The following is a 144,179-nucleotide window of genomic DNA, read 5'->3' as shown; positions in this document are numbered from 1 at the left end:
GCCATAGCATATCATATCATAGGACTCCATGGGGATTTCAGCAGAATTACCACCAGCGGTAATTCCGCCAGAAGGTAATTCCACCAATTTGGCCTTTTTTTTGGCTGTAAAACACAGGAATTACCTCCAGCATTCTGCTAGAGGGGTTTCACTGTGCCTTACCTCCAAACCCGTAGTCCAGTGGTGTGGTAATGCACTTACACAATTACAAATTAGGCTAAATTGATTAGGTGATATGCACTTGTTTCCAAATGTAAATAAATCCCTCTTTAAAAATTATCCTTATAACATCTGTGTTTATTGTTGGCAACAAGTGATATTATTCTGAAAAGTGTCTTTAAATTGCCCTTCAAATTGCTAACATTGTCCTAATGGAACAGGTGCTCGAGTTTCACCCAATTCTGGGGGTTTTCAAGGCATAAAAACCTGTACAATTGGCATTCAAAATTCAGATTTTCAAAACATACGTTAGAGAAAGTCATAATTCGATTAAAGTCACAGAGTTGAAGGATTATGCTTAACTCTCAACTTTACTTCTCGAGCAGCTCATTAAAAAAGTAAAAATAACCACAATAAAGCGAATAAACTACAATCCCCTTGAGTTTTGAGTCCTTAAAGTTATTGATCCTTCCATAAATGTGTCCTTTTTCTAACCGATCACCCATATCCATTCCTATAAAGACTGTCCACCATTTTAACACCTCTTTCTTTTGCTGGTCCTGTCAAGTTTAGCACCCCAACCGGTAAACGCTGAATGAACTGTTCTTCTCCATGATAATCATGAACCCGTCGGCTTGTTATCCATCATGCAACCTGCAACATAAACCATATTTCAGACATTTGATCTAATTGTGTGGGTAATCATAACACATTGAACCATTTGCATAATCAGTTTGCATCATGACATTACATTCAACCATTCCTGAATTCAATTACTCAGTGGGATTATCCTTTGCCTCTTACTGTAACTTGTGTGTTGAAAATCTGAATTCTATGTCAAGACCTGGAGGCTCAGATTATGCTTGTTCAAAGCTTACTTAACACCAACAATGCCACTTTCTCTACTGGCTTGAAATAAAAGGTTTTGAATGTGGACTACATCGACCAGTCTTCTGCTTTCATGATGTCTTCCAGTCTGGCCCCCAAATAAAAGGCCATTGCACCCCTCACTGAATGGGCACCATAAGGTCAGTATCGATGCTTGCGTGGGTCATAGCCCATCTGACCCATCTTACCAGGGTAGCGCGAGCTACTGCCCCAATGGGTTTCTTTAGAACAATGAGTAATTGCATTACCTCTGTGGGTCGAAGGTCTCTTGTCATACTTTCATATGCCGATCTATATCTCACTGGACATAACTTAGGGTGGTCTGGGAAAGATTCATATGATCCAGATCTCAATTTCATTCTTCTTGTGATGTAAACGATTATCCCCATCCGGGATAAAGATTTCCTATTGACTTCCAACGCTCTCGCTTCAGATACTCTCTTACATGACAATAACCATAGGAGCAAAACTACTTTGGCGGATAAAGCTTTCCTTGTTAAATCATTGTTGTTTGGCCATGACGTAAACATTCTCAGGACATTCTCTATGTCCCATACCTGGTCATACTTCTCCCACGGAGGTCTGATTAATTTAGCACCCCTCTGTAGTCTGCATATTAATGGAGGTTCTCCAACTGACAGCCCTTCTGTCTTTGAGTGTCCCGCTGATATTGCTGATTGGGCAATGTTAATAGTCCTATATGTTTTGCCCAAAGCCGCCAATTGTACTAGGAAATCAGCTACATGTACCACATCTGTTCCAGAGGTTTGTACATTCCTTTCCATGCACCAACTAAGCCAGGTTGTCCAAGCTCACCTGTATGCCTTCCTGGTCCCTGCCGTCCAGAATACCTCAATGATATGTTCAGCCTTGTCCGATAATCCTGGCCTAGACCAGGATCCCCTGAAATTGCCCACGCATTGAAGCAGAGGCTGCCTGTCTTCACCAGCGGGTGACCGCCCCCTGAGTGGGCCCTCACTATTAGCTTTAACCTCAGGAGAGCTATTGGATTGTCGTGGGTCATCTCTAACAAATCTGGGAGCCATGCTTGGCCTCTTCCAGTCTGGAGCAATCAAAATCATGGCCACCTGTTGTCTCCCCACTTGTGCCAACATTCGTGCTATCATTGCGAATGGTGGGGATGCATAGTCTGTGCTCAGACCCCAATTCTGCAGGAATGTGTCTGTTGCTTCCACCTCTGGGTCTGGTCTCCAACTGAAGAACAATTCCTGCAATTTGTCTGTTCAATATCAATGCAAAAAGGTCTGTCCGTCATGGGCCCCATCTTGCTGTCAATTTCTGGAACACTCTTTCGTCCAGCTTCCATTTGCTGGCAGCTGAGGAATCTGGAGTTCCCATTTGGCCACTTCATTCTAACGGCCGGGAATGTATTCCACCGTCACTGACATCTCCCTCTGCAGGCAGAGGTGCCATAATTCCTTCGCTTAAATTGCTAACATTTTGGACTTCGTGCCTCCCAGTCTGTTTATGTAATGAACTGCGGAAACGGCGTCCATTTTGAGAAGAACACAACGTGCTCTCTCCTGCATCCAATATTTTACTGCGAATGAACCCACTAGGAGCTTCAGGCAGTTTATGTGAAGATTCAGTTCCTCCTCTGACCATCTGCCCCCTGTCAACATATCTCCACATCGGGCTCCACAGTCCCACCTGCTGGCATCGAACTATATCACCAGGTCCGGGGATGAGACAAATATTGGCCTTCCATTTATGCATCCATGTGCTGCAGCCACCACTCCAGCTCCTCTCTTGCCTCTTGCATTAGGGGTATTCTTTGCTTGTAAGAAACGTCCTACCTGAGATGATGTATCTTTAATCTTTGGAGGGCTCTGTAGTGTAGGGGGCCTGGGAAAATAGCCTGGATTGAAGATGCCAACTACATCATTTCCTTCGCTAGCGTATTCCTTTTCTCTTTATTGATATCGTTTACCTTGTTCAAGGGAAGACGTAGCGTCCCTTTCATTGCATCTGTCCTGAAGCCCAGAAACTCCATGTTCTGCTCTGGATGGAGGATAGACTTCTCCCAATTCATCAGGCAACCCAGTTGTAGCAGTAGATCTATAGTGGTGTCCACCTGTTATTTGATTAGAACCTGTCCTGACACATTAAGCATATGTCGTCCAGAGAAATTATCAGTCAGATCCCTTGTTCTCTCAGAAATGTTACTACCGGCTTCATCACTATTGTGAAACATCACAGGGCTGACGCCAGCCCGAAGAGTAGGCATGTGAATTCCCATATCTGAAACTTCCATCAGAATCTCAGAAATGTTAATTGTTCTGCAGCAATGAGTATTGTCAGATAGGCATCCTTGAGGTCTATTCTGAGGTCTATTCTGACTAGCCAGTGCCCTTGCTGTAAAATGTCTTTCAGGAGGTGTATGCCCTCCATCTTGAAGTGTCTGTATACCACAAAACTGTTTAACTCTCTCAAATGTATAATTGGTCTTAGTTTGTGACGCCCTTTTACCAAACAAATGTTGCTTATGAAAATTCCTGTCGCATCTGACGCTTTAACTATGGCTGCTTTCAAAACCAGCCCTCTTAGTTATATATCTAATAGAGTTTTGTCTACTACGCTCTGTACTAGCGCCTTTGGCCATCTCTCTCGTATTGGTAAGGTGTGCCAGTCTATATGAAAACCTTGAACTGGGTCTATAACCCAAGCATCTGAAGATAAGAGACACCATTTCTCTACGCATTGCGCTACCCTCCCACCTACTGCGGGAACCTGTATGTTCAACCTATGCGCCAGAGTATTTATTCTCACCTGTGTTAGCTTGGTGTTGGTTTTCTGCTTGTCTCCAACCTCTCCCTCTTCCTCTCGAAGGGAAGAACGGGTTGGAATTTCTCATCTTGTTTCCATTGGTATCCGTCATTGTAGGGCCTATTGAATGAGTGGAGGCTGGCAGAGTGGCCCCTACCTCTTCCAGCCCGGCCAAAAACCTGTTTGCTGGGCACCTTCTTTAGCCAAACACCCTCTTTTGGATGCTTGAGCTTTGATGGCTGCATATGAATTAGCAAATTCCGTCAACTCCTTTATGAAGGAGTCACCAAATAGTTTCCCTTTGGCTATATAGCAGCTTCCGATTTGGCCAGTTCACTGTGATTCAGGTCGATCTTTATGAGAATCAACCTCCTCCTCTTTGCCATAATCGCGCTATTAGCGTTGCCCAGTAAACAGATCGCTCTCTGAGCCCATCCAGACAGTATCGCTGGGTCTATGGCCTCTTTTTTTTCTCTTTCGCCTCATCTGCCATATCCATAATCTTTGCCAGTGGGCCGATCACGTCAAGAATTTTGTCCTGGCATGAGCACCACAAATTGTCTAAACCTTTCTTGATGTCCTTCACATTTCTTTCCATGAACGTGACCATCCGGTCATCGATGATCTGGGTCTCCGCTATCCCCTCAGGCAGATGTGGGCTTGGCCATGCCTCTTGTAGCTTATTCCTGGACTCCTTCGCAGAGGTGTACCGAATTGTTAATTTACTATTCGGCCGAATACGGAATAGTTGGTCCAGCTATTCGGCCAATAGTGAGCCGAATAGTTGCTTTTTTACGTAAACATGTTCTAGAGCATAATAAACAGCATTACAATGAATAAACTGAGGCATTCTATTGCATGGGTATTCATGTTTATTAATTGGACACATATCTCTGTAAGCTTGTTAAAAAGACACACAAAAAGTCAAAGTCTACTTTACTCTTATGTCACTAATAAGAGTAACCTGTAAGAGGAAGGTTATATTTCAGAAAAACAAGGCGTTCAACATTTTCTGCTGGGAGGCTACTTCTGTGTTCAAAATAAACCTCTCCAGCTGTACTGAACACTCTCTCGCTGTCTGCACTGGTGGGAGGAGGTGCCAAGTATACATGAGCAACTTTTGCCAACCCTGGAAATCGAACTCCAGCAGGTGTTCTCTTTTATGGAGCAGCAGCTCACTCAAAAAGATAGTGAGCCCAGTGTCCAAGGAACACATTGATTAACTCACAACAGCCATGGACTGCTGAACAGCACTCTCCCAGAAGGCCCATATGCCACATGGTGGAACACTCCTCTTGGGTGGTGGCTTGTCATCTTGCAATTCAGGGTCTGCAGGTTGCCCCACAGGAGGGTAGGTGGTCTGTTCACACAGGGTTAAGGCAGTGGAGTGGATTGCACATTTGACATTGTTAGCCACAACATAATTACTGAAAAATGTTAATTTGAACCGAGGATCGACACCTGTTGCCACTCAGTACAGGTATGGCCTCAATGTCTTTAAACCTTGCCTTTACAGCCTTCAATAACTCTGTTTTCACAAGCTTCACACCAGTGTGCCTAACCTCACCTTATCGCAGGTAGGACATTAAAGCTTTGACAGCAGGAACCACCAAGGAGATGCTTGATGCATGGGAGCAAATCTCGTTTGGGAGCTCTGCAAAGGGTGCCAACAAAGATGAAACATTTTCTTCCAAAAGCGACTGACCGGCAGAAAGATTAGACACTTTATTGCTCTCCTCATGGTACAAACTTACTGGCCACCTCTGCCCTACCAGTCACCCCAGCATCAAAAAGGAGGAGTCCACTGTGTTGACACATCTTGGATTAACTGCAATTCCGGAAACCCAAGATCTTTTTGCAGTGCATGCAAGCGGGACGTGGCGGAACTGGAATGTTTGAAGTGGCCAACAAGTTTTCTTGCACGTGACATCATGTCCGACACAGATCTATGCACAAAAAGGGCATCATGGATGCAAAGCTGTAGGTATGTGTAAAACACCCTACACTAACAAAATCTGCATCTCTAAAGGCCTTACACATGTTAGCTGCATTATCGCGAAGAATCACGTGCCATTTGGAATGGCTAATTTGCCATCTTTCAAGCATTTCTTGGAATACCAAGCCTATTTTGGCACCACTATGATTTCCGCCAAAAGCCTCCCACTGCAACAAAACCCCATGCCTTGTCATGTTGCTGGCTGGTAAATGTCCTGTTAAGCTCATAAAAGATTTCACAGTACTATCAGCTGTCCAAAGGTCTACAGTAAACGCTATTTTCTCAGTGCTCTGAACCTCTGAAGCAATACGCTGGCTCACTTTTCCATACAGGTCAGGGATGATGCGAGTCAAAAAATATTTGTGATTGTACTTTGTACCTAGGCTCCAATTTATGAAGTAAATGCACAAAACCTACATTCTCAACAACAGAAAATGGTTGCAAGTTTAATGCTATCCATTCGCCAATACTGCGATGCACAGCATGGGCGGAAGGGCTTTCCAGAGGCCAGCCTTGCTTTTTTGTCCAGAAAATCTCGAATTGGCAGTTATGACTATTCCCTTTTGCCCTCTGCAGGTTTGAAGGAGTCACATTGCTGTTGATTCTTCCTACAACAGCCTCTTTTTTTTTTTTCATTTCATATTGAACGTAGTCATTGTGATGCTTGGACCGCAGATGAGTGGCCAATGCTGATGTGCTTGCAGAACTAAGACAAAACCGCAAGACACACAGAACACACCGCCTTCGAGTTATCTTCAATTTTAATGGTAAAGTAATCCCACAAAGGGCCGGTTTTCTCCTTGTTGCTACTCATGCTGACAACGAGGGGGTTCTGCTGCTTTGGGGCAGGGATATGGTTTCTGCTGGGCATGTCTCCAAGCTGTTTCTTTAGGGCCTTTACGTAAATCAGAATCTCGTACTGATGACAGAAAGAAATGTAAAGCAAACGTCAAACATAAGAGTATGTTTTGCCAGGGCTGTACAGAATGATGGCTCTGAAGCAGTATTCAGGTTTACTTCAAAAAATGTTGTTAAAACCCTTTTAAAAAGGCATGTAAAATTATGTAAAAAAGGATATGTGAGCATTCAATGACAAAAACTGGGTTTGAAATTGCCAGGAGTGGGAAGCCATTTATTTACATACACTGGCTGCGACAAGCATAATATAAGTCTTTCATTTATCAAGCATACGCACCGAGTGGTGACCTCCCACCTCACTATTCCCCTGAATAGTACAACCCCCATAGTATTCACCAGATTTGTAGGCAGTAGGCATTGCAGGACACCCCAGCGGCTTCACCATGTGTTGAGGGGGGGTACTTCACAAATGTCGATCGCCGGGGAAGACAAAGTGCCCCAGCGGCCTTGTGAGTCTGGGGGCTGCTCCCGGAGAGTGGAGTGGCCCCCAATACTAAAATGAAGGTTGGGCCACTGGCTTTGCACTGCTGGCCCGACACAAATATTGCTGCCCATTTCAGTGAGGCCGCAGGGGTGCAGGACACCCCAGCGGCCTCACCGTGTGTTGAAGGAAACGGGTGGGGGGGACTTACCTGAGCAGTGTACTCTCTGGTGGTGCTGGTTCGTTGGCATTGGAAGTAAAGGAAGAGAAGAACTGTTCCCTTCTCTCACTTCTTATTTCAACGTGCAGAGGCTGCTTCCTTTGTGCTCAGGCTGCAGTAGCCAATAAGCAAACCGCTTATTTGGCTTCTGAAGCTTAGGCACTCCCACACTTTCTATGATTGGCCGTCATCTCCCAAACAGGGAGAAGACGGCCAATCATAGAAAGTGGACTTCGTCTTCGAGTCACTATGGCAGAAACTATTCTGCTGAAACCGGATAGCTGTTTTTCAGCCCAACTTCGGCTGATAGTGACTCGAAGCCGAAGTTCCGTACACCCCTAGTCCTGAGACACTTTATGTAACCTGCTATTTTTGCAGGCAGTTCCCACTCTGCAGAGCTTGAGTGAAACAAGGCGTCTGGGTCAAAATCGTCCCCGGCTTCATCCTCCTTGTCATCTACCTTCTTTTTCCTGGAAGCTCTTTTTCACTCCTCTTCATCAGAGGATATTATTTCCACCTCCTCACTTGATGACTGGCTCTGCCAATCGTCATCGTTGTACTCTTCTGAGCTTTCTGAGGTTGCATCTTGCCATCTGCTCTCCTTTGCTCTAGTGCTCCATGCCTTTCTCTTGCCTTTCTTGTTTGTAGCGTGCCTAGGAGGGACCTAGCCTCTCTGGCCTTACAGGCTTTCTTTCTTCCCAGTTTCTCTCTCCCCTGTCCTCTCACTCCCCTGAGTTCTTGCATACCTTCGGAGACCATCAGCCAGTCCTCCCTTATGGACAACTGGTGGGATCCATGTCTCAAACTGGCTCCCAGAGCCTGCTGTAAAACTTGCCCCATACTGGGCCGAGTTCTTTTTTGGCTGACCTGAGCCCTTCCTTCACTGGACAGCTTAAAACCTTGCTAATCTTTGCCATCCAGGTTTTTCAGGGGACTGTGCGCGTCAAACTTAGATTTATAACCTCTCACTCGAGAGTAATTTTCGGCCACCAGAAGTGCGGAATCGCTCCTTAGAGTGTTTGCTGTTTCCTCTCAAGGAACGCCTCGCGTTGGGTTTATTCCGACTCCTGACAAGCACCTTCTCACCGGGGCTGCTCCGTAATGTCACAGAAGCATGATCAACGAGCACCGGAACTATAATTAGTCCCCTCACATTTCGATCACTTCCGTGACTGCAGTGCCCCCTTTCCACAATTTGGAACATTGCAGTCTCCAGACCCTTTCATCCTGTCGCGAACCACGACTTTGCAATAAAACACACTACTTCTACTCCTGTGGATAAGCTCTGCCACAACTCCCTCACGCTGCGCTGCATTGCTCTGCCTACACTAGCACTATCTGCACACAGTACAAAACATACATTTAATCACACAAAGATCATTGCTAAAATGAATGTACTGATTGCCCGAGCAGCAAAGAAAGAGGAGGTGTTAAAATGGTCCACAGCCTTTATAGGGATGGATATGGACGATTGCTTAAAAAAGGTTGCATGTTTGGAAGGACTCAAAATTCATGGGGGTTGTAGTTTATTTACTTTGTTGTGGTTATTGTTACTTTCTTAATGAGCTACTCAAGAAATAAAGTTGAAAGTTGAGCATAGTCCGATCCTCCGGGTCTTGACAGAATCATTTCCATCCATTCACTTATTGACTCAGTAACACATATATCTTGGGTGTCCTGTATATCTTTATGAAAATTATACATTAATTTTCACATGTTTTTGTCAACTTCTCTCTATATTTCATAGGTGAAGAATGGACAAAGGAGAGAAAAGGATATTCAGATTACCATGTTGTCTAATGATTATGAATAATAGTACTATTTTACCAAAGAACTCTGCTGTTCCTCATTTCAAGGTTGTGCAAGTGGTAGCAATTCTTTCAATAACTGCTTAGCAGACTTGCGGTTCATATTGTTGTTAGACAAACGGAAACAGTTATCACACACAAAGCAATTCACACGTCTTTTAATTGTATACTAAATCTAGATATGGGTTGTATTAAATATATATTGTTTAGATATTTTTTGGGTGCTATACCTGTTGGAGTACTTAATATTGTATTGTAATCCTTTTATTGTTCCTTCTGTTGTTGGTTCTTTTGGGTTAGTCCCATTTAAAAAAAAATATATTTGCGTATCAGTGGCATTCCATCAATTAACCCTTATTTAGATTAACTAATATTTCAATTGTAAATCATGTTCACCAAATTAGTACCCGAGTATCAATGTTGTAGTTGTCCTGAACTAGTTTTCTCCTAATTGCAGCGATGGTTTCTTCCTTATAAGTGAGCAACTTTTAGCCATGTTCAGTTAGTCTGGATAAATATCCTGTAAATGGAGGTTATATATGCATAAATTCGGAGATCTGTTTATTATTCCGTTCCCAATGCTTAGTATATCTTATTTGTATGGTTACCTCGTTATTCAATCTTTCAGGATGGCAGCTTTCCATGTGTTCTCGGATGCGCCGCCATCTTGAAAGTGATTTATAGAATCCTTACGTCATGGCATCATGCGTTTTAGACATCATGACATCATCTGTATCTGTAAACAGTAATAACGCTGTGCCGTCCCGTTCTAATTTCTCAACAAATGCCTGCGCTAGCTGAGCTATGCGTTTGTATTTCCATGTAATATTAGCACCAAGCATCACACACCCTATTATTTAATACTCATGAATTTGGACACATTGAAAATATGACATATATATTGGACTTTAGGGGATACATTAAAAAACAATATTATTTAGCCTAATGTATAAACTGAACCCATAATATTAGTAGATGTGTATATATTGCATATGATATTTACCTTGCATATGTGGCCATTTTCGAGTTGCATAAGCATCTTAATACATGATCTTAGCTATCATTGTTTAGAATTAGTGATATATTTATGCTTACATTGATATAACAGTGCATCAATTGAGATTTATTTAAATGTTCTGTGTTTGCCATTTGTATGTCATATTGCATTTAAGCACATGTCTGCTGGACAGATGCTTCTGTATCATAATGTCCCCCTTCATCCTTTTAGCGAGTGCTACCCCCGGCTCTTTTACTCAATTGATCTCGCCAACGAATATGATTATTGCTGCTAGCACCTTGTGTCCCTCTTTCTCCTACTCGGCATTGGGAGAAGCTTGTCCCAACACAACCCCCCCCCCCCAATGGACCACCACACCAGCACAACTTCATAATTGCACCCCAGCTGTGCTCCAAACACTCTCCTCCCAGCTTGCCTGCTCACCCACTTCACAAGTGAATGACCACAAATCCACACCTCAGGAACATCAGCCATTTTATACACTGTCTCTGTGAAAAGAAACAAGATCGTCAACAGCCCCCACTTCCCAATCCTCTACCCGCTGTCATCCTCCAGGTCCCTAACATATTTCTTATATCTGTCTGACTTGCAATGTCCCAACTTCTTAATCTCTCACTGACCCATCCCTAGTCTCTTCCCCTCTGATGCCACTCCTATCCCGAAAGAGTGCATCCCTTAACTAAACCATCCTCCCCTACTTCTGCCATAGCCTTATGCAAGACCCCCAAAACCTCCTGCTGTCACTCCCCCTTCCTCATGCCTAAAAGCCAACCCACAAGGTTTCCTCCCTTCCTTTCCTGCCCTAACTGGACATAAATCTGCAACCCCTGTCCTCAACCGGACCCACTTCGCCCTTGCCTAATGATCCCCTTTTAGACCTCCTTACCAAAATGTCCAACCCATCGTCGGTTAATCTCACACCCTCCCAGACCAATTCGTCCTTCCCCTTTGTTTATACTAGTTCTGATACCCTGAAATCCCCATGAAACACCCATGTAAAGCATGCCCTATACATCGACCCCTCGCAAGCTGACCAACAAACATTCCCTAGTACCCAATGAGCATCCCTGCAGCTCAGTCGGCACTGCTTTCCTCACATGCCATGGCAGCCCCCTATCTCTATCCCAACCCTCCAACATCCTTCTCCCCATCTCTAACCCACTCAGCTGAAACCCCCAGAACCACTTACCATAAAAGGCAATCCCTGACAATTTACTTGCTATCGGCGCCCTGGACAGTTCCTTGTCCATCAACCTCAGCGTATATGCTATGACATCATCCCTCCTCCTATCCTTAGCCTACTCCCAACCTGCCCAAACTCTCGCTCCCCCACCCACAAACTCCAACCATGCTCTCCATTAGACAGACCATGAATTTGCAGACAATGAATTCTCCACTAACTCCAGTGCCCTGAATCACCCAGACACGACAGGTCTTCCGGAATCTGGCAACCCTCTGTATCCGCCACCGGTGCCAACCCATCGACCCCCTGCCACTGAAAATGAGACACTGCATCAGCGATATGGGTTGGCCATCCCTGGCAGGTGCTTTGCTCTGAACACAATATTGTTTTACAAAAACCTCAGCACAAAAACCCTCAAAAGCCTAGACACCCTCACGTCCCTTGCAGACTCCCTCGACCATTCACTTGTTGTCCACATTGAAATGGACCCTGCTATCCGCCAACTCTGCCCCCCACAATATTAAAGCCACCATTAGCGGGAAAACCTCAACAACATATTGTTGCACCACTCCTTCACCCCAGCCACTGCTGCGCACACCATCTTCGGCTCCAGTACAGACCAAAATCCTCAGCCCCTGATGCGTCTGCAAATATCTGTTCATCCCCACACTATGGATCACCCTGGAACCACATCCCTATTGAACTTCTCTAGAAAAAACAACCAAACTTTGAAATCCTCCCGCACCGCTCCTGACAATCGCACTCTATGATGCAGCATCCTGGCCCCAGACATGGAGTGTGCAATGTTCCTGCAAAAAGTACGCCCAGGCAATCATCTGGCATGCAAAGTTTAAATGCCCTGACAACTTTTGAAATCGCTGTCGCTGTGAGGAATTCGACCATCCACACGGTGCGTGTGTGCTCACCTGGGCTTTTACATTTTTTATATATGAAATTAAATGATGGTAGATCAACTTCTAGAAAATGTGTGTGGCTAATCTGCAAACATTTTCCTATGCTCGCCACACGACATACACATAGATCTGTGTACTCTGAGTGGACTGAGCCTACAAGTGCAGTCCTCCCCATCACATTTAGTTGGAATGCGAAACTCAGTAGTACATCAAAGCATCTCAAAAGGGGGAGGGCAAAACCTTCCTCCTGCCATGGGCAGCCTAATTAAATAACAAAGGCTCCATGGATCCTCTGTATCCTTTGTTGTGCCTGCTGGTGGCATTGGCGCATACTTAAGCAGGCCCACGAGAGGCCTGGTCGCAGGGCTAACAAAATACAGGAAACCCCAACATCTTTGATATGCATCTGTGTCAACCTGAAGCCAGCTCCTGCCTCTTAGTATCACTGACAGTGAGCTGTCATGTCTGGTACATGTTTTTACAGTAGGCAACCCCGCAGCAGGATCCCATTCAGAGGGTAGGAGTATGTGATTTGATAGGGAAAGTCTGTTCTCGCCACAATTTCAAGGGAGACCTGCCTTTGATCAGGGACCACAGAGAGCTCAATTAACCAGAGAGACCCTTTAATCCACAGGAAGATGGGTGGGACTTAGTAGTACATGTTTTCACCCCTTTACCTTTCCTGTCGCAAAGCACTCTGGTTATGTCCTCACGCATAACAGAAAACTGTTGGTGGGGACCTAGGATTGGTCATTAAGGTAGGTTTAGCCTACACCAATCACCTGGGCCCATTTGGCTTTAAAAGAGGGGTGAGCCCCTCTATTGACAGATCATCTAAAGACTTTGCCAGGAGTAGCAAGAAGAACTCCTTAGGACCATGGCTGAAGGTACAGTCTGCCTTACAGCTTCTGCCAGTGAAGGAAGGCCAGGATTTCCAAGAGGGAAGAAATACCTCTCCCCCCTAAACATCTCCCAGGGAGCAGAGGGAGATAAGGAATCCAGTGGACCCTCCCAGCAGCTCCAGAACTGGTACCCAGCCAACACACAGCGTGCCCTGCTAGGCTCAGCACCAAGCTTCCTAGGTGGGAAGTGCCAGTGAGTCTCTGAACCAAACCAAGGACAAGGCCATTGCCTCGAACACTCTCCTCAGCTTTGGGCCGTCTGCTTTAAAGGACAACACAAGCCCAGTGAAGAAGCTAGAAGGGGTGCATCGATGAGCGTCAACCTGTGTCCACCTAAAAGGACATTTTATTCGAGGCAGTCAAGCTCCTCGAGCTGCAACCGACTGCATTGCTTACTCATGTCATGCTGCAGTCGCTCACGCCATCTGAGATGCCTATACTAGTGCTTCAGACCCGCCAACCAGAACTGAGACGATTCCTGACCCTGAGCCTCTGTGTAGGGCAGCCTGCAGCCGTCCGTCCAGCCTCGCTCGCCGAACTGCCTGCCGCCTGATGCCCGCATTTGTCTGTCGCCTTGAACTCTGTTGCAGAAGCTGCAAAGCGCCCGGAAACCGACTCAACACTGTCGAGCACCAAGAACTTCTACAAGCACATGTTACATTGTGGTTCTGTCCCCCAGCTCCTTCTCCAAAGGCCCCTAGTGACATTTTATGACCCATTGCTCCCTTTGTACTGAAACCAAGTATTCTTGAACTATTGTGATTAATTACTTTACTGACTACCCAGAGGGCATCCCTTTTCCTTCCTGAAACTGTCTGTGCTCTGCATTCCTTTACAGGGTGGGCTGTATTGTGTAGTGTGCGAGAACTGTCTTTTGAATAATAATAACGTAGATATTTGTATACAACCTTGACTGGACAGTCCCTTTTATTATTGGGTAATAATTGTATTTTCGCTGTTTTGCAACTAACCAATGATCCACAAACTTGCAGAGATAAGCCTTCTGTTCCGTTCACGTTACCAAAATTGGACAAGGAGGTTTATAATTTGCTCGTGTTTCCAATCTGTTCAGATCCCTTCTGGTGTACTAGAGGTGTGGGGCTGATTGAAGATTTAGAAACCGAGATCCATCCTTGGACCACTGATGCCCTGGAAGTTGATTTGTCACAGTTATCGCAGCCGCAAGCATGTTCACTAGTTTCAGCACCTTCCCCTCTAATAACCTTGATGACATTGCCACTGAATCCAACATGAACCTAAGCAAGGCGAAGACCATAGCCAGGCCATCGGTTTTCTCCTCCACCAACAGGACCTACAGCTACTCCATCAGATCCTCAAATTCCTTCAACATTTTCTCACACTCATTCCGCTCCCCTGCTCTGCCCACAAGAAGTCATCTAGAAAATGAAAAACCTGTTGATGCCCTCTTTTGAAAGAAAAACACAACTGCAAAAATAAGCTGAAAGGCTCGACATGCACGCATGATACTGAACATCCGTTTGGCAGTGCCTTGTCAACAAATTTCTCGTCCCAGAACTGCATCTCTAGTAGCTAAAAATTCTTCTGGGAGCACCAGCAACAATGAACAATTCTGACTTAATGTTGCATTTCACCAAAAGACCCCCAGGCCCACATTCCCTGATCAATGCCACTGCCTGGTCAACTCTTGCATAGGACACTGAGCAGTACGCTTCCACAATTAAATTGTTCACTGACTTCCCCTCTGACCACGACAGGTGGTGTACGAGTCTAAACTCCCACTTTTTTCGGGACTACACCTAGCAGTGACTTGAACAAATCCCCTTCCCTATCCCTAGAGGGGCCAACTACTTGCCCCTCCGCCGCTTAATTCCCCAATTTCCTCTCCACTACCTCAGACATTTTCTTTGCTCCCCTCCAGTTCTCAGCCCACCTTTTCACCCTAGGGCTCTGATAGCCAAACCATAAACCCTGTTGGGGTAAAACTCCAGCCACCTCAGCAGATGTCACAACCTAATTGCTGTATGGGCCTTTCCACAATCCCCCTCCCGTTTCCTGCCCCAGTTACCGGCCCACTGATCGCCTGCTGTGAAGCACTGTGTGACTGGGTGCCGTTACGCACATCTGCTGCACTCGTGCCTAAACTTGCAAACTCACCGAAAAACAGGCTTTCCTGTTGAACGCCCACCATGCCGGAGACTGCTGTCCTCTGCCCATTGCCCGAACGGGGTATTGCAGTTAAGAAAAGGCTGAAAGGGGAGTGGTTATCCGCTCGTTGTGTGCATCGCGGGGGCAGGGTGCGTTGGTGCCATCCACTGTAATCCGAGATACATGTCATTTCCCCCCGATAGCACACTCTGCTCTTGCCTCATCCTCGCCCCCATCGTACCTAACCTAGGCTAGCCCCCAAAATTCAGAAACGCCTTCCTGATCACATCCATGTACTTTAATAGTGCAACTTACTTCTCTGGTTATTTCTCACAATATACACTAAGATAAATGATAAAGGCCAACGTCCAATTTTGTATGGTCACTGGTACCCTCGGTCTGCGTGCCAACTCCATCTCCTCCTTCGATCCCTCATTAGCCCTCAATTCCCTATGCAACAGCTTGAAAACGTCTGCAAATTCCCTGTTCTATATGTGTTCTTTAGTTGCCTGCATTAAATGTGCCCCTCAATGGCTTAGTTACATCCATGTGCGGCAATTTCTTCATCTTGTTACCTTCTTGTTCTCCGCGTTTTGACCCATCTCTCTCTGAACCCCATTTTCACCCGGATGTACCCCCTATTCTTGTCCCCCTTTCTTTTGCCTTTTTAAACACCCCCCTCTCTACCAAGTGTTCACTGTCACATCCACACCCAGCACCCCATGTCTGCAACTCCATGTCAACCCTCCACCTCCTTTTCCCATTACCTGGTGCAGTTCCCCAACTTCCTCTTTCCTCCCGCCCCCCTAATCCTCCTGTAGCATTACCTACCTCCCTGGACCCCCGCTTCTTTATGTCCCCTTGCTCAATACGCTGCTCATCCTCCCAATCATGTGCAGACTATTCCTTCCAGTCCATCACTGCTCCCTCAATCCCATCCTCCTCATGTCTGCCATACCAGGCCAGATCCCCCATCACGCTCATATCCGGTTGTCCTAGATCCCAGCGCAGGGGTGGGGGGTTTTCCACCTCCACACTTCTACTCTCCTTCCTGGAGGGAGCCGCCCTGGCCACCAGCATGCTGCCCTGGCCAGGCAATGGCGCACCACCCACTACCCTTGTCTCTGTTTCCTGCCCTGGGGTTGAACCACTCCCTCTTCACCTCTCTGCCGCCGATGTCAGCAGAGCCAACCCAGTCCCTCTTCTGCTGTGGCCAGTTGTGGCTGTAGGCATCACACCCATGCACTTTATTCTCTTGTGCTTGCAGGGGCCACCCTTGCCTTCCCTGATGTCCTCATTACCCGGGGCACCAGAGCCCCTAGCCTGTCCGCTTGACCTACCCACTAACCTCCCCTCAACATTCGCTGATCTCAGAAACCAAACATTATCATGCACGTCCTTCCTATGCCGAACACCGCCTCCCCCCCCCCCACAGTACCTCCCCATCCCTGATCCCTGTATTCACACCCTGGGCCCCCTTTAAACCTCTTACTTGTGTTGCCTTTCGTGTGATGTTCCCCCATGCTCAACCTGCCCCTTTTCCCCTTCTCCCACCCCATGTTGGGCTGACCCCCCCCCCGCCTCGCCACCTATAAACCACCACATCAGCAAGGGCCCGCCCGAGGCCGCCCTACTTTGTAGTATCCCCACTCTCATCCCTTCCATTGTAATGCCGCCACTACCTTCACTAGTTGATCACCCCCCTCCCCTGCCCTATCAAACTGAGTGCCTCCCTAAAGGCCTGTGGGTATGCTGATCCCCCTTCCATCCACCAACTCTCTTCCACAAAGACCTACTAAGCACCTCTCTGCAGGGGCCTGGCTACCCCGATTTACTCACCCCCCAAAACACCTGCCGTGCAAGGGCGCACTACCGCCCCCTTTGCCTTCAGGGTCTCGGTTGGTGCCCTCTCCTGTGCTGTGCACACCCTGGGCAGAAACACCATGCCCTGGGAAAACGCACAATGGCATGGGACCCTGCTGCAGCCTTGATAATACTTACTCCCCCTCTGGAACAAGGCCTCCTCAACTGTGCTCCCCAGCTGCCCTGGACTTGAGGAATGTTCTGTCTGCCCCCTAATTACCCATGGGCAGCTCAAGGGAACTACTGTGTGCTCCACCTCCTCCTTTGCCGATCTACAAATCTTGCACACCCAACACGGTGGTGCTCAGCTGAGACCCGCTCCCTGTCCCTCAGTCCCTGTTTATTCGACAACCTGTGATCTGTTCCTCTTAACTCCCAACTCCCACCTGCCCCATCCGCACTGCTGGATCTCCGCTTCCACTCCCCTCCTTACCTGCCCTCAGGGGCGGACTGGCCTATAGAGAACTCTGGGGATTTCCCGGTGGGCCTCTACACCATGGGCCTCTTTTGTATGGTATTTCCAAATTTTCTCATAGGAAAAGCATTGGGCTTGATGAAAATGTGTACTATGGGGCCACTTTGAACTTTATTTCCAGGGCCTCTTTTGGTCCCCAGTAATTATTTCCAGGGCCTTTTTTAGTTGCCAGTCTCCACCCCTGCCTGCCCACTCTTGAGCCACTGTGCTCCAGCCCTGCCGGGCAGTCCACCTTCTCATCACCCATACTCTGTCACCGCTCGCCTCCAGTGCCTTTACCGCGCCTACTGCCAGCAGCCTCTCCACTTTCGCCACACCGCCCTTTAGCTCACCACCTCTATAGGCTGCTGCGTGACAACCCTCACAGCCCAAGCCGACAAAGGTTTGGGCAACACTTTCGGCTACCAACCACTGACTGTTTGTGAACCTTCAGCTTAAATACCCCGGGGGACACACTGACCCCCAACAAAAGCAGCTCGCTGGCCCTTGTACAGGGCCCAAACATCCTGGAACCCCCTTGTACCGTTCATGTGTGCCAGGGCCATGGCAGAAACATTAAACATGAAAATCAGGGTGGAAATTGGGACTTGGTGGTAAGGGAGACTCCTCCTCTCCTCACAGGCTGTAGTCTAGTGGCACTGTCTTCACGTAACTGTGTGGCGTGGACCTTTGTGACTAGTGAATGGGCATTCGGGAGACACGGAATTGGGCGCCAAGGAGCAAATGGCTGTACACAACCTATGAACTGCACAGTTTAGGCCACCCTCTGAGTACAAAGTTGAGATTGTTTAAACCCATATGTACACCTGGTGGGTGCAATAAATGGCAGCATCTTTGGGAGGCTTGGTCGCAGTTTTGACTTGCAGTTCACCACCCAGGAATGGAAGGGGGGAAAGAAAAGAGTAAGAAGATGCAAGAATGACCCTGTGGTTTTTGAGAGAGGCATATCGAGAGATGAGAAAACGCCGAGCTATGAGTGGTGGCATTGGTTGGGCACATGTACAACTGGCCACAGTGATGCTCTGAGTGTCAGGAGTGGCATGTTGAACATCAAGACAAAACAACGCCAGGAGACTCTCCTAATTCATAAACCAAATTCTTTCGTATTTTGTGAAAACCCTAAGCTTGAGATCCAAGATTGGGCCTCGCTCCCTGTTTCCTAGGTCACGTTATCTGAGGCACGGGAATCTGAACCAGTCATGTGACCGCATAGGATATGGGAGGGATGAGGAAAGAATAAAGGTTAGTTATCACCGAACCCTGCATGGTGTAGTCCTTATCTGCATGGTGTCCAGCGTCAGCAAGTGCCTGTGACCCCAAGCAGGGACGTAACACTGGCGACAAACTTGTGTGCTGCCGATGGCACCAATCTGGTGGAGCATTGAGCCTGCGCTCCGCTCGTAGTTGTCCAATCCCTCTGAGTGTGGAGCACGAGCTCCGTTCGCGATGCCTACGCAGTGCAACCCGACGGTATGGAGGAAGGGGAGAGAGAGCAATCCGCTTGCTAGAGGGCGCCGAGAAGTGGGCGCATCTGAAGATGCACATCCTGCCACGCGTAGTCGGCCACATTTTTCCTGAACTGCGCACAGCATCAGTAACGCAGCATAAGAAGTGTGGCGCAAGACTGGCTAACAAAAAGCAAAGTAGACCACATAGTGAATGCCTCCCACAACAGACTCATCCCGAGTCTGGTAAGGCAGTCAGGCTACCACCCAGCAGGAGAGTGAGATGTGCTGTAGAACCTCAGCACCACGGAGACCAGTGAAGGGAGGCTCACAACGGCAGACGCACCAGTCTGCCGGCAAGGAACTTTGACATACGCCAAAGATGACATCGAGTGAGAACTGTAGTGAAGATAGATCGAGCATAATCAAAGTCCCACCCTGCACACCCTGGCAGAAATAGAGAAACAGAGAGACACAGAGCCAAGCCAACACAACACAAGGCAGTGGAGGCCCACTTCTGCCTCGCATCCTACCACAGAAGCACCTTACACCAACGCCGCTGACCAAACAAGACGCAAACCTCAGTCGTGGACATGGGAGATCAAGATCCAGCACCAGCCCCAGTGTGCCCATAGCACAAGTGAGGGACTCATTCCCAGTACCCACGCTCTTCCCTTTGATACCACCGACACAATGATTCTGGGCCCAAGATGGTCCAGATGGATCAAAGAGTTTGGCGTATACCTGGCTGCATTGGGTCCTCAGGACAACAAGCGCATAACAGGCCTGCTCACCCTCACAGCGGGTCCTGAGGTCCAAGATATCCTATTCGAAATACCCGAAGAAGTCGACTACACCTATGTGGACCTAAAGAGCATCCTGGGTGAACACTTTGCCATCGACAAAAATGTTGACTACGAGCGCCACGTGTTTCATACTACCAGACACCTCCCAGGTGAAACCATTAACAAATTTATAACATGGCTGACAGCTAAGGTGAAGCGTTGGGAATTCCACCAGTACTCCAATGAGGAGGCTATTAAATCGCAAGTAATAGCAGGCTGTGAATCCATAATCCTTAAGGAAAAATTCCTCCAAAGGCCACACACCCTGGCCGAAATACTACTGCTGGCCCAAACGACCACCGCATCGCAGCTCCAAATCTCGACCATGACCAGCCTACAGATGAGCTGCTGCCTCAAAAGTGGTAGGACGGCTGAAAGCACAGAAGGCTAGAGTGCTTGAGCTGGCCATGAGATAAGCAAGACCAACTTTCAGTGCTTTCAGTGCATCAGCCCCCGCCCCCCTCTAATGTGCCCACCATCTACTCAGACATGTGTTGCTTTTCAATGTTCAAGGGTCTTATGTAGCGGATTGTTGCCAAGCTTTTGAATTAGCGGCAGGTATCCAGAGTGAAAATGTGTGTCGCGCTCAAGCAAGGTGTCAGAGGGAACGAATGCTAATAGATTACTCTCTCTAACAGTAAATAAATGTATGACAAAATAAGAGGTCGTTATCCGGACGTTTGACAAAAAGATGAAGACTTTCTTGAGGTTTGTAGCAAAATCCCTAGGACACCTGGCAAGGCATTGGGGGCCTTTATGAATGCGCAGTGGAAATATTTGAATGGGTGGGTTCCTGGGAATAGAGTGAAACTTTTTCAATGACTACTTAATTTTGTTTTCAACAGCACCTGTTCTTTAAGAAGGGAAAGGTGGACCACTCCAAGCCATAATGCAGGCATCACACGCCCCAGAACACTTCAGGGACGTTCACAAAGACCAACAGGGATCTCCCTAAGAATAAAGACCAGAGCAGTAATAACAGTAATTAGGAGTAGTACTAGTAGTAGAGCATAGTGCATGTATCTATAGCACTGCATGCCAGGTGCCTCCTGCTTCTAAGTTCTGCAATAACAGCTGCTATAACTATCCAATTATAATGATTCTCACATTACCGACAACCAAAGCATGAAGGGCTGCTTCCACCATGCCAGGATTCAAACTTGTGAAATGGAAGTTGGCATTGTGCCTAAGGTGAGTTTCTAGTACCGTGAGCTAGGCCCCCTGGGCATAGAGTGGCATGCTGTAACACCACGAGAAGAACAATTGTGATCCTAGTGAGTCCAGAGGGCCCAATCTCATATGAAACCAATTCCCCAATCATTGTAAGGGAGACACTTCGCAAAAACACCAGGTGTAAGCAGCATAGAGGATTCTTTTATGGAACAAAGATACACCGTGAAGGACAATTGACACTGCCTGTGAACATAATCCACTAGGAAGGAAGTTAATTAAATGGTTGGTACAAGTCTAGTGCACATTCTCAGTGCTTGATCTGTGGGGGTGTTTGCCAGGACTGCACCCCAGGTCTTATTTCTGAACCCCAAGCTATAACTGTCTCGGACTCAGTTTAATTACAATGTGGTGTCTTGACAACTTTTTTTCCAAAACTGTCAGCCAGTTTAGTGTCCCAAAAGGTAACGACAGTGTGGTCCATGGCAGTGGTCCGGTGCTATTTACTGTTGTGAAACAGAAGGACTCTGATGCAACAAGCACGGTTTAGTGATCTTTATTTGTTAAAAAGAAAGAAAATGCCTATCTGACCCTAACACTATGGGAAGGTCCCCTTCCTAACCAAATTAACTAAGGTACACATCTATAGTCAAAGTCCACAAAATAATATTTCTTACATCCGATAAGCTATTCCTATCTGGCCTGACCACTAAATGTATAGCAAGCTCAGGTATCTTCCCTTTAGCTGGATTTCTCCAGGCTTTGTTTCAGGGTTTTCCAAAGTGTAAAGTTCTGCTGGGCACAAAGTCAATATAGAATATTTCTCCTCTTATTGTTCTAAAAATTGAGCCTGTGCAGCTCTTGATATAGGGTGGAGGCTTTTGGCATGGTAAACCTCGGATATCTTTTCTTCTCCCACCCTTTGTGGTGATTTTCTCTTCCCTTTTTCCTTTTATGTTTAAACACTTGTAATACTGGGTATTTCATTCTCTTAATATTGATTTCCTCTTTAGGTATCTGAAGCCACTCCTGCTGTGACCTTTTTGTTATTTTCTCCTCTTAAATGTCTCTGAAATTGGCAAGGTAAACTCCATCCTTAGTAATTTGCTTTTGGCTTCCACTCCTTTTTAGGAGGTACTCTTTTCCTTTTATATTTCTAGATCTAGAAACATTTCATGTTGGGTATTTCTCTCTCTTAATATGGATTTCCTCTTTAGGTAACTAAGGCCTCTACTCTTGTGGCCTGAATCAGCGTGGACTGATTCACCGGGCTCGGCTTTGAGATATATCCACTATGGCTTTCGTCACATCAGTTTCCTCGCTTTGATTAAGGGTTCGCTCTCACACATCCCGTGCTTTCTGGACACTCAGCACAGGTTTGCTGAATGTAGGGTTTGTTACTCGCTTTCGTTACGTTTTCTGCGTTCTTTGCTCAGTCCCAGACCTGCCACGGCTGTCGCGTGGTGATGCCACAACTTGCAAGAGCCAGCTCACCTTCAGGAGTACAGCAGCTTCTCCACGGTCCTTCCGCCAGGCTCCTGGTGTCTTTGCTCTGCTTTTCCTATTTGCGGCCTCTCGTCGGCTGCGCGGCTGCACTCTGCTCCGCCCCTCCAGGCCATGGATACGTCAGAGAGTTTCCCTGGAGTATCGCTCTCTCTCCTCTTCCATAATCGGTTCCTTCCTTTTACAGATTGTCTTGTGGGAAAAGGGCTGTGTCATTAACATTCATGGTTTGTCTTGGTCCAGCTTTACCTGAAGCCAATAGATATGAATCCAAATCAATGATGTTTGGCGGAAGTCCCATGTAAGCAGATAGTCTGGTTGTCAATGGGTGATCCACTTGGGAATGGGAGTCCTTGTCCCCTAGAGGGAGGTCGCTCCAAGTGAGGTCCCACTTGCACTGACCCTTAGGGAGTGTCTTGCTAAGTGGGCTCAATTCCCTAGCTTCAAACGGGGTGGCTTCCCTCTGGGGAGAAGTGACAAACACTGCATTAACCAGCTTCATGAATAACAAAGAGCCAGAAGGAGATATTGCTGGGAACCCGTGCTAGTCATGCCAGCACAGTGATCTAATAAGCCTACATGACATGGATGCTGCCCTGCTCCTGTAATTACTCGCAGCGTTGCTGCAACAGCGTGTGTGGGTGGCTCAGCTGTTTGGTATGGACAGCAGCCAGGAAGCCACTGTGCCAGATGAAGCTCACTAGTCCGGTAGGAAGGCAGTCTCTGTATTACGTTGGTTTTGCTGTATCTCTGAAAGCAGGTGCGCTCCGCAGGCAAATGCAAGGCCTTGAAAAACTGGGCACTTCAACCCCTCCCTTCCATTATGCAGCCAGAATGGGGTGTGCCAGGTGCCAACTCACTACGCCTTTAACACACACTGACAAATGACTACAATCAGTGATGCACAGTTGCCAGTGCCATTAGTGGGGCAGAGGGGACAACAGGACAGTAACCTGCACACTGTGCCACCACAGAGCGATGGGCAGAGAAAAGGCCGCTTCCAGACAGGTGTGTCTGTACCAAATACCTACCTACCTACAGAAGATCTTACTCAGTTCTTTGACAGGCAAGTTCATCAGTTCAGTAAGATTGTGTCTGCAGTTGATCCATCATTTTGCTAAAGGAAAACAACTCATTTGCTCAATTTTCTGTGGATAGGACAAAATGTTCCACTTGCCATCTATAGAATCAAAGGAAATCAGAAACGAGGATAGTGTGTTTAAAGAAGCAGTTAGTGCTATGTTATATTGCTTGGCATTTGTCAGTCGCACATCTGCCATCAGTGGTGCCCACATCACTCCAATGAGCTGGTGGGACTTGCAGAGGCATCCCCAAATATGGTGACTTCATGGGGAGCAGTAGTGGGTGGGGAGCTGCCGGCCCAACGTGGTACAGGCGTGCTAGAAATATTTGAGTCCTGCCTCTACAAATTAAGCACTGTACCATTCTCCATATTCATTCGAGCTTGTGAAACCAGAACAGTATTTGAAGACGCAGTATACAATGGACAGTAGCCACTTTAAAGTTTCCCTTTAGTGATGCCCCTCTGGAAAGTGTTACACACCTTTAGGAATACGTATTTTCATCTTTGAGCTGGCAAGACAATTCATTTTCGGAGGTGAGCTAGACTCAGGACAGGACAGATACTTGATGCCCAGGCTCTGTCCAGCCCCAGTCCAGCAAATAAAGTCAGTCGTTATTCACAGGAGTCAATGCCAAGGAATGAGGCAGACCCCGGGGAACTGTCGGAAGTCCTTAGCAAGGTTAGTGGAGAGCGACCCTAAATGTTTCAGTCCTGTGGCCTGGCGGCTCTAGTTTTCATGAATCATAGCTTAACCCAGGTTCTTCTGGTTATCTGCTCAACCCTTCCTTGCAGACGATTTCTTTAGGACCAGTTAGGTTTGGCTGGAGGAGAGGTGTATGAACATGACCACACACACACCATGGTTTCTTGTGTGTGTTTTCGCTGGCCATTCTATAGGGATATCAACTGCTCAATATGGGTGTAAGTAGAGGCCAGAGTACCCCGATATGAGGGTTCACTGAGCTTGTGTGCTAGATTTTAACTGTGATGCTTACAGCCTTATATAGATCAGGAGGGGTCATTTAGTCTTGGGACAATGACGCTTTGCCAACTTGGGAGCGGGTCATTATCCTGCTATAATAACCCCTATCAAGATCTATCCGGCTATATGACAGCACTTAAAAGGTAGAGGGAGCTGTAGAACCAGGTGATATTACTATATGCCTTTTAATCCATAGTGGTCCAAAATTAGCCCATGTTAGGCCCTTTCTGCAACTCCAGTCTGATTGTGTTTTAAAGTCATAGAAAACAACAGGCAAACATCTGTGTTCAGTAAAACTACAATTCTTTTGAAAGTCAAATAAAATAAATCAGTCATTGATAACAATCCAGTATTGTTGTAAACTTTAAGTGCAAGTCTTCATTGCCGGTTTCAAATCTGGCCCCTCGTGCGTGCTGCCGGGCCCTCGGCACAGTGGCATCAGTGGGAAGGAGACCATGAAATTCTGGGGCGGGGACCAGTCACAGCCTGGGGTTGGGAAGTTGCCGTTTTTTTCTTGACAAAAGGACATGTATTTCAGTGTTTTAGAGAGTGTTTGAAACCTTATTTCTCAATCTAGGCACCCTGATTGTATTGGAAAGCTATACACATATGTGTGTTGTCCTCCTTAGACATGGGCCTTGTCTTTTGGCTTGATATTCTTGAAATTCTTCTCAAAACTGCTCTAGTTTTCATTTAAGCAATATGCCCCGAACCGGGGGGTGGGGCAGGGGGCATTACCCCCTTATCCCCCCGTGTAAGGGGCCTATTGCTATTAGTACCCGAGTTCATAGGAACGGGGTACTAAAAGTTTTTTTTTTCTGTTCCGAAACGCGGAACAGAAAAAAAAGGTAAAAAAAAGTTTCAAAAATGGCTGTTGAGGAAGGGAAAATGAAGTCTGTTTTCCCTTTCCATGGTGGCCATTGGAAAAAATAGAAAAAAGTAAACAAAAAAAAATGACCGCCATAGAAACAGGAGAAGGGACTATAGTCCCTTTTCTCTTGCCATGGCGCCCATTAAAAAAAGTACACAAAAAATGGCCACCATGGAAAGGAGAGAAGGGACTATGTGTAGTCCCTTCTTCCTTTCCATGACAGCCTGTCGCAGATCGGGAGTGAATTCTGTGGATGGGGGAGGACGGAGGGGAGAGGGGAAGTGGGTCACCACTTACCTCATTCCCCAGCAGAGGAAGATGGCGGCCTCCAGCCGTGAGGCTACTCGGAGCGGGGGGATTACTGCTGGTAATGCCCCCGTTCCGAGCCTACTCATTGGCTGAGAGGCTGCCACCCGCCCAAAGCCCCCACCCCGCTGGGTCCTGATAGGATACAATAGTTTCTCCCTCATTATGGTAGTTTAAACGTGGCTCTGAACATTACTAGAAGCCGGGTAAGTATTCTTTTGTCTTTTTTCATTTAATGTGCCCACACCGCACTGCTGTCTTTGGCACAACATTAGCCCCTGTTGTCAGTCTCAGAAGAGAGGCCAATCAAAGGTTGAATGGGCATGGAGTCTGCACTTTCATCCAACTCACTGGGTCAGGTTTGAGGCACACACAGTGCCTCTCTGTATGAATAGTTGTTTCCTATATTAAATATCCCTAATTCCTGCCCACACTCTTGGATCTGTATGAAAAAGGTGCGCCTACGTCAACATAGATGCAGAACTCCGATTAGCACCCGTCCAAGGTACACATGCCATAGCAATGACTAACGCTATGGATAAGAAGTTACCATGAAGGGGCATGTACTCGAACATAGACTGAGATTAGAAAGATGGCCACGGTGTTCAAGTGGTGTTGCCTTGAGTGAGCAAATAAATTACTTTGTGGTGTGGAATGCGTGGATACTGAATGGACTGGTATAAGAATCCACATTAAAGCCACAGACCCCAGGAATGAGACCGTTTTGGAGAGCATACTCAAACCTTTGGTACTGTCAGTGTTGACAGGCACCGTGAGAATAAACGAGATTAAACGAGTTGCACAGATCACACAATATGGAGACGTGATAATGCGGGGATATTCATTTCAGTGCATGATCGGGTTTGTTCCCATTATTGATCACCCAGCAAGGTGCACTTATTGTTTGAATGTTTGGCTTTCAAGAACCCAGATGATATAAAGTTTTGAAAACCTGACTTCGGAAGTACACACAGCACATAGATAAACCAGCAGGACATTCTTTTTAAATCCTAATAGAAACATGTTCTGTATAAGCAGCGTGGTTGTAACTTTATTTTTCCATTATAAAAGTATCACAAACCTAGTTGATGTGAGTTGTAAAAGAAATCTCATCTGGGTATTACTACTGTATTTTAAAGATTTACACACACCCAGCACACGAGGCTGTGCAATAAGATGACATGTTTGCATTCATTGTGTGACACAGACTAGCCAATTGTTATTAATGTTGTGAAGAACATTTGGAATCATAGTGGAAAGTAAAAGTATTTTGTGTAAAATAAGCAAACCTGAAAATAAGTTTGCCAGAGGCCCGAGACATGTTGTCATCTCTCTGCTGTCTAGTGCCCCTTCCTCTTCAATATCACTCATGAGAATAGCATGAGTGATATTGAAGAGGAAGGGGCACTAGACAGCAGAGAGATGACAAAATGTCTCAGGCCTCTGGCAAACTTATTTCAGGCTAACAAAGGTCACAAAAATGTGAGGAGGCTAAATATTTGACCAAACAGAGCACAGTACTGTACACCGAGGTGAGATTATCTGTCTACAATCACAGCATCTAGCAGTGGCAAAGCAAGGGAGTGGGCTCAATACTTTGGTTCCACGTTCTTGAATGTGGCTGCCTAATAGCACCCCCCTCCTACATGCTCTTCATTGGGGGTGGCAGTCCAATTTTAAAAACCCTTAATTGGAAAAACCAAGTGCTAGACCTGCATTATACTGATGCTGCGTTCGTTTTCAATGCTAGCACTTTCTGGTGCAGGTACTTGTTTTGTAGCACGGTAGGTTTCACTATCACGAAACCCCATTTGCTAGGATTTGGCATTGTGACAAGCCATATGAACGCTTCTGCAACAAGTGCTTAGCATACCGAGCTATGGTCTGACCCCTCATTGAACTCATCTCATCCTTGGTTTTTGTACGTGATCAATATATTCCACAAAGTAAGGTGAAAATGCCACATAACGTATACCACAGTGAACAAAGACACATAGGGCATCATTCTAACTTTGCCGGTCTGGTCAGAATGATGCCGGTAAGCATACCGGCACCGTTGTTATCGGGGTGGCACAGTACGACTCTGCGGACGTGTCAGACCTGGCAGGCGGAACGGCACCCACCCGCAGAGTTTCACGGAAGCACTGGCAACGTTATTATTATATGTACTAGAGTGAAGACAGAACACAGTACAAGATGTAATGATCAGTGTAGGCATAATCTGTCAACAGCTGCCTGGTAGCCTGAGTAGCGGGGGTGTCACATCCATAATGGGCAAAGGGGCGCCGACCCACCCTTTTTGAACAAGCCGCCACCAAGCCAGCCCAGTAAAAATACTGCACATTGCATGAGCTGTAACAAACAGCTAAGGGAGCACTATTGGGCTGGCTTCTTGTTTGAACCCCTGCACGCATGTCCAACGGCCCATGCAAGGCTGGGGCGTTTTGATTCCCCAACCTTGCATGGCCCATTGGGAATGCAGGCTGGGATACTGCAGCAGTGAAAGTGTGAGGGGGCGCACCTGCGCCCCGTGCACATACAGAGCTGTCGGACATCCTCCAAGTGCAGGAGCCAGGAAGTGCTCCCTTGTTCATGTTGTGCAGAGCAGGTGTGAGGAGGTGAGGGTGGACGGGGTGGACGGGGTAGACGGGGAGGAGCGGGACGCACGGCTAGAGGAGCCCGCTATGCCTCGGGCGTGTGCGACACTGGGGGCGGCCGCCGGGGAGGCGACCCTGTTGAAGGGAGAGCCTTGTCGGAGGCCCGCGACAGTGCCGGCCGCGGCGCCGCGGGTCTCCACAGCCGCAGCGCCGCGTCTGTCCACGAGGACCTGGTACACTGGCGCTGCGGCTGGGAGACCCGCGAACACGACAGGCCTCGGCGGCCTCCGGCGGCGAGCGGCGGCGAGGCTCGGGAATTGGAGAGCCCGGCTTGTGCCGACCGCTCGGCGTCGGAGGTGCGCCAGACAGCTGGGCAGGAGCACAACAAGGGGAACAGAGTAGAGCCCCCTCCTTACCTCGAGCAGGACGGGCCTCCGGGAGGCATGCCTCAGGGGAAACGCCATGGGGAGGGGGTGGGGCCAAAGGAGAGGGCGTGGCTGACAAAGGGGAGGGGGAGCCGGAACCAGGCAGCCAGAGTAAGGGAAGAGAAGGAGAGGAGGAGGCAGCTCTATTTATAGAGGGTGGGTGCCTAGAGTCCCCACCAATCGGAAAGGGGGAAGGGCAGTTGTCCCTGATTGGCCCTTTTTCCCTCCAAGCACCAGGTATAAAAGGGACTGGCCTAATGGCATTTTGGTTGCTTTTTGCAGGGAGAAGGAGAGGAGAGTGAGAGCAACTGGTGGGCCTATCCGGGAAAGTAGGAGACACTACAAGAGAAGAGGAACTCCTGGTGCCTTTTACTCACAGTGAAGTAACTGTGGGGTCAATCCTGGAGTTCAACTACCGTGGTTAAGACATTACATTTAACCAGTGTGTAATAAAGGTCTACAAAACTCCACATCGGCTACTGTCCTGATTTCTACAACTGGCGTAGTCGGCAGGATTAAGAGAACGCAATGGAGAAAATAATACAGACACTGTCCGAGGGGCAACAACAGTTACAGCAGCTCTTCCAACTTCAGGCCCAGCAGGCGGCCGCTGATCGCCAAGCCTTTCAGCAGGCAATACAATTGCAGGGTAACCTGCAGTCCACCTCTCAGGACCAACATCAAGAGACGATAAAACACCTGACGGATGCTGTCACCGGCACCCGAAACCAGCCCATGGTCCCTTCCGCAGTGTTGCAGAAGTTCAAGGAAGGCGAAGACCCGGCTTTCTTTTTTACCACATTCGAGAGGATCGCCCGAAACGCTCAGTGGCCGGTGGACCGCTGGGGCCAGTATGTTGCTCCCCTTTTGTCTGGCATCATGCAAGGTGCCTACCAGGCCGTTAACCCAAACGGAACCACGCCTTACGCTGAAATCAAAAAGGCGGTATTGGACCGGTTGGGACTTGATGAAGAGGCCTACAGAATGAGGCTGCGCGACACTAAACTCAGACCAGGGGAGAACCCACGACAACTCTTCTACCGGGTTAAGGACCTCACCGAGAAGTGGTTACAAGTACCGGGAACAGGCCTCCCAGAAGTCTTAGAAAAGGTCACCCTCGAGCAATTCATTGAGGCCCTACCGCCTCCGATGCAAAGATGGGTCCGACAACATCACAGGCCCACCTTATCTGAAGCTGTGGACATCGCGTCGGCCTACCAAAAGGCAGGGGGAACGGGTAAACCTTTTGGAGTCGGATCTCCCCTTCGCAACCCGATACCACCTTTGGAACCCCTCACAACCAAGAGCCTGCGAGTAGGGCCTCCCAAATGGAGAGCAATGGAAGGACGCCCTTCTGGATCCGAGGAGAAGAGGAGCGGACCCGACCCACGGTCCACCCCGTTGTCCACGGGGTACCGGCAACCGCAATGTTATGACTGTGGTGAGTGGGGCCATATAGCTCGGTTCTGTCCCCGGAAGAGAGGCACCGAGCCGATGGAGATCGGATTCATGCGGACCGAGCAAGGACCACGATGCCAAGGTCTCTACGAGATGGACGTCCGGGTAGACGGGAACCAAGCCAGGGCCCTACTCGACAGTGGAAGCAGGCAGACAGCGGTGCTACCAACCGTAAGTGATTCTCCTTATCTCACCAATGTTAGTATCCCAATTCGATGTATACATGGGGATGTGAGAACCTACCCCATGAAATCCATAACAGTAGAGGTGGGCCCTAACATTGCAGAGATGAGAGCTGCCGTCCTCCCCTCCTTACCCGCCCCAGTGGTGATTGGGACCGATCTGCCCCACTTCCACCAGACTATCAAAGCCCTAGACCAGGGATGGTGGGAAGAAGCACCCTTTGCCAGGGAGCCCATCCCCCCGAACACCCAGGGACGAGAGAAACCCGCCAGAAAAAGAAGGGAAGCTCGCCTTGCTCAATGCGCATCCATGTATGCCACCCAACGGATAGCCTGGAACCCGGAGGACCATGAGGATTCCATCCGGGGAGAAACCTTGACGGACCCTACCTTAACATTGGCCCGCGAAAGGGCCATCATAAATGGGGACCCCGACCTGACCAAGGGAGCTGGTTTTACATCTAGACAGGGCCTGCTCTATCGGGTCTACCAAGAGGAGGGAGGAGCACGGAGGGAACAACTACTCCTGCCCAAAACACACAGGGGCATCGTCCTCCAGTTGGCACATAACCACCCGTGTGGCGGCCACATGGCCTCCCTAAAGACACAGCAAAACATTCTAAAACATTTCTACTGGCCAGGGGTCTATGGGGAGGTGGCGAAATTCTTTAAGGAATGCAAAATCTGTCAGTTGACGAGTGGGGAAAAGCCAGCCAAGGCGCCTCTTCAGCGGATGCCCTTGATCACCATACCCTTTCAAAGGATAGGTATAGATCTGGTAGGCCCGCTCGAGCCAGTCAGTCGTGGATATCGATACCTGCTAGTCATTGTGGATTATGCCACCCGGTACCCCGAGGCCTTTCCCCTAAAGGGGACGTCGGCTAACCAAATATGTGACCAACTCATCCCCTACTTCGCACGGGTAGGCCTACCCACCGAAATCCTCACCGATCAGAGTACAAACTTCATGTCGGCGGTTATGCGACAAGTCTGTGAAAGACTACAAATCAGACGGCTGCGTACCTCAGTCTACCACCCCCAAACGGATGGGTTGGTGGAGAGGTACAACCAAACGATAAAGAAAATGATGAAAAGGGTAACAGGTCCGGAGGGGAAGGACTGGGACAGAGTCATACCCCTGATCCTGATGGTATTAAGGGACACCCCCCAGTCCTCGACAGGATTCTCCCCATTCGAGCTGCTGTTTGGAAGACAGCCCAGAACAATCCTAGATCTGGTTAAGGAGGACTGGGAAAACACTAAGGAAACGTCTCTCACCGAGTACGCTGAGGACCTTAAGAACCATCTGTCTACTTTGAGGGGACTAGCAGAATCCCATCTAAGTATAGCCCAAGACCGTCAGGAGAAGACATACAACAAGGGCTGTCGCCTAAGAAAACTAGAAACAGGGGATAAGGTACTGGTGTTACTACCCACCAGTACGAACAAAATGTTGGCTCGGTGGAGAGGTCCTTATGTAGTGAAGGACGTGGTGGGGCCAGTGAATTACCGGATACACCAACCTGACCGGAGCCCATCACATAAGGTCTACCACATAAACCTGCTGAAGAAATGGACTGAGCCTGCCCCGGTCGATATTCTAGCCACCCAGGATACGGGGTTGATCCACGCAACCGGCCAATTGGATGCGGTACAATGGGGTGAAACACTCACTGAACACATGAAGAACGAGATCCTGGAGACCCTCAAACCACATAGCAACACCTTTTCCCATTTACCTGGAAGGACCGGCCTAATGGAGCATCGTATCGAAACCCTAAACGGACAGACAGTCCGGCTGAGACCCTACAGGATCCCAGAGGCCCGAAGGTTGATCATTAAGAAGGAGATCGAAGAAACGATTAGGTTGGATATTATTGAACCATCAACCAGTGCGTGGTGTTCTCCGATCGTACTCGTACCCAAGCCAGACGGGGCTGTACGATTTTGTATGGACTTTAGGCAGCTCAACATGATATCCCTCTACGAAGCCTATCCCATAGCCAGGATGGATGAACTACTGGAAAGGCTGGGTGCTGCCCGGTACCTCAGTACCTTGGACCTCACCAAGGGATACTGGCAGATTCCCCTACGGGAAGCTGACAAAGAAAAAACCGCATTTGCTACACCCCAGGGGCTCTTTCAGTATAAAGTACTACCATTCGGGTTGCATGGGGCTCCGGCCACCTTTCAGAGGCTGATGGACGTCCTCCTACAGCCCCACGACCAGTACGCTGCAGCCTACATGAACGACATCGTGATATACAGCGCATCATGGAACGACGACCTGACCCATCTACGCGAGGTGGTCGGCACCCTGACCCGGGCCGGACTCCACATCAACCCAGCGAAATCGGTACTAGGGACCCAGGAAACCAAGTACCTCGGACATATAGTCGGTGGCGGCGTGATTCGGCCACAGGTGTCCAAAATCGAGGCTATTCAGGGGATCCCAGTACCAACTAACAGAAAACAAATCAGGGCCTTCTTGGGGTTTATAGGGTACTATAGGCGCTTTATTCCTGGTTTTTCTTCCCTGGCTGCACCACTGACCGAGGCATTGAAAGTCGGGGGTTCCCCGGACCTGTCAACCAATCACACAGCCATACTGGCCGTCGAAGGGTTGAAGCGCAGTATATCGTCCCACCCGGTGTTGGTATGCCCGGACTTCCGGAGGCACTTCTTCCTGCAGACGGATGCCTCTGGCATGGGGTTGGGGGCGGTCCTGACGCAGGAGGTAGACGGGTTCCTAAAACCGATCTGTTTTGTGAGTCGGAAGCTCCTTCCACATGAGTTAGCATATTCCACTATTGAAAAGGAATGTCTCGCCATTAAATGGGCGGTGGACTCTTTGCGATACTACCTACTGGGGAGGAAGTTTACATTGTATACCGACCATGCACCACTGCAGTGGTTGGCGAGACACAAGGACTCCAACCAACGAGTTCTGCGATGGTTCCTGTCCCTCCAGCCCTTCGACTTCGTTACCTTACATAGACCTGCCAGCTTCCAGCTGATGGCGGATTACTTATCCAGGAGTTCGATCCGGCCCGACCGGCCTGGATCCGTGGTGGGGGTATGTGAGGAGGTGAGGGTGGACGGGGTGGACGGGGTAGACGGGGAGGAGCGGGACGCACGGCTAGAGGAGCCCGCTATGCCTCGGGCGTGTGCGACGCTGGGGGCGGCCGCCGGGGAGGCGTCCCTGTTGAAGGGAGAGCCTTGTCGGAGGCCCGCGACAGTGCTGGCGTGGCGGCCGCGGCGCCGCGGGTCTCCACAGCCGCAGCGCCGCGTGTGTCCACGAGGACCTGGTACACTGGCGCTGCGGCTGGGAGACCCGCGAACACGACAGGCCTCGGCGGCCTCCGGCGGCGAGCGGCGGCGAGGCTCGGGAATTGGAGAGCCCGGCTTGTGCCGACCGCTCGGCGTCGGAGGTGCGCCAGACAGCTGGGCAGGAGCACAACAAGGGGAACAGAGTAGAGCCCCCTCCTTACCTCGAGCAGGACGGGCCTCCGGGAGGCATGCCTCAGGGGAAACGCCATGGGGAGGGGGCGGGGCCAAAGGAGAGGGGGTGGCTGACAAAGGGGAGGGGGAGCCGGAACCAGGCAGCCAGAGTAAGGGAGGAGAAGGAGAGGAGGAGGCAGCTCTATTTATAGAGGGTGGGTGCCTAGAGTCCCCACCAATCGGAAAGGGGGGAAGGGCAGTTGTCCCTGATTGGCCCTTTTTCCCTCCAAGCTCCAGGTATAAAAGGGACTGGCCTAATGGCATTTTGGTTGCTTTTTGCAGGGAGAAGGAGAGGAGAGTGAGAGCAACTGGTGGGCCTATCCGGGTCCGGGAAAGTAGGAGACACTACAAGAGAAGAGGAACTCCTGGTGCCTTTTACTCACAGTGAAGTAACTGTGGGATCAATCCTGGAGTTCAACTACCGTGGTTAAGACATTACATTTAACCAGTGTGTAATAAAGGTCTACAAAACTCCACATCGGCTACTGTCCTGATTTCTACAGCAGGCCAGCTCGGACCTAGATGAGCAGGTTCTGGATGGGGGTGACTGCTGTATGAAGTGCAAATGTCTTTTTCTATTCATCGAATAGAAAAATAGAAAGATTTAGAAAGACCACTCTGTGACTGCACAGCACGGTCTTTCTTAATCAGACTGTCATGCTCCGGCCGGGCTTGAGTGTGCGCAGGGGTTGACAAGCACGTCAAGACCGGAAGAGGCGTCACGGAAGAACAGGTTAGTGTTTGTGCGTGTGTGTGTGTTGGATGTTTGTGTGTTTATGGGGTTGGGAATTCCTAGGTGGGGAGGGAGGCAGCAGTGGCTGATGAAGTGGGCTATGGGGGGGTGAGGTCCCCTGATTTCAAAGACATCCTGCAAGCAAGAGTTGGGGCCGAGGGGCAAAGGAATGTGATATTTTTGCTTATTTCGGGCTGCCGAAAAAACACCTGAAAAAACTGGTCTTATTGTTGGGCGAACTGCAAAAAGCAAAAATATCACATAGAACCATAAAAAGAAAAATTTAAGATGTGTTTGTGGTTACGTGTATGATGAATGAGTGTATGTTTGTGTGCGTGAATAAGTGTATGTTGTGTGGGTGTGTTTGTGAATGAGAAAGTGAATGTGTATTGGTGCGTGAATGTATGTGTATGAATGTATAAAATAAATGCACCTTCTGCAGCCTCAAATCATAGCTCTGATTTCAGGATGCGGGGGATGGGAGGGGATTGTCCTCAAATCAGAAGCCTGCACACCATGCTGGTGAGTGGGCCTCTTTTATTTAATTAATCAGATCAGAGTCCCACTGGTGATTAATTGATTAATTAAATCAAAGAGTCGTGAAGAGGGAGGCACAAACGTGGGCCTCGTTACACCCACCCCACTCTCAGCCCGGAGACAGTGAAATTAGAGATGTACATCACTTCTGGGCCCTTCATCCCCATCACTGATGTATTGCGAGTGTGAGAAGCGCTACTCACTCAGACAACCATTCCAACCACACCCGGATGACAGTATTGAAGAGATACAGCTGTCATCAATTGAACAAGTTGACTGACTGCAACTGACATGAAATATATACATTACACATGTTTGTTTGTTTTATTATTTATATTGTGCACCAGACCCAGGGGTATTCGGGCGCGAAGGCAGAATGATGGTTGTTCAGCTTAGGTTACAGATTTTACATGGAAAAGTACAGCTACAGTTACAATGCTGGATACATGTACAGTCAAAGAAAGCGGGAATGTATATACAGTGAATTTACAAGAATGCAAGTGTGACACATAAATAAAGCAGAGTAAATATACAAAAGATCCCAGAGGGCTGTCAGTGGGGTATGGTTAGGCGTCATGTTCCTTTAGCCAATGAATGAGACTGGATCTGAATTGAAGGTAGGGGAGATCTTCCCTTAAAGCAGGGGGAAGGGAGTTCCAATATTGTGCTGCTTTGACAGGGAAGCTGCTCCCACCGGATTTAGTGAGTTTAAATCTGGGTACCCGCAAAAGGTTGGAATTGGCTTTTCTTAGGCTTAGGCTTTTCAAGGCTGTTTGTCTAGTGAATCTGTCTGAGGTATTGTGGGGCTGTGTGGTTATGGCATTTGTGTGTTAGGTATGCAGTTTTGAGGAGGATTTTGTCTTTTGTGGAGAGCCAATTGGTGGATCTCCTGAGGTCTGAGATATGGACATTTTTATGGAAGTTTAGGGAGGCCCTCCGGGCATTGTTTTGAGGGATCTGAATTTTGGAAGTGATGTATTTATTACTGCCTATGTAGAGGGTGTTGCAGTAGTCTAGTTTAGACAGGATTAGTGTTCTAGCTAGAGTGACACAGATGTTGGGTGAGAGGAAGGGCTTGGCTTCTCTAATTAGCTTGCAGGAGTAGGAGGTGGCTGAGGCCATGGCATTTACTTGTTTACCAAAGATAAGCGTGGAGTCTATGATGTTGTTGTCAATTATGAGGGAGTCATAATTGGGACCTAGTTTTTTGATGTTGGAGGATGTGCCTAGAATGAGGAGTTCGGTTTTGTCATCATTCAGGCATAGACCATGGGAGGCCATCCATTCCTGGATGATGAGGTAGACTCTGTTCACAAAGGCCAAACCCTTGTCATAATCTCCCGTCAACGGGATGAGGATCTGTGTATCATCTGCATAATTAGTGTAGGTGATACCTAGACCATCTAGATCATCGAAAAGGGGCTTTGTGAAAATGTTGTACAGAGTAGGAGAAACACATGAGCTTTTGGGTACGCCACATGTTATAGATGCAGGGTCTGCGGCTGCTAGAGGAGAGAAAATTTGCATTGTCCTGTTATCTAGGAAGGACTGGATCCATGTGACTGCCTCATGAGAGAAGCAAGCTGCCGTGACCAAATGAATAGCGTATTGCGTGGTCTACCAGATCGAATGCGGCAGAGAGGTCGAGGCGTAGTAGGAGTGATGTCGTACCTTTGTCTCTTAGTGTGTCTATTTGTGCCTTAAGGTCTAGGAGTACAGTCTCAGTACCATGCTGTGGTCTGAAGCCAGACTGGCGAACTCCTAGGAGGTGGTTTAGTTCCAGATTGTGCTGGATTTGTAGGTAAACTACTTTAGCTAGGATTTTAAGTAGGAATGGCACAGTGGTTATAGGGCGGTAATTAGTTGGGATGGAGAGGTCCAAGGTTTGCTTTTTAAGGAGAGGGAGGACCCAGTAGTGTTTCAGGTTGCTAGGTATGGTACCTGATGTGAATGAAGTGTTTATAAGTTTAGCAATGAAGGGTGAGAGTTCACGACCAGCGTCTTTTATAATTTGGGCTGGACATGGGTCGCCCTGGCAGTTGGAAGGTTTGAGAGTGAGGATGACTTTCTCGACTTCTTTGGTGGAGACTTTGCGAAAGTATAAGCGAGGGGTGTCTGGTGTGAGTGGAGTTAAAGTGGATTGCGGAATTGGTAATGTGTTTGTGGTAGTCTTAGAGGTGGTGCCATTGCTAACAGTTTTTGGAGCATTTATGAAGATGTTTTCATAAAGCCTCCAACAGCAGCTAAAAGCTGCTCTTCAAATTGAGGAGTGGAAACTGAGGACGATATCGGATAAAAATACCTACGTTACAATTGTGGTTAATATTTATTTTAATAAATGTATATTGGCATTCATTGATGTCAGAAGAAATGCACGTAAACATATCAAAGAGGCCTCTTATAATAAGTGCAGTGCCTCCACCTCTAGATTCTGGGCGGTCAGTCCTGAAGAGTCTGAACCTAGAAGGTGTGGCTAACTGAGTTGAGTGGCTTGTAGTATCAGTCAGCCAGGTCTCGGTTAAACAAAAAGCATCAAGATTTGAGAGGTGTGCCAGGACATGACACTGTAGCCTCGCCCACCACACCTACTCCCTTTTCCGTGCACAATCATATACATGCATTCATCAATTTCTCTCATTTAAACACGTATTCAGGCATCCATTTATTTCTTCATTCACTAGCGCACATTTACAGATAAAAACAATTGCATGCACGTATGCATACATACACACACGTTACGAAACAAATGCGTCTTATCTTCAGCCACGGTCCCAATGCCAAATTCCAGGCCTACTGGCTCCCGCGCAGCATTAACAGGAAGCTTCCTTGTTCCCGGGGGCATGCACAGGGGCAGGAGCATCGCTTAAACGCGCCCAGGGAGGACTAAACATGCGGGAGGCACAGGAGCATCCCTAGGAACATTTAGGCCTGCAGTTCCCCAGCCTGCATCCCCAAAGAGCTGGGGAAGCACAATACCCCATGACGTGCATGGCCTATTAGACATTTTTGCTGGTAAACTTAAACTTTAAAGTCAGCCCAGGAGTGCTTGAGAGCACTCCTGGGCTGGCTTTGGCTCGTCCATAATAGGTGACTGGCGGGTCGGCGCCCCGTTTACCATTTTGAGGGAACCACCCCTGATCTTAAATGGGAATACTGGCATGTATCGTTGGGGCCAGCATGGAAATGCGTGGGCACATCCAACATGTTGTTTTATACTGGCATTTATTGTCGGGAACCCTTTTTGTTCCCCACACATTAAGACCACTCTGAGCTCTGAAATGTGGATGGGATAAATAGTTTTGTATCCCTCCACTCGGGAATGTGAGAGGGGTTACGCCGCCCTTGTCTCCCTTGATTCCTACGCCCTTGCAACCTTCAGCCAGACCCCTGCTTCAGGCCATCCCACCACCATTTTGATTGTTTTGTGATGAGGGGTTTCCATGGAAAATCTTGTGAAAGGTTTCGGGAAAGCATACCACATGTTGTGTGTCCCTCCCAAGTGTATTGCCCTTTAAGAGGTGTCATGACTATGTCATGGCCCCATGCTAATAAAGGGAGCTCCTGCATGCACGTGCCTCAGAATGGCTGCAGACTCCGACTATGGAACTGTTGTCTCCGTCTCCCACTCCGGGCCTGCAGGCCCATACCGTGTGACCACGGCCCTGCAGGTCCTGCTGCCCTGGGACCCTCAGGCCAGCATAGTGCCCTGCGTCCGCCAAGGCCACTACATCATCCGGAGGCTCCTGGCATCCACAGTACCCCCGGCACTCCAGGCCTGTGTCCGCACGGCCTAACAGGGTCCTGCCCTGCAACCCAGTAGGGTGATCCCAGCAACCCAGCATGATGCTGGCACTGGCTGAATGAGCTCACTGGGCCCCATAACAGCGGCAACGAGGAGGAAGGACACCCACAGTGTGGTCGGTTGCCCTCAGGGAAGAGAGGTGAGTGGCATCCACCACCGCAAAAGAAGAGAGTGGACGTCCGTGCACCATGCCGACAAATCCACCCCAGCCGCGGCCCTCAGTGAGGAGGGTGCTCATGCGGCCAGGGTGAAGGTAAGCCTGCAACCCCTGTGGCATCTGCTGTCGAGAAGGCAAGAACCCTGTGGCGCTTCCCCTGCGCCACGGGGATGGTGAGGTCCCACCCCGCTGGTCCTGTGTGTGAGTGGCCCGACCCCACACCGCAGGCCAAGCCTGCACGTTCCCACCCGCCAAAGCCCTTGCATGATCACGAGCCAAGTGGACAGAAAAAAAGAAAGTAGTCCCCACAGAGATATGAAGAGCTGAAGAAGCGGCATCCACCCCCGGGAAGGAACCAGCAGGAGAGTCCCGTAGTGCTGCTTGTCGGCACTGCCATAAATAAATAAAGAAATCTCCCACCCGAGGGAGAGAAGGTGCTGCTCGCCCATCGCCGAGCAGAAAGAAAAAGTCCTGCAAGACCGCTGCCCAATTCCTTGGAATCCTCCTGCCTGGGGGAGAAAAATGGGTGGTGCGGCGACCAATGCCGCACCGCGGATGTCATGCTCCAGCTCAGAGCTGTGAAGATGGGAACCCCACTGATCAGCATACGTGCAATTGTTTTGTTTGTTTGAGTTCCTTCCACTTCCATCATAAATCATTGTGATTTGTGATCTCTCGTGCTCTGCTTGCAGTTGCAGGTTGCAGGCCATGTCTGGCTGGGCCTGGGACCAGCAATCCCAATGAAACAACAAACTGTTACAAACAGCCAATGAAAACTAACATTCTGTTTTTACTATGCAGTATTTGATAAATTCTGTATAGTGATACAGAATGTGCACTTTTCATCGGCTGTTCTTCTGAGCCAGTGAAATGACATGGTGACATGTTGTTGTTGCCACAGGAGGCAGCGAAGCGCCACTTTCATTTCACGAGTTACTGTGAAGGTGTCTAGGTGTGGTGTCGGTCATGTCATGAGAGAGCCTGCTGCATGTGGTGCAGACTAGTTGCTTCCTGGGGCCCTGCCTTTTCATTTGTGTGCCATTGTGCGCCTGGTTGTGGCAGTGAAACCCGGCTCGACAGCTGACTCCAAAGCAGGTAAACCGGTGTACTGGAGGGCTGAGTGACCTCTGAACGGGCCCATGATATTCAGAGCTCGCCCTCCGGCACCTTAAAATGAGAGCGCTGCACCTTGAGGAGGATGGGGTGCAGGATTCTCTTACTCCAACACCAATCAATAAGAACAAGTCAATGGTTTGGCAAAGGGAAGTCCGTTTAATGACAAGTACAAGAAACGGGGAAACAAATGGAAATCATCCGAGCTGCGATCGCCCGTCTCGCTTCAACTTCCAAATTCTTCATGCAAACAGTAACTTTTATAGCAAATTCTCGTCATCATTGACGTGTAAAACTCATAAGTTTGACATGCAATTTATTGGTCGGGAAAGGTAACTTAAGTATAGGTATTATATCTGTATATGGTAACAGAGTGTGGGGATTGGATAAGTCTTATCGGGTGGGCGTTTATGCCCATCCCTCTACAACACTTGTGACAGACGTCACTAAAAGTACAACGTCTTATTGGTTCTACTTGCTGTAGGACCCTAGATTATTTGGTCCATCGTGATTGGGTCGGTTACACCCCTAGACCTAAATCTCCACTTTAGTTAGCAGCAGGAAGAATGGACACCCAGGTGCGGGATGGCCCAAGATTCACCCTGCCTCCCTTCCATCAATCACTACCTTCAGGCCTATGTGTCAGTTAGTTGGCTGAGAGTGGCCTCGGACTGTAACTTCTTATCCGGAAAAATTATGGCATCCTCTGGGTTTGGATGACATCAGATGTGGGCACCTCTCCGCGCCCGGCTGGTCACGTGTCAGTTCGCCGTGGATCGGCTTTAATTTCCCTCTATTTGTGTATAAGATCCTTTGTTCAGCCTCGCCACCTGCCTGGGCCTCCTTATCTCGACCTTCACGGGGCAGGCTTCTATGCTCTTAAGTTTTGATTCTTCGGAGTTGCTGCTCTCCTCCCTTCCATGGGTTGACCTTAGATTCCTAGCCATGAGCTGCTTCTTGCTGAGTTTCGATTCTGCTCTTCTGTCTGACTTTGAGCTAACTTATGAATCCTGGCCTTTCCATCCTCTATCATCCTAGGCTTACTTCTGCTTGTGTAAAATGGAGTCGCACTTGTATAGTGTGCTTCTTGAGGTAGATATATATTTGGCGCTTGCCGCTCTATCCTCCTACTAAGCATTGCAAGCTTTATCGTTTCCTTAGCTTCTTGCGTTCCAAGCCTATTTACAGGCATTTAGCCAGTAACATTCTTCCATTCTGTTTAAATGGTTACGTTTCTACATAGTTCAGCATTGTTTCTTCTTTTAGGTGTATTACATCCTTCTTCGCAACATTTCGTCTTTGATTATCACCTTTTGGTTGCCGTTTCTTTCATCTGTGAGTCTGTCCGGACCATTGTGACGTCAGCATTCGCTTCCAATGAGAGCCCTTTGGGTCTCTTCCAGGACAGTTTGTAAGTAGTCTTCATTTCGCGTCAGCTGCTGGTACGGTTGTCTCAATGGGCGGTGTTCGGGCTATTTGTCCATTTGACATATCTGGATTGCCCATCTGCACGTTTTGAAAACCTCCTTGATTCCCTTGGAAACCTCCCTGATTACTCTGCCATCCCCTTCCTCTAAATCCTCTTCCCCTGGAGTAAAACCCAGTGCTCCCCTGATTATTTGGCTGTGGATAGCCACCTGTTGTGCGTTCTGTTCAGCTGGGCTAGTTAGCATGACTCCTTCGAGAGCATACTTGGATAATTGATTTTGCACTAGCTTTGCTTCCTCACCTTTTCGAGTTGCCTCCTTTTTCTGATTCTTTTCTTGCACCAATCTACAGTAGTGTGTGATAGTCAGTTGTATTTCAGCCCAAGGTTTGGCCTCAACTCCTACCAATTTAAGCTGTTTTTATACAGCCTCTGGTAACTCCTGGCATAAAATGTGGTAAAACACAGGTATACATTTCGTCCAAGATTCATGCATTTCGAGCACCCACGCATCTTGGAAATTCTGGATATAAATCAGCGGATCTTCATACTCCTTCATTTTGCAAGTCATCATAGCTCCCATGTCGGAAGTGCCTGGGCAAAGCATTCATAGAGCTTTCCATACTGCTGCTCTGCAATTGTTGAATGGCACTCAATCGTGGGCAGTGTTAATTGTATTATCACCAGGGTACCCAGCCTGTGCCCACACATCATCTGCTCTCTCCCCGAATATGGCGATCAGGAGACCTTTAATGTCCCCTATAGCTAACGTGACACCCCCTGTCATCTTTTCTAACTTGTGTATCCACTTCCCAGCTCCCAATGTCAACATTGGAAGCTTGTTTTTCAAGTTTGCTCAATCCATGTGTGGCCATGGAATATATTGCGGTCTCACTCCCCCTTTTTCTAGAAGCGGAAATTGGAACGCGCAGACTCCATTCTCTTTCCCCATTGCTCTCCTGTCTACAGCTGACGCAATCTTCCCTTATCGCTGTCTACCTGGCAATGTCCTCAACCTGTCCGCATAGGCTGGTGCCAGCACCCCCCTCTGACCATGGGGTGTTCCTTCATGCCAGTCGGACTGTGTGGCAGGCTCTAATGTCCTCAGTGCGGACCCGCTAGCGTCTGACCATTGTACACCTTTGTCCCTTGGGAGCCGCTTTTCGCGCTGTCTCCCTTCTTAATTTGCCTCGCACTCCGTCTCCTCTCCAGAGTCAGACATTGATTGTTCCCAATTCACGCAGCTCCTTGCGTCATCTTCGTTCTTACTGATTTCTAGCCTATCCAGGGACAGTCTCCTGCTCCCACTACTTCGGTTGACGTCCTCAGTGTCATACAGCTGAGTACTTTCCAAGCACTCGTCTTCCCTTTCCCTTTGGGACATTGGTTGCAACCCCATTTCATCATATATTTTGTCGATCGTTTCCCCGATGCTTCTGGTGTCGAAGCCATCTTCAATATCTGCCCCACTCGTTCCTGGTACTGAATCGTATGCGGGGAAGAATTCTTCTATGTTTTCTCATTCTACAACAGGATTGGGTTTTTTAACTTCCCGCTCCAGATATTCAAGATTGCGCGCTCTATGTCTATGCTTACGTTCAATGTCATCATCGAGTTCTTTGCGCTTCCTCGCTTCTTCTCTGACCTGATCTTCTTCCCTTCTCCTTTCATTTCTACGTTCATCTGCCCTTCAAATTTACTCATCTTTTCGCCTCTTTATCCTTTTTTCACGTACTCTTTGCTCTTCTTCCAACCTTTTCTGATTCTGTCTGTACTGGGCATAGGCTGCCTTCTGTTTGGGATTGAGCTGCTTTTCTTGCTCTTCGCGATATAGCTGTTCTCGCTTCAGCCTATCCTTCCTTTTTATTCTCTCGTCCCTTGTTTCCTTATCCTTCTCCTTCTCCCTTCTCTGTGTCTCATCAGACTTCTCTCTCGGTCTCACATCACCACTTCCTTTTCCATCGAGTTTCAACAATATCTGACCTCCCATCCATTCATCCTTTGCAAATGCTATCCCATAAATTCTGTCTTTACTTCCTTTACATTTCATCCCCTCTCTCTCTATATCGAGAGGTGCACTAATCTGTGCCTGATCCTTCCTCTCATCGTCACGTCTCTCCTTGTCCCTCGGGACTGTGGAGGTGAAATTAATTTCCTGATTCTTCCCCTTATTGTCGTCACTACTGTACGTAGGTGACTCTTATGCGGGGTTGCTATACCTCTTGGCTGCCTTAAGCTCCCTTAACTGGTAGAGTCCCTCTGACTTACTTCCCTCGGTTTCTGGCTCAGGCGGGGCTAGTGGCACGGTAGGCGTCTCACCCCCCTCCGTGCATACATTTAATATCCAGTCTACAGGTGGCTCTTCCACTTTCGACTGTTCAAACATTTTCCAAAGTTCTAGAACAACAAGACATTTCTCTAGTTTTTTTCCTGTATATGTGGCATGCAAATAAGTCGTCATATGTTGTAAAACAGCTTTAGATAAGGACCCGTTCTGTGGCCACGGCATAAACATCTTGTGGGCGGTACCCCTAACCCACTCTGTACTGTATTGCTTTAGCTTGGATGCATGTTTAGACAATTGTTTACACAAGTGGGCTAGTGGAGTAATCTCTTCCATGCTTGAATTCTGTTTCTAACAATACTTTCATGCAATTTCACCACTCCCAACAATATGAGCGAGCACCAAATACTGCAAGCTCCAATCCAATCTTTTCCAGCAAATTTTTAATATCACCAATTTACTCAAGAATATCAATTCAGGTGCGATTCCCTCTCAATTTTAGAATTGCGTAAAACCCCTAAGCAATTTCGAACATCAAGGGGACAAATTTCCATACATATGACACATCAACAGAACATGTATGAGGAACGTTAAACAGACTAGACAGACACCAGCTGGACACAGATATCTCTGCCTTCTAATCAATACCCCGACATGGAGTTTAAACTAACTCCTATTATGACGTCTTTAATCGTCATCGTAGCCTAGTCTTTCCCTATTATGTGGGACTATGAGTTCATGTTTCTTCTGACCGCTATATTAAAGTGCAGGAAAAGGCGTATCTTTTACCTCGGGTGTCCTCCCCGGTATCCTCTCTCTTTATCTCTGATGTCCTCCCCGGTATCCTCTCTCTTTATCTCGGGTATCACTGCCTCCTTTACCACCTCCTTCGGTCTTTTTGTCGGATTGGCTGCCCGTAGGATTGAGAAGGGTTATGCTTTGTAAGGCAGGTTCCTTCAGACCCACTGCAGTTTTTGATGGACTTACACTATCATTGTCCACGGGAAGCTTCTCAGTCTACTCAGCCGAATGGCGAAGGTCTCGTGATATTGCTGAAGACCTAGAGTTACTTCGTGTCGACGGTCAATAGGTGTCTTATCAATAATCAAAATTCACTAGTTGATGATCAAAACCATCCTCGTCGCTACCAAGTGTACTGGAGGGCTGAGTGACCTCTGAACGGGCCCATGAGATTCAGAGCTCGCCCTCCGGCACCTTAAAACAAGATAGCTGCACCTTGAGGAGGATGGGGTGCAGGATTCTCTTACTCCAACACCAATCAATAAGGACAAGTCAATGGTTTGGCAAAGGGAAGTCAGTTTAATGACAAGTACAAAAAACAGAGAAACAAATGGAAATCATCAGAGCTGCGATCGCCTGACTCGCTTCAACTTCCAAATACTTCATGCAAACAGTAACTTTTATAGCAAATTCTCATCATCATTGACTTGTAAAACTCATAGGTTTGACATGCAATCTTATTGGTCGGGAAAGGTAACTTAAGTATAGGTACTATATCTGTATATGGTAACAGAGTGTGGGGATTGGATAACTCTTATCGGGTGGGCATCTATGCCCATCCCGCTACAACACTCGTGATAGACGTCACTAAAAGTACGACGTCTTATTGGTTCTACTCAAATATAGGACCCTAGATTATTTGGTCCTTCGTGATTGGGTCGGTTACACCCCTAGACATAAATCTCCACTTTAATTAGCAGCATGCAGAATGGACACCCAGGTGCGGGATGGCCCAAGATTCACCCTGCCTCCCTTCCATCAATCACTACCTTCAGGCCTATGTGTCAATTAGTTGGCTGAGAGTGGCCTCGGTCTGTAACTTCTTATCCGGAAAAATTATGGCATCCTCTGAGTTTGGATGACATCAGATGTGGGCACCTCTCCGCGCCCGGCTGGTCACGTGTCAGTTCACCGTGGATCGGCTTCAATTTCCCTCTATTTGTGTGTTAGATCCTTTGTTCAGCCTCTCCACCTGCCTGGGCCTCCTTATCTCGACCTTCACGGGGCAGGCTTCCATGTTCTTAAGTTTCGATTCTTCAGAGTTGCTGCTCTCCTCCCTTCCATGGGTTGACCTCGAATTCCTAGCCATGAGCTGCTTCTTGCTGAGTTTCGACTCCGCTCTTCTGTCTGACTTTGAGCTAACTTATGAATCCTGGCCTTTCCGTCCTCTATCATCCTAGGCTTACTTCTGCTTGTGTAAAATGGAGTCACACTTGTATAGTGTGCTTCTTGAGGTAGATATATTGTTGGCGCTTGCCGCTCTATCCTCCTACTAAGCATTGCAAGCTTTATCGTTTCCTTAGCTTCTTGCGTTCCAAGCCTATTTACAGACATTTAGCCACTAACATACTTCCATTCTGTTTAAATAGTTACGTTTCTACATAGTTCAGCATTGTTTCTTCTTTTATGTGTATTACATCCTTCTTCGCAACATTTCGTCTTTGTTTATCACCTTTTGGTTGTCGTTTCTTTCATCTGTGAGTCTGTCCGGACCATTGTGATGTCAGCATTCGCCTCCAATGAGAGCCCTTTTGGTCTCTTCTGGGTCAGTTTGTAAGTAGTCTTCATTTCGTGTCAGCTGCTGGTACGGTTGTCTCAATGGGTATTGTGTGGCCCATAGTTGTCTGGGTATTGGTGCTTCAAAAGGTATACAAGTCCTTCTGATCGGCACTGGACAGAGCCCTACTGTGGCTCTCTGTTGGTTTATTTGCTCCTTATAAGTCACATATCTTGGCGAGTATGCTTCTGGCATCTCAAAACGGGTGGCTGGAGTGCAGGCCATATTTGGGACCTCCTCTACACCGGTCCATAGTAAGAGTCAAGTGCTGTTTGATTCAGGCCTGTGTCCGGGCAGCGGCGCAGTCCCTTGTGGTGCCCTAACTGTCTGTGTGACCTGCTGCTGACTACCAGCCCACCGATTCCGTGACCAGGACCGTGACCGTGACCAGGGGCAAAGTCAGACTGACGGTCTGACGACTCAGCCGCGGGACCGTGGCTTGTGCCCAAAAATGTTTTTTCTTTTAAAACCTGAACTTCCGTGGTAGGTTTTAAAAGAAATAACTTATTTTAAGTGGCGGCTGCGGCCCATCACTTGGCAAGTGATGGACCCAAAAAAATGTTTTTTCTTTTAAAATCGGACCTTCTGTGGGACCGCACTGCCGGCACGCTGATAATGACAATAAATAACTAGTGGAGCGGGCACCACTCCACTCTGTATGTTTGTCGTCATCAGCGTGGCCGCGGCCCCACGGAAGGTAGGCTTTAAAAGAAATAAGTAACTTATTTTAAGTGGCGGTCCGACGGGCGGTGGCGGCCCATCAAGAATGACCCAAAAATAACATTTTTCTTTAAAGCCATGCCCTACCCTATGTCCTCATATCTCTTTGGTGGTTAAGTAACTTAAGGCCCTTTTAAGTCTGGGCTTTATTCCTGATCCAGGAAGCCTAGAAGAAAATAAGAGGGCACTGATATCCATGGAGAGAGTGAAGGGAAGCAGGGTGTGCTTTGGAGGGATGGTTAGGAAGACGTTGTTCTTCTGGGTAAGTAACCAGAGCAGGGTGTGAGAGGTGAAAGGCTTCCCTCGACGAGGCATGAAGGGCAGGTGATATTAATTGGTGTGGGCTCAGTGGAGAGTGTCAATATTAATATTGGTGATAGTGCCCAAGTGAAGTTAAAAATGTTCTGTAAGGTGCCGCTGAATTCTGATGCGCATAGAGTGGCTCACACAAGGTGTGTTGGGTCACGCAAGACTCACTTAACCCACCCCCAAAAGGAGTGCACAGCAAACAACAGTGTCAAAAAGGGCAGAAAACGCAAACGTAGAACTGTAATAAATGCCATCATGATGGGCCACAGGCAGGACGTCTCTGGCATGTGCTGACAGAGTTTGTAATCCTAAAGTGGGTGTGCAGCATTCAATACAGTAGGTTCCCACATCCCTGCCTGTGTCCCAAGCTTTTCACCAGCTGTGCTGCATCACTAACCGAGGCCTGTTCTGTAGCCACTAATACCAAATATCGAGAACTTTCTTTTCAACGGGTTACGATGCAAGTGTAAATAATGTCGTTTCTAGGAGGAAAAATTGCCTGGATAGTGGGAAAATCAGCCGCGTGCCATGCTGTTATGCGATAGCACACGTTTACGACATCGACACCTAACCCAGAAAACCAGCACAACAGACTCTTTATTTCAAGTGGCTCGAGGTGTGATGCAAATCTCGGAGTTCATTTTTTATACTGTTAACTTACATTCAGCTCAGTCTCAAGTTGTTTCGAGAAAAGGAATGACTCAGCCTTCCTATCATATTTCTGTCTGCATCTCTCTGTTAGCAATTCTGCAGAAATTCTGTTCTATAAGTTTCTGCGTAACTAAAACCCAAACAAAAACTAAAGCCCAAACTAGAATGTGACCTGTACATTATCTTCGAGCTCTTTTGTGCATTCTTTCTGCAGACACCTTCCCTGGGTGGAGGAGAGCATTGTGGGGTGCTTAATCTCTTCTTCTGAACCGCAGAGAAAATGATCTCTCCTCAGTTCACACTGGCCTGTGGCAAAGGTCCGGTCCAACATGATGGTGTGAGCTGGTTTTTGGTGAAAGTGGGTTCTTTTTTAGACCAAAGTGGTCCAGTTTGATTACTACAACCACCATCCATCCCACTACTAGCCTGTGCCAGCAGTTGCTGCAGCGCCAAACATGTGGCATGGAGCAGCAGCAGTGTGGTGGCCGATCTAGATCTAGCACTAAACTGGCCCGGGCCGCCCATACTGCGGGCAGCACCCTCCGGGCCCCAGCTATTTTTTGGGCCCTGACACTTATTTTTTTTTACAAATTAAGCACTGCCCGGGCGGCCGGTGGGCATGCAGCTCTGTGTCTGAGCAAGTTGAAGCACCATACGCTCCCAGGTCAGAGCCATAAAAGAAATGATAATGTCCCTCTACAGATCCCAGGCCCAATGACAGTGAGGTGAAGAACAATAAATAAAGGCCAGTGTCTGCACACTCTAACAGCGTCCCACCCTGCATCCCAGTAAGTCTGGGTTATCCCAGCAACCCAGCAAGGTGCTGGCACCCCCAGCACTGACGGGGCTGGCTCTAGTGAGCTCGCAGGGCACCATAACACCACATGACTGGTACTGTAGAAAACACACACATCTTTCGAAGTCACGGCCGTTTCGAAACAGGTACTGCGCAATGGCATTTTCGGCAGCCTAGCTGCCCAGTCTGGGCGTGTCCTTTGCTATCGCCCGTTGGTGTGACATCCTCCCACGTGATGCTGAGAAGTGCATCTGCCCTGCCTGAAGTAACCCATCTACTAATGGGCGGTTCCCACACAGCAAATGAGGTGCTGCAAGAGAGCCATTATGCAACATGTATTCTGTAGTTGGACGGAAGTTGCCCATCTTGTGTAACACGTGCAGAGCTATGCGGAAGCAAGTGAAAATGCATGCAACAGCTGATCTTCGTGCGAAACTCCCCCGTACCAGTTAAACAAACACACCTGTGAGTAATGAGGCGCACCTAACTCGGTGCCGAAAGTCCCTTCCCATGAGCCGTTTCTTTGAAGTGTCAGTTGGAAGATAGTCCCGGAAGTGAGGCGCATGCGGAAGAAATGAAGATGAAGAGGAGCTCCAGAGACGTAAAGGTGGATGTCATGACTGGGTCCGGATGCACGACATCATTGGCTATCTATCTGTGCATGCCGGGTCCGAAGGCAACAGGTCAATGACACACCTGATCATTGCATCACCTACAACACTGTTGCAGAGGTAAAGAAACCATTGCAGGTAGTCTAGGGAGAACTCGAACCACCCGAATTGGGGTGGGGGAGAAAGGGAGTGTGTTGGAGGTTCTTCGACTTTTAAAACTGTTTAGGTCAGAAAAGATTGAGTTTCACACAAACATAGATGTACAGGTTGACATCTCATGCAAAACCCTGAAACATACCCCAGTGCCACCAAAAAATGCCCACTCGCCCCGTAGACTCCTGCAAGTTCCCCCACAGTGCAGTGAGGGACATTGGAGCTCATTTTGTATAGTGGCGTAACATGAATGAAAGGCGTAAAAGCCTTGTGTGTGGCTTTTTAACGCCTTCCATTCACGCCATGCCACATATTCAATCATTTGCATGGCTGAGAGGATAGGCAGGATGCAACTTGCATGTCCGCCGCCTTCCATTCTCTCTGTTGTGGGGGGCCCGCCATGGACCTCTAGCGGGCCCTTGGAGTGCTACGATCACGGGCACTCTACAGCCCAGTACCTGTGCGGGTTGGGGCCTGCCCTGGACATCCGGCAGGCCCCATGGTACTACAGGACACCAGCACCAAATGTTGTTCATCTACAAGTTCGACCCCAAACAGTACCAGGAGAGGAGCCAGGGACCTCTCTATTCCCTCTATTTCATGTATATACCCCAGGATTTCCTTCCAGTAGATCTGAACACTCGGGCAGTTCCACCATTGGTGCCAATAGTTACTGGTCTGCACACATCCCTGCTCTTTGCAAGTCGCTGGGGAGTGAGGTGCCATTTCATGAACAGCCTACAGTTGTGCATCTTGTATTGGACTGATATTATCGAGTTCCAGACAGCTCTAAATATTGCGGCCCATCCCTCTGGGTTTTCCTCCCACCCCATCTCTTTTTTCCCACTTTGCTTGTGTGTGTGGGGTTGGTAGGTGTAAATTTTCTAATAAGGCACTGTAGAGTTTTGCAATTAACCCTTTAGAACGCACTTATGTTTTGAGTACACATTCAAATGGGATTAGATGCCTCTGGTGTAGTGCATTCCACTGTGAGTATCCCCCTTAGTTGCAGATATATTAGTGGTTGGATCTGTTGTCCATGTTGTGCGCTTTCTAGCTCTGCCTTCTTCAGGAAGACCTTGTCTTTCCACATCTGCCCCACCCTGACTAGACTCTGTTCATATTGTGGTTGGAAGCGAATGGGGTCTATTATGAGATCTCTGTATGGGGGTGCCCAGATGCAGCTTAAGGGGCAGGGCCACGTGGTGACTCTGCACATGTCTGGTTTCCTTTTCCAAAGGGCCCACAACACCTCCAAGATTGGGTGATTCTGCACATATCTCAGCAATGTTTTCTGTGGGACCCAGAGCCATTCTCTCAACGTTACCGGGGCAAAGTTTCCCTTTTCCAAGTGGACCCATCATTTGTCTTCCGATTCCCTGAGATGGTCTAACAACACTCGAAGTGGAGCTGCTCTGTAATATTCATAGAAGTCTGGGTATGCCATGCCCCCTTTGTTTTTTGGAAGAATCATGGTTTTGTAAGCAACACAAGGCTTTTTCCCTTCCCACAAGAAAGCCAGCAGGGTATGCTTGATCTACGCGTGGAAGGAGTCTGGGAGTGTCACCGGGAGAGATTGGAACCTGAAGAGAAGCTGAGGAAGCACATTCATTTTCATTGTCATGAATCTCCCTGCCCACGAAAGTCTCAGTCAAGCCCACTTCTGGCTGACTCATTATTTAGTTTCTGACCAGAGCGGAGTATATTTCGTTTTATATCGGTCAGCTAGTTTTTTTGTGATGTAATCCCTAGGTATCGAATGCTGTTGCTGACAACCTTCAAACCCCAGGACTCTGGGCACAAGATTGGTTGGGGGGGGGGGGGGGCGTTACCATCTCTCAGCAACCGGACTACTGTTTTGCTTCGGTTTACAGTAAAGCCTGAATGGGTCCCATATTCCTCTGTGGCTTGAAGCACTGGAACTGTCAGAGACGGGTGCTTCAGATAGACTAGGATATCATCGGCGAACAGTGCTAATTTATATTCTTTCGAATTTTGCAATACCCATGATCGAGGCGTCTTTCCAAATGGTCTGGGCTAACGGTTCCATTACCAGCGCGAAGACCAGGGGGGATAAGGGGCAGCCCTGCCTGGTCCCTCGGGTCAGGGAGAAGGGAGGGGATGCCATGCTGTTAACTATGACTTTTGCCTTTGTATTACGGTATAGCGTGCCCCCATTATCCAACGGGTCCCCAGGTTAGCTTTCCTCAAAACTTGGAGCATGAACAGCCATTCCACCCTATCAAAGGCATTTTCTGCATCCACCGAGACCAGGGTGGGATCTGAGTCCCCGGCATCGATTGACGCTATTAGATCCAAGGTTTTACGTACATTTTCCGAGCCCTGTCGCCCTTTTACATATCCAACCTGGTCGTTATGCACGAGCGATTCTTTGTGCATTATTTCACCGTTCAGGTGGGTTTGCCGTAGCAGTCTGGTTCTCTTCACGAATGTTCCCTGCGCTATCAACAATCCCCTCGTTGTGGCTTTGGCCACCTCCCACACTGTCGCCCGAGAGGGATTGCCTATGTCATTTCGCTTGAAAAATTATCTAATTTCGGTGTCCAAGGATTCCCTAAAGGCTTGATCTTTAAAAAAGTGTGTCATTGCAGATCCACCTTTCATCTGTTTTTGTGCTTGGGCCTAGGTCCAGATCAATGGTGGTCATGTCATGGTCTGACAAACCCACCAGTTCGATGGACGCTCGCTTGATGACATGTTCGAATGCCGCCTCTAGGAAGATGTAATCTATACGAGTAAATGTCTTGTATGGGGCGGGGGGAATAGAATGTGTATGTTTTTGTTTGTGGCTGCTGGGCTCTCCATGTGTCTACCAAGAAATATTCCTGCATAAGGCGTTGGAATGATCCCTTCTCCTTGGGCGGGACAGCACTCTCCCTATATGATACCCAATCCAAGCCTGGGCCCATCACCATGTTAACATCCCCTCCACAAATCAAGGCCCCAGTTCTTTCCCTTTCAAGAAAGGCAAAGAGCTCCCTACTAAACATGATTTGCTGGCTATTTGGTGCATACGCTGAGCACAGTGTGACTTCCCTTGTTCGGATGGATCCATTTATGACCAAATACCTCCCGCCTGAGTCACAAAATGCAAACCCCTCGCTTTTTGACCAGGCCGGATGCCCAAATGGCACCTTCCAATTGTTTGCCCTTAAAGGTAATTTCTTCTCCATTAACTTTCATCAACATTGATCTTATTTGGGACGGGTTGAGGCCTTTCACATTCAGTGACCCCATTCGTATTAGATCATTCGCCATGTCCCTGGGATGAAATGAGCACTGTAAGGTGCTGTGTATGTTGCCCCAGTGAATGCTTGCTTATGTTTAAAGCTGCTAATGCCTGCTGGATGTTGCCTCTTTGTGGGCGTGCCGCTTGTGTGTGTGCGCTACATTCCCCTTTGCTCCAAAGTGCTGCCTGCTGAAAATCCCTGAGGTTTGACCCTCCACATATCCCCTTTCTTGAGTGTGGCCTCCCTCAGAGCCCTCCTCCTCCCCTTACCCCCCAGGAAAAAAATAACAGTTTCCCTTTAAGACTGGAGCCGCTCTAGGAAAAAAACATAGGCCCACACAATGGGGGACTTCCCAAAAACCCATAACTTTTAACTTCATCATGTTGGTGGTCTGTTGGCGCATTTGCGCAATAACACCACGCTTGACCATTCAGCCCAAAGATCAAAGATTAGTGTTCAGTGGGGAGGCTGAGTTTCTTTCCCGGTCCAATGACTCTTCGCCCACCCGTCCTGAAAAATGCTGTCAGCGCCCATGGTGGAGCCCTCCCTGACCCCCACATAGTCCTGTGTTCCGCTCTTAACGTTTGGAAGCCCCCTGGTGTCAGGGGGTATTAAACCTCTTGTACTTTCGTGTGCCCTTGGAACATCCTCTCTTGGGGCAGGGGCCAATTGGTTGTTGACTTGTTTTCAACCCACAGAGAAGCCATTCTGCTACTTTGACTATATCTTGACTTGATGCCCTTAACTTGTGTTACTACAAAATAAACTCAGTTGATCCTCCACTTTGTTCTGTGTATCTTATTGATCCTCACTCAGCATCTTGACACCTATCTCAACAAAATATGCCAGCACTGCCCTCTTTTTATGCTGGTTGTGCCCAAAGAATATTGAGACTTGTCTCAACAATATATGCCAGCATTGTGTTGAGGAAATGCAGAAGACCAAGAAGGAAGACACGGCCAGACGTTTGTGGTGCCAGACACCTTTTATTGGTAAGTCGTTCCTCCTCATGGAGCTAAGTCACACCCAACTGCCTCTTGCATCTCCTCAATGGCTACTGCTCCCCTGCTCCATGTCAACAACACCTTCAGTTCAAATCCTGCACCACAGTGGACTCAATGCAGAGGATACAGCACCGCCGTGAGACCAGCGATGCAACTGAGCGCAGCTCACACAGCTACACACCTTCCCCCTTAGACAACAAACTCAACACAAAGGCCCTCATTAGGACCCAGGCGGTAAGGGGTTTACGCCGGCGTAAACCATGGCGCCCCTTACCGCCTGAGTACGAGTTCCCTTAGCGCCATGGTGATTTTAACGCCTGCTTTTAGCAGGCGTTAAAATCCATGGCGCTAAGGGACCTTGTTGTTAATTACGCCACCGTAATTTACGGTGGCGTAATTAACGGCTTCCCCACTCCCATTATGCCCTATGGGGCCAGAAATGGGAATGGGGAAGGGTAAATGGGGATTGGGGACTTACCGCCCCGCCAACCTCGGAATGGGGCGGTAAGTCCGCCAACCCCCATGGCGGAGTTGGCAGCTTAGCGCCATGGACCATGGTGCTAATAGCGCCATGGTCCTCCGCCAAGGTCCTAATGAGGGCCAAACTCTTTTAGCTTGGCAGGTCCGGTGCACAACCACGCAGTGCTTCTACTTTCTTCTTCTTTCCCTCATCGATCTTCTGATACCTTCTCTGATGCTGTTCCAATACTTTCCACCTCAGCCCTGGACATAATACTCTCATTATTTATTGCTCCTCCTGCCAATACACCTGGTTCCACAAATGCTTCGTTGTTGCACTAATTCTTACATCACTGATCCTCACATCCCTCTCCCTATTGAAAATTCCACCTGGAGACACTCCAGCCCCTGTGTTGATCTCACCGCCAACATTTTCCTCAACTTTGTTTCCAATCATCCCACTCAACAATCCGTCCATGCTTCTCCGCTCTTCATAATTTCTCCATTCTGCTGTGTGGTTGCCTTTCACTCCGTCATTCCATCATCTAATATCACAACAGTTCCTACCACCTTCACAACCCACTTGGAAGCTTAAGAATATGGAACGTTTTTCCCACTCACTCTAGCATTCCTGACACATACTTTATCACCCACACATTACAGTCCTACATACACCCGTTTCTTCCCCTAAAACCACTTCTTATACTTTTCTTGGCACTTCTCTGTCCTTTTGAGTAGTTCTCCCCTCACCCTAACTGGAACTGAGGTACCTAACCATTCCAACACTAATTCACTTACCGGTATTCTTCCTATTAGAGACACAAATGGAGACAGCTCTGTGTTGGAAATGGTGTTGTTCTATACACCCACACCTTGTATCTTACAGTTGTCACAACATCAAATTTTGACATGAAAGCTAAATGAAGCATTCCCTTAACGACCCCATTATCTCTTTCCACCATTCCATTCTGCCTGGGGTAATAGAGGGCTGTAGTCTCATGCCTTACTCCTGCACTTCCTTGCTAATGGGCAAACACATTAGACTGAAATTGAACCTCTTTGTCCGCCAACACCACTGAGGGTAACCCTTCTTTCCTGTATACACCATCTAAAAATACTAACACAGACTTGGCAGTCACATCATCTGACCATACTACATGCAGCCATTTGCTATGATAATCTATCAGTACAAACATGAATCTTTTTCCTTGATAACCTCTCAGCAATTGACCAACAATATCCAGTGCCACTTTCTCCCACAGCTGTGCTGGTATTTTGAAAGGAGACTGAGGCTACTCAAATGTGCCACCATATGCTCTACTTAAATATCTATATTAGGCCACCAATACGTTTCTCTAAATCTTTTTCTGGTCATGTTCTTTCCCAAGTGACCTCTATGAGCTATTTCTAGTATGACTGGTGTTATAGCTTTAGGTGGGACAACTTGTTCACCTCTGCACAGTATATCACCTTCTACCCACAATTAATTCCTGACTTGGTCAAATTGCACACACACTCCAGAAGAATTCTTAGGCTATCCCCTTTCTAGCAATTGAAGTATTGTAGTTAACTCGGCATCAGAAACAGACTCTTCCCACCATTTTGTTAGGTCAAAAATGACCCCTTTGTCACTTGTACAATTATAGCCTCTTGCTATGCAGGTAATATGTCCAAGCCCTCAATAGGAAGATGTGATAAACAGTCTGCAATGATGAGACTTCTAAGCCCTATAATTCAAACAAAGAGTATCTGAGACAGAGTTTCAAAATAGCAAGGTAAGATTTACTTTGCGCATAATCATACACTCGAGCGGACTTCTGGTTCATCCACGACCAGTATTTCATGGAGAGTGGAGACGTGAAGTGCCTGAATAGTACACAGTGTCTCATTTGATACAAAAATAAATGAAGGCTGCATCAGCATAGGTCAGTTGTTATTCATTTGCTAAAGGTAACAACACAAATATGTTCAGATTACATACACAATGTTACCCTAATCCCCAGGAGGCAGAACAAATTGCATAGTCAACAGATGTTATTATTATGTCAAGAGTCTCCATTTTGCTTATGGCTTTAATTACAAGCTCTTTCACAGTTCCCGGACAGTGACTTATGTTTCAGGCCTTAAACACAGAATCCACTTGCCCGCCGTTCCAACAATGGTCACCCTATTTGCACAAACGTTAAAAGATACCTTTCGTGCGTTTAACAAAGTGGAAGGTCTGAACACTATGAATCATTGGGCCTCATTACGAAGTCGGCGGTAAGGGGTTAACGGCAATGGTAAGGGTGCCTTTGCTGTTAACCCCTTACCGCCGCATTACGAGGTCGCTTAGCGGGAGCCGCCAAGGAACCAGGGAGCTAATAACGGGCCCGCTATTAGCTCCATCCCCATTCCCATTGAGCCCTATGGGGGCTCCAATAGGAATGGGGAATGGTTCTCAGAATGGGGACTTACTGGGTCCTCCAAGGTTGGAATGACCCGGTAAGTCCCTATTCTGAGAACCCGGACCCGGAATACGGTTAGGGGGGTAGCCATGGGGCTAATAGCACCATGGTTACCTCCACCCTCGTAATGAGGCCCATTGTGTAACTAATCTCTGCTTAGTGCGGCCAGTCTTTACATAAAATTTAGTTAAAAGAATAAAGCCATATTGGAACAGCCTTCCTACTTCGCGGAATAGGAGGACCTGTCCTTAATGTTATTTAACCTAGGTTTATCGGTGAAGGCCATGGGAGAAAACAAATAAAAATCTGCTCTCTGGATGTAATGGTATACAAAAAAATGCATTTGGAAGTCAATTACTGAAAATTATTCTGAAAATGGCGTTATCATGGTAAGAATGGTAGGAATGTCTGGAACTATTGGAAACTGAGGTGCTACAATCTTATTAATCGCTATTAAATCAATAACAAGACGATATGGTAGACCTGTGTCCCCTTTTTTAAAAACAGGTAAAATGGGGCTATTGCACACACGCCACATTATTTCTTCTACAATCCCTTATCTTACTGAGTCTGAGACAATTGTTTCAAGGGCTGAATAACCTTCAGGCTATACCTTGTACCGAGGAATATGCAGATGAACTGCTCCCTGTCGTATTTGTATTTTTACCGGGGCAATAATCAGAAGACCAACATCATTATCCGATGCCCATAAGATGTCAGGGATGTTATCAAACTTGGGTGGCAAAGGTTTTGCTAAAAACTGATTCATATTCGATGGACATACTGTAATGTGTACTCCGTCTGGTGTACAATAAATGGTAGCACACAACGTTTTTAACAAATTCAACCCCAACACATTTTCTCTACACTGTGTGGTTAGTAAGAACGGTATCTCACTGGCTGCTGGTCCTAAAAGGACAGGCACTGCGGCCTATACTTTACTATCTACAGGTGTTCCAGCAAACTTTACTGAAATATTAGTATGCCCACTCAAATGAATATCTGGAACCTTAGCCTGATCTATGGAGCTATTTTGTGCCCCTGTATCTACTAGAAATCGATGCTCCTGTCTCCCAACTCTCATGTGAATGTAGGGTCCTGACTGATACACAGGGATGGGGATTGGTTCCATTTTCATTTGAGGGCTGTCCTATTCTGAGAAATCCCACGAGAAATCCTCAATATTGTACTGATTAGTGACAAACGACTCACTTAAATTAACAAAAATATTGGAGTTAATAGGGACTCTAGTAGTTGCTGCAGGGCCAATTGCCAGACCAGGTGGTACCCATCCACCCCTACTTCCTTCCTGTCCTCCCTGACGTCCTCTTCCCCTTTCTTGATACATTCTGCTTCCCCTATTCAACAAGGCTGGACACTGTGCCCTCCAGTGGCCTTCCTGTCTGCAATATACACACTGATTATGCCCTGGTGGTGAAAATGGTACAGATGGACCAACACCTCTTCCTCTTGAGCCAATAAGCGGCCCTACCCTAGTTCCCTGTTGTACTTGCTGTATTAACACTCTTGTCTTAAGATCCACTCTCTTCTTTTCTGCTTTCTCTTTCTCCACATTTACCCTATTTTCATGCTATTGAGCCTTATGCAAAATGTCCGACTGGGTTTTTGTCTGCCAAGCACTCTCTGATTGCATTATAAGAACGCTAATTTCAGGTAACAATTGTCGCATAACTGTATCTACGAATAATTGTTTCCCTGCCAGTGTAGTGATTTCTTATCCTGAAAAATCAATAAATACTTGCTCAAACATATTAAAATATTCTGTTACCCCTTCAGTTTTATTTTGGACACATGCAGCCAGCTTACCCCAATTAATCTTTTTCTCAGGTACCACCCTTTTGAGTTGTGCGACTATCATAGTGGGAAGGTACTGCGGGAGCGGGCCTTTCGCCAGCTGTCCTGTTAGCGTCAAGCTGAAAGAGTGTGCCCCATGTCCTCCCCAAAGTCACAGGGTCAGTGATATTTCTAATTGGTGTCCAAATATCTGATGCTAAAATTACTGAGAATAGGGTTTCCAAATCCCCCCTAATAAAGATAGAGGTGTTCAAAGGGGCCTCTAATTCTTTATAAAATCCAGCAGGATTTTTCCTAATGTCAGGGATTGTTTGTTTTAATGCATTCAATTCTTGCCTAGAAAAGGGTACATGAACAAATTGAGTATCATATTTAGCGAGCTGCATAATTGGTTTCCCTTGATTATCAAGGACAGGGCCTCCTTGAGCATCAAATCCAGAGTAAAATGTTGTGGTATATGAATAGGTGGCACCTCTCACATAGGGAGCTGGCAACTAGGTAGGTTTCATAATTTTAAAAGTGCCATTTAAGTGGATGAGTTGCTCTGGGATACTCATTATGGATGCATTATCTATTATAAGTTTCAAGTGTTGCAACTCCGCAGAATTCTCTAACTCGCCTTCCTCTTTATGTTGCATAATTGCATCCAACATTACTTTCAAAGCATGCATCTGCATTTGAGGGGAATACTGACAAAAAGTACTGCAAATGACTGAAAGAGGGGTGAAAGTGGTGGCCCTTTTAAGAGCAGTACGTGTAATTAACTGTAATTCTTCATCTGACACACAAGATTATTTACATGCTGTAACGATAACAGGTTGTTGGACATATCCAGAAGTATTAGTTTCATTTTCTAATTCCAATAAGGCTTTCCCTAATCCCTTCATTTCATCAAATATCTCCCAAAGTGCTTTAACATGTAAAAAGGCACCCTTTTCTGTATGACGAGAAGGCAGCAAAATTCAAAACTTGTAATTCCCTAGGAACTGCCAAAGTCAATTTTTGTTCCCACTGGATTCAAATCTCATCACCCAAACATTCTAACAAAATTAGTCGCTCAGGACCTTGGGTTTCAAGTACCTCCTCAACCATATTCTGTCTGACTCCTCTCGATATTAACTGAATAGTCTGCTCCCTCAATTCTCTTCATTGGATAGGCATTAAAGCGTCTCGTGTATTCCTAATAAAAAGGTTCTCATTTCCGTGCCTTTTCTTTAGTCAGTGGGCCATGTATATATATTCACTGGGAGGGTCTATGCTGGCATCTGATACATCATCTTCTTCTATTGAGGGGGCACATTTTGGAGATCAGGGAGAGTGGGAGGAAGTTTAGGGCCCAGGAGCCCTACTACTAATAGGCTCTGTGGTTGACCATACAAAGGAAGGAGGAGGTGCAGAGGCAAGGAGATGTTGACGAGGGTTATTAAGAATCTGTTCTATTACGGGATCTTGGGTAGTAATAGATATAACGGGGTAAATTCTTGTTCTTCGTAGCTGACAATCAGTTTTTTTCTCGATTTTATTTTGTTGGTATTTTTGCTGATCACGAACTAAAGCTTTATCAGCCTGTGACATATGTCTTCGAGCAAATTTCAGTTCACGTTTAATCTTCTACGTGGCCTCCTTGCGCCAATCGCAGATAACATCAAATGCGGAGGGTCCAGCCTTATTCTTTAATTATACAGATTCTAAATGCTGAATTATGGATACATCAAAAGCGCCATTTTTTGGCCATCGTAAACTAGGCATATCTTTAGTCTGTTTGTGCCCTGAACTGTTAAATACAATCGTCCCTAACCCGTATTTGACATACATCTCGTATGCCGAAGTACCTTCTGGGGGTGCAGGCTGACCAAATTCTAAGTCGTTCACAGAGCAAGAGCAACAAAGTCCAGACCAACATTTACAAAGTTTACTGGGACCACGCATCATAAAATGTTCTGATTTTTCCTGGCAAAAGAAGGTATTTGCAAAAATCTTCAGTTTAATCCCACCAACCAAGTCTTAGCTGAAAAATAGCTATACTTACTGACAAAGTTCTGTCTCAGATGGTCTGGGCGAAATCTTGCGTGCAATTTGAGGGGACCCCAGCTGGGAGAGGGCATCTATGGAGAGAAGTCCGCAGATGGAGTATAGTGTCAGCTGTGTGTAAATATGATGGCAGGGATCCCCGAAACCAAGCAGTCCATTCAGCAGGTTCCTCTCTGTCATGTCTAGTCAAAGAGCCCTCATCCTCGGTGGGGCCCCACGTTGACGGCCATTTTGAGACTTCTAAGCACTATAATTCAAACAAAGTAGAGTATTTGAGACAGAGTTTCAAAATTGCAAGATAAGATTTATTTTGCACATAATCATACACTCGAGCGGACTTCTGATTCATCCACAACCAGTATTTCATGGAGAGTGGAGAAGTGAAGTGCCTGAATAGTACACAGCGTCTCATTTTATACGAAAATGAAGCCTGCATCAGCATAGGTCAGTTGTTATTCATATGCAAAAGAGAACAACACAAATATGTTCAGACGACATACACAATGTTACCCTAATCCCCAGAAGGCATAACAAATTGCATTTTCAACCGATGTTATTGTTCTGTCAAGAGTCTCCACTTTGCTTATGGCTTTAATTACAAGCTCTTTCCACCAGTTCACGGACGGTGACTTATGTTTCAGGCCTTAAACACAGAATCACTTGCCCTCTGTTCCAACAATGGTCACCCTATTTGCACAACCTTTTGTGCGTTTAACTAAGTGAAAGAGCTGAACATTATGACTCATTGTGTAACTAACCTCTGCTTAGTGCGGCCAGTGTTTACATAACATTTAGTTAAAAGAATAAAGCCATATTGGAACAGCCTTTCCAACTTTGTGGAATAGGAGGACCTGTCGATAATGTTATTTAACCTAGGTTTATCGGTGAAGCCAGGCAGCTGATACATGCCCTCTGCACGGACCCAACCTTTTCTTGTAATGACTGGCAGAGGAAGCCATATACATATTTCTTTTTTGTTTTTACTCAATGACTGACATATGTCACCCCATTTTGATTATTACTAAAAGAACGGGATTTTGATTGCAAAAGGGATTATCTTAGGGCTAGGAAAGATGCATATTATTATTATATTATAACAATGACATTGCTTAGACCTGGTGTATATATTACCAAATATTTGTACTCTTCTAACGCCAAGGCCCAACTGTTTATCCTCTGCGATACACACATGTTTTTGCCAACTAAGGCATGAACTAAGGGCTTGTGATCAGTCTTAATCACAAACTGCATACCCCACAAGAAAAACTTAAAATGACACACTACCCAATGACATGCCAAGGCCTCATGTTCAATAGTCGAATAATTATTTTCTGCTCCCTGCAAGGCTCTGGAAGCTAACGCAATCACTACCTCATGCCCATCTCTCACTTATGTGTGAACTGCTCCTACTCCCACAGCACTCGCATCAGTCGTCAACACAGTTCTGCTGCAAGGATCAAACATGCTCAACGTTGGGGCTTCTGTATTCTTTTCTTTGTCTGTACAAACACATCCGCATGACCCTCTGTCCAATCAAAAAGTACATTCTCCCTCAGCAATTCTCTCAGACGAGCACTTAGAGTAGCAAACACCCCCACAAATTTGGAGCAATATTTAATGGTCATAAGAATGCTCTGAGTGCGTCTTTGTCATGAGGTGCCGGAGCCTCCAACACAGCATCCACCAAGCTCGTTTTTGGTGAAATGCCTTGGTCTTTTATAACATGCCCCAAATACGATACCTCTCCTACTTTAAATGTACACTGATCCTTCTACACTGTAAATCCTGCCCGTCTGAGTACACTCCTCAAACATAAATCATGTTAATGTGAATCTGAAGTGAAAATCAAGATATCATCCTGAAAACACTTGACATTCGTCATCTCTCCAAACAAAAACTCCAACACTCTCTGGAAAACAGCTGCCGCTGATTGCCAAACCAAAAGGCACCCTCCCAAATCTATAAGCACTAAAAAGTGTTACAAACGAGGTAAGTGCCCTTAAATCTGGGTGCAGGTCAATCTGGTGATATGCGCTCGACAAGTTTATAGTTTATAAAATACTTTGCTCCTTGTAAAAGCAACATCATTTCTTGCACTTTGGGAAGTGGGTGGCGATCTACCCATATGTTATTATTCAGGGACCTCAGGTCTACTGTGAGAAACCAAAGCGTGTCTCATTTGCTAGTCCACACAGGGCTCTCTCTCAGGTGGCCAGGGCACGGCCATCGCCTTTGGGTCCAAACCCTAGGGATGGATCAGTGCGGGAGGATCACCTGGGTGAGGCAACCAATAGTGAGATGCGGTATTCCCCCCTTTCCTGTGCCCATACCCCATCCTAAATTATAGGATTCTCCACTGTTCCAAATCCCCCCCTTTCTACCCAAACACTGGGCCGAGGAATAGTATGACTGAGAGTGAAGAGGCTAACACTTACATATCTCATTGGATATGTCCCATTAATCAGGTGAGGCAAAATCAGGCACATGATCTTGATCACATACATCAGATACCCATTAGCTCCCCCCACACAGATAAAAGGCAGAGCATAGAGACACACACTGAGCAAGGTGAGACACGAGAAGGAGCAGATCTTCCAGGACAAAGGTGAACCCACTGGAGTAAGACGACCAATCAAGGGACTGGAGTGAAGGGTAGGGAAACCCTTAAGGTCCCTGCATGAAGTTGCCCCTGGGAAACCATGAAGGATACGTAGAGAAAGCCAAATCCCAGTCAAGAAGAAGTCTGCATTGTGTGTCAAGGATGCCAGCAACCGTCCTGGGTGAACGACAAAGTTGGGCAGGTGAGTCCAAGTCTGTGATAACACCCTTAACTCATGAATCAAAGCCGCTGAGATAAGAAAGGAATGCACACACCCAGTGAGTTACCGAAAGACATGAAAGGCCGGTTTGTGTCAAGGAAAGATTGAAGCCGCAACAATGTATCTCACAATTGAATGCGCGCATGTTGATGAGGCGTGAAAGAAAGTAAACCAGTAGTCAACTTTAAAGTTACCGATAACTGTGAAGCCAGTGATACAGAGTAGCTGACTGGTCCAGGGAAAGGAAGTAGCCCACTTGAAAGTCTCAGGGAAATGTTTGATGTCTTGTTATGAAGCGGCAAGTGAACAAACTCTGAAATGTGCAATGGTCAAGATTAATCCTGTCAAAAGGGGAAGTTAAAAGGTGATTGCTTTAAGAGAAAGATTTCTTTGAACGTTGCTGATTATGTTATGGGACTACCAAGACCAAGAGACACTGGGGCATATAACATAAGGGAGAGCCGAAGTAAAAGTTGGAATGGTCATTCGGAGGTCTATGGAAAAGACTTGCACATTCGAAAGTCTTCGACATTAGTGAAAGGTCCGAGCCCAACTGAGGGAGACCGGGAACATGAAAGACATTATGGGAAGGGAACCCCTACCAAATGTGAATGAAGCTTGGGGAATGGATCCTCTGAAATTGCTGTGATTGCATGGTCCGAACCCAGTTGAGGGAGACCTACGCAAACCGTTATTGCCTTCAGAGGTCTGAGCCTGACAGAGTGAGAGCTACGTGAACTTTTGTTGAACTGTGAAAGAACTTTTGGAAGACTGGAATAAATGACGTCAACGTGGTAGGCCAAGCAGGCCTAGTCCCATGTTATGAACTGCCTTTTTTTTAATAACCTGAGCCAGAGTGTGTCATCCTGTTTACTGGGGCTGCCTTACTCTGTGCTGTCCAACGTGGGGAGGAGAGCCGACTCAGCCACCTTCATCATTTATGTTATAACACTGACTTTCCTTTGGATACACATTCCCCTTTACACACTTTCTGTATAAGAGATAGGGCAGGCATAAAGTTTTGTTAGTATAGGCCATTTCGATTTGACATATACTGACTAGGACTGTGTTTTCTTTATTATGTGATGGTAGAGACTAGTCCCATCATAGCTATAGGGCAAAGTAGGTGTTTTTCCAAACCCCAGAATTTAATAAAGGTTTTGAAATGTGTAGCTCTTGTCAGTGTCATACTTTTGATACCATGCCTCCCGTACACTACACACATCCAAATTGCACCAATTAACACTGGAGACACCCACTCTGCAGCTTCAGTTGGCTCAATTATAACTCCTTTGCACATCTTATCCAGCTCCTCTATAAGTTTGTCCCTCACCATCAAAGTCACTGCTCTCACTTTAGGGTCTACCAGTTTCTCTACTTTCTTTTGGATTATCCTATGGCAAAGGTTTTTTAAACACCCTATTTCGTTGCCGAAGATTTCTTTAAATTCATCACAAACATCATCTCCCAAAAGCATCACTAAACATTTCTGATGTTTCTAACTTAGCAATGACACCCTTTTCTCTGCTACATACAAGGTTCCCTGGGTTTCCATATCTTTGAACTCAACTGTTGCTGCCTTTGGGCCTAAACTTCTTATTGGTATTACCCCATATGCTTACGGGTTTGTGCCAGACTCCATCAAGACTGACAGACTGTTCCCCAGTTTGTTAAATGTTTCAACGCTAATCATTGTATGCTTGGACCCTGAGTCTGCCATTATTCTCTGTCCATACATTTTTACCCTGCACCAAGGAGCCTCTATATCCTCTTCTTCTACAGTCTCAATCAGAAGGTCATTCATGTCATCTTGGAGAAAATGCAATTCATCATCCACACATCTCCCAGTTCCACCTATCCTATTCCTACACATCCTAGTCAAGTGGCCACGCTGAATGCACTTGCCACAGGTCACATTCTTCACGGGACAATGATTATTCGTTGAAATTTGATCACTGTCCCCAAATGCAAAGCAGACTGCCTTGTTCCGCATCCAATGAGGCCTGTTCATAGATTGTTTAGCAGTCTTGCACTGCATTTTGGTACCCTTCTGGTTGCTCTCCATTTCCTTTGTTGCCCTGACAGTTTTTCTGCTCACAATGTTAACTTCCCCTTTGGACGCATTTCTCAGAGAGCTCATTGTGTTTACACATGCATTCACTTGTCACAGCGAGGGGACTTGAATCCCACATTACAATGTTTGCATTGACAGTAGATTGACTGCGCAAGACTTGTCTGTCATAGCGACGGAAATTGAACCCCTCGCCATTGTGTTTCTTTCTAGTCCTGGGCGACTCTGCATTAAAATAGCAACAATAGCGGCTTAGGCAGAACGATTGACAAAAGTAGGGGTTCTGCTGCGTGCCAGGAAAGGTGGAGTGATATCCTTCTGGCAGTCATGAGGAACCCCTAACTCATGTTTGGCCCCTTTTAAAGTGCCATTGGCCCTAATAAACTCCCTGAGACTGTCCCCTGCCCTATGATGGGGAGTGACAAGGGTATTTTCCTTATACCGTCTCCGGGCCCTTCTTTCTCTAGCTAGAGGAGATACCCAGCCACTTTGGCAACCCCACTAAAAGTCCTAATAAAAAGGCATGGAACTTCATCACAAGGAGTAACTGCCCATGTAGTCACAAAAGGGCATATCATGAAACTTTACTAATGGGCCAATGCCCTACATAATTTAACAGTGGCAGCCTATGCATAATAGAGGGGCACTGCTCCAACACACTTAATGCACTGCCCACCACTGCCAAATGGGATGCCACATGATAATTGATTGGTCAGTCTACCAATCAACTAAGTCTAGGGAACACATGTTTGGGCTGTAGTGGCATAGTATTCACCTCCCCTACAGCCCAAGCCACATCACAAGATATGAGGCCCTACTAAGGCCCTCATTAATTATGTTCAAACTGGGTCTGCCTGTAAAGCACTGCCATTTGACTGGCTAATGTAGAACTTCAGAGATCTGTCACATCTGTTAATTAAAGGTCCATCGTAAAAATCAATTTAACTGAAGTCATTCAGCAGTTTATCTGATCTCCTGGAACATGCAAAGAAACTTTGCCTTGACATGTATTCATAGTGGGAAGGATAACGTATAAGGGGTCTATCAACAGTGACCTCTATTGACCAAGATCAGCATTTCTTCATTGTGAAACTGAAGAAAAAGTTGCATGTGCACATTTTAACCCCAAATTGTAATCCTAAACAAAATCATACCTTCATAAGGGAAACATTTAGAAACATGAGCCTAATTGCAAATCGTAGATACAAAATGTGCTTTTTACCCAACCTAAAATGTGCATGAGGCGTAATAAATAAATGAAGATAAATGGGGAAAATAATTCTCTGGAAGTACACAACACACAGTGACAAACTGCATTTGAATTCTTCCCCCTGACCTGTCAATTTCATTGATCCATATTTTATTAAGCTAGCATGTGTTAATCAAAAGTTATTGTAATTAAACAAAATGCCTCTACATAACATGAGGCGTAGAACTCCCTTCCACAATTGCAGTCATGCGCCTCAAGGGGTAAGACCGCCTCCTTCCAAAGTCACAAGATGTGGGGAGGAGACAAAGATTATAAAACAGCTTGCAAACAGAATTGAGGGATTAGTGTGCTTATGAATATTGGGAGATGACAATGAAGAATATTTCTGAATACAACTTTAAGTAGTTGGCTGGGGAGCAGAGCTGAAACCATTTTGGATGACTGATTCCTAGTCAGGCTTAAGCCAGCACCCCATCCAGAGAGAGAGGTGATCATCCCATATTGGAAACTTGGTTCCAGGCAGCCAGCTGAAAAGGACCTTGTTGAGGCAGCAGCTCCAAATTGAGGGTCTAAGCTGTGTCCCCAAAATAAGAAGCCACATGCAGGGGCACTGCTCCAACACACTTAATGCACTGCCCACCACTGCCAAATGGGATGCCACATGATAATTGATTGGTCAGTCTACCAATCAACTAAGTCTAGGGAACACATGTTTGGGCTGCATCTCAAGACCTTTTCATGGTAGGTACTTCTCCTCCGGTTGTCATTCTGCAGAACATGTGGTGCCTGTGTGGCTTGCTGTGTTGGCATTGTTGCACACTCACATGTCCAAGCGGTTATGTGGACATTGGTGCCTGTTATGCAATGGGTAATGAGCAATTTCTGTTTTGGTTCTTGGGTCATATGATTATCATGTGTGCCTCATCATTGGTGGCACTCCACAGATCCTGTACCGGGAATCTAAACATGATGGTGTGTTGGGCATTGATTACACTTGTTAAGGAGCCCAACATATCAAAACAAGATTCCTAATAGCTGCACATGATTTCTTTCAGCTACCACTGCTCAGATACTGCTTCTAGTAGCGGATATGTTGACTGCACAATGATATTGGGCAGTTGACAAGAGGGGACTACAAAATGGCACAATACAGATGATGTCTATAGGAGCACTCAACCTGTGAGACCCAAGCATTGTGAAAGTGACTTCAAAATACCAAATGTCTACTTGATGTAACCTCTTGTGGGCATGTTCTAAGGAACTTCGGACCTTAAGGTTAAGTGCCAATAGTGAATTGAGAACATGGAGCTTTTCTGAAAGAGAGGGGCCATTTACAAAATAATTAATCCTGCTTGATTGCGTTTCTTGCTTGCTGCCATGATGAAAAGGGTGCCACTGTAAAATGCAATTTGTATGTGTATTTATTGAATCCAGAGACTGGCTTGTTAATGCTAACGAAATTCCTAGAAGTGTGCTGATTTACATGGGACCTTTCTACATGAAAAGGCCTGATTTCATACACTAAAGATACAACTATTGTCTGCTCATTATGTAAAGATAAAACAAAGAATTGATGGCTGGAAGGTTTAGAACTAATCGTAAACATCTGGCAATTGCTCAGGGCAACCCTCCAGACCATCGGGGTAGCAAAGCAAAAACAAAGAGGTGATCATTCTAGGTGAATAGAACTTTAAGGAAAAATAATCGATTTCAAAAGACTGCTCTGTGCGAACTGTGATGGAATGCACATCAGGGGAGATAGGGGTGGAGGTCTTGGTGAGGCAATGTGGGTTTTCGCTTTTTGTAGGCTGCCCAACATCAGACAAAAAAAAATCAAAAGGTGAAATTATCACATAGAACCAAGGTGATGGCTGGAAGGTTTAGAATTAATCTTAAACCTCTGGCAATTGCGGGACGGGTAAGCCCAGAAGTGGATCTGGGGGTGAGACCAAGCCTGATTTGCATATGGTCTTTCCCCTTTCTGTAATGGCTTGGCAAGCAAAGAACGATGGTCTAGAAACCTAAATTACTCCTCACTGCTGATGCCCAATCAGGCCAAAAAATGTCTGTGGATGCTTGTAGTTGTGTGAAGAAGGGATGTAACCTAGCCGTTCTGGCTGGACTGCCCCTCTTTGGGTGGGACCAATCATGATGTTGCATATGGTTTTTCCCCTTTCTGTAATTGCTTGGCAGGCAAAGAATGATGGTCTGGAGGGTTGCCCAGGGCAATTGCCAGTGGTTTAAATGAATTCTAAACCTTCCAGCCATCACCTCTTTGGTTTGCTTGATCATTATGTAAAGCCATAAAAAATGAGCAGGGAAGTTAGAACTGTGCCACATGTAAAAGATTGTGTTTGCATCCAAACTAATTCAGCAGGCCTAAAGAAAATGTTTTCAGAGTTTCTAAACCCTAATGAACTTCAAAAAGTGTTATGTTCCTGGATCCCTAGTATAGAAGCAAAACTGACTTCTGTATTGTCATAATCTGTCATTCATTTTAAATGATTGTATTTTGCTGTATATTTTGTTCAACCAAAATAATGGGAAATATAGTGTACAAATGAGGCATTATTGAAAATTCCATTGTGTTTTGTCATGCACTCTTTTCAGAATAATGCTCTATATTATTTAACTCGAAATGAGACATGTAAAAATTACTGAATTAGTTTGCCCTTTTGGAAGAAGGAAGGCTGTGTATTAATTTCTCTACTTCATGGTACGTATAGCTGGAGTGGCATAGTATTCACCTCCCCTACAGCCCAAGCCACATCACAAGATATGAGGCCCTACTAAGGCCCTCATTAATTATGTTCAAACTGGGTCTGCCTGTAAAGCACTGCCATTTGACTGGCTAATGTAGAACTTCAGAGATCTGTCACATCTGTTAATTAAAGGTCCATCGTAAAAATCAATTTAACTGAAGTCATTCAGCAGTTTATCTGATCTCCTGGAACATGCAAAGAAACTTTGCCTTGACATGTATTCATAGTGGGAAGGATAACGTATAAGGGGTCTATCAACAGTGACCTCTATTGACCAAGATCAGCATTTCTTCATTGTGAAACTGAAGAAAAAGTTGCATGTGCACATTTTAACCCCAAATTGTAATCCTAAACAAAATCATACCTTCATAAGGGAAACATTTAGAAACATGAGCCTAATTGCAAATCGTAGATACAAAATGTGCTTTTTACCCAACCTAAAATGTGCATGAGGCGTAATAAATAAATGAAGATAAATGGGGAAAATAATTCTCTGGAAGTACACAACACACAGTGACAAACTGCATTTGAATTCTTCCCCCTGACCTGTCAATTTCATTGATCCATATTTTATTAAGCTAGCATGTGTTAATCAAAAGTTATTGTAATTAAACAAAATGCCTCTACATAACATGAGGCGTAGAACTCCCTTCCACAATTGCAGTCATGCGCCTCAAGGGGTAAGACCGCCTCCTTCCAAAGTCACAAGATGTGGGGAGGAGACAAAGATTATAAAACAGCTTGCAAACAGAATTGAGGGATTAGTGTGCTTATGAATATTGGGAGATGACAATGAAGAATATTTCTGAATACAACTTTAAGTAGTTGGCTGGGGAGCAGAGCTGAAACCATTTTGGATGACTGATTCCTAGTCAGGCTTAAGCCAGCACCCCATCCAGAGAGAGAGGTGATCATCCCATATTGGAAACTTGGTTCCAGGCAGCCAGCTGAAAAGGACCTTGTTGAGGCAGCAGCTCCAAATTGAGGGTCTAAGCTGTGTCCCCAAAATAAGAAGCCACATTTAAAATTTAAGCAGAAACCCCAATATGACTCCAATGTGTCCCTTTTCACTGTCCATGGTAAATCCGGGAAATAGAGTCCTGGGAGCCAAGGGGAATGCTAATTTGACCAAGATACCAGAGCAGTGTTAAACAGGGTGGCCGTGTCTCTGATTTATATTGAGTACAAAGTGAGATGTAATTTTCTTAAAACTCAGTCCATTTTGAGACAACTTAAAACGTATAGTATTTTGTGAACTTGAATGCAAATTGCTTTTACAGAACTATACCAAGTTCAAATAAAGCCCTTGCCTCATGCAGATATAGAATCACCCAGACCATAGTGTATTCATAACACACTATTGTCTAATGGGATATCTTGCAAACTTTGCAGTCAGTGTGAGTCTAGTTATAAGTTGTGTTTGCAAAAACACAAAGGAGCACAGAGAATTCATCCTAATCACAGAAAATTGTGCAAAGTGTTTAACCCCTGAAGTACCTTATCATGAAATGCATAAGCGGACCTAGGTGTAAAGTGAAAGGGTGAGAGCTTTAACATGGTACCTGTTACTGGAGAATAGGGCACCTCCAACCCCAAGAAAAGCAACACTGAAGGCAAATAAATAGTAATAGATTGCACACTAAACTCATGTACAGTGAAAGCTGTACAAACACACATGAGTAGTGGAAGGTGCACAGATATATATAGATTTCAAGTTGCACACATATATAATTTGAAAGTAGCATACAGTGACAAATCCAGGTTATTCGTCCCTTCTCCTCAGGGAGAGACACCCCCTTTGATGCTAGTGGGAGGAGCCCACCCAACAAGACCCTCCTAGGGGCCTGGGCAAGTGGGACCTCATTGGGAGTGTCTCCCCTCTTGGGGACAAGGACTCCCATTCAGATAAGGAACTCCCAGTTCGGAATACATTGTCTGCCTACATGGGTATTGGAAAGACTGTTGTTACTTCTGTTATCACTTCACCAAACAAGGACATTCCTTCCATCTCTTTGCCTCCCAGATATGCTGGATCTCGCCTGAATTCCACAATTAAACAACAGCAACACACCCCTTTTATTTGTAATACTATTTTGGATTCACTGAATAATGACATTTCTTCCAACTCTTTGGCTTCAGGTAATGCTGGATCTCATCTGCGCACCACAGTCAAAGAATGACACACCCCTTTTTTGTGATAACATACATAAAACCAAGAGGAACTTTGAATCACTCCTACGCAGTGAGGAGGAATACTCCAATGCAGAGGTGAGCCTCTGACAAGAAGACTTCCTGGAGGGGTGAATGCACGCTAGACCAGTGAGCCAGCGGTAGCGTGGAGAGCGAGAGAATCGCTAGCTGGATGCCGGAAGGCTGGCATCCTGACAGACTGAGAAGCCAAGGTCAGGAAGAGACAGAGACGGGAAAACAACTGTCTCACCTGGTGGCGTGATCACAAGGAAGCAGACGCAGAGAGCAGAGAGCAGAGTGCAGTTTAGAGCCCAGATGCCGAGCTGTGCATAAGAAGCGGACTAGCTGCTGAGTGAAGCAGCGGAAAGGAAGCGAACGCTCACGGAAATATAATGCCATGGGGGGAGGCGGCCAGAGACATTCAAGACTGGAAAAACCATCAAGGTTACGGGTGCTTGATAAACCTGAGCAGAGTGAAAGCAAGCCTACAAAAGGGCCAGAGGACTTTCCAGAGTCCTGTGAAGCTGAGAGACTTTTGAGACTGAGCAAGCCACCAAGGTTATGGGAGCCTGATAAACCTGAGCAGAGAAAAAGCAAGCGTATCAAAGGGCCATTGGAATTTCAAGAGTCCTGAGAAACTGAGAGACTTTAGCATTCAAGGCTGGGATAGCCACCAGGGTTGCCAGAGCCTAAAGTTCCAAATGGACTTAGGCACCACCAAGACCAAAAGGGAGCCTTTCAGCAGGCCAGAGGACTTTGGATAGTCCGAGATCCACAACGTTTTATAAAGAGAATTGTAGAGGAAGAGAACTGGAGTGTTTCAAGCATCTAGTCTAGTTTGGAGAAATTGTACACATTTTTTAAAAGTTTCTGAGGAAGAGGAATGCATATGAAAGATATTAACATTTGACCAACAGAACCTTCTGGGAGGTTGTGAATTTCAAGTCTTTGAGGAACTTTGTAAACTTACGGAAAGGAGATCCATGTGAACTACGTTTTTTTTTCTTAGCAGCAGTACCAGTTATCTTCTAGGATTTACACTGAGTACTATTTAATTTTGGACTTTGACGAGCACCCTTAGTTTTAGTTTCGTTAGGCAGGGAATATCCCTCATAGCGGTCGGGCTAAATAGGCATTTTTATTTTTATTTTAAATTAAAAAAACTTAACCTGGCATATAGTAGTCTGAGTCATTCTTCAGGTTCACCAGAATACACATGCTCAGATAAAAAATCTGCACATACATATTCTGAAAAGACTGCAAACGTGTTCAGAGAAGAGTACACAATCCCAGAGAGTTTTGTTTTACTAATCCAAACATGTAGGAGTCTGTTGTAATTTGTTCTTGCTTACATTTAATTGATATGCACATAGCCAATACATTCAGAACACCACAATCATACAGGGATGCTGAGTTAACTGAATATGTGTTTACAAATGCCATTTGTAGAAGTACATTTTCTCTGGTATCATACTTGTCTTGATTCTGGAGAAAATCAAGTGTTTTTGGAGAGTTTTTTAATGGTAACTCAGTTGTGCAAAAAAACAGCAGTGTTATTATGGAAGTAAACTGTGTTGCTTAAATAGAAGTAATTATAGAAGGAGTATTTTTAAAATGCCTAGTATATTTTAAAGTATTATATATATCTAGACCTTGTTATGGAAATTATGGCCTGTGGTGTCCGGACATTTGGTCGAAAGACATTTCGTCGAAAGACATTTGGTCGACGTAATTTCGTCGAAAACCAAATGGTAGAATTTTTTTGAAAATTTATATATATATATTTTTTAGGTTGTAGTTTAGGGAAAAAAAGGGTTTTTTAGAAAAAAAAGAGGGTTGGGGGGGACCCCCCCAAAAAAAAAAAAGTGAAAATAAAAAAATATAATAATTCGACCATTTGGTTTTCGACCAAATGGTTTCGACCAAATGTCCTGTCGACAAATTTTTTTCGACAAAATGTCTGGCAACCAGGGCCTGTGTGTGAAGTAGCAAGATTCATCGAGGGAGGGAAACATTTGTTTTGTATTTGAGTATATAATATTGTAGTGGTTTCCTTGGTATGAAGCTGGAGACCACCTTTGTTTAAAGCTGACTTAATTACTTTAAATACATTTCAAGTTTTTTAATACACTGGGCCTCATTCTGAGATTGGAGGTAGTCATGGCGCTATTTGCGCCATGACTGCCTCCAATAATGGTACCGGCACCGGTATGGTTCAATGGGGACTTACCGGTGTAGTCCGACCTTTACGGGACCGGTAAGTCCCCATTGAAAAAGCCATTCCCCATTCCCATTGAGCCCTCATTGGGCTCAATGGGAATGGGGAAGGTGCTAATAACGGTACCACAAATTGCGGTACCGTTATAAGCTCTGAAGTCCCTTAACGGGTCCTGTCCATAACGCCTGGTCAGACCAGGCGTTAAAGGAGGGACCCGCTAAGGGACCTCGTAGTAGGGCGGTAAGGGATTACCGGTACCGGTCTCCTTACCGGTGCCCGGTATCCCTTACTGCCCTACTCGGAATGAGGCCCACTGTTTTTCTTACCCAAAATTGTAGGGTGGGATTGTACATCAGGAATATGAGACTAGTTGTGCCGCCTTAGCAGTATAAATCTATGTATGTGAGCAAGCTACAAGTGTGTAGCGAAACGTAGCTAAGGGCACACTGCAGATGTTCTGGGTGAACCGTGTTTTCCACTTTATTGACATAACAGCACATATGAAGTGAGAAGTAAGGCTTAAGGTGACTCCAATTGGGGAACACACAGAATGGGAAGGTATCTAAGCAAACAATGGGCAAGTTAAGATGAAACAGTCTGCAAAATGCAGCTGTTCTGTGCAGCTGTCAGCTAGGATGGCCTTCCCCTGTGCAAATCACATATTTACTCATATCCAATGTACCTTTAAAGTGTTCCAGAACACCTTTTAGGCTTTTGGGATCCTCCTCAACTCAATAACAGGTGTCTGACTGAAGTGTAAAAGGTGTTGGCCCTCCTGGGTGTGCAGAAGATCACAGCTACAAGGCGTCATTAGCCAGGTGCCGTTAGGATGTCTGGCAGGTGGGTGGGTTGGCACCAAACAATGGATCTTCTTAATTGATGGCATTTTAGGGACAAAAGAGCCACACCTTGGTGCCATTGGTTGCCTGTCAGAGTGCCCACCACCTCCTCAGATGGAGTTACTTGTGGAATAATTAATGATCTTTAACCCCGCAGCTCTTCAAATGGTTCCATGTTCGTTTGGCGACAGTAATTACTTTGTGGTACTTCATCACGAAGTAATTAGTTCGAATTTCTTCATCGATTTGTTTTCTTTTTCTATTTCGGAGGGGTTCCCCTTTGTTACTGCCCCTACACCAAACCCCCCATCCTGTTTTTACCCCTTGCTGCACAATTCCCTAAAGAATTCAATGAAAATTTGAAGTAATTACTTTGTGGTAAAGTACCACAAAGTAATTGCTGTCGGCAAAAGAATGCAATATCCTTCAAATAAGGCATCCACCTTTTTGAGTCAGGCAGCCCTGGCATCGTGGGCATCAGAGTCTAAAAAATCTTCAATATTAGCACTGGCCTCTGATGCTCCACATCATAATGGACATATTTGTAACTAGCACATCATTTTTATTTCCAATTACCATTTTGTTTATTTTATGTTGAAGAATTCACCTCGTCTTTTGTACTCCCTCTCTCTCTCTAAAAATGTTGCAATACTGTAAATATTTCAAAACAAATAACTGTACATATCAACCGCAAAATGACAATGTGAGAACACATCCACTTTTGCACAATAGCATTAGTCCCTCAGTACATTATAAATGCAGCCTCTTCTTCAGTAGGAGTCTGCCTCCCCTCCATGTTTCCGTCCTAAACCTGTTGTTGAGCCTTCATCAGGTGCAGTGCCTGCTCTGTGGGTGTTGTGAGAAACCAGAACATGTCTCACCGACTAGTCCCCTAGGATCTATCGTCCAGGTGGCCAGGACAGGGCCATCATGTTTGGATACGGTTCCTGGGGGTGGACCAGTGCAGGAGGATCACCTGGGTGAAGGGTCTTCGGGGAGTGGGACACCGGATGGTGAGACATGGTATCCCCTTTCCTGTAACATCTTTGCCCCATCCTACCAGGTAGTATATGTAGGAACTCAAACTCCCCCCTTTCAAAACACAAAAACGTTTTCACGGACAGCCCACTATGAGAGAAAATGGACTAACTCTCGAGCCGTATAACTGACGTGTCCCATTACAATGGTCAGGCAGTTACTGACCACCATGCACACCTGACTTCCATTACACTTCTCCACGTAGATAAAAGGCACACTCTGAGCGAGGCAAAGCACACAATGAAACAGCAGTTCCAAGATGGTAGTTTAACACAAGGGGAAAGGTGCCGAAACCGAAGGGGATCACAAGGAGGGAAGTTCCCTTGACCTTTTCAACAAGGAACTGTTACGCTTTCTATTCTCGAAGCTTCATAAAAGACCAGGATACCAGGTTAAGGAATCCTGCATTGTGTGTCAGAGGTACCTGGGGCCCTCCCACATCAATAATCAAGGTGGGGAGAATCCGTGGTACTGTCGTTGGCTCCAACAACAAAGCAGTGTCAGTGAAATCAACATAGCCGGTGGGTCGGGAAGACAGTTACAAAACCATTCTGTGTTGAAGCCAAGGCCGCAAGCAGCAACATTGTATGGCGAGCGCTGGAATAACATTGTATGAAACGTGTGTAATAACCAACGCGAGTAAAGTTGAACTGCAGGTGAGTGACAAAACTTTGAAACCAATATATACAATACCTTTGACAGAGTGGTCCGGCACCACATGCATGCTCAATCAAAGGTCTATGTAAGGTGTCCAGCTGAGTTTTGACAAATGTGAAAGAGAGGCAAAGGATTGTAAATCAAAGTGGTCCTGCAACAAGTCAAGCCAAATCCCATGCACAGTCGAAAGTCTTCGATGTTGATACAGTAAAGAAAGTTGATGCTAAAATAGATTAAGTTGGTCCGAGCCCGACAGAGGGACATCAATTGAAAGCTTTGTGTTAAAGCAAGTTTGTGTTACAATAGATAAATTGGTCCCAGCCTGGCAGAGGGAGACTGATTGAAAATGTTGTATTAGAACGGATCTGAGCCCGGCAGAGGGGCATCTGGGGTGAACCGTGAATCACCCAAGAAATTGGACACGTGGAAATCCTAAGAAAATTGTGCATATGTGAAAATACGAACTTTGTGTTAAAGTGGATCTAAGCCCGGCAGAGGGGTTACATGTAAAATTGTTCCCGCAAAATTGTCTCCTGACCAAAATGTACCAGTTTTTTGCAGAGACATTATTACATTGAACATTCGGGGGACACACCTGCAACCTCTGAATTTGATTTATTTTTTGCAAGGGGAGCAGGGGACATCCCCGCAACCCGACCCTATACATAATGTCACCAGATATAATGTCGCCAATGACTTTTCCCGGCGACATTATGTATGGGGACATTATGTATGGGGACATTATTACCTGATACCGGCGGAGGGGGATCCAAGGTGAACAGTAAATCATCTGAGAAAAGTGTGCGTAGGAGAATCCGGGAAGGAAAGGAACTTTATTATTTATTTGTTACATCAGGCCCTCTGAAAGGAGAGACTTTGAATGGCAAAGATACTGGCACAGAAGGCCATGATGTTGAAGTTTTGACCTGCACCCTTGTGCTAGAGATGCCATAGACTGTGCTAAACTCAAGTGTGCTGCCTTATCACGTGCTGAAAACGTGGGGAAGGGAAGCGAACGGCTTGAATTTCCTGACATATCATTTCTTGAACACTTTTCTTTTGCATAAGATTGTTTCCCACACTATTCGTATTTAGAGGTAAGGATTGGCAATAGGTTTATTAGTATAGGCCCCTTTATTTGACAAGACACCACTAGGACTGTTATTATTATTATTTGATGGTCGTAGCTTGCTCCCATCTTTAGATTTCAGATTAGATAGGTGCTTTTTCAAACCCAATTGAAGTTCAATGAACACCCTTGAACTGTGGTCACTTGTGTCTGTCTTGCTGTTGGTACCATGCCTTCCTTCCGGTGGTCAATGTCTTCCTGTGAAGGAAAAAGCAAATGCTCATGTTTTATTCTCTAGTGGCACGCTTTGTTCACTTGATTACCTTTTTACGTTGCACACACAACCACATCTCAACTTGGAGAAATGCTTTTCATCTTTTCCTATCCTTGTCTTAATCAAGGTTCACCTGTTGGCAACAGGGTTTCGAAACTATAATTCACAACTTCACATACTTGTGTAAGAAGATGTGATTTAAAAGAACAATCTTTCATGTAGAACATTTTGAAAAATAATTGAAAAGTGGGTTTCTACTGGAATCTTTTCCACATAGATTCATATCCTGGCAATGCATCCTGACTCTGCCATGGCACTTTCCATGCATTTTTGTGAATTTCGCAGGGCCTGTTCCTTTTCGGGTACTCCTCAAATCAGGTGGGGGCCTGTCTATGAATGTCGCTTACGAAACCTCTTACTGCATCTGACTTCTAGTAGGGTTACCATCTCTTGGTCCGAGCTTGCGGGCCTAGCGAGCCTAGTTTGGTTGTGTATGTTTTTGTCTGGCATCTCCTCTCTACCTGTGGTGCCCCACATAGGAAGCTAAGGAACCCCATGGAAATCCTATATGCCACCTCTACGGCCAGCATTCATCATTGGCAAAAGGCACCTTGTAATGTCTTATTCGTACGTGTATGCCATGCTACTTGTGCACCTGTGTTGTATATGTATGCGGGTGGGAGCCTTTTATGGTACTGGTGAAGGTCTGGCTGTATGGGTGGCATTAGGAGGCTATTCCTCAAGTCTGTTAGTTCTACCCTGACAGAACATGATGCATGCACATTTGTTGTCAAGTGTGTCCTCACCAGGCAGCCACACGTCCAGTAGTCTCCAGCCTGGAATTATGCACAAACTACATACACCTGAAAATGTGTCTTTCATGTTTGGCACCAGGAAGACGACCCCACGGTATCACAAATGCTGCTGGTTCATTGAAGCAACCAGGGCTTTAAGTTGCGGCAAAGGTGTTTGCTTTGCACGAATACGGTCACATGGGTGCAGTCTGGTGTCCAGAGCGTGAATGGGTGTGCAGCATGGCATTGCTGTGCCATCTGTTGCCTTGTCTGCATAGAGTGCAACAGGCAGATGTGCTGCCACGTGCATTTGACGGGTTATTGGCTGAGATGTGGTGATGGGCCAGGTTCCTTGGAATGATCCAGTGGCAAAGTAATGCAGGATGGCAAACACTTGATATGTGGTGATGTTGTATGTGATCAGGTGGTAGGTGAGGTCAACTCACCCCACTGATTACTCGCCATATTCAGTAGGAGTGGTGGAAGACAACCATACCGTAGAAGTGACTGAATCCAATGTTTTCGAGGAAGAAGTTACCAAATTGTTTTTTTAATTTGTTTACCACCAAAAACTTTTTAAATTAAAATATATGGGTGGGGGCTAAGGGATATTAATGAGGTAGTCGGAAGGAGGGAGAGCTGTAGGCCATCTCCTACTGCAATAAAACAAAATTCGGTCAGTTCACTTTTTCGAAAACATGGATTCGGTCAAATCACCAACATCCAGAAGACACCACCTCCCATTCACCTTCCCACCCCATGTGTCAAAGATGGATGTCAAGGATGGATGTTTTTTGGGCACAGGCAGAACATCCTCTTTCACCTCCTGCTATTCAGAGGACAGCACAACATGTATCGAATGTTTCTTTTCAACGTGTTCATGAGACCACCCTCTTACTACTCCCTGTCCGTAATGTCCAACAATGTACAAGAGGCGTGTTCTGTACGGCCTGGGGCTCTTCCATTCTGACGGGGGGGGATACGCTGCTTCTTTACTTGGTTTACAATGGAAATAGACGCGTCCGTTACTTGGCGAGGTGGAGCTTTGGCTTTTGCCAACACCCGCCCCCCCCCCCAACCCTCCCCCACCTCAATTCCTTATCCCACTTAAAGCACTGCACAAGACACTGATTTCGCACGAGCTCAGTAACACGGCCGCAAATATCCTGTTATGAACCAGCGACTGTTTGCTTGTTGTGGCCACTGGCAAGTGCCTTTCTTGACCGTGCCTCATATTTATGGCCACATTATCAACTTGGTTATTTAATTATCATCAAATAATGATGTCTGTGTTGTATTTTGTAAAGGCACCATAAACAAGTTCTATTTTTCTTTCTATTCCAATGCATAGTATCTGAAACCATTTTATGAAACCTGGCTATCTTCCTACAAATAAAAGAGCTCGTCAACTTCGGTGCAATATTTTTACTGACTGGTTTCACCCATGGAGGTGAAGTAATTCTCCCATACTGCCATTTAATATGTGATCAGTTTACAAGTAGACACAAGTCAAAATGTGTACTTTCCCAAATAGGTGTGCTGGTTGTCTTCCATGTTATGTCCTTGCTGTTGAACCTCGTACCAAGTACACACTAGCCCGGTACTAATCGCATGGGTCTGCAGTGCATACAAATGCAGCACAGCACAGAATGAGTACCTTTGTTTGCCACTTACTCTGCATTCGGTTAGCCTGGCCTTCTTTTCTCCCAAACGCCTGATTCAGACATACAAACAGGCTTCCCAATCCCAGTCAGGCATAACAAAGCTTCTGCTTGCATGGCAAAAGCAGTTCCGTGAACTCATGCACATTCTGCACCGTCATCCTGGATAATGTACAACTTTGCTGTGCCTCCCTTCCCATCCTGGCTATGCTCCCAGGGCATCCTTTTCTGAACTTTTGCTCTAGTAACACAATCCCAAACCTTACCTACCCAAACCTCGCTCTACGCCTAGAAAGGTATTTGCTCTTCCTGTACCAATAACAGAGCAAACATATGTGTGTTCATTCTTCTTCACTGGCTCTGTCTGTGAAAGCTGTGGCTGGGCTGTTCAGTGGCAGAATGCACTCTAATGTATAATTTATTTAGTACATTTCCACACTGTTTTGTGTCTCCTTCCATTAAAGAGTCCAATTGCGAGAAGGCAAACTCAGCAATTGCCCACCCCGGTGGCTAGCCATCCCCTCCTGCCTTCTCTGAATAAGTCCACTCTCCTGCAGCCATCCCATCCATCACTATAAGACCATCTTTCCTCCTTCAGCTAAGGGAACTAGGCGCTATGTTATGTCATGTACCCCATAAATGGATTTCATGGCACTAGGATAGGAAAGCAGCACAGTTCTATACAGAGAAATTATGAAATTTAGGAAAATAGCTGAGTTTTGTATAATCTTTTTTATTGATTTTACAATCCAAATCCAGGAACAAATGAATGTGCCTCTATCTTAAACCCCACCCTTCAGCTCCTTGTCAAGATTCCCAACAGACACACATGTAATCTTCAATATGTGATTTGATTTGGCATGTTTACATAGTGTTAGGGGTCGACCGAGCAGACTGAACTACATCTGTTAGGGATGTAGCGGAGAGCGGAGGAAATCTCCCTAATTGGCCGAAACGTACCATTTGCCCTTGAGACTGGAGGCGCAGCACAATGTTAGTCGGTAGCGGAGCTCCAAAAGGCTCTGTAGTCTGGTGCTCCGTGTTTTCAGTAGTGATGCGGTGTGTGGTGACGTGGATGGGGCCGTACCTCTAGTCTGCGTTAAGCCGAGAGGTGGAGAAGGGAGGAGGGACCGTGCAAAGCACAAAAGAGAAATGGTAGCATTAGAGCCCCATTCTTGCAACGGTCGGATTACCTTAGTCCAACCCTCATACAGATACTCTAAGTATTAGGAATAAGGACCATTTTTCCCTTTCTTCATTTTTGAGTCTCGTAGAAGACTCTATAGGCATTTAGCCAACTTTCTGGTCTTCTGTTTTATCTTGTTCTCAAGAGGAACGTCTCAGTGTTGTATGTTTAGCTGGCTCCTTACCGCTGAACACGGTAGACTCCAGGTTTAAGGCTGAGTATGCAGAACACCCAGCTCTTAACCTTTCCATAGTGTCTCAGGCTTGTACTTCACTTTCTTCTGCTACTTATACATGTATGTGTCCCATGTCAATATCTACTCCAAAGAAGGGTGTGTATCAAGTAGCACTCCTGCCTTTGGGGAACTGCTGTGCCCTGTTGTCAGTCCAAGCGGTGGGCCATTTCCTTCAGGGTGGGAGGGGCTAGCTTCTGTGGCTCCTGAGAAATCTCCTTTCCATCTCGAAAAGTGCTTGGAACTGACAGCATCTGGACGCAGAGATTACAGAAAGGTAGACATTAGAGATAGATAGATTAGGGAAACATGTAAGACTTCAAATTTCAGAAAGAGGATAAGAGAATTAATTGATCTAAGTGTCATTGGAAGGGATTCCCAAGAGGAGGCCCAGCTATCGAGAAGCACCTTTCACCTCTAGAAATGTAGCATGATAGAGGCACAACCAAAAGACATTGATGCGAGGATCAGAGAAAATGAGAAGGATGATCAAATTTGATAATTTCAGCTAGGTATGGTAAGGCTCGCCTTTGAATTCCAGAAGGAGCAGCTTAAAAGCAATTATCTGCCTGGCAGGTAGCCAGTGGATAGAACTCTGCCGTTGACAGAGATGGGAGAATGTTGGCACCTTACCAAGTAATCTGACATCTGCGTTTCGGACCACTTGTAGGCATGAAAGTTCTTTCTGAGGGATGCCTTCTAAAATGGCATTGGAATAATCTAATTTAGAGTTAACCAAGGCAGCCACTAAAGTTGGTCAATCATTAGATAAAGGGTAGGACTGAAAGTAAGAGCCGACGTGGAACGATTTAACAGTCTCGCCTACCTGAGTTTCACAACCAAGGTTGGCTTGCCAGTAGCATCAGAAGATTTTTACTTTAGTTGCAAAAGACCTGAGGAGACCAAACCGAGAAGGGGAAGATGGCATGTACAGAGGTTTTTTCAACAAATGTTTGGGGCCAAAAAACATGAGCTCTGTTTTGGAAGCGTTCAACTGCTGCTTATTGAAGGTCATCCTTTGTTTGACCTCACAGGCACAGTTTACAATTGTTTGTAGAGAATCGGTAGAACTGTTAATGCACACATAATTCTGTGTATGGTCAGTGTAAGAGTGGCAGACAAGATCACGCATTTTGTTTTGAAATAATGGACATGAGTGGCTGAAATTATATATATATATATATATATATATATATATATATATATATATATATATATATATATATATATATGCAATAGGGACAGGGAGGAACCCTGAGTTCCCCAACAGGTAACTGGAATGAGGTCAGAACAGCAACTACCAATTCTAACCTATTGAGAGCGGTGAGTTACAAAAGCCCTAAACCCCCGACTCTTCTGGGACACACCCACAACATTAGACAACCTGGATAGCAAAAGGTCAAAATCAACAGCACTGAATGCTGAGGAAAGCTCTAACACAATTAATAGAGGCTAAGCACTTTCACCTGTATATCTCAATAAGTTGTCCCAAGCAGCAAATAAGTCAGTCTGCATGCCAAAAGCCTGACATAAGCGTGACTGAAGAGAATCAAGGAGTGGGTCTCTACAACGTGTTTATGCAATTGCTGGGTCACGGCCTTCACTAAAATCTTGGCTGGCCAAGAAAGTCTGGCAATTGGTTGATAGTTCTGCAGAGCACTATGGTCAAGTGTAGTATTTTTAAGTGGAGGTGTAACACTAGAAACTTTACGATAATCCTTTGAAATGTAGAAAGATTGACAAATGGTGTAATAAAGTAAGATGGAGCATGAGCCTGACTGCGAGTAACGCTTGCTGTTAGCAAATCGTAGTTGTAATTAGTGGCCTTTAAAGCCTGATAATATGATAGACCAACAAATTATAGAACTAGGTCTGATGAAGCATGAGAAATATCGAAAATGGCTTCATTGGGGATTGGTTCAGAGGTGATAGTCAGTGTTCGAATTCAATTGTCTAGGATTTTCCTGAATCTAATAGATTTAATCCGAAAATAATTTATTTAATTCATTTGCAAACTCAGTAGATGGTGGGAGTCTTGTTAGAACACATGAGGGGTTACAGAAATATTTTATAGTGTTGAACAGCTCCTTTGGTTTGTTGATTGGGCTATTAATGAGACTGTGAAGGTGTGAGGATTTTGCAGTACAAATCAGTTTTTGTATGTTTGCAAGGTGATCTTAACTAAATGGAGGGATGGAGCATCTGTATTCTTACGCCATACCTTTTCTTTTCGGCGATAATCTTGTTTCAAGTTTCGAATCGAGGTAGAGCTCCAACGATTAGTGTGTTTTTTTTGTTTGTCTGTCCTAGGGAGGGTTGATACGGTTGTATATAGACTGTAGTCTATTCATATTAGAGGATACAAAAATCTAGAGCAGACTTGGTACTTCTTCCGGGTGAGATTCTCTGTGGGCCAACGTAGAGGCTCTGCCCAATGCCACAGTCCAGCAATTTGAATATGTTCATGCAATACATATACCCATTGAGAAGACACAGGGAGATTATGGTGGACAGCGAGCACAAAATGTCTTACCTCAGTGTTGAGCTGCAGTGAAATGAAAGAGCAAAATCTAAACTGCATGTGGAATGATACAGATGTCACCTGCCATCAGGGTGGCGTTCAGATAACAGCACAGTCCCTGTGTGCTGCTGCTGGTGTGAACATTAAAGGAGCCCAGGAATGCAGCCATCATAAAGCATGACCGTGTTCAATGGCATGTCTCCATGATGTCATACAAGTGTTACCCCATACAATCTTTAGAGCTGACCCACCTGCTTGCCCATGCCCTTCCACCTCAATGTAATCTGTGTCATCCAAACAAGACACCACCACACAAAGTCAGCAGGGCATATGACCCAAAAGCATGTGTGTACAATGCAGAGGGCAGCACCATTTCATGATTTCTGCAGTGATGAACAGAAAACAAATGCCCACGTGTTGTTTTCAAAGAATGAGCCATCACTCACCCACCAAAAAGGACCCAAATGTTCCTTCCTATGGTAAGCAGATTTACACGTCCTAATTAATGGAGGAATGGCACCTCCCAATGAAATGAAACGGCAGTTTGCCCAAGGGCAAAATGAAGGAAGGTTATGCAGGGTGGAGCCTTTGAAGACCCGCGGCCGTGGCCTACAAAAGATTTGCCATTTACATCTTCAAATCAATTTATCACCAAGAGCAGCAGAAGACTTCAAACCCAGAAATGGTGAGTCTGGAGCAGAGAGAATGTGCGTGCATGTGTGGGTGTGTGTGTGCGTGTGTGTGTGGGGGCGTGTGTGTATTTTTGCATGTGTGAGCATTTCTTTGTGTGTGTGCACATTTCTATGTGACACGCAGCAGTGCTGTTTCTGCTGGGTTGCATCCTTATTTGTTTGGGATGCCTAGCAATGTTATGTTTTGCTATATGCCTGCACTGAGCTACATTATCTATGGCATTATCTATGGCATTCCTGTAGTGCTACACTCAGATTTGGTATGCTACACTGTGTTATGTTATGCTATGCCATGTCATGTTTAAGCTGTAGAAACATTTTGTGTAATGTCTTGTGCTGCTGGGATCAATGTGTTCTTTTCCGAATGCTAAATGTGCGTTACCTAGAATGTACCTGAGTGCTGCTGTATTACTCACTCACTCCTTTGGAAAAGGCGGGGGAAGTGAATATAATGTTGATTTCCTTTTATACTAGCTGGATAGGTCATCTTATATTATGTTTAGGTTTCAATATAACGTTTTGCTTTAAATGTCACATTTTCAAGCGCCTTTGAAGCTGCAATAAGCCAGCAGGTAGCGACCCCCCTAAACACGAAAACAACCCATAAGTGTACACTAGGAAATCTAATCTGTTAAACAGATAATGCACCCCTATTTTGACCTAATCTTCCCATTATGTCCTCTATTAACGACACAGTAACTGCAGCCCAGGGTGAGCAGGATAGTCAAAGTGAAGATTATGTAAATTAACTCCAATAAGCGCCCAGTCTCAGCCTGAGAGGATTTGTGCCTCACACACCAATATAGCCATTACCTTAAATGCCCTTGCAGGACTCTGGAACCTCCAGGAAGGTCGGACTGGGGCTTCTGCTCTCAAGGACGCCATGCTTGAAATCCCACCCTCAGTTGAAAATGCCCATATTTCCTTCTAACTTTCCCATCTATAGAAACTGGCCATTCATGGCTCAGTGAAGGGAATAGAGGGGCTTTGCACATTGTGTTTTCTTGGGCATTATTTCTACATGCCTTGGCTCACTGCGACACTGCGGAAGCCACATAAATCTGACCCCCGGCTAAGCCATAGACAACCTTGCTGTTCTTAAGCACTTTGCGTACAAGCTAGGGTTTTGGTAACCATGGCATAAATACATAAGGAAGCCAAAAAATGTGAGGTTTCTTGATTGATTTTCAGGGAGCTGTTGCAAAAATTGGCAAATTTGTATTTCTATCATACAACCCATGCAAGTGTTGTCGGGGGCCTACGGAAGTAAGTAGAAGGTCTTTGCCGTTTATGTTTTCTCGGGCATGGCTTCAACATGCTCCAGCTCACCATGCAGTGAGCAAATTCCAGACATACCTGCTGGCACAGCAAACTCCTCTTCTCCAACTATCTCTCCTTTCTGCGCTGCGCCCTATAGAAAATAGTCGAGTCCCACAATATATTTGATCCAATTGTACACATAGCTCTTCCACCTTTTCCATCTCATGCCTTCCTGAGCACCTTATCTATTCCTCGTCCTCATCTCAGCTATCTACCCAGACTTTCCTCCTCCCTACCACTACTGAATGTTCTATCATACCCCTCCCTAGCCTCTCTCACAGGCAAAAGTGCTTCGATGCCATGAACTATGGCAGAAGGCGTTATACAAATGCAAGATAACCTACCATAGAAGTTCCAATATTCATGATGGCAATGTGAAATCCAGGCAGCCTGGTGAACACTAGCATCATGAATGACATCATATGTGCCTGTAGCTTCATTCTGAGTGATTGATGCTTTTGCGGTGGAGCAGGTGCATCCTGTATCCACTAACGTGCCTGACGACACACTCCCAAGCAAATGCACTGTAACCCCAACAAAAGCAAGTGCCTAGCTTTCAGAACAATAGATGCAAAAACACAGAAGGGCCGTCCCTAGCTCCAGAGCCGGTAGGGGTCAGATGAATTAACATCAAAAACTATATATAGTCCCCACTGCATTTCAGTACTTCAGTATTTAGTACAAAATTGATTCATCGGTTGCGTATATCTGCAAAGGATATCACGCTGGGTAACACCAAAAGCAGAAAGACATTCACGTATACTTGTGTAGTGTATAAAAAAACAGTGTTCAATAAACTCAACATTTCTTGGAAGGAGAAGTAGAAAGGTGGAAAATCTATATCTGCTGAACTTTTAGTTTTAGGGGTAGTTTATTCAAATTATTTATAGGAAACATGCCAGTATTATAACATAAAAAGTGACAAAAAGTGACACAATACATAAAGACATCAAAGAAAAATATGTGCAATGAAGTCCAATCAATTACAAGACAGGAAAAGGTGGGAATAGTCAATTAGTTCAGACTTTTGATATACATATATTGTAGATAGATTAACAATGGAACCATTCTGTAGTTTGTTCTATATAACTCATTAATAGTTTGACTTGAGCGTCAATCAATGTGATAAATCTGATTTTTTGACTGTCGGTAAGTTCCAAGTTTCAAAATTGGTGTATAATTGTTGTGGGTAACACAACAGAAAAATCTATTGTGAGATTCCTTTCTGCCTACATTTTTGAGTGAACTAATAACCCTTTTGGACATGGTATCTGAATGTCCATATTGGGTCTGCCTACTTTGATGTGTACATCCCAACTGCGTTAATGAACCCCTGTAGTGATGTTGGGGTTCATCTTCACGTTTTGGCGGGAGCCAGCAGGTTGGCAGTCAATAAAGTATTCGTCAGGGCAGGTGGGTGCACCCTCGGGGGAAGCAAACAAAAGGGGGAACATAACTATAGAACCAAAAGCATATAGTTCCCCCCCAAAGCCCTATTTGTTGCCTCTAAAGCACTTTGTTGATGTAAATCTCACTATCTCCATATCTCTAACCCAAAAGTAGATCTATATCTCAGATAAGGATATGGAGCAAGTGAGATTTACATCATCAAAGAACCTTAGAAGCAACAAAAAGTACTTCCAGGGGAGGAGTTCTAGTATGTCTCAGGTAGTTTTGCATCCCAGTTTCTCTAACGGAATTAGGGGTCATCCCCTTTCAGTGACAAAGCATGTGAATGTCTTGCTGAAAGCAGCTGGGAACAGGCAACATCTATTCCCCCGGCGTTATCCCCCCGTGAGGAAGGGGCCTCTAAATCTAATATTGCTCCTCCTGTATTTTCCTTAGTAGGCTCCGAGATAAATATCACTTCGGAGTCTTGGAGGCATGCTAAGGCCATACTCATTAAAAAGTTGAATAGCTGTGATCATGTGAGAGACGCTCTTCGAAATAAAGTTCTCGCCTGCCTCCGTGCAAGATCTGGGCTGGGGTTTGCTCAATGCTCCGATCTGAAACTATTGCGCAGAATAGAACTTGATGATTGGTCCACCCAGAGGAATAGGGACTGTATTTTGGTAGGGTGTGGAACCAGTACCTTACCCCATTTCTTGAGATTGTGTAAATATCTGTCCATGGGCTCTTCCAATCTTGGTCTTGTAGTTTGATTGAACTGTTGCCCGAATTCTTGAATTCATATTATATTGGACATATCACTGGGTGGTCTTCCCATTGCCCTCTTGTCCTTTCTCGTTCTCTTGTTTTATATATGTCGGTTCTGTAAATTTGTCTTTAAGTTATGTTTTCTTAGTTGTGCTCTGAATCCCGTGGGAAAATAGCGCTTTATAAGAATTATAAATAAATAAATAAATAAATAGTGCATCCAGCACTTGCTCCAGCACTTTGGAAAATGTTAGCTGCAACACGACATGCAGTATGCTGACCGTGTGCTGGTATGTGCCAGTGGCACAAAAGTGCAAGACTAATACGAGCTTCAGCGGCAGAGGTATGGCTGTTCTTATATTGATCCATGGCTGGATGAGGTTGAGGAGGTCTGCTATGGTCAGTCGGTTTAGGCGATAACGTGTAATTGACTGTACATCTTTCAGTGCCCAGGGTAATGGTCTGATTCTGGGAATGGACGGCCTCATTGCCACACACCTCCTCCACCTTGGCCCTGGTGGGTTCCTTTGTTGCTGTTGCTGTGCTATCCTCTGTAGGTAAGTGGAAAGTTGTCAGTGTCTTGTACTGATTCTGGGGTAGCTGGAGGGCCACACTCCAGGATTCCCACCTCCTCACTCAAGACACCACCCTCCTCACCTGAGTCTTCGATGTCTGTCTCCTTGATTCCTTGACGATGGGCAGATAGTCCTTCTTGTGTTTCGAAGATTGTGCCCTGACACGAAGAGAAGCCGTGGTGGATCCCAAACTGGACCACTCTACGACACCAGCCCCGGGTGCAGGCGGTGTTGGGGGGGAAAAAGCCCTTAGGCAGAAAAAAAAAACGCAATTGTCCAGAGGCTGCTGGCCGGAGTTGTAGTTGCAGTCTGTTGATAGTAGTAAGGCAGGCTGGATGGTCTCGCCAAAGTACATGGTGAAGGCCGCTTGCGAAGCGGTAAGGAGGAGAGTACGGGGCAGAGCTGAACAGGCACTGGTCTGTCGAAGACAGAGGAGATAAGAAGGTAAATGGGAATAGGTAACAGGGAGCGCAAGCGGAGCATTGGGGAAAGAAACAGGCGGAAAGTGGGCAATGACCCGAGAAGAGAAAAGAAGGAAGCGCGAGGTGCGAGAGAGCGAGCGGCAAGCAGGAACCAGAGAGGAAGGAGGAAAGGAGAAACAGAGAAAGGAAGCGAGAGGCAGGCTTCTGTGTGAAGCGAAAAGGAAAAAACGGAGAGAGTTTCACCGTAAGGAGCAGCGCAGGAGCTGGACGGTTGCAACGCTCCGACCGCCGGGTGAGCAGGGAGTAAGTACCCCTGGCGGCGGTGAAAGGAGAAACACTAGACCGCTGAAACTAGACGCCAGAAACGTAGTAGAACAGTTCAATGGTGGTGAAGCCATATCCGCGGCAACCACCGCCACCCGAAAGGGTTTGTGACAAAAGTAGGAATCCGGGTATGTCAAAGTTTGCAATTGCCAGGGGCTGCATGGTGCTTGAAAGTGTAGTTGGGGAAGGAGTGTCCCTTATATACCCTGTTAGAGGCCATTGGGTGCACCTGTGGGTTCATTTTCTTTACCTGGATGCATTTACCTCCACCTGTTTGGTGGAGTTAACTGCACCCATTTTTTGTCAGAATTACCTCAATGTGTTGGTGATATTTTTCCGTGTAGGTCCTTTTCTTTTTTCTCTCTATACTTCTCCTCTTGCCTCTATTATTTCTTCTTATGGGATATCTAATTTCTGTACTGATTATATCCATCTTTTTCTTTCTTGTTCTTCTTTTACGTCTTCTATCCAGGATAATCTTTCTTTGTGTCTTCTAGCTATTAAGTCCTGGTTGACTGATAACTTTTTGGTTCTGAATTCTGCTAAAATTGGAGTCCTCTTTTTCCCTGCAACTACTATCCGTCCCCCTTCTCCTCCTGCCTCAATTTCTTTTCCTCCCTCATTCCTTCCCATTTCTAGTACTGCTCATAATCTTGGTCTTTATTTTCATTATGTTTCTTTTTCTCATATTGCTTTACTTTCCCATTCCTGTCGTTTCCATCTCTATAACATGCATAACGCAGGGCATTTTCTTACAGTTGAAACAACTAAACTCCTGATCTCTTCTCTTATTTTTTCCTGTCTGTTCTTTTGCTCTTCTACCCTCTTTGGACTTCGTGTTTCACATTTGGCCCTCTTAAATCTGTCTTTAACTCATCTATTTAATTGTTATGTTTGCTTATGCCTCGTGACTCTATTTCTTCTGCATTGCTTTCGCTTCGATTCTCCTGTCAAATTAAATTTGTTTCTTTGTTGATTTTTTAAATCTCTTTATGATCTTGCGCCATAACAGCGCTCACCTCTAGTCTCTTTCTATGTTCCCTCACGTTCCTTGTGCTCTCAATCACTTTTTATATCTGTTCCTCGTTCTCGTTGTGCTCAATATTGTTTTCGTTCTTTTTCTTTGCTGGCCCCTCTTCATTGGAATGCCCTTCCTTTTCTTCTTCGCTCGATTACCTCTTATTCTATAATCCGTTCTGCCCTCAAGAATCATCCTCTTCATTCTTAAATCTTCTTCCTGTTGCTGTTTATATTGTTTGCGTGTTATTGTACTGTACATTTGGTTTGTACAGCGCGTTGGTGGGAAGCGCTTAATGCATTGCAAATAAAATGCAAAAATAAAAAGAATTGTAATACTGTGGAATTAATGCTGGGTGTTTTGGTGGTAGTTCCACCAGATAAATTAATTGTGGTGGAACTACTGCTGGTTTTTGGGTGCTAATTCCACCAGCAGTCATTCTGCAGGTGGGAATTACCGCTGGTTTCTGTATGATATAATTCAGCGAACGGGTGTCAATAATTCCATTACTGCTACTTTTTCCCCCAAATCAAATTGATGCCCTTTATCTTTTCTTCATTGAAAATGTCCCTTAAAAATGAGCACCCTCTTTCTCCACACGTCAGAATTCTAGTCACACATCGCAGAAGTAAATTGTGGGTTCTGGAGGATGGGGACTTGCGGTAGCGGAATGGTCATCAACCTATATTTGCTGTTAAGACTATCCTAGGTCTTCACAAGCGTTCTGGCTATTGAGGCTAAAATGTATATTTTCGGGTCTATCCTCTTTTGTCATCAAGAATACATCTGTTAAGTATTGGCCCACCACCGCGTGGTCGATTAAGGCTGAGGTTTTAACCGTTGAGTCTGCTATCGATAGAAAGACGATTCTCATTTGAGCCACATTTTAGTAGCAGCCTAAGTCGGATTGTATCAAAGTGTCTCATGGGCCTTGAGTAATGATTTAGCTAACCTATTCTTCTGCCTGCATAAACTGACCCGCTGAAGTGGGGCAGTCACCTTACACCTTGTAAAAGTCAGCCTGACTTTGGCCTCCAGCTGAGGACAATTCACTCAGTTCTAGCAAGCCCATGAGGTCTGAAGCAAATATGTCCTCTGTCTCATGTTCTCGTTCTCCGCTAGTAGCCAACCCTAAGACCTCTGAATCCTGTGCCAGCACAGTAGGCACATCTGTGGTCACTGGGCCCTCTACCACAGGAAAGTGACACACTTTCATTCCCAATCAAGTCTTCCATTCTTACAACAGTACGGTTAATAAGAAGTATTCAACACTACCAAGTTTCACATCTTTTTCATCTTCCTGTCCTGAAGACGGCTATATCTGCATCAACAGACAATTGTTTTGTGTATTGCATGATTCTTTTTGTTGCTATTAGCCGAAACATATGTCGACTTTCATAAAAACATACCTAAGACATCTAATAGGTTTTTCTTTTTGATAGAGCTGATCTAATTAAGTAGAGCTCTACCTTTCTGTACTTGATGTTGAACATTTAGTGTCCACTTGACATCATTCTCACGTACTAACCCCACTATGTTCTCCGTGTGTGTTACGCCGGATTTTTCATTTGAGTCTGTCAAATTTTCGTCAAATACCTTTGTTATGTCCATTCTTACACTTGATGTGAAGATTGTTTCTCTTCTTTTTAGCAAATAATTTATACATAGTTCTTTGCGTGATTAAAAATAAAATTATTTTTGTTATTATCCAGTGGTTGCTTTTCTAATTGGTTTTCTAACTGAGTTTTCACTTTTGAACAGGTTGTGTTCTCAGTATACTCACATCCTCTGACCTAGTGTTTTAGTGGCTTGGTCTTCTGACAGTAGGCACATTGATCACCTGAGTGGGGCATTAAGAGACAGGGTCACCACCCCCCCTGCTCTTTTCTGACGATTTAACATCGCCAGTACATGACGTTCATGTTCTTCCTTGTTGACAGAGTACACCAAAATGTCATCGAGGTAGATTATTACTGTGACAAACAAGAGATCAGAGAACATGTGGTCCATAAATCTTTGAAAGATCGCTGGGGCATTGATGAGTCCAAATGGCATTACCCTGTATTCGTACAACCCAAACGGTGTACGAAAGGCTGTTTTCCATTCATCTCCCTTGGTGATGCGCAACAAGTGATAGGCATTACGGAGATCCAACTTCGTAAACACTCGTGCCCCATGAGCTGCCTCAATGATGTCTGTTATGAGAGGCATGGGGTAGCGATCTCTAATGGTGACCTTGTTGAGACCCCTGTAATCTATACACGGCCGTAATTCTTTGGAGTCCCTTTTAGCAATAAAGAACAAAGGAGCTCCCGCAGGGGATTTAGATGGTCGAATGAGGCCATTGTGAAGATTTGTGTCCAAATATGTACGTAAGACTCTTTTCTCTGTTTGAGACAGCGGAAACATCCAGCCAAACGGGACCAAAGCATTGGGCTCAAGGCCAATGGAGCAATCCTCCGGTCGGTGAGGTGGCAGAGCGTCGGGTTTGATTTCTGTGAAGACCCCTTGGAAGTCCTCAAAGAAGTGCGGCAAGGCGTGTACACTCGAGGATTCTTGACATAGAGCTGGTGACAGTTGAAGCTTCGTGTATGACTGTTGGGGAAGACATTGCTGCTTGCAATAGTCGGATTAAAAACTTAGCTGATTGGAGACCCAATCTATATGAGGATTGTGTTTCCTGAGCCAAGTGATCCCCAAGCTGACAAGGAAATGAGCAGCTCTTATGATGTTGAATCTTAATATCTCAACATGTTGGAAAATCGTAACTTCAATGTTCTCTGTAGTCTGCGTAATGGGTCCTGATGCCAGTGGTGTTCCATCCACGTCCTCCACCTTCTGATCTTCCAAACGTGCCAGCCCACCTTGTCGACCCACAATGTATCCACCAAGTTACCAGCTGCTCCGCAGTCTAGGAAGGCTAATGTCTCCACTTGTTGATCATGAACCTTCACTCTGATGTTCACCACCATGAATCTGGAATCTTCTTGGGTCTCTTCGGTAGAAACAGACAAAGAGACATAGGGACTGGATGGATTTGGAAACCACTGGACTCTTGTCCCTTTTAGAACTGGGGTTGTTTGTTTCCCGAACGTTGTTGAGGAACTTCGGAACAATCGTTGAGAAGGTGCTTATCTGACCCACAATAGGCACAAAGTCCTCTTTCTCTTCGCCTTCCTCTTTCTTCTGCGGAGAGTGGTGCCCGAGTGTTACCTATTTCCATGGGCTCATCACGAGGAGCAAATGATGGTGAGGGAGAACTCGGCGGAGGATCAATACCGGCGGAACTTCTTCTGTAGCGTCTTCTTTCGTTACGCCGTTCTTGCAGTTGGTGCTCTATCTGTAGTACCGAAGATAAAAGGTCTGAGAATATCGTAGGTCGTGGAGATCGGGCCAATTCATCTTTTAACTCCTCCTTGAGGACTCTGCGAAATATGGCATATTGTGATTGTTCGGGCCAGCCGGCCCCTGCAGCCAAAGTCTTAAATGTGGTGATGTAAGAGAGAAGATCCGAGGACCCCTGCCGGACATCCAAGAGATCCTCACAAGTTGTATAGGTGAGTTCTGGTCTCTCGAAAGTCTCTTTAAGAAGGGTCTGAAACCCCCCATAATCTTGTAATACGGGATTTCGCCCTGTCACCAAGGGTGTTGCCCAGGTGAGAACATTGCCAACCATGTTAGAAATTAGAAACCCCACCTTTGCCTGATCGATGGAAAACATACGAGGTCTGAATGTGAAGTAAACAGTAGCGGCTTCCAAGAACTCCTTAAGCTTCTTAGAGGAGCCGTCGAATTTACCTGAAGGCAAGGCGATAGGTGGTAGTTCGGGTGTTGGTGGTTGTTCTCTATTCGAAACCAACTGTTTCAACACTACATTCTCAGTTTTGACTGTCTGTAATTCTTGGGAGAGGCTATGCACTGCCTTCCAAAGATCCTGCACTTGTCCCTGAACCTGCTCTGGTGTGGCCATGGTAGGTTCCAGGCGTTGCAAACTGTCAGTGTCTTGTACTGATTCTGGGGTAGCTGGAGGGCCACACTCCAAGATTCCCGCCTCCTCACTCAAGACACCACCCTCCTCACCTGAGTCTTCGATGTCTGTCTCCTCGATTCCTCGTCGATGGGCCAGATAGTCTTTCATGTGTTTCAAAGATTGTGCCCTGCCACGAAGAGAAGCCATGGCGGATCCCAAACTGGACCACTCCACGACTCCAGCCCCGGGTGCAGGCGGTGTTGGGGGGGAAAAAGCCCTTAGGCAGAAAAAAAACCTGCAATTGTCCAGAGGCTGCTGGCCGGAGTTGTAGTTGCAGTCTGTTGATAGTAGTTAGGCAGGCTGGATGGTCTCGCCAAAGTACATGTTGAAGGCCGCTTGCGAAGCGGTAAGGAGAAGAGTACGGGGCAGAGCTGAACAGGCACTGGTCTGTCAAAGATAGAGGAGATAAGAAGGTAAATGGGAATAGGTAACATGGAGCGCAAGCGGAGCATTGGGGAAAGAAACAGGCGGAAAGTGGGCAATGGCCCGAGAAGAGAAAAGAAGGAGGTGCGAGAGAGCGAGCGGCAAGCAGGAACCAGAGATGAAGGAGGAAAGGAGAAACAGAGAAAGGAAGCGAGAGGCAGGCTTCTGTGTGAAGCGAAAAGGGAAAAACTGAGAGCGTTTCACCGTAAGGAGCAGCGCAGGAGCTGGACGGTTGCAACGCTCCGACCGCCGGGTGAGCAGGGAGGAAGTACCCCTGGCGGCGGTGAAAGGAATAACACTAGACCGCTGAAACTAGACGCCAGAAACGTAGTAGAACAGTTTGATGGCGGTGAAGCCCTATCCGCGGCAACCACCTGCACCCGAAAGGGTTCGTGACAAAAGTAGGAATCCGGGTATGTCAAAGTTTGCAATTGCCAGGGGCTGCATGGTGCTTGAAAGTGTAATTGGGGAAGGAGTGACCCTTATATACCCTGTTAGAGGCCATTGGGTGCACCTGTGGGTTCATTTTCTTTACCTGGATGCATTTACCTCCACCTGTTTGGTGGAGTTAACTGCACCCATTTTTGTCAGAATTACCTCAATGTGTTGGTGATATTTTTCCGTGTAGGTCCTTTTCTTTTTTCTCTCTATACTTCTCCTCTTGCCTCTATTATTTTTTCTAATGGGATATCTAATTTCTGTACTGATTATATCCATCTTTTTCTTTCTTTTTCTTCTTTTACGTCTTCTATCCAGGATAATCTTTCTTTGTGTCTTCTAGCTATTAAGTCCTGGTTGACTGATAACTTTTTTGTTCTGAATTCTGCTAAGATGGGAGTCCTCTTTTTCCCTGCAACTACTATCCGTCCCCCTTCTCCTCCTGCCTCAATTTCTTTTCCTCCCTCATTCCTTCCCATTTCTAGTACTGCTCATAATCTTGGTCTTTATTTTCATTATGTTTCTTTTTCTCATATTGCTTTACTTTCCCATTCCTGTCGTTTCCATCTCTATAACATGCATAACGCAGGGCATTTTCTTACAGTTGAAGCAACTAAACTCCTGATCTCTTCTCTTATTTTTTCCTGTCTGTTCTTTTGCTCTTCTACCCTCTTTGGACTTCGTGTTTCACATTTGGCCCTCTTAAATCTGTCTTTAACTCATCTATTTAATTGTTATGTTTGCTTATGCCTCGTGACTCTATTTCTTCTGCATTGCTTTCGCTTCGATTCTCCTGTCAAATTAAATTTGTTTCTTTGTTGATTTTTTAAATCTCTTTATGATCTTGCGCCATAGCAGCGCTCATCTCTAGTCTCTTTCTATGTTCCCTCACGTTCCTTGTGCTCTCAATCACTTTTTATATCTGTTCCTCGTTCTCGTTGTGCTCAATCTTGTTTTCGTTCTTTTTCTTTGCTGGCCCCTCTTCATTGGAATGCCCTTCCTTTTCTTCTTCGCTCGATTACCTCTTATTCTATAATCCGTTCTGCCCTCAAGAATCATCCTCTTCATTCTTAAATCTTCTTCCTGTTGCTGTTTATATTGTTTGCGTGTTATTGTACTGTACTTTTGGTTTGTACAGCGCGTTGGTGTGAAGCGCTTAATGCATTGCAAATAAAATGCAAAAATAAAAAGAATTGTAATACTGTGGAATTAATGCTGGGTGTTTTGGTGGTAGTTCCACCAGATAAATTAACTGCGGTGGAACTACTGCTGGTTTTTGGGTGCTAATTCCACCAGCAGTCATTCTGCAAGTGGGAATTACCACTGGTTTCTGTATAATATAATTCAGCCAACAGGTGTCAATAATTCCATTAATGCTACTTTTTCCCCTACAGCCCAAATCAAATTGATGCCCTTTATCTTTTCTTCATTGAAAATGTCCTTTAAAAATGAGCACCCTCTTTCTCCACACGTCAAAATTCTAGTCGCACATCGCAGAAGCAAATTGTGGGTTCTGGAGGATGGGGACTTGTGGTAGCGGAATGGTCGTCAACCTATATTTGCTGTTAAGACTATCCTAGGTCTTCACAAGCGTTCTGGCTATTGAGGCTAAAATGTATATTTTCGGGTCTATCCTCTTTTGTCATCAAGAATACATCTGTTAAGTATTGGCCCGCCACCGCGTGGTCGATTAAGGCGGAGGTTTTAACAGTTGAGCCTGCTATCGATAGAAAGACGATTCTCATTTGAGCCACATTTTAGTAGCAGCCTAAGTCGGATTGTATCAAAGTGTCTCATGGGCCTTGAGTAATGATTTAGCTAACCTATTCTTCTGCCTGCATAAACTGACCCGCTGAAGTGGGGCAGTCACCTTACACCTTGTAAAAGTCAGCCTGACTTTGGCCTCCAGCTGAGGACAATTCACTCAGTTCTAGCAAGCCCATGAGGTCTGAAGCAAATATGTCCTCTGTCTCAAGTTCTCGTTCTCTGCTAGTAGGCAACCCTAAGACCGCTGAATCCTGTGCCACCACAGTAGGCACATCTGTGGTCACTGGGCCCGCTACCACAGGAAAGTGACGCACTTTCATTCCCAATCAAGTCTTCTGTTGTAACTGCGGTTATCCCGAGGGTTGCCCACGCTATTCCCTTGGTTATTCAGGGCAGCTCCAACAGAGGCGGCTCCAAGGAGTGTCTGCAGGTGTCAGCAGGGGAAGCCAGTGGCCATCCGTCAACCACCAGCAACCACCAAAAGTAAGTGTGGCATGGGTGGGGAGTGGAGCAATCACTCTACAATAGAAAGCCCTGCCACTCTACATTAACTTGCCTCACAATATAGCATTGCAGGCAAATGCTACCTGCTTCATTATCCTAGGGAACTCTCCACACTAGATTATTATTGCTAACACTAGGTCATTATTAACCTGTGTCTACTGGGATAGTACTGCGATTGTTAGACTGCGTGGAACCCTTAGAATTCACCACATGCTGGCTTAATTCACATCTAGAAAGCACTACAATAGAATAGCACTGTGATTATCAGCTTCTGCCTTTCCAGGATAGTACTGTGATTATCAGCTTCTGCCTTTCCAGGATAGTACTGTGATTATCAGCTTCTGCCTTTCCAGGATAGCACTGTGATTATCAGCTTCTGCCTTTCCAGGATAGCACTGTGATTATCAGCTTCTGCCTTTCCAGGATAGCACTGTGATTATCAGCTTCTGCCTTTCCAGGATAGCACTGTGATTATCAGCTTCTGCCTTTCTAGGATATTAGGTAGAATTGTGAACATTATCCTGTGTCGCATCTAGATAGGGTTGTGAATGTTAGGAAGTACCATATTGGGATATAATGGTGAACATAAGCAAATGCCACATTTGAGTGGAATTGTGGACGTTAGCCTGTGTCACATCTAGATAGGATTGTGAATGTTAGCAAGTGCCACATTTAGGTAGAACTGTGAATGTTAGCAAGTACCACATTGGGATATAATGGTGAATATTAGCAAATGCCACATTTGGGTAAAACTGTGAACGTTAGCCTGCGTCATATCTAAATAGGATTGTGAGTGTTAGCAAGTTCCACATTTAGGTAGAATTGTGAACATTAGCCTGCGTCGCATCTAGACAGGATTGTAAAGGTTAGCGAATACTACACTCAGGTAGAAATGTGAACAATAGCCTGCGTCGCATCTAAGTAGGATTGTGAATGTTAGCAAGTGCCACATTTAAGTAGAATTGTGAACTTTAACCTGCTTCGCATCTAGATAGGATTTTGAATGTTAGCAAGTGCCACATACAGTTGGAATTGGGAACTTTAGCCTGCGTCGCATTTAGACAGGATTGAAAATGTTAGCAAGTGCCACATTTAGGTAGAACTGTGAACATTATCGCATCTAGACAGGCTTGTAAATGTTAGCGAATACCACACTCAGGTAGAACTGTGAATGTTAGCCTGCGTCGTATATAGATAGGATTGTGAATGTTAGCAAGTATCACATTAGCATATAATTGTGAATATTGTCATGCATCACATATAGACAGGATTGTGAATATTAGCCAATGCTGGATCTAGATAGAAATGCAGTGATATTCACGCGCCACATCTAGAAAGAACGTGGAAACTTAACACATATCGCTTCTAGATAGCGAGGCCAATAACCAACCCACTAACAATTTCACTCCTCTGCATACACCTCTCAAACTCCAAACCAAACCCAATCACAACCCTAAATCTCAACAAACGTCACTACACCGCACCAATAAAACAAACCACACATAGCCTCGCACAACAGCACACGACGGCTACCGACCAGAAAACACCCCCAAGCTCAGCGAACGGTGTTAACCACACTGAAGCTGCCAATAGCACATCACTGCTCTCTTGCACTTATCCTGATCATTCCCACTAACTCGCCCACCCTGCCCCCCGACCCCTTTCCTTTTCAGATCCACCAGAGCGCCAGGGGAGCACTCCGCTTTTGATAGTGCGCGGTACAAATATCCATTAACATTTCATGTTTAACCACCTCTCCAGCTCAGTGTGGTACTAATGGGGAAGTGTAGAGTCAGACTGACCCATTTCAAACATTATTGTGACGTGTGCTCATGGGGTATCCCATCCCAGTGTTCCCATGCAAGTTGTAAACTGCTGATTCACCGGTTCTATTTTATCTTTGCGTTCTTATACATGTGTTTGCCATAGAAGCACGCTTAACATAACACACGGGAGAACCAAGGGCTGGATGAGCAACTGACAAGATGCCACTTGTGATATCCCACCCCTGGCATATTCATCTTCGCCTTAGATTTTAAATGGACTTCTCTTAACTTCCTCTGACGGATTACATAGTTGTTCCAATATATTCTTGTTAAGGGTGCCATAGAGGGTTTGTCCTTCTGGCTTTAATGCCTGCTAGGCGCACTGCAGTGCCGCTAAGCACATTGGGGCCAGAAACATGCGTTCTGCGCAGAAGGCCAGACTAAAGCAGTTGTGACCCATTTGTAGTTAGTCAAGAATGTCCTGAGATATTCCCCCTCTTTGTAAGGTTGTAGCAGACTGGGGGAAGGGGTGACCCCCTTTCCTTTGTTACTCTGGTTTAAGGAGCCCGAAGGGACTCTTGGTGGCACTTAGCTGCCTCTTTAGCATGCGCTCCAGGGTGGGTTGTTTCATGGGGATGCTTGATACTAATCTCTCGGGTTCTCTAGCATTACAGACCTTGGTAGTTCACTTAGATGAAGTAAAGGCGGAATCTGACTTTCCATCACAAATTAGGATGTACCGTGCATGTGCTTAAAACATAGTCCATATTATAAATATCTCCTTGTGTCACTCTCTCTCTCTCATAAAACACCATAATATACATCAAAAGCATTCACTGGATGGGCCAACCAAAAGTCAAAACCCAAAGCTTAATGGGTCATGGCTATCCCTAATCTAATAACACACAGTTCCAATGATTGTCCAAAGAAAAATCTCAACCCTATTCTTTAAAAGTCCATCGCTAATTTAAGAAATTACATAATCCAGAAGTATCCTCCTGGGAAAGGCCTTCAGCCATTATTCACAGTTTGGCTCCATCCCCCCTCGGCCTCTCTGCTTTCAAGAGTACCTACACCCTTCCCCCAGTATTATGTGCTTCCCCAGTTCTCTGTCTTTCCCTCAATGCTTGTGTCTGTCATGTTATTGCTTCTTCATGTCAAGGTTTCCACTAGCCCCATGAATGATGGTTAGGCCCGCCTTTGACCATGGCTTCGCAGCAGGCCCTTCCTGGACTACGACTTTATGAAGGCACCCCCCACCCCTCCGGACCTCAGATTCAAATGGTTTCACAGTTTCACCCAGATCTTGTCTTCCAAACTGGTCCCTCAAGGACCTTGGCTTCACAAATGATCCCGCCTAGACATTATCTTCATGGCTGGTCCCTCAAGGACACCAGCTTCACCATGGGTCCTTCAAGGGTGTGGGATTCTCAACTGGTCCCTCAAGTATCTTAGCTTCGTTATGGATCCATCAAGGACAGTGTTTTCAACAGCTGAGAGTGATGGGTATTTCACCCCTTTTTCAGGCAGTTAATATTTTGAATCCTTCTGCCTCATGTTCTTCACTGGTACCTTCATGTTTGCTGGTGGAGGGCCTTTGACTGTAGCCTTCCGGTTCTGTGTAGGTAGGGAAATTAGCCCACTCGCTAGATAGCTCCCTCCACTAGAGGAACAAGGCATGGATGACATTCACCCTGACTTCTCGCAACTTTTGCCAGTGACTTTGCTCTTCTCCACAGTCTCCCACCTACTGTCTTGCTTCTTTGTAACTTCTACCTGTCTCAAGAGAGCTTGGATAGGCACATCTGCCTTCTCCGGGAGTGTCTGCAGAAGTCTCTCAACTTCTCGATCTTTCCTCTCTTTTATCCTCCCTCTCTGGGGTCTCGCTAGTATTCGCCCCTCTGATAGGTTTTCTGTCAAGGGGGATCAAATTCTGTGAGTTCATTGGCTAATTGCTATGTAGACTGTATTGCACCTTGTTATCTTATTATATGGTGGGCTTCGACATTGGTCTATAGATGTGTTCTCGATATGGCTGTTTGAAAGTGACTGAGGAGGTATGAACATTTTGAATTTCTCTCCCATAAGGAGAGCAGGTCAGTGTTGTTCTGCATCCTCTCCACACCACTGGTGAATCGGCCCGCATCGGGTGCTTCACCGGTTCATGGTTAAGATTGGTGTTCACTTCATGGTAAGCTTTCCAGTGATCTGTGTTGGAGCTTGCAAACTCTATGGGTTTGTGAAACCATGGTTCTTGATCAACGTATGAATGATGCCCTGGGTTTTTTCTTGTTACATGTTCCTGCCTGCACCCTGGGAGATGTAGTTCAGTGGACTTATTATTGGAAGGTGTCACCCTCTAGATTCTTACTGCCTCCGTGGGGAGACAGCAAGTTGGTGAGAGCCCACCTCGTCCACCCGCTGGGAGACACATCGGGTGGCAGACGGATCAGTCCCTGGTAGATGGCTTCCCCTGCAAGAAAAGATGGGGAGTTCTGTCAACTCACCACAAAGGCCAGAGCGCAGAGTGAGTGCTGCATCACTTTTCCAGCCTTTTGGCCCCGCAGGATTCCACCTTTGTCTCTGTGCCTCTGACAGAGGAAGCATCCCACTTCAAAAGCCTACACTTTTAGCTTTGCAGTGCTTTTTTCTGGAGTCATGCAGGTCCTCAGGCACCATTATTGCAGCTAATTAAGACACATGGAACAAAATAGCAAGATGATGAGCACAGTGTTGTAGACAGGCTGTGATCTGGGGGTGCAAGGCCCGCCCTCTTCCTTGGGGGTCCAACATGTCCCATTACATGTAGGGGAGAGGAAGGGTGGATGAGGTAGTTGCTGCTGGTCATGAGATACACAGTGTGCAGATAAACGAACATACTGAAAGGCGGCATAAACAATCTCTCAGGGAACAGCATATAGTGCAGGAGGGTTCCAAATGCACCCAAAAGCTCCATTAGCAGCAAGCCTCTCTACAAGCGTTTCCCCCATTAGATACAAATAAATGACGTCACCTTTTGTTGTACCTTACTTGGATGGGAATGAAGCCTACACACAGGATTCAGCACACACATCATGGCGCGTCGTAGTTCCATTTCCTGTCTGCAGGATGTTAGATGTTCATTCTGCAATGTACACGTGCACACAGCAGCTGCACACACGTAAGGGGAGCTCTTGCACTCACGGATCTTTCTGCTTTAAAGTAAGGCACCGAGAGCCTATGCAGAAAGACCCTGCTGCTAAAAACAAACAGAAATATATGAAGTCAACTAATAATGGAGCATTCCCAGCACAGACGTTAGCATGAGGCTCCATCTGGGGATCTATTAAACGGGCTTTCAACAGCTTGTATGCGCGGATTTTCAAATGAAATTCACTCGAGGTATAGTTCCAAGGTAATAGCATGTGTCAGACAATAATTACAAGCAGGCAACTGCCATACAGTCTGTTATAGGGTTTGTTTATATCTGAATGTGGTACAATTCATAGGGTAGTAATAAACTGGCTTTTAGACTCACACCAAATTGCATTGTGGTACATGTAGTCCTGCATCTTTAATGTGTACAGAAATGCAACATGCCATGCATTGCGTATGTCAGGACTTATACAACTCAATTTTTCAGTGTACTTTATGGAAACCGGAGTGATGTTAGGTGATCCATAGGGGTAGTGTGTTCTCCACATTATTCACTTGGGAAGACTTTAAACATTTCATTTTCAGCCATTTCTTTGCAAGCAAGTTACTGTTGTGCAGCAGAAGTTACAATATATACATCTGCCAATTAAGTGGGTTCACACATATGTAGATCACCAGTGATCTCTGTGCACCCTGCATTCATCTATGTTTGACTTCTGACAGGGCAGTTCCTTTTGTTCATGAAGGGAAGTTGACTGCTTGTGCCAGGTAGCCTTTCAACGGTGGTAGGTTTGTTGGTGTAGAGCTTGGGAGCTCATGTGGATGGATGGTTGCCCAGAAGGAACCCCTGCCTCCCCCTTCTATTATACAAACATCACCCCCTCACTCCAGCCATGCTAGATGCTCCCATATAATAGCCAGTGCTCAGGGCGTCCTCTGGCTCCTGAGGACACACAGCAATGACTGGGGAATAGGCCAAAGGTGTGAGGGTTTCCTGTGACAGGTCTTCCTGGAGCGTGTAAAGGTTTGAGTGATCCCCACTACAATAGGGCACAAAGCCCCCACTCAGCCATAGATAGGCGAATCTTCCAACACAACGAATTGAATCACAATAGTAACCCTCCTTTCTTTTTAAACAGATTGCTAATATTTCGATCAGGTCTGCTTGTTATACATTCAGAAACAGCTTGCTTTTTGTAGCACTTAATTCTTTTGTCACATTGCAGCCAAACTGCAAGCTCTTATCAAGCGATGACTAGAAGCACATGTCGATACCACACAATTTCTTTTATTGAAAACTCAGTGGCTCACATCACTTTCCATGCTGCATTATTTGCATTGTGCATTTTACTCTTTTGGTTAAATGTATTGAGTAGAATATAAAGGTTCAAATCGAGGCAGTCTGCTAAAGCCAACGCTGAAATAAAATACATGTATCTCTTATAGTATGCAGGGACCGCTGCCTTAGACCCACCCACCCTATCAAGAAATTCTGGCTACACCACTGGGCGAGCACCACACAGGGATGAGAGGTGAGAGTGCTGGGAACAGTGCGTGATTTCTGCAAACTCATCGTTAGTCATCGCATTGCATGAAGAGGCTTGTCATCTTCTCATAAGAACATTGGGCGTGGAAGCTGCCAGGCTTAGCAGCGGACAAAGGCAGCGCTGTTCCAGTGCTTTGTGAGTGTTCCATGTCCACACACAGGCGGCCTCTCCGTTTGGCACCAGTAGGTTGTGCACCCAGTTTACTTCTGGCCCTAGAAAATAGCTATCGCAGTCGACAGTTGGTTAACACTCTTTGCCAGGAATGGCCCATTCACGATTCCCATGGTTTGTTGATTTATTACCAGAGTCTTTGAAAATCCACCGTCGCCCACTGACAGGGATGTTGCTAGGTCTGGAAAAGATCAGGGGCTAAGCTAATGTCGGGACTAGTGGGATTCGGGGCTAGCTATAGGCTTTCGGTTGTAGTCCCTGAGCTCCTGGCTACAGCAAAAAGACCGGGGGCTATAGCCCCCTCAGCCCCCCTCCCCCCCACCCCTCCAGCAACGCCTCTGCCCACTGATCCCATGTCAGAGTCCTTTTTCATGCAATTGAAAGAGAATAAAAAACGTAAACATATTTGTGAATTTCTCAGTATTTTGAAATTTTGTCAAATGTTCACCTTTTTAAAAGATATATGACCCGAAATGTCTAAGCCACAATTAATTGAATTGGAGTGCAGTGAGGATGGAGCTGGCATGTGAGGTGGGACACACAGCTTGAGGTTTTTCTTTTTTTGGGGGGGGGGATTATTTACCCAACCATTGACTACCCATGACCATGCTAATCCCTATGGCCATATTATTCCCACCAAATACCTGCTCCTCCCTCTACAAAACCTATCCCTCTGGCACCTCTTTGTACTGGCTCTATTAAGCAGTAACATCAGACATTGGTCTGTGTTACATCAAGGCAATTGCCGAATTACAGCTGTAAACAGTCTGCAGGAGTAATACAAATGTCTTAAACAAGTGTGCCTTGTTCGTTACAACAGGGAAAACAAGCAGTGACACAGCCAACAGCTTCGGTTTATGAATTGGTATTAGGCATTTTATCATCTACTGCTTCCATATGTCGAGATTATCACACCATTGTCAAACTATTGCCATTTTATGGCCAGATAGTGCCATTATGGAAGTGCCTGGCAAATGCCTATGTCAAGCCTTCACAAAAGGCAAACATATTGGCTTTGTCAATGCTTGTTTTAGTTCTCTTCCTGCCTTTGAGCTTATGAGAAATTGGCTCTGTACCATGAAACTCTGTCACTACACCTTTCAACTTTCGTGATTTTCACCACCACACAGTTGTTGCCTCATGTTATAATTGTTCTTACTTTTCTTCATGTACGTTTTCTCTAGAAATGAGACAGGGACTTCTTCTTCGTGCCTTGCAGCAGTCTTCAACTGTAGAGATCACCTTACAAATCACCCCTAAATAAAATAATAATGAATACAATTGGCGTGCAGTGACCTTAATGCGACATTAAACCATGATTCTGCCAAGTGTGTGGACTGTATGTCCAGGGCTCCAGATAAGACGTTCAAGTGGGAGTATTTTACCCCCTATATTTTGAAGTCGGCAGTAATATGATTCTTTACAGCAAAAACACGAAGTCCCATTCACAATGGTGGGATTTGTGGCAGGACAATACATTTGAACTCATACACAGATTTCTTTTTGTAATCCACATTCTTTACAGAATGCCTAAAGTGAACCTGTTATTCAACCAGGAGCTCTGTTGGAAATTAATTTTTGTCATTTAAAATGTGAGTTATTAGATGGCGCTATGCGGCAAAACGTTTGCATTAGAATACAGGTAGGGAGAAATGACACATGAGGAGGCACACACAACTTGTAGGGGTTTTTTGCCCACCCATTGACTGCCCATGGTCATGATAATCCCTGTAGCCATTCAAACCCAGTGCCTGCACGTCCCTGTGCAAACCACCTTCTCATGGGAACTCTCTGAGCTCACTTTAATCAAGCCTTTTCACCAAACTTTGCACCGAAGTGCCTGCCAGTGTTTTTTCAAAGTAGTCCTCTGATAGTTATTGACTTAACTGGAGCTGTAAACCTGCTACTAGTGTAATAAAAATGTCTTAACCAGGACTGCCTTCAGCCACTCGATTTATAAGCACGATGCATTTCGCACACTGAAGTCATGTTAAGAGAAGCATTGGCAAAGCCAACAGTTTTGACTTGTGTATAAGTATTAGGCATTTGCCAGGCAAGTGCCTTTCCCATGCCTACACAAAAAGTCCAAACTGTTAGCATTGCGAATGCTTGGTTTTAATAAAGATTCATGTAAGATGCTCTTGCATATGGATGAGGTAGATGGCCGCTGAATACTGTATTGAATAAGAGAATGGATGTATATTCAGCCTAATGAAGGGAGTATGACGAGTGGGCACACACACCTTACCAACATGTCTGCGGAGATAACAACAACACAGGTATTACCGTTCTTAATGATGTTAATGTCTCCTCTGAGAGAGAACTATGGAAAAGCCTCTTCCTCAGAGTCCCCCACAAGCAACATAGTAGAATACACAATGATTCCTATATATAACTATCATATTTCAATGACATCCCAGGTGCAAAGAAAGATAAAGGACAATATATTCAATGTGCTGGTAAAAGTACCCTACACAATTGAGTACTTAATAAAAATATATATATAAATAAGCGTGCATCTGTGCATTTATAAATATTAAATGAATAATATTTTCAATACATACTAAAAAGTCACCCCAAGACAGTTGAAGTGTCAATAGGCAATTCTTCACAGTAGTCTCATCATGGCATATACCCAGTGCAGTTTCCCCATTGACACTTGGATAAACACAGTCATTGTACACAAGAAACTGTTATTGAAAACACATATTAAGTAAAACATGAATTCCCCAGTTCACACAGTAGTCCAGCTGCCACACACTGTACACATATAGTTAAATACGACACTAAGCAAGTTCACTTGAACTGATGTAAATAGTTGACTCCCGAGCCAGAATTCACATCTGCGACTATCATCTATTTAATAGATATGCTGGAAAATATGAAGCCGGGAATAAGATTTCAATGTAAAACCTTTGCTTGAATGTACTTTCTGGTTATAACATGTATTCATGTATTCATGTATGCTTTTCTTAAATGTTGCTAATTGTTATTATTCATTTCCATGCCTATTTACTTTTTCACTAATTGTGAATGGTTGTTTTTTTGTGGGTTTTTTCATCTCAAATGAACAAGTTTTATGATGAATTTATTGTCTTAACGTAACGTTTAATTATGTACTTATCTATTGAAAGGTTGATTGTTCAACTAATACAACACAACTAATACAATAAGAAAAAAACAAAAAAAACACTAAGCTTACTAAATAACCGAAAAATCCTTCCTTGTGCAGCCAGGAAATTAAACTTACTAGAGTTCATAGCTTTTGATGCAGATATTAGTATGACAAATACCAAATGCTGCAGTCCCTTAAGAATAAAGAAGTTCCATACTGTGCTATTTCGCTGAATAGTTAAGCCGATATGCCAGCTGATGTGTGTAACTAATTGAATTTAGGTAACCAAACGTTGTCTGCCGCAATTCTCGTGTTCACAAAGTAAAATGTAGAGTGCTTTGTAGAAAGTCATAAGAGGGGCAACGTTACTTCAACCCTAAACCCTGCCAGTTTCTTTCTTTTTATTAAAGGAGCCCCTTCACAGGCAGCAGTGCTCTGTGAGAATGTTGGTTTATTTGTGATTCTATTTCAGATGCCCAGATTGTGTCATAAAACGGGAGGTTTAGGGTTTACTTAGTTCATACTGAACCTATAAACCCTCCCAAGAATATTTTAGGCAGGAAGGTTTATCATTTTTTGGTATGCAACTATCTCAGTAACAATCACAAGAATACTGACATCAAACTTGAGTCTCGAGTCTCATCATATAGGCTGCGCGTAGCCGCCTTAATTTGCGGGAGGTACTGGCAACCTTACACAGACAAACTCCTTTGTTGAGATAAATGAACAGCTTCTCCTATCTTCACCTAGGATATTGTTCGATCAGACCCAGGGCTTGCCACACAAGCCGTTTTACTTGCTGAATTGCAAATCATGGCTGTAGTAATCAACTCTCTCTCTCGCTCTCCTCATACCACTAACCCGCCTGTCAGCGGTATTGGTCAGCCCCGTCATTTCAACAGCGCCATCCTTCTTGAATTGTTTGTTTGTTTGTTTATTATTTGTATGGCGCCCAAAACCCTTGGGTATCTGGGCGCACAGCATATCAAGTTTACTTAGAGCATGGTTACAGTTTACAAGTTGCAATTAGTTTAGTTACATACATATTATACAGTATATACATTATGTACAGTCGTTTACAGTTAGGGTGTGGGCAGGTACATGGGATCAACAGGGACACAGTTACATAGTAGCTGGAGTTACTAGGTAGGATGAGGACATGGCAAAGGGAAGCATCATGGGACTAAAGGTTGTTGCGTCGTAGCCAAGTGCGGGATATTGTGTCTAAAGCTGTTGTATGGTTGGTCCCTTCTTAGTTCAATTGGTAATGTGTTCCAATGCTGAACTGCTTTTATAGGGAAGCTGATGCCTCCTGTTTTTTTTAGGCGGAATCTGGGTATTTGGAGGCAGAGGGAGTTGGCTGTCCTGGTTGGTCGTGCAGAGGTTTTTCTTGTTATTCTTTCCCTGAGGTCTGGCGGGGCTGCATTGTTTAAACATTTGAAGGTTAGTGTGACGATTTTAAGAATGATCCTATTACTAATCTTTAGCCAGTTGTAGTTTCTCTGTACATTTGAGATGTGCTCTCTGGTAGGGAGTTTCAGGGCCATTCTGAGCGCCTTATTTTGCAGGGTTTGTAATTTACTGATGATGTAATTGTTTGCTCCTGCATATAGTGTGTTGCAGTAATCCAATTTTGATAGGATAAGGGCATTGGCTAGAATGATGCAGCTTGCTGGTGAAAGGAAGGGTCTGCATGCTTTAATAAGTTTGCCAGTATAGGCGGTGGATGAGGCCAGGGAGTGCACTTGTTTTCTTAGGAACAACGTGGAGTCCAGATAGAAACCAAGGGTTTTCACTTCTTTGGCGACATGGATTATATTACCGTCGATATTGAAGGTGCTGTAATTGGTATCAAGTTTTTTTTGGGTTGTTTGGCGAGCCTAAAATAAGGATCTCCTGTTTTTTCGTCATTCAGGCAGAGGCCATGGGTTGCCATCCATGCCTAAATGAGGATGTAAATCTCATTTACTAAAGCTGTGTCCGCTGAGAAATTGCCCAAGAGGGGGATGAGGATCTGGGTGTCATCTGCGTAATTTGTGTAGGTGACCCCCAGTCTGTCCAATTTATAGAATAAGGGTTTAGTAAAGATATTGTACATGGTTGGCGAGACACATGAACCCTGGGGAACTCCACATGTTGTCTGGATTGGGTCTGCTGAATCTAGGGTGGAGAAGACTCGCATGCTTCTGTTGTCGAGAAAGGATTGGACCCAGGCTATGGCGTCACTTGAGAAGTGGGCGGCTGAGGCTAGGTGTTTGCAGAGAACTGCGTGGTGCACTAAGTCAAAAGCTGCCGACAGATCAAGGAGGAGTAGCATAGCTGTGTTTTCTTTGTCCTTGAGCTCGTCAATTTGGGCTTTGAGATCTATAAGTGCAGTCTCTATGCCGTGCTGCGGTCTGAACCCTGATTGTCGAGTGCCTAGAAGTTGGTTGGTCTCAAGGTATTTTTGGATTTCTAGTTTTCTTTTTTACATTCTCAGTTCTTTTGGGGGGGGGGGTGAACCAGGTGTTGAGGTGGGTTTGTTGTCTATTTTTACAAATCTTGAGTGGGGCAATGGTGTCAATGGCTTTGGCCATAGTATCATTGTAAGAGTTCACCATTATATCTGGGTCAGAGTTACTTGGCAAGGCATTAATTGTTGGAAGGAGAAGGGGTAGGATATTGTCAGGTGTGATGTTTTTCCTTGGACTGGTAGGGGCAGAGGGTACCATGATTTTTTTGTTATTGGCCATCTTATTAAGTGTTAAGCTGAAATGAATGAGGAAGTGGTCAGTCCACGTTTGGGGTGTGATTTTGTTGATCATAGTGGGGCAGTTAGAGGTGGCGACCCAGTCTAATATTCTTCCTTTGTCGTGGGTAGGGGTGAGGACTTTTTGGGTGAGGCCATGTCCGTCAAGCATAGTGACTATTGCTTGCGCTTGTTTGTCATGTGGGTCGTTAAGCCCTAAGTTAAGATCACCAAGGATCATTATCTGGGATTACTTTTTTGTATTGCTCGCTAGGAGGCTAGATAAGTCCTCTTCGAACGAACCTAGGGGCCCTGGTGGCCTATATATGAGATAGATAGTTAAAGTACGATATGGGGATATAGGTATTTTCGCGGCCAGTAGTTCACAGGATTTTATAGGGGGCAGCATCGACAGCCTTAGATCCAGGTTGGATTTGGCGATGATGGCTAAGCCACCTACTCTGGCATTGGGACGGTCCAATCTTAATAGTTGGTACTCTTTAGGTGTTGCCTGGGAGAGCGCTGGACCTGCTGCGTCATGTAGCCATGTTTCTGTGACTGCTAGAAGGTCAAGGTTATCTGAGGTTAGGATATCAGCTATTTCGGTGGCATGGGCCACGACTGATCTAGCGTTGATCAGTGCGCCTGCTATTGTGGTTGCTTAATGTAGGCATTTGGTGTTTGGAGTTACAAGGTTGGGTTCTTTCATTATGGTAATAGCAGGTATTTGTAGGTTTGCTTGCATAGAGTTCCTGGTATGGTTTTTAGGGTTGGTGCGGCGGTTTAAGTGAAAGTTACTACTAGGCTTAGGTTCGTAGAGGGAGGAGAGTCTAGCACGAAGCCTAGAGTTGCTGTGAAGAGTGGGGCAAGTTACCTATTTTATTTGGTCCATGGTTACCAGTATTACTTGTAGCAGCAGCAAGGGGGCGTATGTCAGCAGGATCGCATCTCTCATAACAGAGATTGCACCACACGAGAGGGACAGCCCGCTTTAGACTATGGGCCTCATCACGACTTCGGCGGTAACCCTTAAATCCGGCGGTAGCGCTATTACCGCCGGATTTAAGGGTCCGCCGAATCAGGGCTTCGGCGGATTTCGCCCCAGCTCTGAGTTGGGGGGAAATCCACCGAAAATTTGCGCTATTACCGCCGGCGGGAAATCCGCCGGCGGTATTAGCGCGAATATTCCCCATTGAGCCCAATGGGGAATGGGGCATTCCCGAATGGGCTCAGTGGGGAATGGGGACTTACATTACCGTCGAACTCGTGATCCGGCGCTATTAGCGCCAGGGAGTTCGGCGGTAGGGCTAATACCGCCCGCGCTAATAGCGTTACCGTTACCGCCCAAGTCGTGATGAGGCCCTATATCAGGCCTCTCCAGTGGAGGAAATGGAAAACAATTGGTGGGGTATCCCACAAGGGCCGGGGTGGGGGCGGAGTTTGGAGGGGGGGTCACAAGAAGGTGGGGTTAAGGGGGGCTGAGCTAGCAGTTGACCTCCGATCAAAGGATGTCCAAAATAATAGTTTAAAACGGCAATATTTCTCTCATGCTGCTTCTTTTCCAAACTATACATCAATTCCACTTTAAACCACTTCCATGGAACTGGTAATGAGTTACTGTTAAGGAAAGCATCTCGTGGGCGCTGAATACCTGAACTTCCGGTTGCCGGTCGTGGTGAAGTCGCCAGGCTGTCCGACTGATGAGTGCAGAAAGTGTAACGCGAGAAACCGGCACAACCCCCACCCTGGAATCAACAGGGTCAGAGGTGGACCGGCTCCCAACGCCACGGATGCGCACTTCGCTGATTTTCGTGATGTCGGGACAGTGCAAGCACTGACAGGGAAGGCGGGTCTTGACACAACGATGATGGTCCACAGCAGAATACAACAGCAAAGACTCCAGGAAATGGCAGCGGGCAAAAGGCTGAAGCTTGAGTGGGCTGTAGCTGTTCCGGCAATAGTAGTCTGACGAGAGGAAGAAACCACCCAGGAAGGAGGCAGAACAGAGCCAGAAGCAATATGCTGAAAAGAACAGAACAGGGTCAGGAACCCAAGGGCAGCCTAAAGGGGAGACCAGAGTAAGGTGGAGAGAACCCAGTGGGAACCAAAAGGACTGGAAGGGAGCAGGAACTACACCGACAGGAACCAACGAGGGAAACCAGGTAAGAGGCAAGGAAACAGGCTGGAGCAGGTAAGTAGCAACTCAGAGAGCTGCATGGGCGAGGACGCGATCCAAATACAACCACGTTGAGACGCGGTGTATTACAAAAAACAGGCCCTTTAAATAGGGCAGGCAGCACCCGGGAGGCTTGTAATGCCGCGACCAAAACGAGGCTTGGGAAGCAAGCTTGCAGCTTCCCAAGCGCTCTGTGGATGGCGCATGCGCGGAGGGCGAAACACGGCCCACCGCGCATGCGCGAGCCCAAGGATACGGGAAACCCGGAAGCGGCGAGTGCCGCAAAAGGCCACGGTCCCACCAACCAAAATCGGGGATAAAGACGCCAGGACGGGGCACGCAGGGACCGACAGTAGCGCCCCCTGCCCCAGGTAAGTGATGTGGTAACACTATGTCCCCTCCCAGAAAGGCCAGGGGCCCCAGGTTTCCAAGGGAAACGGTGATAGAATTTGCAGACCAGATGGGGAGCGTGCACATAACTGCGTGGTTCCCAAGTGCGATCACAGGCAGGGTAGCCCTTCCAGTCCACTAAGTACTGGAGAACCCCCCGTCTAATGCGCAAATCACAAATCTCCTGCACTTCAAATTCTGGGGTACCCCAGACAATAACTGAGGCAGGACGAGGAGAAGACTGGCCAAAAGTATCAACCACGTATGGCTTCAAAAGGGAGACGTGGAAGACAGGGTGTACCCGCCAGGACTGAGGCAACTGCAAACAAAACACCACTGAGGATAAACGCCTAATAATCCTAAATGGGCCAAAGTAACAGGGAGCCAGTTTGGTAGGTGGATTACGCACTGGCAGATTCTTAGAGGACAACCAGACCAAATCTCCCAGTCGGATAGCGGGCTCTGGGGTTCGCCCTTTATCAGCCCGTTGCTTCATGCGCTCCTGTGCCTCTGCCAGAGTTCTGCATGCCAAGGAGTGTTGATCTTGGATGGTAGCGACGAGATGATCAGCAGAAGGAACCACACTGGGTAGTACGGGACGAAAAGGCACCAGCCTAGGATGTTGACCAGATGAACAGAAAAACGGACTCAGTCCGGTAGCAGAATGTATCATGTTGTTATAGGAGACTTCAGCCAGAACCAGATGCCTCTTCGAGTTAGATTGAGTGGCATTGGCAAAACACTGAAGGTACTGTTCTAGAGTTTGGTTAGTTCTTTCAGTCTGGCCGTTAGTGTGAGGATGATAAGCCGAACTAAGGGCTCGGTGAATGCCAAGATGACTACACAATTGGCGCCAGAAAGAGGACAAGAACTGGGATCCACGGTCGGATATGATCTTTTCTGGTAATCCATGTAACCTGTAAACATCCTGAAGAAACGCCAAAGCCATCTGGGATGCTGTGGGTATTCTAGGAAATGGAACAAAATGGGCCGCCTTGGTAAAACGGTCCACAACAACCATGATACAGGTATATCCATCCGATGGGGGAAGTTCAACGATAAAATCGACAGCAATGGTGTACCACGGGTAAGGAGGTATCTCTGTGGGATGAAGCAACCCCAGTGGTCTCTTCCTAGGTGTCTTAGTCTGGGCACACACAGGACAGCTCTTGACATACCGTTCAACTTCATCACCCCATCCTGGCCACCAGAACTGCCTGGATACTAATTCTTGGGTGGCTCTTACCCCACGATGTCCACCTACTCGGGAATCATGGAACCCATGAAGTACAAGAGTTCGAAGGGAGATTGTGGGGATATATAGCCTGTTCCGATAGAAAAGCAACCCATTGAGTTCAGTGATCTGAGATTGCCTCAGGAAGTTTGCCCGAGCTGGATCTGTAATTGTGTACTGTAGAATAGTCTGGAGATGAGGCGAAAGTGTGAATAAAAAATGCTTTGGAGATATTAGTGGCATATCCTTACATTCACTTCTTATGTCTTCTTCCAAAGACCAGGATAGAGCATCGGCTTTCACGTTCTGAGCACTGGGAATGTACGTAATATGGAAAATGTACGTAATATGGAAATCGTAGTGTGAGAAAAAGAAGGCCCACCGGGCTTGACGAGAGGTTCGACACTGAAGAGACCGCAAATACTGTAAGTTACGGTGATCAGTACGTACTTTCACAGAATGCCGTCCCCCAAGGAGATGATGCCTCCATTCCTCAAATGCTGCTTTTATGGCCAACAGCTCCTTTTCTATTACTCCGTAATTCCGTTCGCTAGAAGTGAGTTTGCTGGAGGAATATGCCACAGGGTGTTCCATGTCTGATTCGGATTCCTTCTGCAGGAGAACAGCACCAACAGCAAAGTCGAAAGCATCTGCCTCCACGATGTATGATTTCTCGTCATTGGGATGATGCAAAATGGGTGCAGTACTGAAAGCTTGCTTCAAGGTGTCAAAAGCCATGGTGGCCTGCGAATTCCAAAGAAAGGGTACTTTGCTGCTGGTTAGTTGGGTCAAAGGAACCGTGAGTTGTGAAAAATGGGGTATGAATTGCCGATAAAAATTGGCGAATCCCAAAAATCATTGAAGAGACTTCAGATCGGAAGGTTGAGTCCAGTTCTGAATGGCTTGTACCTTGACTGGATCCATGAAGATACCTGTGCCACTGATCACATAACCCAGAAACTCCATGCTTTCCTGATGAAAAGAACACTTCTCTGCCTTTGCGTATAGTTGGTTCTGAGACAACCGTCGAAGCACCTCACAAACGTGTCCCACCAGTTGTTCCTGGGAAGCTGAGAAGATGAGGATATCATCAAGGTACACCCAAACCGAGATGCCAATCAGATCGCTAAAGATGTAGTCCATAAAGCGTTGGAAGACGACTGGGGCAATACACAACCCGAATGGCATTACCCGGTATTCGTAATGCCCAAATGGAGTTTTGAAGGCCGTCTTCCATTCATCGACTTCTTTTATCCGAATCAAATGATAGGCACCACGCAGATCCAACTTGGTAAAAACCAGGGCTGCTCAAAGAGATTCTATGATATTCCGGATCAAGGGCAGTGGATACCTGTCTTTGCGTTCGTGTGATATCATTCAATTGACGATAGTCGATACCGGGACGTAGGGAACCTTCTTTCTTCTTCACAAAAAATAGAGGAAAACCAGCAGGTGTCTTCGAAGGTGCAATGTATCCCTTCTTGATAGCAGTCTTCTCGGTTAGGGACAAGGCGTACACCTTCCCATGGGGTATCACAGAACCAGGTACCAGATCAATGGAACAGTCAAACGTTCTGTGAGGTGGCACAGGTATGTCCCCAGGCTCGGAAAACACGGTCTGAAATTCGGCGTATTCATGAGAGTTTGGCGACAACGAGCAAAACCCTGGTGGACCACTACTCCTTGTAAGGGGTATGGAGATGAAGTCATTCGGAGGCACACCGGGCAAGCAACAATTACGGAGGCAATGAGCGGAAGCAAAGTCCAAGGTGCAAGCTCCCCAATTGATGGTTGGATTGTGGTGAAGTAGCCAGGGTAATCCCAAAACCACAGGATAGGAGGGTGATCTGATGACATCCAGAGCGATTCTTTCCCCATGTTCCTTGATCTGGATATGTAAGCACATGGTATGTTGACGAATTGGCCCTGAAGATAAGGGGGTCCCATCGATCACCTCTACAGGCAGGACACTTCTCCGGGCGAACAAAGGTATGCCATGACGTGCTGCGAAAGCTTCATCAATGTAATTTCCAGAATCCCCACAGTCCAATAAGCCAAGAACATCCGCCTCTATGTCTAACCATGTCAACTTGATCTTCAAAACCAGCAAGACAGCCGGTTGCATGGGCTGAAGCAAGGAATAGGGGTCGGAAAGGACTGAGTACGAGGAAGGACCTGTCGTTGCCTTTCCTACAGACGACAGAGCTTCTAGTTTTCTGACTTCCTTTGGGGGCATAGAGGACAGGAACCCAAGTAGTGCCCGGAGGCCCCACAGTACAAACAAAGTCTCAGACTTCTTCTGCGTTTCTGTTCTGCTTCAGATAGCGAACCCCTCACGGCACCCAACTGCATGGGTTCTGGACTGGGGTCTGAAGACCCAGGAGTCCCGGTCTGAGTGTTTGGTGGTCTGGAGAACATCCGCTCTGCTCGACATCTCTCTCCCCTCCGTTCTGCCAATCTGTGGTCAATGCGCAAAACCTGTTCTACAAGTTGCTGGAGGGTGTCAGGCTCTGGGATGTGCAATAACTCGTCCTTATACTCCTCTCTCAATCCACTTCGAAACAAAGTCATTTCAGGCCACTGAGAATCGGTTGCCAATTGACGAAAGCGACCAATGTAGGCTATAATGTCCATAGTTCCCTATTTCAGGTCCATCAATTGGTTTTGTGCTGCGGAGGCCAGATTTGGAGATTGGAAAACCTCTAGGAATGCCTTTTCGAAGGCTGCAAAGTCATTAAGAATGGGGCTATTGGCAGACACAAAGGGGGCTGCCCACGCAAGGACATTCCTGGTCAAATTACCCAGTATATATCCAATCTTGGCCTTGTCCGAATTGAAATAAGAGGCTCTGAAGAGGAAATGAATTCTACAGTGGTTGCAAAACTCTGCCACATGTCTTGAATCTCCATCAAACTTGATAGGTGCGGTTTGAGACATAGCTCCTTCACCCTGAGGTGCAACCCCAGTACCTTGTGTCACCATCTGTTTTAGACCAATGTTTTCTTGGCGGAGCGCAGTCATCTCAGCTCGAAGGACCCGCATCTCTTCCCGAAGTTCCTGAACTTCATCCATCTCGAAGTCGGAAGGCAGGCGTCTCAATCTGTTAAGGAAAGCGTCTTGTGGGCGCTGAATACCTGAACTTCCGGTTGCTGGTCGTGGTGAAGTCGCCAGGCTGTCCGACTGATGAGTGCAGAAAGTGTAACGCGAGAAACCGGCACAACCCCCACCCTGGAATCAACCGGGTCAGAGGTGGACCGGCTCCCAACGCCACAGATGCGCACTTTCCTGATTTTCGTGACGTCGGGACAGTGCAAGCACTGACAGGGAAGGCGGGTCTTGACACAACGATGATGGTCCACAGCAGAACACAACAACAAAGACTCCAGGAAATGGCAGCAGGCAAAAGGCTGAAGCTTGAGTGGGCTGTAGCTGTTCCGGCAATAGTAGTCTGACGACAGGCAGACACCCCCCAGGAAGGAGGCAGAACAGAGCCAGAAGCAATAGGCTGAAAACAACAGAACAGGGTCAGGAACCCAAGGGCAGCCTAAAGGGGAGACCAGAGTAAGGTGGAGAGAACCCAGTGGGAACCAAAAGGACTGGAAGGGAGCAGGAACTACCCCCACAGGAACCAACGAGGGAAACAGGCTGGAGCAGGTAAGTAGCAACTCAGAGAGCTGCACGGGCGAGGATGCGATCCAAATAGAACCGCGTTGAGACGCGGTGTGTTACAAAGAACAGGCCCTTTAAATAGGGCAGGCCGCACCCGGGAGGCTTGGAACGCAAGCCGTGCTGTCCCCGGGTGCTGCCGCGCCCAAAACAAGGCTTGGGAAGCAAGCTTGCGGCTTCCCAAGCGCTCTGTGGACGGCTCATGCGCGGAGGGCGAAACACGGCCCTCCGCGCATGCGCGAGCCCAAGGATACGAGAAACCCGGAAGTAGCGAGTGCCACAAAAGGCCGCGGTCCGCCCAACCGAAATCGGGGATAAAGATGCCAGGACGGGGCGCGCCGGAACCGACAGGCACGCCTCCTGCCCCAGGTAAGTGATGTGGTAAGTTACCTTGTGATGAGTTACTTCACTATGCGGCTAATAGTTTAGACCAGTGTTGCTGAATAAATATTCTTTAAAATGCACAATTTGCATCCCATTTTATAAAAAAAAAATCCCCCTTGGGTACTATTCAAACAGGGTGATTTCTGTTCGCCATAAGCAACGTTTTCTTTTACTTGAACCACTCCTAGCACAGCTCATGCAGCTCCCCTCTGAAAGCAGTTGGGTAGCTGCATCGTGTGTGATGTTAATAGGGGTATTTATTCAAGCAATGTTTGTCAGATATCTGTATATTTATTTATGCAATGTTTGTCGGATACAGGTATCCGACAAACATTGTATAAATAAGTAAATAATCTGAGTCCATGTATGCAACAAAAATTGCATAAATAAATAAACCAGGTCGTGGGTGAGGACCAGGTCGTGGCTGAGGACTGTAACTTCCTCGTGTGACCTCTTGCATAGGGTTACCAGAGGAAGTTACAGTTTGATCACGGGTGCTTTTTTTCTTTTTTTTTCTTCTTCTCCCCAGCAGAGCAGGGGTTTGGGGCTGCTGACTCTGGCCGGATCCCGAGATCCGGCTACACAGCTGGGCCTCTCGACCAAATGGGTACACTAACACTGAGATGGCGTCCTCCCTCTCTTAGTCGCTCGCTCCCTCTTCTCTCTTCAGCGAAACACACTCACCCCTTCCTTAAAGGGGCCATACCATATGTCATCCCTGAGGGGTGGAGATCATTAAAATGCTCCAAATCTCCACAGAGTTACACAAATCATCCCTGCTGGCGACTACGTTATATTGCTCCGCACAGAACCATCACGAGCAACAGAAGTCTGTTACGCACATTCACCTGGAAATATTAATTGTTTAAATGTATAATATATATATTTAGTTTTACAGGAGAATCTAACTTAAACCTCCCCTGCAGAACAGTAACTGTCATGAACCATCGTCTGCGTCCCTTCTGGACTTCCTGGTCCCTGACCCATAGGGGATTAAATACAGTGATCCTTCCAACATGGCCGCTTGAAACGGAATGCTCCTGGCCAGTCTCTACGCTCCACGCTCTGCAAAACAGACACGCCCCCGCGGCTCTGCGCGGTTCAACACTACCGCTTGTTGCAGTCGGACGTTTGTTGCCAGAGTTCGTTCGGGGCTCTCTTTTGATTCCTTGTTCCCGGTTCCTTGAAACCCCCCGTCCTTCTTCCCATTCCTCTACCTTACCTCTGATCTTCCTGGATTTCTTCTGCGCTCGGGTCCTGGCGTTCCGTGCCTCCGAGTGCAAACTTCATTCCTTCCTGGTATCCACCCTGGACTTCTGAACGCTCTGGAAGTTGGATAGCGAACCTCACGCTGGAATCCGAGGACCAGCGTTCGGGTTTGTACAAATCCCGGACCGTGACAAAGAAGACCTCACAGAAGCTTGCAAGCAAACAACAAAAGCAGGTGAGGAGGGGAGAGACTTGTGACAGAAGATTGAGACGCCTAAAACACGATACAGACACAGAGATGGAAGCCACTGTTCAAGACCTCATGCGAGGCATATGATATGATATGATATGGCATTTGTAACGTGCCTATACACAAGTGTTTCAAGGCGCGACGAGGCAGGGAGGGGGGAACAGGGGGAGGACAGACAACGATCCTACTAGGCCAGGTGTCATTCAGACCGCGCAAGTGCAGGGGTAGGGGGAAGGGAAAAGTGCAGTACAAGGTAAGTAGAATATAAATAAATAGATAAATAAATAGGGCCAGCTGGTGGCAAGTGCAAGGTAAGTGCAGACAAGTGCTGGGAAGAGGGGGCTGTAGGGATACAGAGACAGTCCCGCAGTGCAGGGGTTGCCAGGGAGGCAGTGCAAGTGGAGAGTGGCTGGGCCCAGGACCGAGGTTGGTGAGAGTGGCCAAGTTTCAGATTCAGTGCAGAATTTAGTGAAGAATTTAGCAGGGGAGAGGGAGAGAGAAAGCAGAAGCAAAGAGGAAGGTTTTGAGGTGCTTCCGGAACCGGAGATGGTTCTCCTCAAGTTTCAGGGAGGCAGGAAGGCTGTTCCAGAGGGAGGCTCCTGCCGCGGAGAGAGATCTACCCCCAGCTCGTTGCTTCGAGAAGCGGCTGACACTGAGGGAGTTGGAGACGGATGAGCGAAGGGCTCGGGAAGGAAGATATTTAGGAAGAGAGAGTTGCAGGTATTTAGGCCCCAGGCCCCAGAAGGCCTTGTGGACAATGCAGAGGGTTTTGAACTTAATCCTCGCAGCCACTGGGAGCCAGTGTAGAGATTTCAGTCCTGGAGAGATACGGTCCCTGGGCTTGAGGCCAAGGACAAGTCTCGCAGTTCTGTTCTGGATGAGTTGCAGAGGGCGGAGAGTGGAGGCAGGCAGATTAAGATAGAGACTGTTACAGTAGTCCAGCTTCGAGAGAACCAGGGCTCGGGAGACAGTGAGCTTCTGGGGGAAGGAGAGGAAGGGAAGAATACCTCTAAGGAGGTGCAGCTGGTAGTGTGACTTCTTAGAGACGTCAGATATATGAGGAGAGAAGGAGAGTGTGGAGTCAAAGATGACCCTGAGGTTTTTTGCCTTGCAGGTAGGAGCAGGAAGAGGCCCAAGAGAGGCTGGCCAGAGAGCTGCAGGGAAGGAGGGAGTGGGTGTGCCGATGAGTAGAATCTCAGTCTTACTAGCATTAAGGTGGAGGTCGTTGGCAGCACACCATTCCTGGATAGCAGACAGACAGTCAGAGATGAGGGCAGGAGAAGAGGAGGCCGAGGGTAGCCTGAAAATGAGCTGGGTATCGTCCGCATAGCACTGAAAGTTGGGGGAGAGGGCGGCGATGCGGTGGGAAAGAAGTGCCAGATACTGGTTGAAAAGCCAGGGAGAGAGATTAGATCCCTGGGGAACACCACAGGTGGAGAAAAAGATGTCAGAGAGGAAGGACCCAAGTTGGACCTGGGAGGGTCGATTGGAAAGGAAAGAGGTCAGCCACGCCAGAGCCTGACCAGTGATACCCAGGTTATCGCGGAGACGGTTGAGCAAGATGGCATGGTTGACAGTGTCAAAGGCAGAAGAGAGATCGAGCAGAATGAGAACACACGGAGTGTTGGAGTCGAGGTTCAAGAGCAGGTCATCACGGATGTTCAGGAGAGCAGTTCCCATGCTTCTGGCCGCTCTGAAGCCGGATTGGTGGTCATGAAGACTACCAACAGCTTCAGCATGGAGGTTAAGCTGGGAGATGGCCAGTTTCTCCAGGAGCTTGCCCAGGAAGGGAGTGATGGAGATTGGGCGATAGTTAGCCGGGCAGGAGGGGTCGGAAGAGGGTTTCGTAAGAAGAGGGTGCACAAGGGAGTGCTTGAGGGGGGATGGGAAGACTCCAGAGGCAAAGGAGAGGTTGCAAAAGTCAGCCAGGGCAGGAGCCAGGGAGTCAATGTGGTCCTTGATAGTTTTGGAGGAACAGGGGTGAACCTGTTTAGACGAGACTTTCATAGATCGGACTTGTCTGGAAACTTCGTCAGCAGAGAAAAGGGGAAAGGCAGAGAAGGAGGGAGGAGGGGTGGCTGCAGAAGGGCCGGAGGAAGAGCAGGGAAGCGAGGGAGGGAGGTGATAGGAGGAGAGTGAGGACAGGATGTCCTGAGTTTTAGAGATGAAGTGAGAGGCCAGTGCAGTACAGAGGGCCTGGGAGGGGACAGGAGAGGTAGAGACTGCAGCAGGGGTGGCAAGCTCCTTGCAGATTTTAAAGAGTTTGGCCGAATTGTTAGATGCAGCAGAGATGCGGGCTTGGATAAGGGCTCTCTTCTTGGTGAGAACGGAGAGGAACTAACCACTGAGGTACAGAACCTTAAGGCTGAGAATGCTGCATTAAAACAGCTAGTTTTGTCACGTGACTCTGCAACCAAAGAACGCGTGTTATTGAGAGGAGTAGTGGACAAGTATGATGGTTCTTCCAAGACTCTCCATGCTTTCCTTGATTCATGTTTAGTGCACTTCACCTTCAAGCCCTGCTATTTCTCCACTCCTAGAGCAAAGGTGGGCTTTATGATCTCACAACTCACTGGAAATGCCTTGACCTGGGCAACCCCCCTAGTCAATGGGGGCGGCGCTCTCCTGGATGATTATGATGGGTTTGTGGATGCTCTAAAGGCCATGTTTGATCGCCCAGAACAGGTGTACAGTGCCCAAGAAAGACTGCTCGATTTTCAACAAGGATCTCAGGATATGCTCACTTATGTGACCCGTTTTAAACAGCTTGTGAAGGAAGCAGATTGGTCTCAAGAAGCCAGCTTCACTCTCTTCCGAAGAGGTCTGAATAAAGAAATAAAGGATGAGTTAGCTAGAGTAGCTCGCCCAAGCTCCTTCCAGGCTCTCATGGACCTTTCCTTCCAAATAGACTTCCGAATTCAAGAAAGAAGAGCGGAGAAAAAGAAGTCTAAATCGGCTTTCCAAAAAGCAACCACAGAACATCCGCCTAGATCAGATCCCACAGTTTCTCCAACCCCGGACCCAGAACCCATGCAACTGGGGGCCTTCCGTGGACCCATTACCCCACAAGAAAGGATGCAACGGATTCACACTGGTCTGTGCATGTATTGCGCCTCAGATAAACACCTCGTAAGAGAATGCCCTATTGCTCCTCCACGGCTTTCTGGAAACGCCAGCTCCCGATCCTAGAAGGGGCACAGTTTCGGGAGAGAGATGTTTGCTCCACATCAATTCCATCCTTGAGCTCTCCTGGACAAAATAATCTTGTGGTTCTACAGGGCTTTCTATCGCTTTCCAAGAAAGAATCCTACCCCATCCTGGCATTAGTCGATTGCAGAGCCATGGGCATATTCCTAGACCATGATTGGGTCACTGCTCACAACATTCCACATGAAAGCCGAGGAACAATGCAAACTGTAGAGGCTATTGATGGGAGACCTCTATCTTCAGGACCCATAACCCTTCAGACTAAAGAGATTCTACTCTCTATAAACCACCATCGAGAGAGGATCAAATTTGACATTATAAAATCAGCCCATTATCCGATGGTTCTAGGAATGCCCTGGTTACAAAGGCATAACCCCTACATCAATTGGGCAGCAGGCTCCCTATTCCTTGGATCTGAACACTGTGTGTGTCACTGTTTATCCCAAGATTCCTTACCGAAATCTTCTGAAGACTCGCAAGAGAGTCAGCAAAATCCAGTCAACGTCTCTAACATCATCCGGATTCCCAGGGCCTACCAAGCCTTTTCTGATGTATTTTCGACCGCTATAGTTCAAGCTCTCCCTCCTCACAGACCAGAGGATTGCACCATGGATACTGAACCTTCAGCAGTGATTCCTTTCAGCAGGATGTTTATTTTATCAGAACCTGAAAAAAGGACCCTCCGGGAATACCTGGATACTAACCTGGAAAATGGTACCATACGACCATCTAAATCCCCAGCGGGTGCTTCATTGTTCTTTGTTCCCAAGAAAGACACCAAGGAGCTCAGACCATGTCTAGACTACCGTGGTCTTAACCAGTGCACTCTCATGGACCGCTACCCCTTGCCCCTCTTCTCGGATTTCTTGGAAGCAGTCAGAGGTGAAGTGATCTTCACAAAATTAGACCTAAGGGGTGCCTACCATCTTATTCGGATAAAGGAGGTGACGAATGGAAAACAGCTTTTAGAACCCCCTTTGGCCATTTTGAATACCTGGTTATGCCCTTTGGACTTGCTAATGCCCCAGCGGTATTCCAACGTTTTATGGATCGAGTGTTCTCTGATATGCTGTTCATCTCGTCATCGTATATCTGGACGATATACTGATATACTTCAAGGACCATCTAAAACATGAAGAGCATGTGAAGGCAGTCTTACAATGTCTACGTGAACATAAGCTCCTGGCCAAGCCCGAGAAGTGCCTTTTCCATGTATAAACTGTTCACTACCTCGGATTCGTTCTCAACCCAAAGGAAATTGGAATGGACTCCTGGAAGGTAGACTCCATTTTGTCCTGGCCCGTTCCATTACTGTGAAACAGGTTCAATCCTACCTGGGGCTTGGTAACTTCTATCGGAAATTTATACCAACCTTTTCAGAGATTGTGCATCCTATCATTACATTGTTAAAGAAGGACACCCCCTTCCTGTGGACCTCAGCCCAAGATACGGCGTTCCAACAGTTGAAGTCGGAGTTCACACAAGCCCCCATCCTAGCTCAACCTGATATTGATCGACCCTTTCTTGTTGAGACTGATGCTTCCAACTACGCCATTGGGGCAGTCGTAAAGCAAGAGTTGGATGACAAGTTAGAACACCCCATCGCCTATCTTTCTCGTACCTTGACTCCCAGTGAAACCCATTACTCCGTTTTGGAAAAGGAACTACTAGCCATCCGTCAAGCCTTCACTGACTGGCGTCATCTCCTCCTGGGAGCTAAACACCCAGTATAAGTTTGCACGGACCATCGGAATCTTCAAGTCCTACAATCTCTAGAATGTAGAAACAGTCGTCAAACCCGTTGGGCCTTCTTTTTTGCTCAATATCAGTTTCAAATCCATCATGTCCCTGGAACACATAACATTATAGCCGATGCCTTATCCAGACGTCCAGATTACGAAACCCTTGAAGATCGGACCTTCCCAAAGATGTTTCCCCGCACAATATTTGTTGCCCAAGCACTCACCCTCCTGGAGAATATTCGAAGTCAAACTCAATCCTCTGAAACCTGGAAGGAGTTTAAGAGAAACAATGAATGGAATCTCACAACAGAGGAGGGGTATCTATTCAAGGACAATCGGTTGGTCATTCCCACTCCTGGACTGAGACAAAAGATCACAAGCCTGTGTCATGATACCTTTCATTCGGGACACCGTGGCATTACCAACACCCTCCATCTAATACAAAGACAGTTTCGGTGGCCAAAGATGAAGGATGATATCAGGATCCATATCCAGACATGTGCAGTCTGTAATCAGAACAAACATGATAATAAGAAACCGGCAGGCCTCCTGCTCCAACCAGCAATACCAACAAGACCCTGGGAAATCATCGCCACAGATTTTATCGTGGAACTACCATCCTCCAGGGGCTACACAACTATCATGGTTACTATTGATTTGTTTACTCATATGGCTCATTTTGCACCTTTTTACAAACTGCCATCCTCATCTGACCTTGCCGGAATCTTCCTAGAACACATATTCCGGCTTCATGGGCTTCCCTCCAAGATCATTTCTGACCGAGGACCCCAGTACATACCTCAAGTTTTGGAAGCAATTATGTCATATACTGGGAATCCAACGTGCCTTGTCTTCAGGCTATCACCTGCAGACCAATGGAGCCACTGAACGTGTAAACCAAACTCTAGAACAATACCTTCATTGCTTCGCTACCAAGGTCCAAGATGATTGGTCACTCTTAATACCTGTGGCCGAATTTGCTTATAACAATTCGGATCATTCAGCTATCAAAACCAGTCCCTTCTTCTGTAATCAAGGATTTCATCCTTCATTTCTACCCTCCGTTCTCCCACACCCTACCCCAGTTCCTGTGGTAGACTCCTGGATTGAAACCCTTATTACTGTACACAAAGAAGCAAAGGAACATTTAGAAAGGGCCCGAAGAGACGTTAAACATTATGCTGACTGCAAAAGAAGACCTGGACCTTCCAACTCTGTAGGCGATAAAGTCTGGTTATCCTCGAAGCTCCTTCCTCGACATCTGCGCCCAAATAAATTGGCTCCCAGGTATTACGGACCCTTTTCTATACAAGAAATCGTCAATCCAGTGGCCTTTCGACTCCAACTACCAGAATCCTGGAAAAGGATCTTATATCTTCATTCATCTCGAACAGCTCCAAAATCTACCCCAGTGATTGTAAATGACCAACTCGAATACAAGGTTTCCAGAATCTGTGACTCGAGGTACCGACATGGTCAACTACAATATTTGGTCCAATGGAAGGGATACCCTCCCAGTGAGCGCACCTGGGAACCCATGTCAAACATGAATGCCCCCAGGCTGATTCGAAGATTCCATCTTATCCATCCGGGAAAGCCCGTAGGAGCTGGGTTTCAGAGGAGGCATACTGTCATGAACCGTCGTCTGCGTCCATTCTGGACTTCCTGATCCCTGACCCATAGGGGATTGAATACAGTGATCCTTCCAACATGGCCGCTTAAAACGGAATGCTACTGGCCTGTCTCTACGCTCCACGCTCTACAAAACAGACACGCCCTGCGGCTCTGCGGGTCTCAACGCTACCGCTTGTTGTAGTCGGACGTGTGTTGCCGGAGTTCGTTCAGGGCTCTCTTTTGATTCCTTGTTCCTGGTTCCTTGAAACCCCCGTCCTCCTTCCCATTCCTCTACCTTACCTCTGATCTTCCTGGATTTCTTCCGCACTCAGGTCACGGCGTTCTGTGCCTCCGAGTGCAAACTTCATTCCTTCCTGGTATCCACCCTGGACTTCTGAACGCTCCCGGAAGTTGGATAGCGAACCTCACACTGGAATCCGAAGACCAGTGTTCGGGTTTGTGCAAATCCCAGACCGTGAGAAAGAAGACATCACAGAAGGTCGCAAGCAAACAACAAAAGCAGGTGAGAAGGGGAGAGACTTGTGACAGTAACGGCATAACTGAACATAATACACATGTCAAAATTTGATCACGGATGAATTCCCATATGACCCAGCATATACATTTTTCTAAATGCCATAGGTTCATTTTTACATGCAGTCACACATTTCTTTGTGTTACAGAACGATCGGGTGTAGTTTTTACTGGGGAACCTACTTCACTAAACACAACAGGTGTCCCCTAGTCATGTTCAAAACACGAGGTTCTAGCCAAACCTGGAATTCTGTGCAGGGTTTCACCCACCTGCCCTCATGTGATACACCTTGTCCCTAAGGTGTTCCGATTACTCTTGAGGCAACAGATGTATAGGGGGTCATTACGAGTTGGGCGGTAAGGGGTTAATGGCGCCGGTAAAGGTGCCGGAGCCGTCAACACCTTACCGCCCTATTACGAGGTCTCCTCGGGGGACCCGCTAAGGACGCCTGGTAAAACCAGGCGTCCTTAGCGGGTCCCCCGAGGAGACCAACATGCTAACAACGGGCCTGTTATTAACGGGCCTGTTGTTAGCATGTTCCCCATTCCCATTGAGCCCTATGGGGGCTGGAATGGGAATGGGGGTGTACCGGGTCCGGGTTCCTTGAATGAGGAATTACCGGGCCCTCCAAGGTTGGAATGGCCCGTTAATTCTTCATTTAACGAACCCAGACCCGGTACCCAGTGAGGGGGTAGCCATGTTGCTAATAGCGGTATGGCTACCTACAAACTCGTAATGACCCCCATAGTCTCAATCCACAACCGAGGCATACCCCACCATGGTGGGATAATAGGACCCTGTGTGTGCATGTAGTGATTGGCAAAAAGAGAAACCTGTACCAGGATGCCCCCTCTAGTGATTTCATGTTGTTCTCCAGGAGCATCATAACTCAGCATCCTAACTGGTCTGACCTCTCAATGAGATCTGCTGGGTTCAAATGACCCTTTAGTATGGGGCTCTAATCCTAGGTCCAAGCTTTCCATTCGACTTGAAGATTCTGGGCTTTGTATGGGGTCCTCATGAATTATGGGGAAAGGTTCAGTGTCCGCCTCAGCGCGGACCTCTTCTCTAGTTTCAGAGTTTTCTATCAGATCTGTGGTCCTTGAAGTTTCTGGTCTGCTGTCTTGCCGGTAAACTATGCTAAATTCCTCAGAATTCTTGTGACCTTCTTCCTCTTCTTCTTCTTGACCTGGAGTAGTGCCTAAAGAGATACAGTCCAATTCCTGATACTGCGCGTCACTATTCACATCTTTTCCTCTTTTCTCTGTGCTGGATACTCTTTTTAATTTAAACTGCTCTCACCACCATGCCCCTCCAGCCTGCTTCTGGTGGACATCCTTCTGGAAGAAAGAGTAGCTTCAGTAGTGTCTGGGTTTATCTCTACATCATCTCGTATGGGTAGGAGCTGATTTCGGTGAGGGGGCTTCACAATTCGATTTTTCCCTCTTCTCATAACCTGAATACATGCAGTCCAGGTAGCTGATGATCAAAGAGGTATGGCTGGGATTCACAGTGATCCCCTAATTTATTACGCCCTCTTCTTCCCAAGCTTCTAATGAGGACTCGATCTCCAGGTTGTAGGTTCTGAAACCTCACTTTAGCATCATACTTCTTTAATTGCTGTTAGCACTGTTCTCTGCAGCCGCTTGCACTAACTGATGAGCCTGCTTGAGTTGCTCTTGTAATTCTCATACATATTTGCTGTAATTTTCATCCCCAAAGCTGATGATACCCCAAAGCACAGGTCTTTGGGTAACCTGGATTCTCGTCCAAGAATGAGTTGATATGGGGTGAAACCGGTGCTGTCATTTCTGGTGCAATTCTTTGCATGAACCAAGGTGGCAACATGTTGGCTCCATCAGGATTTTTCTCGGCCAGTAAGAGTACCCAGCATGCTCAGAAGGGTGCGATTAAACCGCTCCCCTTATGCCTCCCCTTGAGGGTGGAATGGGGAGGTTCTTGTCTTCCTTGCACCTATTAGTTGCATTAATTATTTGATCAGTCTGGATTTGAAATTTGGCCCATTATCCGAATGAAGTCGAGCTGGCCAGCTATAGTTGATGAAGAATCTTGCCCATTGTACTTGGGCTTTGGTCGTTGCTTTCTGGTATTTTATAGGATATGCTTGGGCATATCTGCTGAAATGATCTGTGATGACTAGGATATTTTGAATCCTGCTTCTGTCCAGTTCGAGGCTCAGGAAGTCAACACAGACTAATTCCATTGGCCCAGAGCTCTGCAGATGTTGAAGTGCTATTTCCAGATGAATTGGCAAAATCCTGGCAATGCATCGGGCATATGTCTGGCTGCAGTTGTCCACATCCGGGCCCAACCGGGGCCAGTAGAACCTGTTTCTGGTCAGATCAAGAGTGTGTTCACTCCCTACATGGCCATGTTGATCATGGAGAGATTGGAGAGCTGGTTAATGGAGTTTCTTAGGAAGCACCAGGTGATAAAGAAGCAGATCTTGAATCTGACTTTCCTTATACCGAACACCCCCTTTTATCACCAATGTCTTCCATTCCTTGGTGTAAACCCTTTGGTTATTTTAATAACTCAGGTTTGCCCCATTCTCCTTAACTTTCAATGCCTCTCTTATGACGGGCTGAGCCTGTCACAACTCGCATCTTGACAAGTGTGGGAGCGCAGGCATGATTGAACTGGTAACCTCACAATATCCGGAAGGCACTCCATCAGCCATTCCCCCCCAAGACAGTCTTATAAGCCGAGCTCAGTCTGGATATCTGTGCTCATCAGTTCCCTCGCCACTGTCACATGAATCTCTGTATTCTGCATCTTCTCCCTCATTATAATGCAGCCTTCACGACAGAGCATCTGCATTGACATTGTTGATTCCTGGGCAGTACTCCAACTGAAAGTTGTACACTGACAAAGCCGTGAGCCAGTGATGACTTGTGGCATCTAGCTTTGCTGATTTCATGATGTAAGTATGCTGATTATTATCTGTCTGCACTTTTAAATTGAGCCCCATAGAGCAGGGATGTCATTTAGGGGTCGCCAGGGGTCGCAACTGTGACCCCTGAGGTCTCACTTGCTACCCCTAAAAATTTATTTTTTAAATTTATTTTTGAAGTCAAGCTCCTGGGCTGTGGCCAGCACCATGTGGATCTTTGTTTCTGGAATGGCTGGCTTTCTTGTTCAGGCCTCTTAAAAAATAAACAATAAATATAAAAGAACAGGGGTTCTACAAGTTTAACACTTTCAGCATTGACCCGAAATAAGAAAGACTAGGAAAGAATAGGAATACTAATAATTTCTGTCTTTCTGGAATTCTATACAATAATTGCTAGACTCATTAAAGGTTTATTTCATGCACACTTCAGGGGGTGAGACACTGATTTAGTCTGTTCTTAAACACCTCAACTCAGCCTTTCAGCCTTCTGAGGTCGATAGATGTGTCCCAACACAGCTTGGGTGATATTGTATGTATATTTGTTCATTATATAAAGCGCCTAAGTGTAAGTGCTACATAACAACACATCATTATCATTTTACCATGGACGTCTGCTTGCATTCAGAGTAATTTGATAATATGGGCCTATAAACACTGATCTTAACGATACATATGGCGATCCATTCTTGTATGAAATGTATCATTATAGTGATATCGTAACCATATTATTTTTGTAGTGTACTTAGGAACAATGCTATGCGATGCCACTTCCTGTTTTGTCAAGGGGTGAAAGGTTGTGTTCATCGCTTCCCGTGATATCACTTCCTGTGATGTCATCAGAGGTCACAGGTCGAGTGATGTCACTTCCGCTACCCATGGCATTTTGGTGAAATGACATCCTTGCCATAGAGGTAGTCATGGAATTTTTCAGTCACGGGCCATTTAAGAGCTAAGAATTCCAGATTATGCGTGTAGTTTACTTCAGATGGACTTAGTCGCCAGCTAGCAATGTCAACAGGTCGCGTCGCTCCTTGAATTTCTTAGTACAACACTGCACCTAACCCATCAAGACTAACATCCACGTGTACAAGTTATGGCAGTTGCGGGTCAACATATGCTTTGACTGGAGCTTCATTGAGTGTATTCTTTAAAATGGTAAATGCTCTGTCGCACTCAGTGTTCCAACATTGCCCAAACTATTCCCAGGGATGATAGAGTTCTTCTACGTTGTCCATCAGTGGGAACCTCTTTTTCTGCGGGGCAGACTATCCTTTGTAAGGTCAGTCAGCGGCCAGGGTATGGTGGTGAACCCAAGCCTAAATCGCCTATAGTAATTGCAGAAACTCAAGAAACTGTGCATCTCCCTCAGATTCAGAGGTTTCGGCCATGTACGGAGTGCTTCAATTTTTGTAGGATACACACTGGCTCCCTCTGTGGATATCACATGGCCTATGTATTTCACACTGGTTCTCCACTGGCAATTCCCTTGTGACACATTCAAACCCTGCTGGTGAAGATGATCCAGGACCTTCAAGAGCCTCTGATGGTATTCTTTGAACGCCTTACTAAAAACGATAACATCATCTAAGTAGACCACGACTTCTAGCAGATTAATATCCCCGCAGTGCACTCCATCAGCCATTGGAAGGTGGCTGGGGCTCCAGAAATACCTTGAGGCATCTGTGTAAATTGGTAGAACCGTAGAGGGCAAATAAAGACAGTCTTCTCTTGATCTTCTGGCATCATGGGAATCTGGTAATTACCGCATCTTAGGTCTAGAACTGTAAACCACTGACTCCCAGTGAGGCAATCAAGATACTCATCGGCTCATGGCGTGGTGTACCTGACAGGGATGGTTCTACTGTTCAACCGGCGATAGTCATTGCGCAACCTTACATCATTCTTCTTCTTCTGTGCTACAACTATTGGTGTGCATAGGGGCTTTTTCATTCTTGGATGACTCTAGCCTGTAATAGCTCCTCTAGGTGGCGTCTGACATCCTCCACGTCAGCGGGTGTTAATTGCCTTGACCTCTCTCGAAATGTAGGTGCTATCATTCAGTCTGATGTGGTGCTGCACTCCACAGGCTTCACCCAGATCCCAGTCACTTGTTGAGAAAAGATCAGCCCTCTGCTACAACTATTTGCGTAGATGATTCTTTTCCCGATCTGTGCGTCGAATGGTAGAAAACGACTGTATGTGGTGGTAACTTGAGCTGCAGATTCAATAAGATAGAATTGTGTGATCTCAAATCCCCAGTTAGATGAATGACTTTGTCAGTTATATTGCTGACAGGGACTTCAATACCTTTCAGCCCTCTGCCATTGGTGGTTATTAGCGTGCGTTGTACCAACAGACCTCCAGGCATGTCTTTAATCTCATTAGCCTTCCTCACTAATCTTCTATGCTGTCCTGTTCTTGCAGGCATACGTGGCCGGGTAATATCACTGGGCCTCATACCGAGTATTGTGCTAAAACGGTGCTAAAACCAGCATGCCGTTATTAGCGTTTCCAGCAGGGCAAGTGCTGCATTCTCCGGCATACTATGAGTATGCAGGTATGCGCACAAGCCCCTGTCAGAAGCGGCAATACCAGCAGGCCGGTATTAGCAGACGAAAAACCAAACTGCCTTCAATACTGGCAGAAACATGATGGCAATAACTCCTCTGCCAAACAAAATGCCTGGAACACCAGAAAAAGTATGCGCCTGCGGGAATACCGGCAGCGGAAAAAGAAACGCCGCCAAAACCAGAAGGCCTGCAGCGGCCATCATTAAAAACAGAATCCAATTCAATCCACCTGTTCCCTCAGCCATCCAGGGCTATAACTGAGCAAAAAAGATGTCCAAGAACCCGAGCACCCCAGGAAAAGATTGCCGCCTAAGAAAACCCATGTTTTCAGATGCAGAACTGACAGCCCTAGCGGATACAGTACTGATGCATACAAATAAACTATTTGGGGCCAAGCAGCAGAAAACAAGCAGCCACAGGAAGACCACCACATGGGGAGAGATGATGGCCAATCTGACGGCCAAGGGGACTATCCCCTGCACTAGTAAGGACTGTGTGCAAGAGGTGGGACAACCTCAAAGCAAAGTTCTGCAGTGCCATATCAAAGCACAGGAGGGAGTGCTCAGCCACTAGTGGAGGCACTGTGGACTCCCTACAACTGATGCCATGGGAGAAGTGACTCAACATCCTCCTCCACATGGAGGGAATTCAGGGCATTGGAGGCGCTGAGGCTGGAGCAGGGAACCACAGAGACATCAGTAAGTACAACTGAATGAACATGTGAATGCCCCCCTCATTGCATGCATCCACCAGCATAGCGTAGAGCAATGGGCATGGCAAGTGTTCAAATACATGCCATGTTAGGCTGCATACACCAATCAATGTCAGTAGTACCCCAAAACAATGTGCATGCATGCACATTGTACAAACCCAGCATGAACTACCCCGCCCCCTCTGCATGGTCACCCATCTGAGCAATACCACCCATGTAAGACACATGATGTCAACAACACTGGGACACACACATCATGGGATGGGTTGAATGCATGACCGACAATATGTCTGACAAATTGTTAACAACCTAACTCAATTCCCCAGCAAGTACCTTCTCCACAGACAGCAATGAGGCAGGACCATCGCACGCAGCCACAAAAAAGCCCCCACACCTGCACAGGCCAAACCGGATGCAAGCCAGAACAAGCATCATAGCAGTGCTGCAGGCCCAGCCCAGCCACCGACTGTAGTACCTGCAACTGTCCAGCCACCACCACCAACTGCAGCTGCCCAGCCACCGCCACCACCGGACACCGTTGATGTGTCACAGACCAGCACAGATGGTGACACCGCACACATAACCGTGGACATTGCCTCACACACAACAGCACTCCTCTGCGTCATTCACCCCGTCCCATGGCACAGTTGGCCATGGCCGATGTGTCCGACGCCAATGAAGAAGAGGATGAGGCCAGGGAGGCGTATGAGCCATATGCGGGGGGGACACAACACCTGGCTTCAGTCCAGTCCCACCCCTAACACCACATAGTCCCCCACCACTGGCAGAAGGTAACCTGTGGGCAATCCGTTCATGCATGGACCAAGTTGAGCGCCAGCAAGCGCACATACAGACCATGGCAGAAGAACAACTTTATGAAATGCGGGCAATGCATGACTGCATGCAGGGGTGTGCCTGCCGCATGGCACGCTCCCTGGGAAATGCCACAGCTGCAATGGTCACACTGGGCCAGATGGTCCGCGAACACAAGGATGCCACATCTGCCTCAGCAGAGGCACTTTCCCAGGCCATGCACTTGACACTGCAGCATATACGTGCGCAGAGATCAGAGCCCTCCACCTCAAATACACGTACTGAGGGCTCTTTGGAAACCACACCAAGACGACGTTCACTGCACCGCCTCACCACAAGGTTGCAGGAACCAGACCCAAAGCCTAAGTGTGCACAGAAGTGAAGCATGGACACATTAATAGTGTAGTTGTGCTGGGGTGGGTGATTGGGGAGGGTGTTGTTGGGGTGGGTGATTGGGGGGGGGTGTTGCTGGGGTGGGTGATTGGGGAGGGTTGGGATGTTAAATCCATATATATTACGATTCACACTTACATAAATTCTTATCACTTGCAGCATTGATTGGACATTCATCATTGTGTGCATTTCTTTATTGTGTGCAATTACTAGTGAAGGGTGCACGGATAAAGATATTGGTTGTCAACATCAGAAGAAGTTCCCAATGAGCTCCTGGTGAGCAAGTTGCCCCAGTCTGGCCTCTATTCACGCAATGTCTTCATGTGTACCACCCGCAGGCAATGCGTCATCATCTTCAGGTTGGGCATGTCCACATCTGGGGGCAGGGCTATATTATGCCAGATGCATATGTTGCGCAACATAGCGCATGCAAGCACAATCTTGCCCACCTTGTCCGGCCTGTACATTAGCGCACCCCGTGTCTGATGTATACATCGGAAGTGTGCCTTCCACAGGTCAAATTAATGCTCATGTGCCTGGTCCAGATGTGTGCACAATTGTATGCCACCTCCTGTGGTGTCTGGGGGATTCGTCAGAGAAGTCATCAACCATGAGAGCTACAGATATCTGGAGTCACCTGCCAGGGGGACAGACATGGGAGCATGGCATTGGGTACTGTGGATGGGTGCATCATTACAGCACTTGCACCATAGTCAGAGCCACATGACACGTCACATGTGTCAGCCCACTGCACCTATTCATATTTAGGCCTTTGTGTGTGGAGTGTACTACGTATGGGGGATGGGGTGCAGGCTGGCCTAATCTTTTTCACACCCAACAATCATAGCAGCCATGGGTGTAGGATCACAGGACAGGTCCGGTACACATGCCATGTCCATTGCTACTGAGGCACCCCTCTGTGGCAGTTCATCTGGGCGACATGTAATGGATGTCAGGGTGATGCAGTGAATGACACAGTGTTCACCCCATGTGTCTGATTCCCGTTGGTGTGACATGGGCCTGTTCCTTACTCCAGTGCATCTGTACACACAATGGGTGTCTGAGGCTTGACATCCCATTCTGATGCGCAGTATGCCATACAGTAGATTAATTGACTTGTGAATTGATTTGATGTGTGCATCTGCTTAGTGTGGCCAGTGACATTGGTGCTTGAGTGTGTTGTAGAATGTTCTCTCTGCACCTCCTCAATTGCCCTTGGCAACCCAGTACACATTCTTTGTACACACCTAGGCAACCATGTCAAACCCCCTTGCAGGCTATGCGTTCTGTGGGTTTTGCACTGTTGCATTGTGGTCCAGTGTGTGTGTGTGTGTAATCACTGCTGCTCGGTGTGTCATGTCCCATTATGGGGGCCAGCAGCCTGTCTTTTGTCGGGTGTGTGTGTGTTTGTGTGTGTCCAGTGTCTGTGTGGCCTTCCCAGGGCATACATTTGCGTTGTGGCATCACCTCTCTGATGCAGCATGCTCTGTGTACAGGGACTTGTACTCACCCACTACCTATGTACATTGGCCTCTGTGCCCCTCCATGTACACTGCACTGGCAGCATGCTGTTGCGTAGGACCATGGCATCATGGGTTGAGCCAGGGTGCTTGTGAGGTCTATATCACAGGTAACCTGGACATTCAGTGAATGGTACTGATTCTGGTTCCTGTAGACTTCCTCCATGGCGTGGGGTGCCACCAGCTCGACGTGCGTGCTATCCAGGGCAGCTACAACATTGGGCATGCCTGATATGGCATAGAATCTTGCCTTGGCGTTCACCTGTGCCATGGTGTTTGGCAGTGCAATATGCTGTCCCACATGCAGCAGGAATGCTCCCAGCACCTTCACCAACTTTTTGGAGAATGTATTCTGCGGTAGGCGCAGCTGGCTACGGTATTTTGGAATGTGCCTGTTGCAAGGAAGTTGAGGACCAACACCAGCCTTACCAGCGGTGGTATGGCTGTACGGATGCCAATCCTGCTCACAATTAGGGCTGTACCGAATAGCATATTTAGTTTTCAGCTGAATACCGAATAGTTTGTCATCTATTCGGCCGAAGCCGAATATAAAGCCGAATAGTTGCTTTATTTAATAAATCATGTTCCAAACTTCAAAAAAACACTTAACGCACCATTTTAAATGTATTCAATACTTTTATTTCTCTTCATTGTAATTAATGTAGCATCTTTATTTAAAGTATAAACCAGAAATAAAGCAGATTCAACCAAAATGAAGGGACCAAATGTACAGAAGATTGTTGCATATTCAGTGCAAGTTAAAGTAGGAGGCTTCACAAATGCAAAAGGACTGCCTTTGTGAATCAGATGCATTGCATTCTCTATCCAGTTGCAAAGTCGATGCGTTCGCGTTTCGAAACTTCTTTGTAGCTCACATAGAAATATATAAAATGGTTAATGTCGGCTCATGCAGGACACAAGTCAAGAGGAAATCTGAAATGCTTGAACTCCATCTCACAACTATTAACCCCACCCAAACAAGTGCTGCTCACTTTTCACTTATCCTAGCCACTCTTTCTTGCCAATACACAAACATATGCAATTTACAATTTCAGATAAAATATCAGATAATATTGAACTCAGGACTCAAGTCCTTAAAAAAGAAAAGGGGGAACTATGACGTACGCAATGGGAAGTGACATGACAGGAACTGAAAGTATATTTGCACATGTTTTTTCCAACTGAAAAAAGTGCACATTGCATATAAACATTCGCCAAAAGAAAAGATGTTCCTGTATTGTTGTAGGCTAAGTATAAAAGATGAGCACCCTTTTTGTCTAAGAATCTGTAACAAAACATGCCCTAAAGAGCAGATTACAATATGAGATATTTTTCAGCTGTGTGATAGCAATTTGTCTGGTCTAATTCTATTCAGTTTTGCAAACTGAACTCTACATTTGCCTTTCTGAGTTCATATTGCATTGTATTCAAATGAGAAAGTCAAAGTATTCGTCAAGAGCCGAATAGCAAGAAACTATTCGTCCGGAGCTGAATAGCTTTTTTTCAGCCGGAATTCATCCGAATACTTACTCGAAGCCGAAATTCATAACACCCCTACTCACAATGTCTTCCTGGATTATGCTGAGGACATATGCTATGCTCTCCCTGTCACGGCGGTACAGGGTTAGGATTTGCATGTCAGCGAGGGTCCATGGTGAGGCCCGCCCATAGATTATGGGTGCAAGCCGTGCCTTCCACCCCTCCTCTTGTTGAATTCTGGCACTACCTCAATTGTCGTCAGGCATAGTAATATAGCCGCTTGTCTGGCTTTCTCCCTCCCCGCTCATCATTGTCCATAGCACTTGCACTATCTGAAATGTCGCCAGGCTGATTATGATAGTTACTTTTCACATTCTGATTGTATCAAGGACTTGTAAGAATGTTCATTTTATTCTCCTCTGTACCCTCCCTGCCTTGAAGTGCTTTGAAACACATTGTGTATAGGCCCTATCTAAATAAACAAATCAATCAATGGCGCCTCCTCCTCCTCCTCACATTCCTCATCCTCTTGATCACTGCCTCTTGGGCCCTCTGTTGATCCTCCAGCCTCTGCAGAGCTATATTGGCCTCGAACAGCTGCAGGGCAATGTAGACTGCAGTCAGTGGCAGCATGATGGTGTTTGCAAGTGCATCTGTTGAAGGTGTGGCCTTTTTCAGTTCCTCCATGCTGCTTTGGGTGCACCTGGATGCATAGGGTGCACCTGTGGCCTCATTTCCCACACCTGCAAGCATTTCCTGCCATCTACCACCTACTTTCAGGTGGAAATTTAGCCGCCTAGCGTTTGCCTTTGTTACTGCCATTTCTTTGGCTGTGATACCGGGGTATACACGCATTTCGTCGAATGATTTTACATCGTGGGACTTTTCATCGCCAACCCTTTCATCGCCAAAAACTTTTTTTTAAACTTTTTATGGGGGGGGGGGGAGTGTTTGGTGCGGTTTGGGGTATGATTATTTAAGTAAGAGGGAGTTTGGGGGGGCGAAATACAATAAAAAAAAATAAAAAAGGAGTTTTTGGCGATGAAAGGGTGGCGATGAAAAGTCCCACGATGTAAAATCATTCGGCGAAATAACGTAGAACCGATACCGGAAGAGACAGCCTTGGGATGGGCTAGTGTTGCTGTTGTGCTGTTAATACCCCCACAGGTTATGGGGTCATCCGGTACTTAGCGGGCCGGATTCGATGGTACCTTTATTGGCAGATACGTTTACCGGTGCCAGTGTATCCGGCGCTTGTGTGCCGCCTCACATGTAGTTCGCTGGTTTGGTAAAAGTGCCGGTATCCGTTGATGCAGGCACTTTTTTACCAGACTGCCCAACCTATAATGAGGCCTACTGTTTTCCCAGGATGTATTTCAGCTTTGCCTGTGATTGGTGGTAGTCACTTCTCCCACAGGCCCTTCAGGTCAGTTAAGATTCTCTATGCCTCTCTTGAGGTAAGCCTGTTGGCAAGCCAGATGCATTCTAAGAGTTCGGGCAAGCTGAGCAATTTTCCTTCAGTGCTTCGCCAGCATTCCAAAAATTGCAGAGTTGGTACCTACAACCAGCGGCACTTCAGAGTTTTTGTTCTTTGTGGTGCAAGCCAATGTGCTCAGGGTTGTGCTCTCTCTCCAGCAACTTCCTGTGTCAGATGGATTGTCACACAGAGATATGGAACAAGTTACTTACTGTAAGGGGCCAGAAGTAAGAGTCGGAAACAGTATCACATTTCAGGTTTCAAATAGTACTTTTATTGTCAAAATAATAAGAGGGATTGGCAAATCCTGTTTCCTCGTCTTCTCCGCTTTGCAACAGCTGTCCGGCAGTGCCTTTTATAAGCTGCTCTTTTCCCACTTGGCCTTGCTCTGTGTCTGGCAGCTCCAGCTGCCTGTGACAGCGATGCAGTCAGCCTCTCCCAGCTTGTCTATCCTGCATGCCGTCTTCGTCAGCCACTGAGCTGAGTTCCAAAATCCGCTCGCCTCCGGTGTCCCAAGCAGCGTCAGCACAAGGTCGGATGCACTGACGCAGGGGTAGGCACTGAGTCATAATCACACACACCTGAAACACATTGATGGCTACCTAGAGTATTAGAGGTGGAGCATAGAATCACACAGTGAGCAAATTGGAGCTGGAGAAGGAACATGAGTTGGGGGTCGAGCAGGCAGGTGAACTGGGTCGCCTAGGTACCCTGAAATCTGTCATCGTAGAATGAAGTGCCGAGACGCTGAGGGCCTGAAAGGTGGAAAAGCTGCAGAAAGCATGGCGAGGGAGTCGTTTCTCCAAAGGGTCAGAACGTGGTTACTTTAGGAAACAAACTCCAAAGAGAAATCCTGGCACAGGTGCTCGTTCCCCTGGGCGTGCAAGCAGGGGCAGAGGAGGAGACCCTAACCTCGACCCGCAACAAGCATAAAGAAAAACAAAGCCGGTTAGTTCAAAGCAGAAAGGAGCCCGGTTTGTGAAAGGCGCGAGTGAAATACAATGTTGCAAAACAAGGGCATGCGTATGGCGAGAGATGCGATGAAAGCTTCAGTTGTCCATTGTGGAAAAGAGTGTGATAAGAAACAAAGTGACGGTGAGGCCGTGTGTACGGTCACACAAGTAAAGAGAGACTTTTTGAGGGCTCAAAACACGAGCGAAAGTGAAATAAGAACTGCTATGTTTGTGGAGTGATGCCAAGAGGGTCTGGGACCCGTGATGAGAATTGAGAAGAGGGTCTGGGACCCACAAGGGGACCCACAAGGAGAATTGTGAAAGACAGTGCCGGGAGCACGACCAACTGAAGTATAATGCGAGGAGCACAAACTGTGTAGACGGCTTTAGCAACAAAGTGGTCCCCAACAGGGCCGACCAAGATACTGTGCGTTTGCGAAAGTCTCTGTTACGGTACTATGGAGTAAAGAAGTGCCATGCCCACAGCTGTGTGAAAGCCTCACTTCGAGTGGTCGTGCACAGGGCTGGCGAATACTGTGCCTATTCAAAGGTCTCTGTCATGTAAACCATTGATGGATTGTTGAATTGGGGAAGGTAACCCCACTGAGAAAAATGTTCAGTTGATGCTGAACCAGGTGAGGAAAGCCTGAGAAAATGGTGTTTTGAGAAATTGATACCAAACCAGGTGAGGGAAGCTTGAGTGAACTGTATGGTGTTGGACTGTGTGAATTCCAAGCCAGGCGAGGGAAGCCTGAGTGAACTGTGCCCAATTGAACTGTTTGAACCAGCCAACCAAGCTCCTAGCAAATGCTTATTACTCAATATTGGGGAAGTAGTGTCATTCAACCCCATTGCCATCCTGACTTTGTTTTGATACTCTTTTGTTTTGACTTATTTCCCACCACATGGTTGTTGTAAAAGCGTGAGGGCAAGCATAGGTTTCGGATATAGACATTTCTTTACTTTTGACTAGACTGCTTCTGGCTAATTATTTTTATGTAATGGTCAAGACTACTCACATTATAGAATTAGGGCCAGCTAGGAAGTCTCCAACCCCCATTCAAAGCTTAATAAAGGGGTTGAAACTTGTATCGTTGTGTCTGTGTCTAACTTGTGATACCATGCCTACCTCACACTGTCCTTCCCGTGGCTTTTGCTTGCCTATTCTGCACTCTCCCCTGGGCTCCAACAGTACAGAAGCTGCTCTTCGGTACAGCTGCACGGAAGAAGGCCATCCTTCCTCCTTTGGCATTACTGCGGCATGCTGGTCTCTGCTGCCTGCCTCCCTCAGTTTCTCCATTGAGCCGGTTGGCTCCATTAACCTCGCATTCGCTGAGCCGTCCTTCGGTCAGCACCATGAGGACTCAACATCTCCAGTCGGTTCCTCCCTGTCAGCTGGCTTCTCTGTTTAAATTTTCCGCTGGCTGATATGCGCTCACAACAACTACAGCGCAGTTTACGTTCTGGGCCTCACTGATCTTCATAACGCAGCTCAGGTTCCTCGCGCCAGCACTTCTTTTCTTAGAAGAAGCTAAGTCTGTTTGTGAAAATCGTAGGCAGAGTCTCGGAAGGTGTTCTACGAAGTTCTGAATGGCAAGTTTGATGGCTTGAATGCAGAGTTTAAAAAAGTATGTTCAGTAGTTTTGGAGGGAAAGTTAGATTTTTAGATCTCTCAGAGGAAATGGATACTGAGTTGCCTGGGAAGTGATCTTCACTACTCCCCGCCACTTCCTCGTCTCAGTGGCCTGCTTATTTTCCTTTGTGGGAGTTAGGAGATTTGTGTGATAAATCCTGTGTAGTCATCACCAGAGCCCATCCTAAAGCCTCCTACCATGTGGCCAGGGGAAGGCAACTGCTACCTGAACCTAACCCTGGGGGTGTTATCCAGGGGTGGACTGGTCTATAGGGAACTCTGGATATTTCCTGGTGGGCCGCTGCACCCTGGGCCTCTTTTGTGTGGCATTTCCAAATGTTCCCATAGGAAAAGGGTTGTGCTTGCTGAAAATGTGTAACATGGGGCCACGTTGAACATGATTTCCAGGGCCTCTTTTGATTCCCAGTAATTATTTCCAAGTCCTCATTTGGTTCCCACTCCACCCCTGGTTATATCAGAGGGAAGGATGACATTGGAGGAGATGGCTATTCAGGGGAGGGGTGACTCCACTAGGAGGGACGTGGTATTCATCTTCTGAAGATGAGCAGGAAATAATTTCCAGATATTTAATGGCATACTATCAATACTCTCATCCTCTCAGAAACCTGTTATAAAGAACCAGTTAAACAGAGTCCAATTGGCACCTTTGAAGTTCAGGAAGTCAAGTGAAAACCATTTCAATATTGTGATTCTATTTCTAATGTGCTATTGCAGTCTCTTTATCCCAAAGCCCCTTTCTCTGGTAACTCTCAGTCTATAGAACAGTCTACTATGCCTGTACCTGTGTAAATTAGTTCTTGCAAATAACAGCGCCTCAATGCCCTTGGGCTGCTTGCGCGCTATATAAATATAAATAAATAAATAATGAAATTGAAAATAAAAGAGAACAACTTAATATCACTCATTCTCTTAAGAATTCAAATTCCCAGAATACCAAAAGTACTGGGACGAAGAAGAGGAACTCAGAAGCCATGGGGATTCAGAAGTAGGAGAATCCAAAGGTGCAGAGTAGCCATTACCAATTAAAGCACATGAGCAGGATATTTAAAGCCCAGAATATGAACCAGCTGGAAAGGTTGTGGTTGTGTTGCGATTAAGTTGAAGCAGATGTAGAAGCAGTTTGGATCAGTGCGGGAGGCATAGCAGAGGAAGCTCAAGCCATCCACGTTGCAGGTGCAGCCAAGGGGAGAAGCCTGCCAGCAGAATTTACCCCAATGGGTGAAAATCCAAAGAATTGCAGAGTGCGTGCAGCGGAGGACGGCATACTAAAAAAAAACCCAGCTATATGGAAGACCCACTACCGAAGCAACGTGAAGCCGACTGGGGAAACCGCAGAACTTCAATGGAGCTTCTATTGCTACCGGAGACCGCTGCACCGCTTACCTGTGGCTCGCCGAAGTGGAAAAAGGGACAGAGTGATGTCCGAATCAACGCCGCTAAACCTGCGAAAGAACATTGTCGTAATTCAATGATTTCGAATACTGACCTTTTAATGAATCCAAACAGAACACATTTAATGAAAATCAATTAATGAGAAAGAAGAAAGACTTCGGGCGAAGCCCCAGAGCCCGAAAGAGGGAAGGTTGGAACCAGTATTGCCAACAGCCGGCTGTTACAAGACTTTGTGCAGACAAGTTGGAACCAGTATTCTGAAAAACTCAAGTAACTCAGCTGTTTGCCTAATCATAACACTGACTGTGCCCTGCTCCGCTTACCCAAATGTATTGTAATTCAAAACATAATGCAAATTACCGGTATCTGTAACAGCACCTTGATGCCTCTGGGCTCTTTGTGAACTTTATAAATGAAATTAATAAATAAATACATATTGCCTACAGCCAAATGGCTGTTGTAAGTCTTTGTGCAAACATCAAGAAGGGAAAACTTGTAACCAGTATTGCCCACGGCCAAGAGGCTGTCAAGAGACTTTGGGCAAAGGACCAGTGGGGGACGTTTTTGACCATCATCGCTCATAACCAAGAAACTACAGGTCTAGCAAATAAAGACAGCCCAAGAGAAACGTTCATATCCAGCATTATTAACAGCAAGGAGGTTATGAGAGACTCTTAGTAAAACAACCAAGGCATTTGTTTCATTCTAAGAGATATATTTCCAGTAAGGCTTGTATCTCACATTGCCAGCAGTCAAGAAGTTGAGACTACGTCAAAATACTGGTGTGCAGAATACTGGGATCGAACCAACAAGTTGGAAGTTAGTGGTAGGAGTTTTGTTCATGGCATGCGAGTATACCAGAAAAAGACTTATAGTAGTTAGTGCTGGCAGGGGAGTGGAGCAGGAAAGAAGTTGGCAACTTCATAACCTTGTGGCAGAAACAGTTGTGGAGAACATTTGTTGAATGAAAAGAACTCAAATGCTTTCTTCAATGTTGACAAATCGTATTATCAATTAAACAAGTGGTGGTTGCTATGTTGACAAAAGAATGTCATTTTGACAAGAAGATGTTTTCTATGCTAACAGAAGTATTGCATTTAAATGTTGAACTTGTGTGTTGGTTGAAAGTGAAGCATCTTTAAACTTGTATGCTGGAAGAAAGTCAAGCATCCTTGAAAAGGGATACTGTGGAAGACATTGGTTCTCATGACATGTTTGCCAGTCCAAAAAGAAGGGTGCCGGTAAGCTCACTGGCACCCTTGTTTCCGGACCGGCAAACTACGGGTTTGCCTGCCGG

The sequence above is a fragment of the Ambystoma mexicanum genome, chromosome 11 (genome assembly GCF_040938575.1).
Source record: "Ambystoma mexicanum isolate Mex_15411 chromosome 11, UKY_AmexF1_1, whole genome shotgun sequence".
Taxonomy (NCBI): Eukaryota; Metazoa; Chordata; class Amphibia; order Caudata; family Ambystomatidae; genus Ambystoma; species Ambystoma mexicanum.
This window is presented reverse-complemented; position numbering follows the sequence as displayed.